This window comes from Phallusia mammillata, chromosome 1, assembly GCF_965637545.1.
Source record: "Phallusia mammillata chromosome 1, kaPhaMamm4.hap1.1, whole genome shotgun sequence".
Classification (NCBI taxonomy): domain Eukaryota; kingdom Metazoa; phylum Chordata; class Ascidiacea; order Phlebobranchia; family Ascidiidae; genus Phallusia; species Phallusia mammillata.
The window spans coordinates 11,671,245-11,815,423 of record NC_137252.1 but is presented as its reverse complement, the minus strand read 5'-3'; the positions used below and the strand labels follow the sequence as shown (position 1 = coordinate 11,815,423).

The 144,179-nt window shown below is 38.0% G+C and overlaps 8 protein-coding genes and 1 long non-coding RNA gene across 24 annotated transcripts in view; 6 read left to right on the top strand and 3 right to left on the bottom strand.

The window, feature by feature from the left end:
* Window positions 1-2,320: 2,320 nt before the first annotated feature.
* LOC145225657 (tetratricopeptide repeat protein 13-like) lies at window positions 2,321-19,316 on the bottom strand. Of its 2 annotated transcripts, none has more exons than XM_080092229.1 (24): window positions 19,063-19,315; window positions 18,345-18,466; window positions 18,206-18,281; window positions 17,887-17,957; window positions 17,201-17,371; window positions 16,870-16,986; window positions 15,613-15,806; window positions 15,213-15,354; window positions 14,693-14,797; window positions 14,311-14,380; window positions 13,920-14,038; window positions 13,309-13,346; window positions 10,773-10,866; window positions 10,275-10,404; window positions 10,037-10,088; window positions 9,598-9,684; window positions 9,137-9,211; window positions 8,994-9,069; window positions 8,533-8,645; window positions 7,954-8,092; window positions 7,595-7,677; window positions 7,344-7,422; window positions 6,697-6,776; window positions 2,321-2,869 (listed from the first exon to the last, which is right to left on the bottom strand). In XM_080092229.1, the coding sequence occupies exons 1-24, from the start codon at window positions 19,211-19,213 to the stop codon at window positions 2,758-2,760; spliced, it is 2,496 nt and encodes an 831-aa protein (XP_079948355.1). In that variant the 5' UTR covers window positions 19,214-19,315; the 3' UTR covers window positions 2,321-2,757. The 2 variants fall into 2 exon arrangements, with proteins under 2 accessions (XP_079948355.1, XP_079948356.1); XM_080092230.1 differs by lacking the exon at window positions 2,321-2,869 and adding an exon at window positions 4,578-5,019 and having other exon boundaries at window positions 19,063-19,316.
* Window positions 19,317-19,881: 565 nt separating this feature from the next.
* Window positions 19,882-25,214, top strand: LOC145237113 (dolichyl-diphosphooligosaccharide--protein glycosyltransferase 48 kDa subunit-like). The gene is made up of 8 exons (XM_080099867.1): window positions 19,882-20,164; window positions 20,248-20,358; window positions 20,419-20,701; window positions 20,773-20,914; window positions 21,081-21,181; window positions 21,247-21,394; window positions 23,507-23,743; window positions 24,291-25,214. The coding sequence occupies exons 1-8, from the start codon at window positions 20,032-20,034 to the stop codon at window positions 24,444-24,446; spliced, it is 1,311 nt and encodes a 436-aa protein (XP_079955993.1). The 5' UTR covers window positions 19,882-20,031; the 3' UTR covers window positions 24,447-25,214.
* A 9,369-nt stretch (window positions 25,215-34,583) lies between these two features.
* On the top strand, window positions 34,584-74,397 carry LOC145209492 (neurexin-1-like). Of its 13 annotated transcripts, XR_013855112.1 has the most exons (31): window positions 34,590-35,443; window positions 35,871-35,968; window positions 36,450-36,485; window positions 39,894-40,034; window positions 42,263-42,423; window positions 43,719-43,799; window positions 45,969-46,133; window positions 47,552-47,773; window positions 47,929-48,036; window positions 48,242-48,361; window positions 49,085-49,249; window positions 53,770-53,968; window positions 54,487-54,600; window positions 55,232-55,321; window positions 55,785-55,814; window positions 56,577-56,696; window positions 62,441-62,576; window positions 62,801-62,926; window positions 63,127-63,271; window positions 63,542-63,695; window positions 64,125-64,304; window positions 64,507-64,626; window positions 65,021-65,038; window positions 65,814-65,998; window positions 68,012-68,183; window positions 69,567-69,653; window positions 70,088-70,276; window positions 70,630-70,778; window positions 71,090-71,141; window positions 71,643-72,037; window positions 72,333-72,397. XR_013855112.1 is itself a non-coding variant. In XM_080079790.1 (30 exons), the coding sequence occupies exons 1-30, from the start codon at window positions 34,698-34,700 to the stop codon at window positions 73,865-73,867; spliced, it is 4,965 nt and encodes a 1,654-aa protein (XP_079935916.1). In that variant the 5' UTR covers window positions 34,584-34,697; the 3' UTR covers window positions 73,868-74,397. The 13 variants fall into 13 exon arrangements, 12 of the variants coding, with proteins under 12 accessions (XP_079935916.1, XP_079935912.1, XP_079935906.1 ...); XM_080079790.1 differs by lacking the exons at window positions 71,643-72,037; window positions 72,333-72,397 and adding an exon at window positions 73,161-74,397 and having other exon boundaries at window positions 34,584-35,443; window positions 43,719-43,748; XM_080079786.1 differs by lacking the exon at window positions 71,643-72,037 and having other exon boundaries at window positions 43,719-43,748; window positions 72,333-74,397.
* Window positions 74,398-74,606: 209 nt separating this feature from the next.
* On the bottom strand, window positions 74,607-83,642 carry LOC145209494 (choline/ethanolamine transporter flvcr2a-like). Its single transcript, XM_080079792.1, has 12 exons — window positions 83,039-83,642; window positions 82,755-82,876; window positions 81,294-81,435; window positions 80,745-80,909; window positions 79,999-80,066; window positions 79,763-79,866; window positions 78,597-78,707; window positions 78,188-78,293; window positions 77,253-77,364; window positions 76,182-76,234; window positions 75,939-76,114; window positions 74,607-75,723 (listed from the first exon to the last, which is right to left on the bottom strand). The coding sequence occupies exons 1-12, from the start codon at window positions 83,517-83,519 to the stop codon at window positions 75,708-75,710; spliced, it is 1,656 nt and encodes a 551-aa protein (XP_079935918.1). The 5' UTR covers window positions 83,520-83,642; the 3' UTR covers window positions 74,607-75,707.
* Window positions 83,643-86,327: 2,685 nt separating this feature from the next.
* LOC145224820 (uncharacterized) lies at window positions 86,328-100,208 on the bottom strand. Of its 2 annotated transcripts, none has more exons than XM_080091409.1 (13): window positions 100,066-100,208; window positions 99,033-99,152; window positions 98,587-98,702; window positions 89,702-97,826; window positions 89,449-89,524; window positions 89,332-89,390; window positions 89,192-89,271; window positions 89,063-89,133; window positions 87,977-88,803; window positions 87,737-87,820; window positions 87,599-87,670; window positions 86,959-87,051; window positions 86,328-86,876 (listed from the first exon to the last, which is right to left on the bottom strand). In XM_080091409.1, the coding sequence occupies exons 1-13, from the start codon at window positions 100,136-100,138 to the stop codon at window positions 86,740-86,742; spliced, it is 9,933 nt and encodes a 3,310-aa protein (XP_079947535.1). In that variant the 5' UTR covers window positions 100,139-100,208; the 3' UTR covers window positions 86,328-86,739. The 2 variants fall into 2 exon arrangements, with proteins under 2 accessions (XP_079947535.1, XP_079947542.1); XM_080091416.1 differs by having other exon boundaries at window positions 87,737-87,805.
* Window positions 100,209-103,812: 3,604 nt separating this feature from the next.
* LOC145230480 (choline/ethanolamine transporter FLVCR2-like) lies at window positions 103,813-105,776 on the top strand. The gene has a single exon (XM_080095913.1). The coding sequence runs from the start codon at window positions 104,067-104,069 to the stop codon at window positions 105,492-105,494; it is 1,428 nt and encodes a 475-aa protein (XP_079952039.1). The 5' UTR covers window positions 103,813-104,066; the 3' UTR covers window positions 105,495-105,776.
* Window positions 105,777-109,125: 3,349 nt separating this feature from the next.
* Window positions 109,126-111,516, top strand: LOC145208894 (uncharacterized). Of its 2 annotated transcripts, XR_013854956.1 has the most exons (4): window positions 109,126-109,633; window positions 109,778-109,877; window positions 110,180-110,310; window positions 110,670-111,516. It is a non-coding gene; the product is annotated as an uncharacterized LOC145208894 (long non-coding RNA). The 2 variants fall into 2 exon arrangements; XR_013854955.1 differs by having other exon boundaries at window positions 110,180-111,516.
* Window positions 111,517-113,811: 2,295 nt separating this feature from the next.
* LOC145230775 (beta-1,4-N-acetylgalactosaminyltransferase bre-4-like) lies at window positions 113,812-123,335 on the top strand. The gene is made up of 7 exons (XM_080096302.1): window positions 113,812-114,163; window positions 118,856-119,051; window positions 120,077-120,174; window positions 120,240-120,356; window positions 121,795-121,931; window positions 122,637-122,722; window positions 123,122-123,335. Exons 1-7 carry the CDS (start codon window positions 113,812-113,814, stop codon window positions 123,333-123,335), a joined length of 1,200 nt encoding a protein of 399 aa, XP_079952428.1.
* A 9,160-nt stretch (window positions 123,336-132,495) lies between these two features.
* The window catches only part of LOC145230693 (beta-1,4-galactosyltransferase 1-like), a 20,816-nt gene continuing 9,132 nt past the window's right edge, over window positions 132,496-144,179 (top strand). Inside the window, exons 1-2 of the mRNA XM_080096228.1 lie at window positions 132,496-132,583; window positions 134,280-134,475. Coding sequence (XP_079952354.1) covers window positions 132,496-132,583; window positions 134,280-134,475 — 284 coding nt within the window. The remainder of the gene's footprint in view (window positions 132,584-134,279; window positions 134,476-144,179) is intronic.

Below are 144,179 nucleotides of genomic sequence, written 5' to 3'. Positions count from 1 at the left end.
GCTTTCGGACTCGGCAAGGGCGTCAGTGTAAGCTATTTTCGGCCTTGCCGTGCCCATTACGTACTGTTTGCTTGGCACGTTTGCTGACGCCAGCAACATTTGAAAGCCTCCGGAACGTGACTGTCCGGGAGCAGCCGCACCTTGCTCGATAAATGGAAAAAAACGTTATGCCTCCTGTTTTGTTAAAAAATGACTTTTAAACAAAATGAAGCAAGATACCTTAAAGCCCTTTTACCTAATATTGCAGTTTGTCTGCGACATGCGGTTAAGTAAAAAGTTATTGGCATGGATTTCCGAACGACGGATTCCTTGAAGGACAGCGTCAATAGTGATGCAATAAATTGTGGTTGGTTAAAATCCAACACTACACTTATTATTTCAATGCCTAATCAAGCACCTCTCGTGGATTGCACGATTTTCGTTCAGTGCTAGGCCTAAGATAAATTACACAAGACTTTCAACGTCACTTTAAGAAGCCGAATACCATCGTGTAGCTGCACGGTTTGATAAAAAGGTACCAAGTTTCTATCAGATCGTGTTATGCGCCGAGTAAAAAGGAAAACCGAAAAAGTGCAATGGCGCTTCTTCGTGTGACCGGTTATTCGTTTCAATATATTTTAGGTAAAAATGATCGAGTAGTTGGTCAGACGTTTTGAATTCAAATGTCCTAACTCCTAAATCTTTTTTCCGAGAATTCAAACTACTTATAGGCTACTCCTATAGGCTAGTTATGTCAAAATCGATAATGAATCAAACAAAACTGAAGTGTTTCAAAGTACGATGCATTTGGTCACTTGTTTTGGAGATAACCGAAACATTTTATTTCCACATAAAATTAGGCACTGAAATCCGAGGTAATAACGTTTTTGTGTAAATTTATGCTCAAACAAACAATTTGTAGTTCTTTTGGTAAAAATGACGTTTTTGAAAACAGTGCTTATGATTTCGCCAAGGTCGTCATGAGCATAGTCCAAACAGAAAAAGAGGATACTAACCAATTTTGTTATGAGAAAAGTGCGACTCCGAAAAGAAGCTCAATGCAGGAAGTTCACATTCACACCAAGTGTTCGTACACAGTAGGCTAACAATAGTTAGTAGCTAAACAGTTTGCTAACTAGACCAGAAAATAAACCGGTTGGTGTGTTTGAAGAACGAGGGAATATAAGTTTTGTAAATAGTCTACATATTATAATATAAAGCGGAAAAATAATATATTTTTAACCTTGCGAACACGTTACCACGTTACGTAAATGATATTTCCCTAACATAAGGAAACGCAAGACTGTCTCATTTTGCTAAACGGCTGCATGCTTCTGCAGTTGCGGAAAGTGAATGTCTTGAGCCCAGCGCTAGCCAAGGGTTGTTGATCATTTGCATACAAGTCAAACGTCAGCCCCCAAAAGCAGCACATAGCCAAGATCAAACAAGGATCTGTGTCTACATCTTAGTGCATTCTACGACTGAACAGTGGATTATCTTCAAATAAAATGTTTTTGTATTAGGATCCTATTGTAATTTTCTCAAGCACTCGCGGTCCTAGTTAAACGCGTTTTAAAAAAAGAAATTTACTCGTTGTATTCCTACCATCATCGCAGGACTAATTTTACATAATTTCGCAAGATGACATTGTACAGGAACAATCTAAAAGTTTGTTACACCATGCACTTTGCAATAAGATTGTGGACAAACGATCGTCTTCTTTCTTTTCTTGCAATGGCTTTAGAAACATTTTTTGACAGAGGAGACTGATATAAAATGCAATTGTACAATTGCACGACCTGAGATCAACTAAGATTGTAGAAAGACATTACAGTATTGACTTGACAGTTGTTTGGGGATCGCTGTACTTCTTTGTGTTACAATCAGCTTTATGGTCAGTAAGGAATGACAAGTGCATTTTTAAAAGATATGTTACTTATAGGCTACATATGTTTTAAATAATGTGTAAATGTCCGCAAGACATAAAGCATTAATTGGGTCACGCCTTTGGACGAATTGAAGTAGTGTATGTGAACATTATGTATTTTCCCTACTTTATATGCGTTTGGCGTAGCCAGAGGGGACAAAACAATTTAAAAAATGCACGTATTAGGCCCCATACCATGGTGTGTTTAACCAACTTATATAGATAGTCACAATATCTTTGGCTTCCTCTCAAAAAAAAAAAACTTTTTAACGGACTACCCCACTGTGCAGATGCCAAAACCAAACAGCAACCCTTACATATGTTTTATAGTCTTAAAGCTGGTTTGCATTGAGACTTGACCTGGAAGCAAGTGGGATTTGATCTTGGAAAATATAAAAACTACTTAACACACGCTCCACTACCGAAAGTTTGATTATTAACCGTCACACGACAATCTCACCATGCAATTGCGTAGTCGCACACAACTACTGAAAAACAAAACGTATGAAATAGTTCAAAAAACTAGTGCTTAAAAAATTAATGAGCGTCTAAAATAATAAAGTGAACAACAAGAATTATTATCATTGCAATTAAATGCATTTTACGTTGACGATTCCTACAAAGGGATTTTGGTCAAATTTGTGCTTTAAGCTGAACTTCGTGCATTTAGTTCGGCGAGAATTGCTTTACTACATTACGGACGAGCACACAACAAATCGAAGGTAAAAACGACAAAAAACGTTGATCTGCATATAGTAGGATGTAAACGCACGCAAAGTGAGAGAAAAGTAAAAAAAATGGAAGCAGCGAATTTTAAACGCACAGGAAATGTCGCACCGTGCGGATCCGGATCAAGCGGAGGCGCAGAGATTCGAGAGATCAAGGTGTAACACTTCAAACATGCTGCGGTATGTTGGAAATGCCTCAGCCACCTTCTCCAAATGCGAAGCGCTGTTTGGGATCCTAAATGCATATGGGTTCAATTAATATGCAGCTTTTGTGCCCTGAACCAACTAAAGTCATTTCGTTAAAAGCCAATGCCTTAACTCAGTGGTCGGCAACCGCCGGTCGTCGGCCCAGTACCGGTCCGCGACGAGTTCGTTACCGGGCCGTATAATTTTTCAGGTTAAATGTTTTGAAACATTTTCCCCAAATATCCCGGGGATGATAAACAAATTTATGCGTTTTTATTGATAAATATTTGTAGTTTTTTGAAGGCCGGTCCGCGATAAAATTTCAATTTCAAAAACGGTCGGCAGTAGAAAAAAGGTTGCCGACGGCCTGCCTTAACTGATGTGGCCCTTCATATCACTGATGATGGCATGAGCATTTGCCGAAACGTTTGAATGATAAAGTATGTCAATTTTTACGTCTATTTGGGCCGTTATATTCATCATTAAACTTAGGAATAGATCAGTATTAGGAATAGATCATACTTAAGCTGTGGGATATAACCCGTGAAGTTCATAATACTCTTTAAATGATGATTTTTGTGTGGTTTGGCTTTTCTGCTACACTTCTACTATGTGGTATAGTGGAGAGGAACGGGAATGTCTTGATTTTTTAGGTGATGAATTCGTCCATAAAGGTTGGGAACCACCAGTTAAGAAGTTTAATCCTTCATTTTTATGCAGCGTGTTATGCACATTTTTGAATAACACAAGTGCATATCATTGCCTTAAATGCATTTAACTATTACAGATACGTGCACGACAGGTCATAGTCTAATAGTCGATTTAGTTATGCCAAACATGTGCAAAATTTCCCTTAAAAGGGTACTTTCAAGATTTTATTGTCATGTCTGTGATCATTTGGCATCTGTTTAAATTGGAAGTATTGTATTTTGGCGGCTGATATAATCACATGCAAACTGTAAGTAATAATTAAATCGTATTTCCTAATTACGCCAATATAGAAGACATCGTCCCCAAACTGCTGGTGCAATCATTGTTTCGCAACCCGCAATAACCTTAATGCCGAAGTCCGTTCGTCTCCCGCGTATCCAATGCATATTCCATATATAACGCCTTGATTAAACATCTTCACCAGTTAAAACAAACACGAAAGGCGGAAACAAACTGCCTCCAAGCAGGCCACTAATGCGCAGCCAATCCGACCCCTAATTAAATAATATCGGCTACGTTCCACTTTCGACTTGGCAAGGAAAAGGCGATTTGGCGGCGGGAAATGGCAGCTGGAAAGCCGGCGGGGTCGCGCTCTCAGTCACGAGAGTTTAAGACACGTCGTGGATATGACGCCAGACCTGGCACGTGATCGTTAATTAGCGAACCGAAGCGAGGTATGACTGTTTATCACGTTGTGCCTCATTGATTGCATTTTGCGGTTGGATTTAATTATATTCGGTTCTTCAAAAGGAGCAAAGGTCATTTAACAAAAAGTACGTTTAGTTGCCAAATTGTAGTTTGGCAGGCATGAACGTGAAAGGTAGATGCTATTTGTGTTAAGGTCATGTGACACGACTGGTCAAATCACTCTTGCTTATATGTCTGTTATACGAAAGATAAATTGCATACATGTAGTTATTGTTATGTTTATGTCTTTAACTTAAAGAATTGTGTTTGTTTCAGTCCCTTTTACATTCGTAGTCAAAATCGCTGCAGTAATGGGAACTTTTTAAAATTCGTTCAACACATTTGGCCCATAACAAAAACTAAATAAAACCTTTTATTCGGACACGAAAACAACACTGTTAAAACAGTCAAGTGCGAACCGTTTATGTGATCAGTAAATTGCAGCACTTTTTACAAAATAAGTTTGCCTAAAGATAGGGCGCAAGATGTAAAAAACTGACTAGTAAACACTATCAGCTATTTGTATGATTATGCCTTCTTTTATCCTGTGCCAAATGGTTCTTATATCGCTCCAGCTGTGAAACATTGTACCAACTGTTGGCAATCAATCTTTTCCTATCCTCCAGCCACATTGAAACCTCAAACGTGACTTAATCCGGATTAAGGAGATGTTTCAGGCGAGAAGGCGTTTGGATCAAGTCGTTAATCACGTGATCACAGGAAACGTGTTTCCGCATTTTCCGATCACTATAGCAACGGGTTGTCAAGCGCCGCTAGCAGATCCTTTAAAAGGTCATTAATCTGCGAATACATGACTAAATGGAGATTGGAAGAAGGCTTTTGTTTCGCATTTACAAGAACAATATGGGAAGGCTTACAGACTTGTTTTTCTGTTTTTGCTTTTGGTGTTAATAGGATTGTGTTTTTTTCGATTGCACTGAAAACTCTTTGGACGTAATAGTGTAATACTGCTAAACCATTTAACATCGTATCACCAACATCTGCATTTTAAAGTCGAAGCCAGGCACTGTAAACTTACACCTACAATAATAAAACGTTGAGGTGTATAATTACAGACCATTACCAAACGAAGTGACAACAATATTCGCAGCAAAAGTAGGACTAAACAAATTAACCCATTTCATCAGTGAATGTCGTACACATAACAGAGTGTCGTCTTCGGGGCATATATTCAGTAAATTGTTCAGTAACATATGTTCACGACTCGCTTAGTCCACAAACAGGAAAATGTGAAACATGCGAAGCGAATCTACTGAGAAACGAGATTCGTAAATCAGCGCTTTTCTCGACATGTCGTGTCTTGTTGGTTCAGATTGCTTTGGAAAGCTCAAATATAATCAATCAGTGCTAGGTTACCAGTCATTTGCACCAACTCCAGGCTGTTTGTGCCAAAGTATCGTTTAAACAATGTAGAAAAATAAAGAGACAGAGTCTTTTTTTCGTATTTTCTGTCCTAAATGAATTATTTTTTCTATTTCGCACCTATACTAAAAAAAAGATTACTGGTCAGTGTTAAAAAGTTTGTGTGGTACGTAGTAATACAAATAAATGCTAACATGTTTAATATTTTGGCGCGAGGTATAGGAGCAAAACCAATTTCAACAGGTCATTTAAGTAAAATTTGCAATGAAGAGCCAAGAGCAAAACGCTTAACCCGTTAAGCAAACACTTGCGTAGTTTCCATTTTACATAAACATGTCTGAAAGGATATTAACTTAAAATGATATTCTTAAAAAGACATTAACTTAAAAGGATTAAACTCGTACCTCCAATTACACACAACAACGAAATCTTAAACGCAACCACATATTCCTGCATCAAATATTTCAAAAACCACAAGTATCTGAGAGCAACAGCAGGCACAAAGCCCAACCACGATTTGGCTTTTGCAGCGGCGAATAAAAAGTCGATTATCGTTTGTGACTCGTTATGTGTTGGTCAATCAGGGGTGGACAGTGGAACGGACAGGGGCGCAGGGTTCGTGTCCAATCAACGTGACACAATTAGCTCGTTAACGCAGCTCCGCAAAATGACTTTGGAGAGTGTGAACAAACACTTAAGAAAAGTCCGGATATCCGTAAACCTATTCTTGGTTATTTTACTTGTGGTGCTGTGTATAGCTAACTGTCAAAATGCCGTTTACTTATAATCTAATACTGACAAGATACAAACAAGCAAGTACATTCGTATGTATCATGATCTTTTTTGACAATATAAGATTTCGATAAGTCATGTTTTTTTCACAAAAGTCCCCTAAAACCGTGGATTGAGTACATAATCTTATGATTCAACATCAATGCCATTGGATTTCGAGCAATAAAATTGTGGCCAAAACCGAACGTACATGGTTCAAAATGTGGTATTATTTGGTTGTGTATATTTGTGAGTGCATTTGGTCACTGTGTAACACAGCAAACCCGAATGAGTGCAGAAAAGGGAATAAAACAGTGTACTCACTTTTTAAATGACAGCCAAGATCTGGTAGTGGATTTGAACTTTTCCGGATCAAAGATTGTTACGGCGTCAAGAAATATTTCCTGAAATGCGCAGTATGACATTGAAACAAACCAATACAATTATTGGTTTTACAAGACGGGTTCTACAGTTGCTACAACACAAATAGTTTGTATTAAATCGGGGATGTGCAACTTTTAACAATGATGGGTCTTATCCACATTATTCAGGGGCCGTTTTATGTAACACAAGTTGGCTTTCCTTTGTTGCATAAGCAAACGAAACATGCAGATATAGTTAAGAACTACCAGCAAATCCGTAAGTGATTCTTGCCGCATTGTTAGGTTGCAGAAAATTAGCACTAGGTGTATTGATATACTCAAAACAAAATAAGAATTAAAATCGTTTGCTGGTATTGCACTGAAATATCAAGACGTTATCGCAGAGCGCACAACCTTTATTCCTTGGTCGCATTAAGGCCTTGCGATGGTGGTTGCGCTTAATAACAAAACGAAGAGCCAAAGCTCATTCAGATTCTACTATGCGCATAACAATATATATGCGTGCTCATATACAAATGATATTTCGGGTACTGCACATGATTACATATAGGTATACATTCAAAACGGTAAAACATTGGTCTAACTCACTCTTCCCTTTGGGATTTTCCCTGTTGCTTCGCGGCCGAGGGCAAAAAGCAAACCAACGGCGGTTGAATAAGCGACAGATCTGCAGAAATAGCAAGGTTGACAAATGTATAAACCAAAGTTTCTCAAACTCTTTTTAACCCGAAGTATACCTATGAAATAACCTTAAATTTGGGCGCATTTGACTACTATTCAGGGCACAACGTTTGGGAAACAATGGTGTAAACTGTAAACAAACAAAATAGTTTACTTACGTTGTACATTTGGATATCGGCATAAGATTAAGAAAGTAGTAAGTCAACGATAAAATGAGGTTGATTAATGATTCTGTGGCGTTCTGCGGAAAAAAACATCATTTGTTAAGCAGAATGATTTTGTTAAACTCACAACGAGCAATAACAGCAGAATGGATAGCTATCCGGCAAAATATAATTATGTTTGTGATATTTCGCTATATAATCAAAAGGTCCACGTTAGGTTAATGCGGTTTTGCCTAACATACATTTGAAATCGGTTAAAACGAAAGCCACTTTTTTGGTAATTTGTTTGGTCAATGGTGGCTGTTAACTCATTACAACCTTGTTTAGCTTATGTACCGGTCTTTTTAACTCACAACAGTTCCATTCGATTTCCCTGATAATCGCTTGTGTTCATCTGCGATCTTCTGCCACAAAAAGTCCAACTCGCTGTGATATTGCTTCGCTTTTGGCCAAGTGAGTTTGGAATCCAATACCAACGTAATCCTGTGGTTTCTGAGAGGGACAAAAAACGTTGAACTGGAAATCGTAATCAGACCAGTGCACACTGAATCGCAAATGGTTGCTCAGACAGTTAAGGCTAAACGGTAAAAACATAGTTTGATGACATTTTATTACAATCCTCAATTATTTAATCTTTAGCGCCACCCGACGAATATCATATTTTGGTGTTCAGTTTCACTAAAAACAAAGTGGAAAAACAAGCTTAGTGAATCAAGATACCTAAAGAAACGTATTTTAAAACTATTTTCTTTACATCTCTAATCTTTTCTTTAGCGACATCCGACGGAACTTATATTCCAGTTTTCAGTTTTACCAAGAAAAGGAGGAAATCAAGTTTACGTTATACATAAAAAAATTATCGTTGGTAAAGTAAATGTAAAGGGCATGGCTTTGGTGTCAGGGCCGGGAATCTTGTTTCACTGACATTGTACCTATCGAATTGCAGTACAATGTTGCACCCATCCAACGTCTTCTGTGTTCTCTCCTTCTTGCTTGCCACTTTACTAATCGCCACGATAAAAGGATCAGACGTTTTCTTGCGTTTCTACAGCAACCAATTTAAACAGTTTTGAGGAAATAGACATTAAAGTGATACACTGATATTAGGTTTCTTATTTTTCCTGTTTGTTGTCAAATACAACTGCAAAAGGTTTGTGCGACATTAAATAACCGCGAAACTTGCAAAAACCAAAGTATAAGAGAAACAGTATAACCAAAATTAGGTTAATTTTTGATGAACTGTTTTTTTAACACAAAAAATGACTTTTTGTCTTTTTTTACAGATAAATGAGTTTGTAAGCAGGTTTATTGCATGACTACAAAATAATAAGACTGACAAAACTTTCGTATTGGGAGGGGTTCTACAATTCAGGCTATATTGTTTATCGCCTACCTTTTCAAAGTCAAGCAAATGTTGAAAGCTCTCAGCGGGATCGGTGTTTCCACGCGTCGAAAACTCCTTACCAGGCCTAATTCAAAGCAAGTATTTTACAGACTTTCAAGTGACCTCAAGAATTAAACATGAATGCCACTCACGCTGTTGATTCGTGTGCTAGCAACTTGTATATTGGCAAGAGGTATTTCTCGTAACGCGGTCTCGTCGCGCTGTTTCTGTGAGAAAGAAAACAATATAGTGTACAGAATAAAATGTGGCCTGATTGTTCTGAATCAGGATCTTTTGTTGGCTTAGGTGTACCACAAATGTCAAATAACTTATTGAACATGGCAAAGGAACAAGAATTGCATGAATCAAAATGTATTCACAAAATAAGTCAAAACCAAATTCCGGTTTCTTTGCACAAGATCAATTGAAGGTCCAACAAGTTAGTATTTTTAAAAAAATTTTGAACAACTCTTAGCAGTAAAGTGAAATGTAGAATTGCTGCAGCAAACGGACATTTTAAAATTTTTGGCACTTTCTCGCAGTTTAAGAGAGGTTTACAACGTGCGTTTTTGCAGCAAAGCATCGAAAAAACCCACAAAAAAGCAAATCTTACTGCATAATAACTTCTTGCAATGTAAATGGTTTGGACAGTGGATTAGGATCGTCCATCCAGAACAATGGCCGGTTTGGATCAATAAACCTGATAAATAAAGTATGCAATAGTTGGTGCTAACAAACAGTTTAAATAATAGACAGGAAGCGTAACAACAAGTTTGGTCGTCACCCATCTAAACATAAACAAAATTTCACAAATTTGGGACCTTGCTTCATTTTTCACAAAGAAGCCTAGGATTGGTTCTGGCCTAGGAGAAAAATGTAATGGCCAAGGAGAAAAATGTAAAATGAACGCAATACGCAAGTTGTCAAACAAGCATCACTCTTTTTACCTCAATTATGGCATCGACAAACAGAGTCAAAATTTATGACACAAATGTAGGTGCTAACAATAATTTTGAGCGTGATTGAAATATTTTGCAGACCACACAACTCACCTGTACCACTTGACCGAAATGTCAAACGCATCCCTCCAAGTAAACTTCTTACCTAAAGATTTAAAAACAAATACTGACATGCCGAAATAAAACAAAAAGTGGGCTGACATTTAGTGTTAAATACTTTCCAAAACAACAAAACCTCTTTTTCGTGAGTTTTTTTTCGTGAAAATATGAAATTTATGAATTTATGAACACTTCACACAGTCCACATGACTTTTATTCGAGAATCCCATACCGTGTTTGTTTCTGTAGCTCTTTGGCGCCGCCCAAAACTCGGCGGCGGTTTGTGCAACTTCGAGTGAGGCAAGACCAGCAATGAGATTCGCCCGCGGGTTTTCAATGTAAGCGTCAGCAAAGCGCAAACTCTAGAAGACACAAACATGCATTAAAATGTGTGAATTTTCTTTTCGTTAAAGTTGCCTACATCACGTGTTCCGCGAGAAATATATTGCCATGGAATCGGTTTAAAATAACTGGTTTAACAGAATCAGCGTAATGAAAGCAATTATCCACTATCGCCAGCTTTGTTTATTGTGTTGTCACAGTAGAGCTCATTATTGCGTGGGCCTGTTGCTGTTTAATATCAATACAGAAGTAGTTCACTGTGAGCTTGTTTATTTTATTGCATCTTTATAACATTTCGTTTGGTGTCCTGCAAGACTATTTTATTGCATAAACCATAAAGTGTTCGGTGGTTTAAAAAAAACTATCCTTACATTTTACGATTACTAACCTGAGCTGACAAGATCTTTCCCATTGTGTGTGCATAACATAAAAGTCTTCGTCGCTTTCCTGACATTTGATCCCATGATGGCGCAGAAATATCCCTACATACGTATAATCAACAACATTGTTCACAACTAATATTTAAAAGTTTACAATATTATGCGTACACGCAAGTTTAACGGCACTTGAGCAATTTGATTACAGCGGTTTGTACCAAAATTGTAATTGTTTCAAAGTGGCCGGCTTCTTGCTTATAAGCTAGGATACTCAAATCCTAAAATAATTCAATCTAACGGTGTAGTTTTTTACGTATGAGGACCAATGTTTATCGCGTTAGGAAAAATAATTCGACAGTATTTTGCAGGGATGTGCCAAAACTGCAAATGTTCTGTTTGGTCGAGCACCGAGCATCTCACGTTAATGTTCGGTGCTCGGCCGTGCACGCTCGGGTGCATTATGACGTCACAAACATTCCCTATTACACGCATTACAAGGTCGCTTACGTCACCAGCGGTGTGTTAAGCTTTACAGGCCCATGAAGTACACGTTTTTTCACAATCATAACACATTTAAATAAACAGTCATTTTTGTTCTTGTATACCTTTTCAAACAAAATTTTCGTATGTTAGTATGAATATGCAAATTTAGTGCTCGGGTCAGTTTGTGCAACTGCTCGGCCGAGCATCAAAAATAGCGATGCTCGGTACCGAGTACTCGGGCTCTGGCTCGGCTCGGCCCATCCCTAGTATTTTGTTAAATTCGGAAAACGGTTCGGAAGTATTATGCTAATGTAATGTAAACTGAACAAGACAGTTTGGTTGGATTCCTTTTAACGTGGTGCTGATTTATTCAGAAAAACCAAAATCGTGTGTATACGTGACAATTAATGGGCGCTGAATTAAAACCGACAGATTGTGAAAAATATAACCGAAATTTAGTTAGCTATGAATTAATACAAACCAGGGTAATCCGGTCTTAGTTTGGGCCCAAATCCGAATATACAAGCCCGCCTTGGGCAGAAATTTGAGTTGGTCTAAGAAACCGATGCGAAAGACGGGCGACGGGCAAACATAAAATCTACTCACTACACAGATGTTCGAATCAAAACACGTCATAACCCCGCCTACTTGTCCAAAAAAGTGGAATTACGACGCAACTTAAAAAAGAGTAGTAATTCAGGCTTTATCTAGCTTTAACCAAGTATAGTATTGGACTGTTTCATAAAAACAGATAAAAGCATAAATCGTTTCTTTTAATAACAGAAATATATATTTCGCCTTAATAAATAGGCATCGTCAGTTTCTGCAAAAAAGCAAACATGTAAGGGGCTGTCGGTAAAAGTAGTAAAAAATAAATAAAATAGTTAAAACACTTATAAAAATTTTAAAAAATTTAAAACTGTACAAATTAAACAACTGCGAAGCACAGAGGCAAACCACGACTAGCGAGTGGCCACAAGCGACACGAGAAAAGGCAAGAAAAAAGAGACGTGATAAACTGATAAGCCATTACAGAACACGGTGGGAAGTAAATAAACCTCTAGGCGTGAAGAAACAAAACATTAAGGGGTAGAAACACAAAGATGGGATTACCTCACGCGCGGCAGAATCATTTTTTGTATGTTAATTTCGGCCTTGATTTTGTTCAGCCATTTATCTTCAAAAATATCTAAAAGATTGGGTGAAGGCATTTGCACAAACACAACAAAAAAACACAGGTGGATGTGCGGTTTACGCTTTAATATCGCACTATGGTTCTCCGCGTAGTGGCGCAGTAGCGCAGCTCGGTCATTGTTTGCCGAGCAATCGAACGTTTTCCAAGTGGCGCGATGGGTATTCCACCGTGTGGAGAACTTGTTCTTGGTTTGACCAACATATTGCTTGCCACACTTGCGGCAAGTGGCCACATAAATGCCGTAGTTGCGACATGTTAGATTTTGGCAAAGTTGGATACTGCCTGTGGGCGTTTTTAAAACGGTGGTATGGTACACCATAGTTTGGTGACTACCAAAATTACCACATAGTGCGCATTTTCCGCATGGACTTGAAGAGCCTGTGCCGTTGTCTTTGCCTGCCTTACCGATGGACAAAAAAAAATGGACAGTTTTTGCAGAAACTGACGATGCCTATTTATTAAGGCGAAATATATATTTCTGTTATTAAAAGAAACGATTTATGCTTTTATCTGTTTTTATGAAACAGTCCAATACTATACTGATCAGAAGCAAGAATCTTTCTTTTATACATTTTATTGTCTGCGGGAGATTCGCTTAATAACAAAACTGTTTTAGCTTTAACCAATATACGAACCGAAAAGTAGGGTCCACTTACAGTTGTGTTGCGAATCACAAATAAAATTCGACAAATAAATTATAACAACCGGTTTGCTCCCATATGTCGTTACCTAAAGCAAAACAGGAAGCATTTGAATTGCATTGTACGTCGCCCAATTGACAAAAATACATCATACATGTTTTCGACAGAATATTTTCGAGCCGCATTGCAAACTGCCAACGACTACAATTGGTTTGTTAATATGCTTACTTGATGCGGGGTTGGAGACCAGGCTGCTCCGTGTAGTTCTGCAAAACCAAGTATGTTTCACAATATAATGGGGTAAAATATTTTAAACCCCCCGCTACCAATGTAACTCTATATATTGAAATAAACATGAATCTTAGGTATAAAAACAGTAACACAGTTCATAATATTTTGATTTGAAAAACAAATGTTCACAAAAAATGTTTTCCCTCTTAAGCGTATTTTTTTAAAGATAAGTCACACAAATTTTGAAATTGCAAAAACAAAACCGTTTTAATTGATAATTGTGTCCTAATAGGGAATTAGATTTTTAGGTCAGAAAATTAATTAGGCTTGCGTTTTGCAATGGTAACTGGAAGTTTTGGCATAAAAAAGTATATTGGCATTTTGCTTAAGAAAGCATAAACACAGCCACAATTGATTTTGAGATAACACCAATTTACTGATGATGGCATAAGCATTTGCCGAAACGTTTGAATAATAAATCATGTCGCTTCTTACGTGTATTTGGGCCACTATATTCGTCATTAAACTTATGAACAGGCCCGTGTATGGGTTAACAATTTATCCTTTATGGTGAAGTAAATACGAATTAAACGAGTTTCCCACAGTACCTGCACACTGAACATGACGTCATACGACCAGTTCTCCTTAAAGCCAGCAGGAAGGTCATTGTCCGGAGTGAAATCCTGTACGTCGGTATCAAGATGGGAGTGAACGTACCGGCACCACTCTGAAACACACAACAATATGCAGGCGCGTTTAATAGCAAATAGTTGCCCATTTTAATAGGTAACCATGTTTTATACGTTGCATAAAAATTACATTAATGTCAACATGAGGTTGCAACGTGGCAGATAATAAACCGAAAATTAAGGTACACCGGTCGTAAAAGTGATTGCTGATTCTACATTTCCACAAAATTTTCCATCTTGTCTAATAGACATTGGCTTCGTTTACATTACAACAACAAACAGAAAGACAACGTACAAGAGGAGGACTTACCACGCAGAAACATGGTAGTAGGGCATGTGTACTGGCCTTTAGGCTGCTGAACTGGCCGTTCTGTCGTGGCCTGCAAAGTGACAGTTAAATATCAATACCATGAACAAAAACATGAGGATTTATTGATGTACAAGAAACAATTTGAACCAGTGGTTCCTACATTTCTGTAGACACAGCCCATTTTTATAGGTTTATGAAGTCTGTAAAGCCCACATACAATTAACCCTATTTAAGAAGCTTAACTTAATTTTTTTTTTACAAATTTTGACACCTGGTACTATTTCTCCTCTGGGGTCAGGTAAACCTCATTTGAAACCACTGAATGAGACTAACAAAACACAGTGAATGTTTGCCAGGCTTTAGCCAAGAAAATAACACATACCTTAGTCATTTCTTTTATAGCAGGATAGAACTGCCCCATTGCCGCATAACATGCTCCCTTCATAAACTTGCACATCTCGTTAAATGGGTCAAGGGTCGCACATGTCTGCAAAACAAAATACTTACGGTAATAACAGGATATTCAACTGTTTTTGATTATATTTATATTGAGTTGGTCATGAAACAACATGCTGTATATTATGTTGCAACCACAACACAACCATAAGTTCATTTTAACACAACATCCAATTAAAACAAGTACCGTTGGACAAGTTAATATTATTATTACAGGGAGTATAATTCAGGCTTTCTATAAACTTACTAATGTAACATATAATCAACTTAGAGCAGTATCAAAGAAAGTTTCAAAGTCAGTGGGGATTAGTCAAACCCATTGTAGCACATACAGCCAACAGTTTACCACTGAATATCTACTACAATTGTATTATCTGTTGTTGTGGAACTGAAAAGTCCAAATAAAAAGCCAGTGAAAAATCATTCAAACACAATTATAAACCCACTCTAAATGCATCCAAAGCCTCTTGTGGTCTCCCTGTGTTATACAGCAGCATTGCTTTCCTCTGGTACAAAACTGAGTTGGTTTGATCATGTGTTATTGCTTTGGTGTAGTAATCAATTGCAAGCTGAAAGTTTCCCACTTCCCTGTGAGCAAATACAAAGAATGAATCACACACAATGCAAGTACAGTCATCACATGTAAGGAAAATGGGGGAAATAACACCAGATGTAATTTTATGGCCATCAACTAAATGCATGGTAAAATCTGCAAGTAAACCATGACTTGCATAAGTTTACTACTGCAAAGACATAGTTTGACTCAAGCTAAATTAGATGATTGAAATATAGACCATCTTGCACTCTATATCCAGATTTAAAAATATCAAATCTGTTACCATTTACCTGTATGTCTGTGCAAGACTTTGCATTACTTCTCCATGGTCTGGTTTTAGAGCAAGAATTGATTTGAATATTGTGATAGCTTCGTCAAATTGTCGCATGTTGTACAAGCATGTTGTCAAATAATGCATAGCTGTTATCTGGTGAGGTTGTAGTCTCAGAGACTCCTGCAAATCCTTGTATGCCTCCTGGTATCTCTGTAAAATTTTAAAACAAAATCAGAAAGTTGTTAGTTGCAAAGACATTTGCTATAACAGGAACAATGCAAGATTTGTTAAGCATTATATCAAAATCAAACTACACAGTAAGAAACTACAGTACAAAAAATCTCATGTACATTCCAATGTGCATAAAACATACATAAAAGTAAAAACGAAAGAGGGAAAACAATTTGACAAAACGTTTTTGTCGGTTACATCCTATAGTACAGGGGTGTCCAACCTTTTTGGACAAAGGGCCACATGCGGTTTACGAATGATTGCGCGGGCCACTTGAGTGTTACTGCCAATTTGGAATCTCTGTCTTATAATTTCTTATTAAAATCCTCACACCGAAATTCTAATCTTAGAAATGTGTATTATCCTCGTTTACAGTTATAAGAACAATAAACACACCAAGATACAGTTAAGTCAACAAAGTTTTTCCCACATGTCGACATTTCAATGTGCAAGTTTGGCACTGTTTTTCTCTAACAAGTTTGGCAATATTCAGTGAGATGGACGATGGAGAAATGCAGAGCGATTTTTCCATATGGCTGTCAGAAATTACTGATCTTACAGGGGATTTGAAGTCACATGTCAACCTTTCTTGGAAAGTTCTGTTGGAGTTACTTGCTTTTTATTTCCTGTTTGGCATAATCTATATCACTGCAGAGTGCGGAAGATGTTTTTCTGCTAAATGCGTTTTGCGCGAGTCTCTGATACCATGCAGATGTATTTCAATGAACCAAGAAACATTAGGCTACTGACTGACTCTTCAAGCACGAGTCAGATTGTGACGTAACAATGTAGAAATTGTGATGCGTAACAATGTGCATTGTGACGCAACAAAAGTAGCTTGAACAGTTGTGTATTACTATTCTATTAACAAAGAAATAAGGCAAACAACAATTAAAATGTCAATTTTTCGGAATGAAAGTTTGCCATAAATTACGTAGGCGATTAAGTTGTCATTTCAAAAATACTACGCGGGCCACTCATAACCTTCCTGCGGGCCACGGGTTGGGCGCCCCTGCTATAGTACATGCATCATATTTTTTACCTCTAAGAAGACAAGACTTATCCCTCTCATCAAATACATTCTGTATGATGGTGCCAGTTTTATTGCCTCTGTGTAATCATCCAATGCATGTGCATATTGTCCAAGAGAAGAAAACGCCTAAACCAATAAACTTGATCATAAACAAAAGCAGAATATATTGCTGTATGAAATTAAAGCTTACTGCAAAGCCTGGTTGGTTAGGTAATGCAAAAACAAATAATACAACAACACAATGCTGTTACTTAAAAAAGTAACAAAAAGGTAATTTGCTGTACAAATAATACAACAACACAATGCTGTTACTTAAGGTTAAGCTGCAAAATGGCCTTACATCTGCTCTTGTTTCATAAATTTGCAAAGTATCTCTGCTCCCTGCAGCATGGAGAGCCTTGGTGTAATCAGAAAGAGCATGAGCTGCATAGGTAGGATCCTCCAATCCCAGTTTAGAATATGCCATTCCCCTTCCATAGTATAGGGCAGCACAAGGACTATCCCCTTGTTTCTAAATACAGCATTAAATATTAGCATACTTCCAAGTTGTGTTATATTTGGTGTCCTCCAACAGAATGGCATTGCTGTTACCTTAATCCACTATAGCTATATTATTATTTAGATTTATGGCACTTGATTGAAAAAGTAACGGTTAACTGCTAGTTGTAGCAAGCAAAGTCATTAATAGCCTTATGCCAAAAAGATTGGAAACAACCGCACTATACTTTACTATAGGGAATGTCAATTACCCAGTGAGCAGTTGTGTTTGGTGACTCATACCAAGTTTAATCTTGAGAGACCAAAGTCTAGCATAGCTTAAGTCAGTTTTTTAGCAGTGGATTACAACAAGTAGTTTGGCAATTGCGTATTAGATGCAAAATGGATTCCAAAAAAATATTATAATGGTTGGCAATAAAACTACTTTTTGCTTATATTTTATTTGAGATGTGGTGCAGTGAATACTTTAACACCATTGATTCAAATTATTTGGAAATCGTGATTTAAATAGGACTAAATTAATTTTACCTTGATCACTTCACTGTAATGGCCAACAGCGACATCTGGATAGTTGCTTTTTAAAAGAACAATTCCAATACCTAATGTAAAAAGTAAATGAGAAAATCTAGTAAAAATGTTCAAGGACATAGCAAAAAGTATTTTTTAATACTCCTTGGTTAAACTGTTAGGGATAGCTTTATAATCACACCAAATTGTTAGTTCTTTTTTAAGATTGCTGATTTGTTAATTTCTTTTAGGACTTCTTCTAAGAAAGTTTGAGATAATAGAAATACAAGTACACAATATTCAACATAAAATCCAAATATGAATAAACACAAACACATACTCATTTGCAATGTTTCCTTTTTAGTACTACAGACCATCGGAACCATATGTCTGTCCATCACCTGATTTGCATATTGCTAAAATAAAACACACACATTAGAAATAACTTACTTTTTAGTAAATTTCAATCAACTACAAACCTCAATCTTCTTGTAGTCTAAGTCTTCTGGGGCGCATGAGTTGATTATCGGGCCATTAACTTCATTTTGACATGAAACAGGAATATCCTTACACAGATTGGTATGGAGTTCCCATTCCAGGCCTGTAACATGTGTTTGATATGTTTATTCAATTTAAATACCTTTCTTGTATCATCACATTGGCAAAAAAACTTTTGTAAACTTCGCTCTTGTAACTATTAACACTTAATCTTGCTGATATAGAGACATTTTTAAAATGCAGAAAACAGATACAAATATTTTGATCCTTTGAAGGTTCCACAATTTTTTGTACCACAAGAAAGGAGAAATTGAAAATCACAATCTTTGTGGACAATCTCAAAACTTTCAAAATTTTTCTACCAGCATCAGTAGCAAAAAAAATTCGTTGTCAAATTTTACAAATATTTGTTGTGTGCAACTAAATTTATGTGTATTGCAGCCTAACACATGCATAAAACAATTAGCTTCAATTGACCTCAAATCCCCAGAATTCCTCAGAAGAAATTCTTATCCTTGCAGTGCATGTTAAACATTAATGGCTTCTTTTTAGTAACTTTCTTTGAACCTAACATTCTAAATGTTGTTAATTTGGTAAGTTGTTAATTTGTGTCATCATTTACAAACTGTTTGCAATTAGTCAAAATGAAGTATTCAAGCATCAGACATATTTATTTAACACATAACATCCACAGGTAACCTTTTTCGATGTCGCAGTCTTTTGAAGTTGATCCAAAATCGCATATTGTCACTTCTGCAAGAGTTTCAGTGTCAGATCCAAAGGTAAGCGACAGTCTTGCAGTCGTATAAAGCCACAGTAAAACGGAAATATGATACTTCTTTACACTCATGATTAAAAAGTGTATTTCATCATTTGTGGCGCTTCCAGAGAGACGAACGAAACTTCACAAAATAACAATGGACGTTTCCTTGCAGTTGTAAACATAAATTGTGTACTCAAGCGTGGCAAACTACCGGCAAAATATATTTTTAGCGATCATAGAAACTATAGTCGATTTGGAAAAAAATGTATCTTCTAAAAGTTATTATCACCTAATTAGCCAAAAACGAGCTCCAAAATTTGTCAAAATACAAAAATTAATTAATTTATTTGTCTACAAAACTGTTTAATTACGTTTTACTGTTTCACCAGACTTTTAAAAGTTTTGCCAAGTTTGTTAACCGATTTAATAACATTTATAATTAGAATGCAAAAGGATAGAAAATGATCCTTGTTTAAACATTCATTTAAGCTCTTATAACATCGTTTGTGTGTAATTGAAGTTTAAAATTGCACAATGTTTAAACTAGGCCTATTCAACCGTGACAATACTACGCGGCATGTAACAGCTTGAAATAAGCGACCGGTTCTGCACCATTGATGACGTCGATGTGACACACGTTGATGATCATCAGGTGCAACGATGCAAGAGTTTGATTCTCGAAAGTTATTGCAAAGAGTTTAATACATTTAAAAAAGAAAATAATTTATTAGACAAAAAAAACTAATTCTTTGTTGTTGTGTCGAAAACTGTATTGCAAATGTTAGTTTACGAAAAGGGCATTGTTGGAAAGAGGGCATTACACTAATCAGCACAAAATTGTGTAATAACAATTTGTTTTAGTAGAACATTTCCTTTTTGACATCGGATAAAATAACACAGTAAACATGCGATCTATTTTTATCCTGCTTTTGGTCAATTTCTGTCTGGTTTTTGCCAAAGTTGGAAGAAAGACCCTGGTTTTATACGACAACTCTGACATCAAGGCAACACACTCAATTTACTTTAAATCTTTGGCAGGTATGTTGTATTTAACACAAAAGTGTACAAATAAAAAATTTGTTTCTGATTCCTATCTAAATGTTAACTCATTTTTTCTTTAGATCGTGGCTTTGATTTGACATACAAATCTGCCGATGATGCCAGCCTTGAACTTATTAAATATGGAGTTCATGTTTATGATAACCTTATCATTTTCTCACCATCAGTTGAAGGTATTGATTAACACATATCAAAGCAAAAAACAGATGGTAACCTACTTTTTTTTTAAACAGACTTCGGCGGAAGCATAAAAGTATCCACTATTACTGAGTTCATTGATGGTGGTGGCAATGTTCTTGTTGCTGCTGATTCAAGCATTGGAGACCCAATTCGGGAACTTGGTTCTGAATGTGGTGTTGAATTTGATGAAGAAAAAACTGCTGTCATCGACCATCACAACTTTGACACTAGTGACCGTGGTTCCCACACCAAACTTGTCATCGACCCTAAAACCCTAATTAAGTCAGAAAACATTGTAGGCAAACCAAAAGCCCCTGTTTTGTACAAAGGAGTGGGGTAAGTTAAAGTATTTTTTTTTGTAAACTATTATTGATTAGGTTATGACCAATATGACTGTGTTTTCATAGTATGGTCCTTGATCAAGAGAACGCACTTATTCTTGGCATCATGAAAGGTTCACCAACATGCTACTCTTACTTTCCTGATGACAAGATTGATCAATATCCACTTGGTGTTGGTACTAGCACTGTTCTTATTGCAGGTCTTCAGGTGGGGCACATACTAGTTTTCACTAACATAAACTCTTTCCAGCTCTTCTTTAACCAAAATCATAATTTCAGAAGTATTATTGTCCATGATTGCAATGTCCTGAGCATTTGTTTAATTAACAAACTGCATTGAATACTGTTTTTAATACATTGTGTATCTACTTTAGGCTAGAAACAATGCAAGGGTTGTATTCAGTGGATCACTGCAGATGTTTAGTGACGAATTCCTGACATCAGGTGGAAAACACATAGCTGAAGGCTCCAAAGCGTAAGTTACAATATCCAAAGTTATCACAACTTTTTTCAATTTAAAAAAAATCACACTTCTTGCAGTTTTGCAAAATCTGGAAATGAGGACTTGGTAAACTCGCTCAGTAAGTGGGTGTTCCAGGAAGTTGGAGTTTTACGAACAGGCAAAGTCATTCATCACAAAGTAGGAGAAGCTGATGCACCGGAGGCTTACACTATTCTGGAAAATGTGGTAAGTAGCATGCTCTAATAGGAATGAGTCCTAATTGTTATTGGTCTGTTTCGATGAGTATCATACTTGTGTTGATAAGCTTGACCAAGCATACATGGTTTGTATATCACACAAATATGATTTAAACAATGAGTAAATTTTTTAATTCTTAACCAAGTACTAAACATTAAAAATGGCTGGCTAGTATAAATACTTTTGAGGAAAAATACAGGATAGTAGGATGTTTCAACAAAATGGTTTTTGATCAGAAAAGGCAATCTGTAGCAAAGTGTAGCATGTTTTTTACTTAACAACAAACAGCAAACTTTTCTGTCAATTTTGATGATAATTTAGCAACTAATACCATTCAAACTCAAATTCAGTGTTAATTATGGGTCCCCTTCCCTGAAGGGGACACATATTGTTTTTGTCCGTATTTTTTTTTTTCTTTTTTTCTTTTTTCTTTTTTTCTTTTTTCTGTCTAACGCTGGTTTGTGAGACGCATTTGGTCAAGAAACAGTGCTTCAAATTTATTCAAATTTGGACATATGTTAGATATTAATCCAAACTTGGTCCACCTGAAGTTTGACCCCAAATTACCCAGCGGTTCACCCACAGGCCCCCGAAACGTAAAATTTTTAACGCTGGTTCGTAACGCTTGTTTAGTAAAGAAAGCGTGCTTCAAATTTATTGAAATTTGGACATATGTTAGATATTAATCCAAACTGGGTCCACCAGAAGTTTGATCCCAAATTACCCAGCGGTTCACCCACAGGCCCCCGAAACGTAAAATTTTTAATGCTAATTTGTAACGCTCGTTTAGTAAAGAAAGAGTGCTTCAAATTTATTGAAATTTGGACATATGTTAGATATAAATCTGAACTTGGTCCACCTGAAGTTTGACCCCGAATGACCCAGCGACACACCCACAGGCCCCCGAAACGTAAATGTGTCTAACGCTCATTTGGTCAAGAAAGACACTGTAGGCAGAAGTCCCAAGAGAGTACGTTTACGAATAATAGGGCAGAGCGGGAGGGCTCAGCTTGACGTTGGACAGACGTTTTACGAGACGTCGTTTCGGTGATTAGAAATCAGCTGTTTTGCACAGCAATGCTATGTCGTTTTATTAAGTTATCACTCACATTTTCAGTTTTGACAAAGGTTTCACACCTATGACGTGATTTAAACCTAATAAGCGTGCTTCGGTTTCGTATATGTCAAGCAAAACTTTCTTAAACAAACTAAATATGAAAAAATAAACTTGACTTTTTTGCAAGATAAAAGTTTTTTTTTAAATGCTTAGTGTCAGGTTGGCCGCTGCATGACCACGGGTTACTTAAGGTCAATTACTAGGTATTACTAACACAGTTCAGAACTTTCTTACGTCATAACGTAGCGTTTTTTTTTTTATGAATCAAATACTCAAGGCATGTATATATTAGGTCAAACGGTGTTGTTGAACACCAAGGACGGCGTGTTATTAAAAACGGTGTCAAAAGGTCAAACAGTCGTTTGGTGTGTACACCCTAAAGGTTACTACAGGTCAATGGTACTCGTTTGCGAAACAAAGTTAAATGAAAAACTCGTTTTGCGAAACAAAGTTAAATGGAAAGTTATGTATACACTTGCAGCAAATCGCTTTTTAATTGTCTGTAACACAACTGTTACAGCTTTCTAGAAAAAAATTGTGTTTAAAACCCGACCTTGGACGACAATATCTGGGTCAAAGCAAGAGATTAAATTGAAAGTATTTGTTTCGTTCTTTTTTATTGTTTTTGTAATTATACGACAATAATAGTGCAAAAAAATACAAACAAAATTTTTTTATTGTTGGGTTAATGCTTTCTAAAAATTTGTCCTTAAGAATTAAAAAATCACCGCAACATTTGTTTACCATAAATCCGCAAAAACACGCATGTGGGGACCCATTAGTTTTTGTTTACAAAAACAATCATATGTGTAGATCAAATGATATGTATAGTAAATTGGTAAATATCGTATAGAATATATAAAATGGAAGTATATCAGAAAGCCACCATTCTAGTTTTTGAAGGCTTATCAATCTATCAGCAAAAAGACTAGAAGCAACATGTGTTACATATTTCACATACTAACATTCCTCTACCTTTGCAGCACTACAGTATCGTCATTGAAGAGCGCACAGAATCAGGAAAATGGGTTCCATACAAGGGTGATGATGTTCAGATGGAATTTGTGAGAATCGATCCATTTGTCCGTCTTCCTCTCAAGCTGAATCCAAAGAGTGGAGCTTTTGGATTAGACTTCATCTTACCAGATGTATATGGTGTGTTTCAATTTAAGATCGACTACACTCGACTGGGATACACTTTCCTCACAAGTGCTACTCAGGTAAGTTTTAGTCAGGTTTGAACATTCATTACAATATTGGAGGACTTTTGAAGGGACATGTTTACTTGTTGCAGTATAACTGTAAATTGATTTTATATTATAAGATAAAGAGTGCATTCAACAAGCATTCTATAAACCTGACATAGTTCTTTTAGCAAGATTTTTATGCACACCAACTTTTTATCGTGCTTTAAGATTATTATTCCTGGAGAGTATGTTGGCTTGATATGTAACATATATTTAAAACAATTCAAAACATTTTCATTCCACCCTAATATATTACAGACATAGTAGATGCTAAACCATACAAAGATCATTTAAAATGGGGTCTTTTATCAACTTCATAGGTTATATTTCCAGAGCTTAAGTGTCTATTCACAAATCACATGTAAAAATTGTAAATTCCTCCCCTTTAACTTTAAAAATTCCTCCTGGTTGGGAACCGCTGCTCTGTCAAAACAAACCAGTTTTAACACAGCACCGCAATATGATTTGTAAAGTCTCAAACACATTGACCTAACTTTTACCGACACAATATCTTTCACAGGTTTCAGTGCGTCCACTCCAGCACACACAATATGAGCGTTTCATCCCATCAGCTTACCCATACTACGCCAGTGCGTTCAGCATGATGTTCGGAGTTTTTGTATTCTCAATCTTCTTTCTCTACCACGGCAACGACAAAAAGGGAAAAACCGAGTAACTCGTTCGAGTCCGGAACTCGACTTCCGGAAATCTTCTAAATAAAAAACTCAGCAACTGAAATATTTTCGACCTTCGCAGCGTGAAATCAGTTCAACCAAAATATATTTGACCTGGTTTTGTTCGGATTTTTTTGCGGGCAATCGTTTTCGGGGATGTGTATGTCATTTCATAGTCGCAATGCCTCTGTATGCTGTTTTTTAAATCTTTAGCTATTTTTCCAGTTTTAAGGCTGACAAAAAACACTACCACGTAGAAAATAAACTCTCTAATCTGTCCGCAAAATAAGCTACTTTTTCAGTGCGATTTGCTTGGCTTCTGTCATAGTTCAAAAAAATATTTGTGTCGTGTAAAGTGAAAACCACAGCGTTTCATTGTGCCTGTAGTTGCCCTTTATGGTTATGGGTGACTCTGTTGTGTGCTGTTTGCCCCATCCCGTAATAATGTAATTTAAACGGTGTCCTTCCCTTTTCCTGGAGCAAATTTATTGTCGACAAATCAAAGTGCAATTCTGTTGCAAATTTTCGTGCCTGGAAATCTACACAACTATATGTCGTATTTTTCTGTATTGCAAACTGTTTAGCATCATGGTCAAATTGTAAGCGGTTAAACGGTACTGCAATTTGGGAAACGATTTTGGTGATGTTTGAGGTCAATGTGAAGCAAAATTTTTGGCTTTTTCGCACTTTCTAATTCACTCGCCGACTTTGAAGCGCGTTGTTTTGTCAGTTGCTGTTGAACAACAAAAATAAATCTCCCGAACTTTGGACAGAGTGACTCAAAAGGCAGTTGAACAGACATAACAAGTATATGATAATGTTGCTAAGTTATAACAATAAGTTAACCGGTAAATTGCGATTTCGGGACAACCATGCATCAGTAATAATCCTCTAAAGTAGTGTGATCCAACTTTTTTGTTGTGCTTATTACAGTGGTGTCACAAGTGGGGAGGAATTTACTTTAATTGGTACATGTGGTTTGTAAAAGGATACTTTAGCTTTGTATGCATAACCAGTGGAGTTGATAAAATACACAATTTTAAATCATCTTTGTGTGGTATAGCATCTAATATATAGTAGCCTATATTAGGGACGAATGGAAATGTTTTGAATTGTTAGGGGGTGGAATTCAGTTAGAAGGTTGGGAACAGCTGGCCTATTAGCCTAAATCAGTGGTTCTCAAACTCGGTTTTCGGAGCCGCATGCGTCTCCCTACTTATTTTGCGGCTCGCACCAGACCTCAGAAAACCACCAAACATTGCTATTATAGCTTTCAAAGTCATCTTCTTTAGTGATTTTCTCAAGGTTTCGTTTTTTTGCGGCTCCCTACACACTTAAAAAAATACCATTTGGCCCCGACAATAAAAAAGTTTGAGAACCACTGGCCTAAATACTGCTTTTATAGACTTTAGAGATTTACACACCAACATCGAAATCACATTTATTGGGCACAGTTTGCTTAATCTAAAATGAGGACAAAGGGATACTTTTCACTGCTACACTTACTGCTTTAGCATGTTTAGGTACGGTTTCGTCCCTCAATTTTGATGTTGAACATTGGCGTAGCTGGGCCCTAGAGTCACAAAATTACCCTACTCCCACCTCAATTTTTTTTTGGAAAAATGTTAGTTGAGCTTGGCGACATACTTGCACTAAAATGATCACCAACTCGAAAATAGCTGAGCAACGTTAAACGTTTAATATTCCCCGAATATAAGCTCAACTGGCATGTTTTTGCTAAAGACCCCAAAATTTGACATAGAAAATGGCGACTTGAGTTAAATTGAGTTGAGTTTATTTCGGTTGGTTAGAACACAAAGCAACACAACTGCAGGCCTACTAAAACAATCACCAACCGGTATAAGCTGCGCAACGTTGAAACGTTATCGGATTCGAATCCACGAAATGAGCCTTTCCGGTACTTCTACCAACCAAACCTCTCTCAACAGCATCCTGGAATTAAAATCATCCACCCTATACTTATTCTAACACAAGAGGGCGCAAAAAACGAAATCGTTCTGACCCATACGGTTCTGAAATGTTTGTTTGCCACTCAACTATTGCCTAACTACTTTTTGTGGCTGTTTACATAATGATTGGCTAAAAATATTGTGTCGTGTTTTTGGCAAACAAGTGGCACTTTGGAAATATTTTTGTTGCATCACAGAAAAACACCCTAACCGCGGTTTTATTTTAGAATAATTCATGCAGCAGATGTATACAAAACATGTATACTATGGCCTATATTTATCAGTAACAGCAAAACGTACTTCGGCTGTTCGCCTTGAAAAGCATGAATTGATCTAAAATTGGCACCGAGCCAACCCTATCTCTGTTTTATATCAGTTTTGCCTCATCCACTCGCAGTCCCAGCAGACATTGAGACCAGAGCTACTTCAAACGGTCGATTATGGTCACGATTGTACAAACCTCAACTTGTTTTGCGCACTTACTTTTCTGAGATCAAATAAATCGACCTAATGGGACGGATGTAGTAAAATTATATTTAAACAGCAGATTTCAGTTTACAGCGGCAGTATTAATTTTCATTTATCCGGCCATTTGCCAAAACAGCATGTTTGGAAGCAGCTGCTGTTTAAGATTTCGATGCGCCAAGGCCGATTTGGATTTTATTTATGCAATGACGTGTAAAAACGACTTTGGATTTTAACGAAAGATTTTAAATTTTGTTTTATCTCCTTGTCTTGTTGACTAGTTGTTTGGTCAGCAGTCTATAAGCAGAGTTGTAAGTCGGGCCCGGCTTTTCGGGTCGGGTTCGGACTTGGCTTTTATAAAAAAAAAACGGGCTTAATTCGGGCCTGGCTTTACACTCTGTCTTAGTATTATATGAACAAATTTAACTAGCTAATCTGACGTCTGACCTAATGACAAACAGCCCTAAACGCCTTCAAGGCCAATTGTCGATTGTTGTGTTTGTTGCATTTGTCTTTTCTGAGGCTTCAATGTATAGGCTTTTGAGCTTCTCAAAAACGATTCGGGTTCGGGCCGGGTTTCGGGCTCGAATTTCAGGCACAAACTCTGCGCCGAAATTTGGCTGCTTCAATAATAACGGTAGCTTACTTTGTTTCATAGTCACAATAACAAAATAACAGAAACGAGTTAAAATAAACCCAGAATATCCTTCCTTACCTTCCGCTATACATGCATAGTTTCCAACAGCTTCTTGCTGCGAGTAGAAAACTGAAAAGCAAGCTGTTTGAGTTTTTTCTTCACATAAACGTCACTGCTGTCACGGTGCCAAGAAGCGAAGCCAAAAATGCAAAAGCGTCAAAAACGTGCGGCGCGAGCTCGTTGATTGGCGTCTTAAAGGTAAACCAACAAACCCTGCATAGTGTAAAGTAAAACCGATAAAAAACATGTCACTTAATAAAATGAAATGACATTTAATATTGAATTGTCCAGAAAAACAAAAATAGCATCTCCTGTTTTAGCTGTTTCTGTTGCATTAGCGCTGAGGTATCTTTGTAACTTTTGTGTTGGAAATAGAAACAACAATTTTCCAGTCGATTAACCAATTGGACTCGACCTTTCGAAATGTCAGTCGAGATTTAATAAACAGATGGTAATCGGTATTCGAGGACAGATGTCATGAAAACAAATCGAAACTCATCAGAGGAAGGGGAAAAACGGAAGAGTGCCAACAGCGCCCAGAAAACTCCGCTTGCTCTTAAATAACTTCCAATCGATTTGGCATTTTTGCAAGGAAGCTGAGGGGTACGGGGCTGTCAAGATGGGTTTAAAATACGTGTTTAGGATAAAAGACGTTTTTTAAAAAGGAACTGCATTTGCGGTAAGGAACAGAAGTTTGAAAAAGCGAACTTGCTTGTATGCGAGTTCGAGTTGATAAATGTCGCAGTCAATGGTACAGTATACTGTTATTATAGTTTCATGTAGAAAAAACTGAATGTATATCCAGTGTTTTTTTAAGGTGTTTTCAAATTTCTCCAGCGGTTTCCCAAAATTTGCCAGTAGCCCAATAAATAATTCGTTTAAGCAAATATGGCTATTTTTTGGTATTTAAATGAAACACTTGCGGTCTCTTAAAACTACTTAGCGGTCACCCAAACCAAACCTTAAAAAAACCCTGTGTATGGCTATGGCTAATTTTATATTTCAATATTTTTTCTCTGTCGAAAATTGTCGAGAATTGTCGAGAAAGGTATTTAGCTAGTTTAGGATTGTCCAAAGAACATGTGCCCAATCAGGTTAAAGGTCAACTTATCTCATAAACGAGTATTGCTCATCCAGCAATTGTATTGTAAATAATCAACGTAACTTATCTTGTTGTCGAATAATTTGGCTATCTTTACACGGTTTTGTCGTAACTTATTTCATATAAAAACCAAACCATCACAAAATCGTAGCAAACGTGCTGGTTGGAGCAAAAACTCGTAAAGGTATCTTGTACTTGGTAAAGTTGGAATGTTTTATCCGGAAAACATAAACGCTTCGACCGAAAATGACTAACACAAATCGTTCCTCGCCACAACTTGTGTTCCCGTTGTGTACATTACTGAGTGAGTGTGTGACGACAGTGTTTGCGAACAAGTCGCCTTGTGACGTAACATTCACCACTCAGCAATAAGTAAGGCTTTTCAGCATGGGGTAAACGGCGATTTAGAGCAAACCACCCACCCGTTAACCAATAGATGTTCTATTGATTCATAAGTCTGATTTCACGGCCAGTTTTGTTCGTAGCTTGTCGCGTTTGGGCTCCGCGGGTCGTGGTTTCCGATATTTGAGGCTTTTGTCCACGCACAAAGTCAATTGTTGCGACACAAAAAAGTCAATATCGAGCAAAAATGGGGCTGGACAACATGCCATTTCAGTGTTAAGAGAATAGTCCGCTGTTCGTTTGAGCTCAGGAGCCGGTTGTCAAGCAAATGTTGAAGGTTATACATTTAACTTTACAGTGCCATAAAAAACATTCGGTTTGTTTATTAAGCAGGAGAGTCAGAGAATATGTTGGATTCAAACAGGCTGTTCGGCAAACATGTTCATTTGTAGCATCTAATTTCAGGTTTGTGAACGTGAGCGACTATTATAGAAATATTTGTAGTCATTTATGAGCTTTATGGTACTTTGTAGTAAAATGGTTCATAAAAATAGTATACACATGAGCGTTGCAAGGGGGAAACATTGCAAATATGTTCAAGATTTAAGGCAAGGGATTTCTACAGAACATAAAGGCTCAGGGGTGTTTTATTTATTCACTAAATGGCCTGCATATTGACACGAAATATTGCTACGTGCTGTGCTTATTGTCAAGCAAAGTCTGGCAATTGTTACCTTACACGAATCGACTTGACTGATTTTCGACCGGAGCGAAGTTTAATTTCCAGATATGCACGTCTGGAAGGATTTACCGCTGTACATACAGACACTGATTTATGGTTTGTTCATAAACGTCTGGCGGTTTGTTTGAACAACACTGCTTTTTGCTAACAGGACTCTTGTGAGGGCAAAAGGTTATTGCTAGAAAATTTTCACCGAGGTTTTTTGATGAATAATTAAATGCAGCACCCGTTGTCCAAAGGTGCACTTTCGGCTATGGGTTTCATTGCGTATTATCATATGGTAGCATTTGTTTGTTAAAACGTGTTTTTGAGCCACCAATTTTTCAAATCTCTCCGTTGCGAATTCCATAAAATCACAAAAAGATTTTGTTGATGCCACGAGTGAAAGATAATGAAATCGTTTTTTATTCCAAATTCGTTTGATCGCGTGCTTAAGTCTTTGAAGTTTAAACCGTGTACTGAGGATTTAAATAATAATCGAATAAAAAGCCTTCACACCTGGCACGAATGTAAGAAAATTTTACCACCTTACGGTATGGGAAATGTTACGGTATGTGAAGTATAAGTTTGTTTGCAGTTTGAAGGTATACAATAAATTTCCAGTCATAAAGCGACAGTTCTAAGAGAGGCATAAAGTACCCAGAATTTCTTTACTTATTTCTAGTAATATTCTGCAGACGCACAAGGGGTCGCTTAATAACCGGAGCAACATTAAATATTTATTACCTTGTCTGGATGCGTTAAACCCGCACATCAATGAGGAAGTACTTAGAGTTGATAATGTGAACATAATCCAAATCTCACCGGACCAATTTTGTTACGCTCTGGGACATAGTCACTTTGTGTTTTCACAAGTAATCGTGATTTAGTTTGGTGTTGTTTCGGCGAAAACGTAAGGTAAAAAAAACAGGAGTGATTTTTTGGCAAGGAATATATTGTTTGACATAGGAACTTCAGAACACTTTGGCCAATCAGATGGATTTTGTTGGTTTCGTGAAGCTATAGTGTACAGAATGGAAGGTTAATTGTTTCTAGCCTAATAGGTGTTGTAAACTTCGTTGCATTCTTGATTGTAACGTTATAAAGATGTTGTTTTATAGTTTCAAAAATGAAAATGCGAAATTAAAACAGATCCTATTGTCCATCCATGCCTTTCTGTTGTTCGTCGGTTTATTTCTTAAAAGTGGAATTTATTATCGATAGAAAGGGAACAGAGTAGTGAAAAATCTATATTTGACCTTTTAACGTGGCGGAAAGATCGATATACAGCACAAAACCAACCTGTTAACTGGTGTTTCGAAACTAATTGCAAGCCCCAGGTTGCGCTAAATGCAACGCGTTAAGCAATAAACAAAAGTCCATGTAAGATTTGATTCTAAACATAGAACTGGTATAATCCTCAAATGTAAGGCAATGTTCCGATTTGAGACATTGATTTATATTAATGTAGAAAGGTTACGTAACGAAACAGAACTTCAAATTAGCTCACCGTTACGGTCGCATGTCAAAGCTTGTGACTGTACGTATAACACGATCCCTTGTCCGCATAATTGATAAAGACACTGTACATTAAATATATTACGTTACGTTACGTAAAACATTTTGTAAATTTGCATGTTATGTGAATGTTACGGAATTCGCTTTTATTATGGTTCCCCTTCATGAAATGAAATAAAATTTATGTTATGTTTTCTGTTGGACAATATTGGACACTTTTTTTTACATTTACACCCACTCCGAAACAGCAAATATTACTTATAACTTGACATTAAACTAGGCCATGAACGTAAATGTTACATGCAAAACTTGGCGCGTATCATCACTGATACAGGGTGTAATTGATTTTTTGTGCAAAGCTTGTGGTGATGACATTTCGAAGAAAAGCGACTGTGGCCGCAATGCAACGGCCTTGTTTTATCTCCTGAAACTTGCTTCAGAGTGCACGTAAATTGTCGTGCATACTGTTTCGCGAGTGGACGCAACCGAAAAACAACTGTTCTCAAAGTGGTGAATTATTTATACCAGTCATTTGGGCTGGCTGCATCGTTGCTTTATGCTAGCGCAGTGTAACAAAGGAGATAGAAGGGACCTTTTCGTCTTAAGTTCGGACAAGTCCTCATCAAATGCCGATTGGCCGATCGTAGTCCCATAGTCGCCATCGATAATTTTCCCTTCGCTGTTTTTAACTGCCACAATTTTAACCATGCATTAAAAAATGCATCCCTCATTTAAAACAACCTGGTAACTTTTGCAAGGGAACTTTAGGTTAATACTCAAACTCGATTTTTCTTGATGCTACCTAACCCAACTGTGGTATGTACTTAGGCATGTAACAAAATCAATCACGGTAAAGTAAATCTGTTATAAAATTTATAAAAGTTGTGAAAATCACCCTGAATCATATAAAAAAGGTTAAATTACATCGTGGATGTTGAATGTACAAATTGACCTAAAAGTAAAATGTCCTAACATAGAAAACATATGCACAACATAAGAAGATTTTGTTTCTGTAACAAAAAGTAACAATGGGATTTTGCAGTTTGCGGATAAGCAACTTGTCTTAATCCCATAATCCTGTAAAAGTCCCAAACAATTCATTATAGATGGAGAAGACTTTGTGATACTGATCAGTCGACGACATGACTAAAGTGTTCTGCACATAAGAGTATTGTACAAAAGCTGTTTGTGTGAGAAAACAGAAGCTTAGATTAATCATTACGCAATATGTTAAAAATTACTGAGAAAGTTTATGAGGACATAGCGTAGCTAGAGCACAGGTGTTACTAATTCAAACAAATTGATTTTCATTTTGCTAAATCACAACACTTTGTGATATTACACAATCTTGGTGATTTTGTGGTCTTGGATTTGCGATTTCCATTGCTAAGATACTTAAAAAGACTAACATAGCTTTAGGCTCAAGGGACGGCATCTAATCGATTGTTTTGAAAAGAAGATTCATTCGATATTTCCAATAACACAAAAACTAAGCTTTATGACGTCACATGAAAGGGCCGCAAAGAAAAAAGACAATATCGTTTCTCTCTTTTGTGCTGTTAAGTGCAAGGGCAAGAAAAAGGCGTTTGCTTGGTAGTATTTGCTCTGCCCAAGGTTGGGAGTACGATGTAGCAGATATAGAATGTAATAGCCTATTATTGCTACATAGAGGAAACCTGAAACAATATTGATTTTTTTCAACAATTACAGAGCAAGCCGTTTCATAAAGGCAATGCCAATGCATAAATGCAAAATAAATGAACCTACAATTATACTGGTTTTTGGTTAATCACAGATAGGGAGGGTTGAGGGCGTTTTTCAAATAATGACGGGCAGCACAGAAGGCTAAAAAAGGTGTAGGCAGCTAGTCAACCGGCTTTCGGAGTTTCTTAGGCATAAGTTAAACTGTCAAGAAGGATGTTTTAATCAGTGCTTAGGCAATTTTTATGACAGATTATTGTCAGTAGTTCATAAATAAAAGTACTGAAGCTTCAGTTATTCAAACACATGCGAAATTAGAAACCCCTTTCTGAACAAAACTTATGGTTTCTGCATCTTATTGTTAACCGTTTGTAGAACAAACTATTTAATGTGTAAAAATGTATTACAGTCTTGTCCACGAAATCCTAATTAACAGGCAAGCATATGCTGATATGATGGTAGTTTGTGTTGCCCTTCGCCCATCTAAATTCTAAAGCCTTGTTCTTTTTAGAAATTTTCGGAATCGATTTTCGTTGGTGTAGGTGTGGGTGAAAACTGGATTGCTCCATTTTCTTCGGGTAATTAAAGTTAATTAAAACGCGAACGGAACCGAATGGGCGGCGACAGCATCTGGAATCGATTATGCGTCGCTTTACCGACCTCAAAGCCGGTGCAAACGCACAAAAAAGCGGTACAGGGGAGGGTAATGTCAGTGATTGATTGTTAATTCTTAAACCTTTCGGCGCCGAAATGGTTTTTAGTTGTGCTAGAGCTGCTGGTTAAAAACATTGAAGCTGAAATATTAAGTTAAATCATTTGTTCTATCTAGGAGAAACTAAAAACATATTGTTATGGTTGTGTATCGAGTCATTCAAAGGAGTCGATGGTGTGTCCTGTTTGAAGCTGGTAAATTTGGTTAGAAACTCAGAAAAGTAATACTTTTTTTGAATAATAAAGTAATTTGTTTATCCAAAATAAACAAAACTTATGAGCCCTTTAGTTACAATTTTAGAAAAGCAATAGTCGTTTTTGCCTGTTTGTTTTGTGCCACAACCATGCTATTCTGAACCTAAACCCGAGTAGGTCATACGAGTTTATTGTAAATCAGCTTATCAGCCGCTGGTTTTGAAATGCGTTTTGAATTTCTTAGCAATAACCTTTAGATGTGCAGTGGAATGGAAATGTAAAGGGAAATAGGTCATCGTGATAACAGTTTAACTGTCGATCCTAAAAGTCAAATAGGCCGAACTCGGCAGCGATAGCTTTCTGAAATCGTACTTACCTCTATTGTTTATTTAACGTGCGCCTCATCAGTTTTGGGGCATCTCTCCTCTTCTCTTTGGTAATTCTTGGAGGTGGTGCGGAAGCGGCTATGTGTAATAAATAATGCATGCTAAGGAGGTCTGCGAATTCCCGAACGTACATAAAGAAAACTATTAGCGCTTTGGCAGTAAACTTTTAACCGGCCGAACACAAACCGATGCACATTTGGTGTTTTCTCCTAATTTGCACAAGTGTAGGTAGTGGTAAAAGGCATTCGTAACGAAGTTATAACGATTTATGTTGCTCGTTTACAGTGTGTTAGGTTTTTCCTAAAATCTATTGCCTTTGATTTTTTTTCACAGCGCAGTTAGCCATGATTTTGTAGACTGAAATTTTGTAAGGCATTTCTGGACACAGCTACAACTAGTTTGCTGATATTACGAAATTATTCGGATCATAGACCAGCACAACACAATGACACCAAGAAGTTTAACTATATGGTATCGATTCGACTGCCTGATTTTGGTGCTGCTCTCGACCATAGTGACGTCATCATTCGGTGCGTGGGACCTGGACTCCGAACTCTCCTTATCCGTCACTGGACCCCAGCGTCAAACCTTTACGCCTTCGGGTAACTCTTCTTTGATAGCCGGCGACTTGGTCCGAATGACCACGTTCCATTTTTCCGGCAACACTGGACAATACGCTGAATTTCCAACTTGGAAAACGCCGATAGACGGAAACATGGCTTTGTCTTTTCAATTTCGCACTAAACTGGGCGATGCATTTCTGATGTACTTGGACGACGGTGATTCAAGCTTTATCGCAATTACTTTGTACCAGCGTTCCCTGCGACTTCGATTTAAGTTTGGCCTACCAAGAACTGTGGTTCTAACTTTAGGCAACAACATGAACGACAATAGATGGCACACAGTGCAAGTCGAGAAGTCTTTTCCCTCTGTACGGTTTACAGTTGACGGGAACGTAACATCCCAGTCTGTTCGAGGCGAGGGGCAGGACCTAATATCAACTACTCCAACATTTTTTGGTGGCTTGACTGGAGGTTACGAGATTAGTCAGCTTGCCCTGCCTTCTGTGTTTTTTGAAAACCGATTCAGTGGCTATGTCCGGCAAATTTCTATCAACGGAAAATACGTATCAGCCGTGCGCAAGTATGATGTGCTGGAACAGACATTGGACGATGCTTGTACCGAATTCAGGTAATATTTGTACCAATATAAAAGGCCTGGTGGTGGATACACTGGCTTTAGGCCCCATCCTGGTCAATAACAACACCTGTATCAACAAAATTTTTAGCTCTTCCGGCCTTTTTTTTGTTCTAATATGCCAACGTTTCGATGTCCCATACGAAACACCTTCATCAGGGTAACACCTGTATGTAGAGTTTTCTTACGTTTACGCGAAAAATGCTATGCAATTAATCGAAACGTTTTTCGGCTAATAATGCTCCTCAATTTGGGATCTGTATGCATAAAACGAAATCTGCTATCAGACAGATTTCGATTAACCGGATTCGTTGAGAGAGATATGTAGTATGTCGCTATGAGCATTTAGCAATGTTTTTTGTGATGTTTATTTGTAGTTGAAACCTAGTATATAGGTAACTTGCTTGTTTTGCCACCTTAGAAACCCGTGTCAGAACAACGGTGTGTGTTACGTCAGCGACCAGGACACCTCTTGCGATTGTTCCGGGACATCATTCGCCGGACAATATTGCGAAGAACGTGAGTAGTTTGTCACATCAACAGTGTGTTTAGATGCGATTATATCAATGCACAGCCTGTGATGCATATAAGAGAATGATTATTATGGATGCTTCGATTAGCATATAATTGCATCTTGCCTACACTGCTATGCTGGCCTGGAACGAAGTTTCTTCACTGGCATGACATGCACCTGAATGATAATAACAGAACGTTCAAAGAAACACGCCTCACAATAGTTCATGAAACTGCCTAACTTTGACTATTACGTTATAATTAGTTATGTAAAGTATGGCCGATTGCAACGATTTCGTGTCGTAATGAAAATATCACCAATAATGTTATTCTCTCACTGATTAAAGCAAACTCTAGTTTTTTAACGAAACAGGATTAGGTAAAATCGTCTAACTATAACCAACAATTTTTTTCATGTGCCTGGCATTTGTGCATTTATGTTGCTTATGATTGCTCAATAATAACATTGCTTGATATTGGCTAAAAGCTTTAGGCCAGCTAATGATGGCGGACGCACCCGCAGGTAAGGTCACTGTTATTTGTCCCACAATAATCACTTGTGTGTATCTCATCCATTTGACATCGTATATTGGTCACTAACACCCGAACGTGTATTGCTGTGCTGTACATCTCATATCATATAGCGTACATCCGTTCAAAGACATCTTCTCATTTAGTAAATGTGACTTAATACTGTTGATATTTGTACTGTATTTTAAAATCAAGATTTCTCTGTTTGGAAAACAAAATACATTCTTCTGCGCAAATCACTTTGGGCCTACTTTTAAAAGTAATTAAACGTCATGTTCTTTTGAAGCATATGCAAGGATTTCAACTTATTACATATATTAAACATCTTGTGCATCTAAATATGGTAATTAAAGCTAAAAATGTGAGGATTTAATAAGGCGTTTACCTGCATATAAAACGTTTATAATTGTACAAAGTTTTTTGTAACTGTTTTGTTTAGACTTTAGAGCTACGTTGAGCTACGTTACATTGTAATGCCTTAAAAAGCTAATGCTATGATGTAATATATTTGTTTAAAAAGGACAGCGATAACGAAGGACATGTAAAGTAGAACGCTTGAACGTATAATAGAAGCATATGTATGTGTGTTTTCGTTGGTGCAATACTGGAATAGGTTAAGTGTGTGTTCTGGTAAAATTTTCTTGTGTAACATACGTGACCTTGCTCAATGCTTTGTAGTAACGTCGTCGACTATATTTGTGAAACGCTAAACCGCTGAAGTAAAGTAACAAGAACTATATTTGCTAAAGGCGAACATTACTCTTTGAGGTGGTTACGGGGTCATTTTAATTGATGCAAACCACGGTGGTGTATTTGCTATGTTAAATCATACGATTGGGTAGGGTGACGTTTCTATTATACTTGATACAACACAATGAAGTGTAATCAACTGCCAAAATACTGCGAGGCGATTAATAAAAAACATTAAACGTGATTAAAATGTTTTATTATAACCAAACAAAACAAATTTCGGTTGGATCTATATGCTTTTGAAACTGCTTACAATATGCCATAATATATATTACTGTTCGTTTATTATAGGGTTAAGCGGCAAAACAATCGCGCTGTTTGGATTGCTACGTCACTGCTGTATCGAATGTCGATCATCTGGGATTTCGACAACCCGGGTCGTAAGGTCGCTTTCAGAGATATTAAGAATGCGATTTTGTGCTCGACTGTCTGTCCCTTTACATTCTCGAAACTGATAGCTTTAATGTATTTCTCCAAGGATAAAAGCGAGCCGACTTGTAAGAACATCTTTTATATATGGACTGGTCTGTAATTGCTCTTCCGGTGTTCTGGTCACCAGCGGTCTGGAAAAGTAGTATTTTACTGACATAGACATTTTCATCATTTAACGAGCTATTCTTAGGTTTTTAATGTGTTTGTTGTCTCTTTGAAACATATACATCAAATACGAAAAACAAATCAAGTTAAAAAAGTTAAAGAACGGCAAATTACTTTTTTTACGTGTATCTAGAGTTCTAGACTCATTTGGTGCAGTACGATTAAAATTTACTCTTTTGACTGGCAGGTAACTTTATGTTTGTGTGCTTTGCGCATGCGCACATTGCATTTTTCTCAATCAATAGTGAAGAAATCGTGTATGTAGAGTTTATGGGCCAATGATCTGTCGAGTGTAAATCTCTAGCTTGTGTACTACGACAAAGGTTGCAGTCATTGATTGGCAATTTCAGCTTTTCCATTATTTTGCCATCATCCCGCGGGGGCTATGACGTAAGCGATTGTCACGGGACGTCATTGATCGATTCTTTCGCTTTTTTAAAAGCTCCAATTCAAAATGCAAAGTTTAAGTTTTCCCAAGGCTAATAGAGAGTTGAGCATTGTAAGCGAACTTGGCAGGATCACATGGCTTTGACTCACATCGGAATTTGCTTACTGCGTTCCTGTGGCGAGCCCATGACGTTTAAAGTCAAATTTAAACCTCCTTTTTCCGAATCCTCCATTACTGAATTACAACGAAAACATTAGATCGTGTTCCATGACAGAGGCAAATCAAATGGTTATGGTTACATGTTTTTTTGCTTGAGTGGAATCAAATAGTTAGACATGTGTAAAACTGTTCCGTTGGTAAGTCAATCACATTTAAAGTTGATTTTTAAACCTCACAAAATCACAATTCACAATGAATACATTTAAATCCTGTTAAATCGGCGACAGCGAAAGATTTATATGCCTTGTTAAATGTGTTTTACTGTTGACTGGATTCAAGTAGCGCATAGGAGTGTTTAAAACTGTCAAGGCAAAGGATCAAACAAATCCACAAAGACCGCAATCGTTAACCTATGTAGGTTGCTGACTCACAAGTCAAGGGCATAAACCTTTCGGACCTTTCTGAAAAGCGACTGTATGTTAATTCAGCTGGCAACAACTTCGTAACTTCAATCAACGAGGCAGCGGTATGAAGACATCGCGCTTACATTTAGAAAACACGGCTCTCTGGGGGAGATACGGATAATTTTAGGAACGCAAGTTGGCACGGGCGTGGGATCGATTCCCGTGGCGTATAAGTGTAACTGCTTACCATGCATTGTCTCCTGAGACTTGGTTTATAGTTAATGACTACGGGTATAGTTTTGCTAATCGTTAATAGTACAATTAGCAAAACTGAAGGTATAGCTATTCATGTCACGGTAAACTCGTTTTCCGAAAAGTTGACTCATCGGAAGAAACCGGGTAATAACTTATACATTACATAATGTGTAAATCTTTGTTGCAAGTTATTTTGAAGTCATGAGAATATCACTATTTGGAGTGCGTTTGAAGATTGTTTATTATAGATTTTCCCAAAAGCTTCATGGAAAATGAAACCAATATGCTAGGCCTATTGCAAGCTTTAATGCTTAACAAACAGATTTATAAGCATATTATTTTTTATTCAGTCTCGTTTGGTGTCTACCGTTCTTAGATTCGTGTGATGCCAAGTAGTTAGTTGTTGTTCATCTTTCACTTGTGTCGAAATGTTGTAGAGAGTTCAAAAGTGATTCATTTCATAAATTACACTCCGCAACAGGTGTTCAACAGGAGTCGTCATTTAACAATGTATATTTTCTACAACAACAAGTGTCTAAATTTAATGTTTCATTGTCCTCATCTACACGCCGTGGCTCTTTACTCTCTAACCTTTCACCCAAACCCATATGTTTATATCGCAACCCCACATTCCGTGAATTTTTGTAAAATTGAAATGGAACTTTGTACAGGTTTGTCCAACCAATTTTGAAATTTTAGTTACACTCAGATTGAGATCCACGCACTGCTTTAACCAAACGCATAAACTTATGAATAACGAATATGTTTCCAATTTTTGAACCAACGCTGTACTTGTTGTGTCTTACTATTGAAATTATTGAAATTAATCACTGTATTTGTCTCGCAGCGTATAATCAAGCCGTTGCTACTTTTACTGGCGAGGAATGGTTTAAGTACGAACTTTCGAATCGGGCTGTTTCGACCTTCCAAGACAAAATCTCCCTCTTTTTTCGAACCACACAACCCAATGGACTTCTTTTTCACACTGGTAAGAACCTGGTGATGTTAAACCAAAAAAGTGTCAAAATAATTCGAATCATGACGAATATGACGGCCCAAATAGACGCAAAAAGCGGCGATGCTTTATTACTTAACTGTTTTGGTAAATGCTCATGCCATCAATAGTAATATTCGTTTCACATTGAAATAGTACACAGACATTCACAAACTGTATTTGTTTTGCATTTATTCAATTTTGTATTGATACATTGCATAATGCCTTGTTGCCAAATTCCATATAGGAACACGCAACAACGTTAGGCTTGTCGCATAAGTGCCAAATGCCCCATAAACAGCACTAGCAAATTCCGGGCATCGAAAGAAACTGAATCCACGTTTAAATTTGCGAACTTAATTTTCGTTGTAGCCGATCCCATTGCGTCTTAGGTTACTCAAGTAATCGGCGAAACACGACATGCGAACTGCGACATCGGAGCGACATGTTTTATTAATGCTTCTGACGTGCTAACATTAGTCTATGAACTAGTCACTCCTATCGCGTGATGTTTTTATCGCTCCCCATTACATAATTCCCTAAGCGAGAAAATGATAAAAGTAGAAGGATGCGTAGTGTGCTTTGGTTTGAAATATCGCATTATGCATCAACGGAAAAAAGGATACAGGCACCTGCTCAAAGATTAGAGGCCCAATCATTCGTTATCGAGCAGTATAGGACGTCGAAACGTCGGGATATAAAAATACAATTACCAGATGATCTCTATAAACTGGAAAAAAGAGCGTTGTTCCTTCATTTGCGTCCTGGTCTGACCTAAATGTAAACAAATGTAGTTGGCAATTTAATATTTAACTTTTTAACTTTTTGTTTAAAAAGTATGTGTTTTGTGGAGGTTTTACCAGCGAAAGCCGTTTAATTTCCAGTGTTTAAAAATTAATCACACGTTTTTGTTCATTGCAAAACGGCAAATATGTATTTGGCAAAATCCCTTTTTAACGCAAAAATTGTGTTTAAAAAGCCTGTTAAAAAAGTTTGCTATTTCAAGTACACTGTATTCATAGAAAAATGGTATCACAAAAAGCAATTAAGGAAAAACAACATTTAACTCCGAAAGGTTATCGTTTACGTTTATGGGTAAGACTTGCGGCATGTGACGGTCTTGTGGTTGACCGAAGGTGGAAGTGGTCATTGAAACAAAATTCCAAAACTTATCGTGCGCCGATGCCCCATGCGGAGGCATTCAGTGTCGCCATCGAAGACTTGCTGATGAATTATTTACAGCTCAGAGGCGGACAGGCGCGGGCACTTTGAGTAAAAACGAGACGTGCACCTTCAAACACTCTAGTGTGTGTGCCGCCCACCTGGGCTTTCCTCGATAACTCACTGGAAACCCTGTGGACGTTAAAATATTCATGAGCATCCACTTTCACAGCGGCTGAAATTTTCAATAAACAGTTTCGCACTGCGCCCCACCCATTAGTCATCTTTGGCGTCTCATTATCAGCAATGGTGATGGCTGCCCTCTGTTCCGGCCACAAACCGCTCTTATATGCCCCAATCTTAAAACTGTTACACTTCGGGTTTTTAATTAAACAATCGGTGACTTTTGAGAAACGGAAATACGAACAGATGGTGGAATTCAATTATTGCGTGAAATTCATTTACGTTATTTTTAGGCCTTGCTGAAACGATAGGTGGTTTGTGGGCTTTGTAATGAAGTCAACTGTCAATTGGGACGATTTTCTTGCATTTTTGTTTACGTACGATGCATTTTCGGGTCACAACATACATAAATCAATAAAGTGAGAGTACAGACGAATGTACTTCGTACAGTTCTGATGGTGACCTGAATATACCTAAATACCTAATACCTAAAACTAAATTCACTTGTTATGTATATCACATTATTATATTTAAGTAATATCGTATACTTCTTTCTCCCTTCAGTACAAACGATACCAAGCAAAGTAATTTGTAAAATCTTCAAAACACAAACCCAGTGACCTTTGATTCCATGCACCCTTGTGTTTGATGTACAAATAAGGGGATTTTTCGGTCAGTTTTCAGACAAAAGCTACAAAAAAACTGTTCATTCGCATACTGCAAATTTTGGTGAACTCTTATGCACCCAGCGCCTTGATACACATGTTCCCCTGTGACTGTTGTGGTGCACTCCTGGATTCGCCGTGCACCGCGTTAAACCTGCAACGCGCTTCAGCAATCCAGCAGGGTAGCGATTTTACGTATTTCGATCTTTTCAGGCAAGTCAGCTGACTTCGTAAGCTTGTCCCTTGCGAACGGGATCGTTCAGGTTGCGTTGAACCTTGGTGCTGGGGCATACACAATCGACGTAGAAAAACCGAATAGCGTTTTCAACGATGACAAATGGCACAGAGTGCAAGTCAATCGTTCACTCAGCGAGGTAAGAGGGTTTGTAATTTTGCATGAACATGCAGTAATTATGCTTTTAATAACAGATTTATTTGGCTACTATAGTTTCTAACTCTCGCAACTGCCAAGTCATCAGCTTATGCACTTAAAAACTGTAAACGTTTCGAACTGTCCAAACTCGTCACAGAAAAAATATGTACTTTACATCGTACAAAACCGCATTGCAAATGTGATGTTACTGCATTCAGAAAATAAGTTGACCTGAACGTACTGGTAGCAATGCAATGCAATGCCTTTTGTAGAAATTTGCTGCTATGTATATTTTGGATATGATTCAAGTTTTACATAAATTCTTGTACCTTCACCATTAATTTCGAAAACCTTTTACTAAAGTTTCCAACATTAATCATGTGTTCATATTTGTATGTCAGCAATGAAGTTTCGCTTTTCAACGTTTTCATATGACCTATAAATCGCGCAATAGTGTATGTACTCAGTCGTTGAGGTTATTTTGGTCTTTGATAGCGTCGTTCGTTATGTTTGATATTTTCTGAAAACAGGGCAATCAGTGTTGGTTGTATGTCGCAACAAGCCGATCTTCCTGCTATAAACCGTTCTATCATCCGATTGATTGTCAGTTTGGCGCCTATGAGCAGGTTTTATTGGCTTGGCAAAAACACAATTCACACGAATCGTTAAAACGGATCGTTTAAGTGCTTCTAAAGGCGATTTAAGATTCCAATAGATGGCACACGTGTTAAAAAATCAATACATTTGGCCTGTTTGTGCAAAACATCCATATGTTTAAGTTAAACCGAATGTTGTGTCGTAAAATTGAAATACGCTCGTGCTACAAGATTGAAAAAACAGTCATTTACAGTGTAAATTTACACACTTCCCCGCAGTCCAAACGATTTACTAATGGCCCGCTAGTATATTGATGGTACCAATCCAAGTAAAACCAAGTTCCCAACCTATTCCTTTCTTTGAAACTTTTTAAAACTAAATTTAACCCATTTTAAATAAAAAAGAAGTCTATTTGACCTAAATTCTTCAGTTGTACTGTTGTATAGTGTTTGTATGCTACAAATTGGCAGAAAATTTGAGGTAATGGTTTTGATACTTGTTAAAACTGTTTATTGGACTTTTGCTTTGGGTAAATTACCAACAATTGAAACTTATTTACCGGGGTAAAACACCTGTTTTCGCAAAAGTCAAACCTATAAAGATTTTTTCCATCTCAATTACTGGCGTCAGTGTGTTTGTATTGTCGATCTTGCGCCTATCAAGGCTTATTTAATCAACTATATTCCATCACAAATACAGAAGGGAGACGCCGTTGGTCCCTCATCCACGGTAAAGCAAATTTCGTCGCCTGCCATTCGTCCATTCACGTTGTCCCTATCGGTATCTCATCAACCCATTTAGTCGTCTCTTGTACTCGCAGTCTTGTCTCAGCATTGCCTAACAACAATGTCTCGCATTGTCGTGCTGCAATGTTGTTCATCTCTTGTGTAGTAAAATCATTCTTTGCTGTTAATCCTGAAGCATCATTTGGGGCGACTGAAACCCATTGGTGGCTTTATATTGTTGCCTGTGCCTTCTGAAACATGAACCGGGCATTTGTATACACTTGTTGTTGCGGACCACACAACAACTGAAATACTGTTAAGTAATGGTTCGATCATAACCAAGCGTTTAGAGCCTAAGATGAAAGTTGTCATTGCACACATTAGTCTTGAGGCGCAATTAGAAAACTTAAGGGAATGTCTTAGTTAAACTATGAAAACAAATGCATATGTATACGAATGTGATGTTTCTTGACAACTTGACTCAAATACAGCTGCAAAGCACATTTAAAAACACCGGTTTTAACGTTTGTTTTAACATGATGTTCATATTTTTGGTGTTTGAAGTCCTTGAAGGTAAACCTCGGGATTTTTATAATGTTAGTTACCGATTTACACAATCTATCAACATAACCGATAGTGATAATTTTCATGAGCCCGACGGCATTAAATTGTGCTGTGTAATATGCCGTGTTTGCGCAAAGCTTTGTATAACGCCTCGTTGTCAAATTGCCCCGCCACAGAACGACACTTTTATGGCATATGAGTTATTGTCAATACCTAAAACGAGGTAAGGTGTTAATTCCAAGGTCCAGGGCAGAGATTTCGCAACGCATTGCCACGAAGTTTTCTTCCTAGTATTCCAGGCTTTAATCAGAATCTCCTTATCACTTATTCCAGACACTCCTGGCCGCAAGCTGAGATAATGTATTTGTCTCTCACGGGCTGTTGGTACTCCCATGCCAGTGACGTCAGCAATACTATGATGTCACACGACTTGGCTTGCGAGGCATGTATAATTAAAATGCGACCACCGTAATCGGAAAATATCTTGGCAAAAAGTAATGACGATATGACAACGTAACGTCACTTGGGTAAATTAATCTGACGTCACGTCCTACTTTGTGTATGACGTATTTTTGCAGTTTGATAAAACAATTTTCTGTGGTAGCGTTTTTTTATTTTTTATTTTTTTTGTAATTATTAAACACTGCACATAGATAACACGCAAAAGATCGTTTACAACAAAGACACATTGATATTTATAGACAGTGAACATAAAGGATGACTAAAAATCCTATGTGCACAACAGACAAGGTAGCGCTCCTACTTACCTAATGAATTTCACAATACGATTACAATGTCGTAAAAGCGAACACAAATATTGAACATATGTTACATAGGGATTAACGTTCACTTGAAAGGCGCCACAATTACTTTTCGAAAATGCTTGTCTATTGTCGGGCAACGGTTCGATCGTCTCTTTATGTAATGTAGCGATACAGATTAAATATCAAATGACTGACCCAAGCGGATTTGCGTGAACCCTTCGAGTAATCGCAGTACCTGACATGCGTAAGCGAATTAAAACATGTTGCAGCTGTTTCGTCTACAAAACCAAAATCTTATCTTTTATACAACGTCATCCTGCCGCAACAGGAAACCTATTTGAATTGCATTGGCTGCATCTTACCGCAAAGCGTTTGGTGGTGGCCGAAATGCCACCGCCGGATGGCGCACTTTGACTCCTGTAAGTCGAGATGACGCGTTTAAACTTTGCCCCTGCAACCGGGGTTAGACGTTGCATCCAGTACAGTAATCTATACGTGCGGATGTGCACACATGTGTCTTACATATGTTAACTTTGATATGCAGAGCAAAGTGGTGTGCGTGGCTTCTAAATACACAGTTACTGCCATATAGTATTTATTTTGTTGAGGTTTATTTATATTATCACATGGTAAAGAATTTTACTAGTGGGTTTATTCCACTTTTTAGTTGAGGTAATCACTTTCAATGACCATTTAACCTGTTTAACGCAATCCTTTATTTAACTATAAAACTTCGAGATAAGATTTTTAAATTTCAATTTCAATACACTTACAACACATAATTGTGGCCTTAAACCCACTTTAAGTCAAACTTGAAATATCCTGTTAAACATTAATTCGCGTCACCACTATCAAAAATAAGTATATTCCAAATAATGTTGCTTGATTTACGCAAGGTTCGTGTGATCGTGGACGACATCGATCTGCTGAACAATATGGAACAGGAAGATTTCCGCGAACTTACTCTCGACAACGCTATCTACGTGGGAGGAAGCCCCGATACCGCGAACCTGCCTGGCACTCAGTTCTCCAACACCAACTTTGTGGGCTGCCTCAAGGAGGTAAGCGAACAACTTTTACATACGAAATTCTGGTCGTAGATTTTAGGCATTTAGTTTTTGCCCCAGTGGTTCCTTGTAGGTTAAAACAGAAAAAATAGAAATAATTTAATTTGCAACATTAATATAAAAGGAGGGGTTGATTGTGAGGACACATAAGTTTGAAATGAAATTCCAGTTCACTATCCTATATTTTTTCCATCTGTACTCCTTGAACACTAAGATAAAAGTTGCACACCCCAAAAACGGAAATTTAAGGCACACTTAGAAATCACTCACAACAGTGGTTGAAACACACGTTCAGTGAGTTTGGACTTATCGTTCGCATGATAAAAAAATGCAAAGAGAAGTTATATAACACTGAAAACTTCTTTAAACAATATTTTTTATCGTCATTGCGCTTGTGTCTTAAAACAAACTTATTCTAATTTTGTGCAAACGACTTTAACCACCACGCGACAATCAAGATCAAATTTCACTGCGTTTCCCAACTACTCCGTCATCTTTTTTACGGGCTCTCCCGGGCCCTTTTTAATTATTTACACTTTTATGCACGGCGTTTTGAAATTGCGCAACCGCTGCATATACACCTTGGCAATTTGCGACGTCTGTGGTGTACGGGAGGTACTTAATTATGCACGTTGAATACGCTAAGCAATTGAAAACGAAATAAAGGCGACGCAAGATACGTTGACCACTTTGCGTTACCCTCACCATACATTCTCAGATAACTCCAAAATCGTATCGAGTCAGTTTTTTGTGCTGTAAACGGTGTCTGTTTGTAATTAATGTTGTCGTTTAAACTGTCAGGGCGACTGCAACTTAACTAGGTGGATCATAAATTGACTGTTCTTTAGCATAATAATTGTTAGTTTTTAAATTTACGCAAACTTTCATAAAAACTATGGCACGAAAATCGATGAAAACTGAGCCTAACCCGAATTACATAACACTTGGAATGTTATAGCTATTACTTTTTTTACGCTACATCTTAAAAAGTCCACACGGTACATCTTAAAAAGTCCACACGGTAAGAGCTTTCCCATTAAATACATAGTATCTGTTTAATATTTTATTCCACTTATCGCGTGCGGGGCAAGTTAACATGAAACAACTGTTCTTAAATGAAATGTCACAGTTTAACACCTTGACATTGTGACCTTTTTGCGACCTAGGTCACCTTTGTAGTTCAAAGTCATTATTGAGAGTCACATATTAAGTTTGGCTCCTCAATGACGCTTGAACTCGTTGCAAAGTAACGGCATAAATTAAACCTCGAAAGCACAATGCCAAGTTTAATTTTAACTTAATCATCACGTAACCTTTTCTTAGAATAATTAAAACGCGTCATTGAGTGCAATAGCTCAACCACGCCACCTTATGGCCATTTTTTTCTTCATGAAGTTCCTTTCGTTTCTCAGGTTACCTACGTCAGCGACCGGGGCATTCCCCTGGCAATTTCGCGTATGGCCGAGTCACGTCATCCCGACGTAACAATCCACGGTGACGTAGACTTCACGTGCACTCCAACCAATCTTAGCCTCCCAGTGTCTTTCGCCCGCCCCGAATCCTACATCACTATTCCTTCTTGGAGCAGCAAAACCAAGGGGTCAATTGAGTTCAACTTCAGGACAAAGGAACAGGTTTGTTTGTTGTTCTTTGTTATTACAAACGCTTGATATAGCAAATTGCCGTTTAGATGAAACGTTTTTGTGATTATACTTTAGGTAGCCAATAGCCATGGCTTTAAGAGCCACAAATGCACGCTATCTCTTACAAACTCTTTACAATTTGACAGAACGGTCTATTGATCTTCGGACAAGGCAACGCAAGCGATTTGTTTGCTGTGGAAATGTACAGAGGACAACTTGCACTCGTCATTGACCTCGGCTCACAAACTGCGCGGGTTAGTACCGGATTTTCTTACAATTAAAATATTTCTTCAGTACGATATTTACAAAACATAGTAGCATTGGCAACAGCAGCACTTTGGGGCCATGAATGCTTAAACAATTCAACTGATTTGATCCTATCGATATTTGCAATAGTAAACGAGTTTGATTGGCGTGTGACATTACCATGCCGAATTTAATAGAACTGTTTTTTTCCAGTTTCTTAGTTACAGCACAAATCGTATGTATGACGGCAAGTGGCATCATGTGCGCATCATACGCATGGGAAGAAAGATTGTTTTCAACGTGGACGGAGTGAAGAAGCAACACATGATACTGGTTTGTGTTTAGTTAAATCTGAAGCAAACAAGAAATTCTCTCTTAAGTGATATCTGTACTCTGTAGATAAACCAATTAAAAAACTCCCATAGAAAATGCATATTCATGTTTTGAAACGTACTTATTTTTTTATTTAGACGATTTGACAAAAACGGTTTATGCAACTTCTCCGGGGATTTTGTTCTTGGTTAAGTTACTTTTCAAATCCATGTCATGTGCACATACGCATATATAGATCTCATGCGTTTTTACCTAGTTTGCCTATCAACTTTGAAATGAAAGCAACATTGCCACTTTCTGTGGAAAGCATTGACGAAAAAACCACCCCTCATTAGTGAACACTTATTGTTTTCTATATTTTTGTCTTCTGATTTATGGTTGTAAATATCTAAAAAATGTCAAGAACTTGGAAACCCGTTGCAGAATAACATGTTAAAATGGTAGAAGATGATATATGTGGAAATAGAGTTAAAACGCATGTAATGAATGCAGAAAGTCGCCTTGTATGCTTGTACAGATGTTTGGCGAGTTGCTTTTATCCGCTAGGTGCGCCAGAGGACCACAGTGTCAGCTACCCACGCCTTTCCAACTAAGGCTTATTGTGTAGCACACAAATATGACCCTTTAGTACTAATCTCATTTCACAGAAAACGTATTTCGGAAGTCGACTGTTATCCAACATCAACATTTACATGTGATCATGAATGTTTTATATTATTGCAGGGAACAAGCACCGATCTGGATCTGAGCAGCAGCATGACTGTGGGTGGTTCAGACTTTGGATCAGGCTTCCAACAACTTCGTGGTCTCTTTACTTCACCGAAACGACAGGGTTTTGTCGGGTGTATTCAGAATATGATCATAGATAAGGACATTGTGGATCTAAGGGTAAGTCTAATGATTTTAAAGAAAACATTTCGAATAAGAACTAATTTAAATAAGAGCATAATTTAAACATAAGAGCGAAATGAAGGCACGGATTCTGGAATAAGCTACGAGACAAACAGTATCAAAACAAGAGACCATCGTTTGTCAGCGTTCAATTGATCAGTCTGATGCATGACATTAATTACGATAATTATCTGAACTTAAGAACAGTTTGCGGAAAACAAAAATAGGACGTAAAACACTTTTAATAAAGTCTCTGTTCCAGCGTTTATGGCTTTGAACCACGAATTCAGCTGTTGCATAATTTTGCAAATGGCTAAATGATAAAATCACAGGATTCCTTCAATAGTCAAACCTGAAAGATTCAAAACATGCAAAATAGAACATTATCACAACTAAAATCAAGTAGTCACGCTCCAAGTTCATCAATCAGTGCCATAACATGACAGCAACATTGGCCACCAAAACGTGTTTGTTGTTAATATTTCATCGTATGATTTGCTGAGTGCAGATAAGGTGCCACGATAAGCAAAGGACGATTATCTCACTATTGTTTTTGAGCCTCTGCCTGTTTGTTCTGTTACGTGAGCACAAACACGTGATTATAAGGACCAATCACAACAATTTTATGCATAACTTAATTTCCAAGTAATTGTCATTGTCACAGAATTAGACAATGAATTTACATCCTGACAGTTCCTTATTCAAATAGAATCAAACCTGTTACACTGAGAATTAACAGTTTTTATCCCTAAAACTGACTACATAGCCTACTCATCGACGAATAACTTTGTGTCTTAACATGTACTGAACTGATTACTGACTGTGCCATGCCACTATTAGGCATAATTTATGTTTCAAATTTTATATCGACGGATTTTTTTGTTTCTATAATTATTAGTAAATCTGTTATAATGGGGAATCAAAATGTTTAACTTAGTAACAACTAACAGTTTGAAAGGCCGAATGACAGCAGAAGCTTGTTTTCGCGGGACTTTACGAATCACAAAAAGTGTAAATTTAAAAAACATGTTTTTCCTGGAATTCTTCGAACTAGAAGAGAGCACGGTTGTTTTTTAAGTGTACGCATAGGTTTTCTGTAATCAGGCATTAATTTTATAGTTTGCCGAATTCCCTGCAGATGACTTATGACTCAGTGATAGCAAAACATCAACTGCATGGAAGTTACTCTTGCAGTCTGGTGTAAACAAATGCATCACAAAAGATTATTATCCCATGCATCATTACGAATGTTTCATCGAACGAAAAACACACGCAAATAAAATGGATAAAAATGTTTTATATTACAAATTCGTCGAATCAACATAATGTTTTAGGACTTGCGCTCTTGCAAAACAAGCGATAAGCCGGAATCGGAGTCAAAGCAAAAAAAAATCTTATGTCCAATCAATTCTTTACATCTGTGAGATTCTACTTTCGGAATTCCCGTATTTTCCCGAACGATGACTAGGCCGCAAATGCATGAAATAGTGCATCTGATTACGCCACTGGATGTTCTAATTGAGATATGTGGTGTCGTTGTCGTGTCAAGCCCCCTGGAGCTTGTAAAACCTCGCCTAGGCACAAAAGACTTCAGTCAAAAAGTCCCGGAACAAAACGATGAACATCGTTACAACTCCCAGATCTCTCACTGATGATCAATTTTTAATACATGGGATCGTTACGGGCTGTCGGGCAATCCGAATCAGAACGTGGTCGCGAAATTAATTCTGTCACAATTAGGTCCCAGCGGGCGACGCTGCCTCCATTACGCTTGCTCTGTTGGGAGGAAATCAGACGTGCTTGCAAAAACGAGAGAGCCTTTTTCTTCCCGCATTCGAGAGAGGCTGATTAGAAGTCCACATGCGCTTTGCAAAAGCAAGTTTAGCGGACAGGGAAGGGATTAGATTCCGGGTGGAGTGAATTCAATTAGAAAAGAGGGATCGAAAGGCTCTTGTGTGTTAGATTGAAACAGCGGTGTTCGGTAATTGGTCTCATTGGGAGTTGCTTAAGCGTTTGGAGTAAGGTTTGGGAATATCCAATTTTACAATGGACTTTTGAGAGGGAAGTTAATCTGATGTTAAGTGACGTTAATGCGTTAATTTCAGCTTATAAGTTCGGCAGTGCACCAGTCGAAAATCATTTCTGGAAAGTCCTTGGTTTGTTTGAAGTTTGTACTTATATTTGATTTCGAATATAACAAGTCGGTTACAAGACAGCACTAGGTTGGCGACGTTTTTTTAAACAATAAAGAACCAACGTAACGGAAGTCTTTAAGGGTTGATTGATATGACAAAATATGCTGCATTTTTTAAATGAAAATGATTTCGTTTTTGTGAAGTCCTAAGTTGACATATAGATTCTATTTGATTGACCATTGTCAGCTTAGCGCAGAATTTAGAGTCTGCAACTTTGCAGCACCGAATCAAATCTATTTTATTTGGTTTTAAACACAAACGATCAGCGTGAATGTCGGTTCTTGCGGTTATTCTAAATGCTCGCTAATTGGTATCGATCAGGTAGAACCAAAACCAGATCTTCGCAAATTGCAAGTGTTGTATTAAGTGAATGCGAATTTTCAGCAGCTACTTGAGTCTTGGAGGTTCGCTTAAGTAAGATTTGGTATCATTGAACAGGGAAAACTTTCGGTTTGCTGTAAAAATTAGCGTTAAAACTTCAATGATGTTTGCTTGCATAAGGAGTAGAAAGCGATAATATTGCAAGTCGTAAGTTAAGTTGTAAAAAATCCCTGTTGGATTTTTCTGTCAACTTAGCGCTCGAAAATGCTTCAGTTTACAGAGTAGAGATTCCGTAGTATTTCAGTGCGTATCAGGTGAGGTTAAGCCGATCACATCACTATTAATGACATAATCCTTTGCCAAAGCGACGGTGACGCTTATCGCTATTAGATAAGAAATAATTTGGCCAATAATAACATGACACAGGCAACACATTTAAAGTGCATGTATAGATAACTAAGCCTTATTTTGGGTGATTAATTCCTTTCTTCGACTTAAAGTTTTCTGTATTATTTGTCAAAAACGAGTTTCAATATGCAGTTAAAGTTACATTTTAAGTGTACGCCCAATTGTAGCAGAAAATAGAATATGCAAAAAATGTTTTACTTTACTCAGAAGCATTTGAAGATTTGCCTTTTTGGGGGTAATTTGTCTGTTAAAAACTTAACTCTTGCAACAATAAATACGATTTGCAAACCAGCAATTATCTTATCATACGGGTAGGGCTACGCCTTTTTGTCATGCTAAAAATAAGAAAATCCCGACAAGCATTCTGAATTATGTCAAACCGGATTCTTAGTATCGATTTATTTTCAACACTGTTTCGGCCTTTTCGAGTGGAGAAATGAAAAAACAACAACGACATTTCAGTCAAAAACTTCATTAGCTGTCCACCTCTGAAACCTCTTGACATTATCTGCAGGTTGTGGTTGGTTCAGTTTAATATACAGCTGTAGGCAGTACTTTTGTAAGGGCAATTTGATTACAATGGATTTATCCCCACCGCTGGCCACCGGCCTCGTCACAGCGTCTACAGTTAAGATGGCCACACTGCTATGTTTGCAGTGCATGCATCTTCATGGCCCTCCACTCAACATGTGTACATCATATTTCAAGGTATACTCTTAAGTCCCAATTTCCATGCCGACAAAGATGATAGATTAGTAACATGGTTTCGTTAAATTCCATTGATGCCTCTTATTTTCGACAAGGAAATTTGAGTGATATCACTTCTTTGTGTTTTTAGTCCATAGTGTCCCAAATTACTTGGACTGACTAAAGTGAATAATTGCAACGTAAAAAGATTGCTAAAATTCAGCAGGTGACTCTAAGGGAAGGTTATAATGAATGCGATTCAGATGTTAAGATACCAACCAAGATTAAAATAAAAACATCGCATACCTTGTACGGATACAACCTCAATATTTTTTGGTGAAACACGACACATACTGACAGGTTTAACGTGGTAACGAATGCGAATTCAGAAACCGGTGATAAACTTGGGGGTTTGTGTTGGTACACCAACCGTGTAGATTGGTTCTTTTCTCAAGCGTTATCCGTTTGGGCAAATTTGCTTTGAGACACGCACTTGATAAAGCTTAAATACTTTCATTGTTCGTTGATTGCTGAGAAGATATCACTATTAGCACAGACAAGACTTGGTTGGCTCAAGACAAACTTGTTTCGAAGGTTTTCCTCACAACGAAGATTAGAAATAGTTTGGATAACTTGATAACTCCGATTAATTCCATTAAATCCAAATCCAATGTGTTTATGATAAAAACCTGGACGTTCACCCCTGGCTCTAATGCTTTTTTGTCAAGCATCCCAAACGACCCTATATATTTTTAACAAATGGTTCCCAAACCGCATCCTTTATATTGAAAAACAAAACAAACAACAACTCCAATTTCCATAATTGTGCAATGTGGATGTTGCTTGTTGCCAGGGAGATTACAAATCAAAACATCGTCCCTTTTACTAAAGAACTTTTTTGTTTAGTCTTTGGCCCAATCGTCTGGACAAAACATGGGACCATCGTCGCTCGGCTCTGGTGACATCACAGCTTTTTGTGGAGGACTTGACGGCAGTAAATGTGCCTCGAATCCATGTATGAACGGAGCCAGATGCACAGAAGGAATGAACCGGTTCATATGCGACTGCAGCAATACTTCTTACAGAGGAAAAACGTGTGAAAATGGTTGGTGAAGTGCTTGGCTTTTATTTTTTGGGGGATACATTTTTTTTTCTTTCATTGTAATAATACAATGTACCACCTGAACAGACAGTCTCCGTAGTTTTACTGTGCGTAACAAATAAACAAATGGTAAACTTAGTGATTACGGCAAGCTTATCGAAAAGAGAAGAGCAAATTCCTGAAAGAAAAGAGCAAATTTACGAACAATCAGGAGGCAAACTTTCTACAATCGCTCTTTTCTAAGTAATCGATTTTCTAGGAACGTTTATGAATCATATTCATTTACATATTATTTGTGGTACCTACGTAAAACGATATATGTACCAGATTAAGGCTCAATAAGAATTTTTAGTTCGTGAAAAAATTGCTTTGGAATTAAAAAGCAAAAGTCGGGCACAATGCTTTATGTGGTCCTATACACCTTGGCTCAAACAGCTGTCAGGTGCCAGGTGTTACTATTTGCACCTTCGCAATCGATAAATTATTTCGCTGAAAAATCAAATTTCTCGTTTGATTGACAGCTGTGATGTCAGCAACCTTTGACGGAACGCAGTACATGGGTTTTGAGATGGAGAAAAGCATACAAACTGACGGAGAAGATATTTCGATGAGATTTAAAACTCCTCTTAAGTCAGGTAAGCCGCAGGTCAATCATTATTATTTGTAGTGTACAGTTAATAGGTCCCGATGCCTCTTGATCCGTTTGTTAGATGCCCAAAAGTAAAAAGATATGGCTGTTTTGGACCCAATACGATTTCGATGATTGTTTTGTTAGGCCAACAATTACCATTTGGTGAAAATAAAAAGTTTTTAAAATGAGTTTCGCATCAGCAAGATGCCTGTGAATGCCTTTTCGGGAAGGTTCAACAATGTTTGCATGCTTTTGTAACCAATTTGTGATTGATTTCGCAAAGCTTGTGCCGTAACCATTTTGCAAAGGTTATGTAACTCAGTTTTGCTATCTTTAGAATATCGCAAGTGTTGAATGAAGCATAGGCGTGAGTCATAAGTTTTGCACAAGATGCCCGACCGGTTCTTCCTACCGGTCGCAGTGATTCATAACAAGCATTCATCTGCATTTCCGCCCACCAAGCACATTATTTTTTTGACAAACCCTTTCAACGTTTACTTAAGTTGTTTTTCTACTTCCATCAAACAAATTTCTTTGTTTTAAAATTTTACTGGACTTTTGAAAAGCATCTAATGAGAAAGGCATTGGAAGTAGGGCTGGGATTACATCAGGTCATCACCGTTTCTTTCTTGCAGGTGTTTTGTTTGCCACTGTATCCAGGAGCACTAGAGATATGATGAGAATAGAAATGGAAGGAGGAAGGCTAAAACTCACCATCGATCTCGGTAGGCCACATGTCAATCAAAACCACTCTATTCGGCTTTGTACTATTTTACAGCACCGAGTTAGCCATCCCGTATCACTAATTGTTATTTTTTACGTGAAGAAAATGTCAATTGATTATATTTGTTTTTGTATATGAGTGTTGAATTTACCGTTAGTGGAAAGTATGCCAAGTTATGTGTACGTCAGAAAGATTTTTTTTTTCAAAACCTTCATTTCAGTAACATTTATGCTTAAATTCCATACGCTTTTACCTGAACAATAGAAGCTCAAGGCAGACCAGCAACTATAAATTAACACCTGCAATGTGTTTTTAGCAGTCAATTTTCTAACTCTCTAGATCTTTCCTAAACTTCTCTGTCAAAATTCGTCGTTTAAATGACGGTCGTATGAAAATTTTTAAGGGTTGATCAGCGACACTTGCTGGTTCGGCAATTTTGACTTGGTTATCTTTTTGTTGCGCAGACTGTTCTCAACCCAACTGCACCGCACCTCGTAAGTCGCCTTTGCACATCATCGTCACCACTTACTGTGTTTTGTGTTTCACGTCATTACCATTGTTGTGTTGTCCCTTTGGTCACGTGACAAACTTGGCCGCGACGCAGGCACCGGCCCCATTGAATGGCCATGATTAGAAATGTACTGTTTTAACCTGGTTGCACGTTAGCAAGACGGTAAGTAGAGTATGGATGGCTACCACGCTCCGAAGATCAAAAAGGATTCCTTATGTTTTAACCATTCTTTGAAAACATAACCTTTTCCATCAAGTTTATGAAATGGGTTCACCCTTAACCCAAATTCGAGTTTTTTGGTCATCACCTTTTGCATATTTTAAGTGTTAACCATGTACTTACATAAGTTAAGAATTAGTTACATATACAGAGGAACCTCCGCGCTCGGCATGTTGTAATCGTGTTAACAACTGCAGTAGTATCATAGAATGCGCAGTTGCATAATTACATGCTTATCCATGGTTTAAAAAAGAACATAAAGTCACAAGCACACGAACACGCATAAGTAAAATCATTTATATAGTGACCGACTAACTGTAAAGGAACGCATAGACTACAACACAACATTTTATGAACAACTTAAAAAAAAATTTTTTTTGACTTGCTCTATGTTTCATTGAAAATTAATAACCCGTAACAAGCTTGTATCATGGTTCTAATTGATGATTACGCACATATCGATAGCACGTAAATGGCTTTGGGCTGGAAGTGAACCAGTGTGACGTTTTTTGTGCGTGCAAAACAGGTAGTGGACCGGATACCATGTACAGTGAAACTATGTTGAATGACCGGAAGTGGCACAGTGTGAAACTGACCAGGAGAGGACACAGGATCACTTTTGGAGTTGACGGAAGGCACAAAGGAAGTAAGTGTGATTTTCCATTGCTTTTTAGATGTGGTTGATTCCAACTTTTTACGTTAATTCTTAAATTTAAAGTTTAGTGTATTGTCAAAAAGGTATAAGGGTGGCCTTTTTGTTTTATTGATAGAAAACTTTCGAAAACAATAAGGTTTAAAATCCCAAATTGTTTGTTTCCTTGGGAATGTAAGAATCCATTTTTCAACGAATTTATTCAGCGAATCTTTGCTTTTCATTGTAATTAATTCACAGCGCCTAATTCTTCCCCCAAAGCTTACACATTTTTGACATGACGACAGCACTATCATCTTCCATTAGTGAGAAACTGATATTTATACTGACAGCCAAATCAATACGTTTAAATTGCGCAAATCAGTGAACATAAAAGCCTTACTAATACCAACATATCTTCCAATGGGATTAAATCATCTGTTCAATACGCTGCTTATTCCTTATAGTTGCAGACGCATTTGTGCGTACACAATTTGCAGTGAAGCGTAACGAATCGAATGTCACGTGGTCTGTTGGTGAATCGAACCGCCGCTGCCAAAATTTTCGACAAATTGAGGGCCGTAGCTGAATGGGTGAACGACCCCTATTGATTTCAAGGGGTAATCGGGGGCGATTCTGTCTCTCGCATGAATAAATGCAAATCGCTACTGAGCGTTTGTTGTATCTTCAAAGCGGGTTGATGAGCACGGTTTGTGCGGTTGAATTGGGTACCTTGTGGCGTTTATGAAAAACATGCTATACGCATATGCAATTCTGTGGTTTAAAAAGTGTATGCATTTTGCGATTCTAGTAAATCTTTCCATATTAATGGAATCTCCTTGCAAGTAAAGTAAAGGACTGCATCGATTCGGGGTGTTAATTCATGACTGCTGGACATTTTCAGATGAAAACACCAACCCAGTCGCTGCGTATGCAATTCTGTAGTTTGAACGTGAAACATGTTTTTGGCACAGCGAAATAGCCATACCTTCATTTTCGCTTCGACTAGAGCAGGGGTGGACAACCTGCGGCCGAATAGACGATTTTGTGCGGCCGTGAACATGTTTATTAAAATATATGCACTGGCGGCCGTGACGTAAATAAAACTCTTTTGCCAAATATTTTGACTTTCAAACTGCTTTAAATAGATTTTGTAAGACTGTAAAGAATGTTACCAGCCTAGTGACCCTGTGCATCACACTTTATATACGCCTATTGTGTGCAAATAATGTAAATAAACAGTCACCTCTTGTGTCACAATATAGATTATGACGCCATAAATAGCTCACACTGGTCGCCACGACTGTTTAGCTCAATCTGTGAATCAAGTTTCAAATTATCTGGGCTTTTTGGACGCCATTAGATGGTTTATGCATGTGGGACAAGCTCTATTTTCACATAACCAATTTTAAAACAAAACAAACAGGTATTGGCGGCCGTTGGTGAAATAAGATTCTGCGATGTGGCCGTCTTAGCGAAAAGGTTGTGCACCCCTGGACTAGAGTAAAGAAAAACTAGTTTTTAATTTAAACAATAATAGTTTTCTGGCGTGTCAGTATAATTTCTCTGGTGAAAAAATTTAGAGGCCTTAATAAAGTCAAGAGAATTCCACCACTCGTTTTCAAAAAATTCCTTCAGCGACACCTTAGCAGTAAGCTTTTGTAAATTTACCGAATCCTCATTATCCAAGTAACGCAACCACGAAACATAGGTACGACGTAAATGTGATCGTCAGGATCATGGAGTTGGCGCACACCTTGCCATTAATTATGCATGTAAGCGTGTTATAAGGAGAGAAGTAGAGTCGTGTGGAGCTAAACCAATGCAAATGCGAAGTAAAAATCTAAACATGTTGCAAATATGCAAATGCATTATCCCTCCGGTACAAATTCTACCCAATAATTAGCCATGACATATTGGGCTTATAAACTGTTTTCAGTTTTAATACTGTTCCCAAACAAATTCGAGGCAAAATTGTTTAATTATGTTTTTATGGTAAAGAGCGCATTTTTATTTTTATTTATTTGTTAATAGTGATATGTTGTGTTTTGTGGAACTTTTCATCATCTTTTCATGATGGCTTTGCCAAGTTGACTCAATAACTCCTGCAGGGTGAAATCCAGTTTATTCAATATTTGCCCTAATTTGGTTCCGAGATTAAATTAGGAGCGATTTTTCTTCGTCACTCGCTAGCTGTGGAGCCGGTCGCAGCAAAAGGATCCATGAAATAGCCACACGTACCACAAGGCAAAATAATGATGGAATATTATGTTTCAAACACTGAATAGATATAAAAACGGAATTTCATTTGTTTTTGCATCTTGCAGTTTATGTGCGAAGGCCGTACAACTTACTCCCTATTTAGTACATTTTGCCCTTTTTGAAGACCTATTCTAACGAACATTAAAGGCGAAAGCTAACAGACGTTTGTAATATGTTACATGGTTTTGCTGCAGCTGCTACTTTTTAGGACACGGTTTCGTTGACGTCGGCAATCTTGTTTTGATCTTGACCTTTTGCGTAGCATTTTTAACGTATATACATAAACATGTAATACACCATGCAATAGTGACGCACAGAGTACGTTGTGACGACAGTAATTTCCATCAGACATAGAACAAACTTAATATTGCTATCATAGCGCGGATTATGCGACAAGCGTTTTTTGGGGGAGCAACGCTGGGCTGATGAAGCGGGCTAATGCATTATACATGACCATCGAGCGGTTAGCGAATGTCGTTGTCCCGTCAGCTCCTCGCCGAAGCGTTCCGATAGACACGAAAGGACTTGATCCATTAGGCTAATTATAAATCCACTGTTACGCCGCTGGTGTATCTCGGTATTTCTTGCAAACAATTCCGCTGCTTGCCTTTTGCATTTAATTTGACCTAGGTTCATGTACAATGCGCTGCAAACTTGGGCGCTGATTTGTTTTAGGGACAGACTATAATGCTTGCTTTCGGTTGATGCTTGTCGCCGGGTGAGCCCGCAGGATCGATTCCAGCTGGTTGAAACAAGTTTACTGACAGTGGCTTTGACGTCAATAGACATTTCTGAATATACATTAAATTTTTTACATATTAATTTAACGAACGCATAGCGCAGCGCAAAAAAACATAACATTCATATTTGTTGTGATTATTTTTATTTAATTTGTAAACTGGGTGGAAACAAGTTTTTGTACATTCCAGTAGCATTTAACAAAAACTGACAAAAATCTGCCTTCCAGCTTTAAGCTTCCCACATAGATTACACTGTAAGTTAGTACCCCAATTCGGCCAATCAGAGGCCTTACAGTTGTCATATGACCTGATCACGTGATATGCTGTCGTCTATAGCGGAAAGGTGCGCACACGCGGCGCTTGAGGCAAAGTGCTACGGACGAAGACCGGTGAGCGAGTCATCAAGCAAGGACTCGCGACAGGGTGGGCTTTAGTTGTCGCGTGTAGCGTGATGCTCTGCCTGACGGAATGTCGCTTAGCTGCACACATATATATATGATGGAAACATATTATACATATGTGGATGTACCTTTCAGAGCTTTCAAATCCTTTTCTATTACGCTTTGGATGCAGCTAATCGTTATCTTTGCATGACCGCACATATTGCTCTGTTTATATCACGTGCACTTCGGGTGGTAGCAATTTGGATTCTTTTAGCAGAATTATGTGGATTTGTGTTTTTTTAAATGTTGCAATTCTTGCAGCACAATTCGCAGAGAATTTGAAAACAAGTTTTTAAGCTATTTTGGTAAATATTTTTAGACCTCCAAATAAGTTTTGCAGTCAAACAAAATGTCAAAATTAGCCTTTCGCAAAAAAATAGTCAGTTAAAAGTTATTATTTTTTTGATAAATATTACTTCGTTTTAATTTTTATAATTTTCCAAAATTGATGTCGGCATAACTGACTAATGTATTCGTTCGAATAACTTCATTTTCGTGGTAAAATTGCGAGTGCTCGATATTCCAAAACATTTACTGCATGCTAACTTGTCCGGATTTCTAGGAAGTCAAATGCCCGTGGATAATTTGCCGAAACCTAATCGATTTTTGACCTTATCCGGTTTCAAGTTACAATGACCAAACTTTCTTTGCCTATACTCTCAAACGTGGCTCATTTTTTTCCTTTTTGATCTGGAGACTAATCAACTTTCTGTAAGGAGGGCAAGAGATATGCGCAATTTGCATGTAAAAAGAGAAGGGGTTCAACGCAAAGATTGCATCAAATACCGGCTATCGAAATGTCACATGGTTAGAACTCCGTTCCCAGCGTAAAATTGAATCCAAAAATGGTTTACGTTTCACGTTTTTGATCTATTTGTTTTGTACCACATTCAAGACAAGAATTGATTCAAAAATGTTTTTAGTTAGCATCCTTAGTTTATTAACACATTTAAACTAAATGCACGAAATCTTAAGCTTTTCGGCATGCGTTATTTTCCGAAAATATTTCCTGCAACTAAAAACAACATGTATATTATTGGGAACCATCAGGGGAACCAAAAACACAACAACAAACAGTCTATGACATAGACTTTTAGTATTGTCGCCTTTGTGTCGCGGTTTAATAGCTTGGATGTAAATTTCGGGTTGTTAAATAATTTAAGCTTCGGCGCGAAGTTGTGTGAATGATTCCCGACTACAAAATCGATGTGTTTCTCCCTAAGGGAAACGCGCGGTACCGCTAATTCATACACGCCGGAGTTCAAGACTCCCATCTCCGTATGAATATTTCACCTTCTCGCAATCTTTCGTGCTGATTTATTTCCGCGGCCCTCATATGTATTATTTACGGGCTCGGGCGCCGAGAGCTGCAAAGTAAATAAACAGGTTCGGCTTTTTCCGGGCTCGTCCAAACGAACTTCGGCAATGAGGACTCTTACTTGTAACTTGACTCTATCAAGGCCTGCTCGAAACACCTCAAAAACTTGCCCTATCAATATTTAATCTGCAGAACACTTACGATTAAAGAGCTTGGTGACCCCAAACTGGGGTTTGACGCGGAAAAGGGTTCACGAACAGCGAGATAAGGGGTTCGGACAGGATTAGGGGCCGTGAATTATTTAAAAATGCAGTGAGCGACGTGACATGTTATTGGGCACTTTTATAGCTTTATAATGCCACTGCGTCGGTAAGGTGATGTTTATATGCCTCCTAATGGATCTCTTTGTATAGAAATAATACTAGCTGCTCTTTGCTAAAAACCTTATATAACGTGGTAACCTGTTTTACGTAACCGCTCAACAATGACATTGTGATAAAGTCGTCAGAAACAATTTGTTTTACGAAAGGTTATTTATGTAACAATCAAGAATTTAAGGATTAACTGTAAAATGAAAATTAGACTCGTTGAACAAAAAAAATTCGTAAAATGATGTTTGTTAAACTTAAACAACTAGTACGGATTTGAAAGATAACGCTCTGCGCTGCACTATCGCGGAAGCATGCGTTTTTGGAATGCCACGTGTTCGTAGGATTTAACCATTGAAACCCACAGTTAGAATCATTTTATAACACAAGCCTTGTACACCTTTTGTCCGTCCAATAACTATATTTCGGTAAACTGGACCACGTAAATACTTTTTTTAACTAAATGGTCAATCTGCTTGAAACAAAGAGCCAAACATTATCCACTTTTATCTATAATACTCGTGGAGCCAGTTAAAATCTCTATATATTCGTCCGAAAATGTTTAGTTTTTATTGGCAACACTTATTTTTTGGCGTGAACATGAACATAGGGAAATTATTTTTTGCAGAAACTCTCGGAGGACGTTACACGAAACTCGAGTTCGACGCAATATACCTCGGACGCATCGTCGACTCCAACACAACTCAAGCATTTGCTGGAACTCTGCAGAACGTTGTGTTCAACTCGAATTTTCTTATCGACAGGTGACATATGACATTTGCAATAGTCACGTGACCGCGCATTCCTTCGCAGGGACACAAAATCAATGATTTTGACAGGAGTCGGAAACAAAAGGTGTAATCTTAGCGAGATAAAATAATATAACTCCAATTCGAATTGTGTGCCAAAATCTCATTAATGCAAAATCCCACTCGATTGGTTTCAAGTTCCAGTTTGAGGCAGTTTCGTAAAAAATCGTTTTTTTCAGTTGTTTCAACCAAGGGATTCCATGCAATCACAACGTTACGTGGGGTGAACGTTATGCTGTTGCGAAACCTGTAACATTCAGAGGTTCCGACAGTTACATCGCCATGAACACGCTATCAGCATACAGGTTAGCCGATTCGTAAAGCATTATCTAACTTCTTTACTTAAACTATGGATATGTTGCAATCACAAGGTATAAAAATATCGAAATTTGGTTTCAAAAACCCTCTTGTAAAAATCTGCAAATCGACTGAAATCTAACGTTGTATACTGAAATAGTCAAGGAACAACTTCCTACACGTAACTGATTTTACTTGTCTTTTATAGGACCATGTCAATATTTCTGAGCATAAAAACAACTGTCACGGACGGCTTGATTCTCTACAACGGCGGAAATTCGGGAGATTTTATGGCTGTGGAAATCTACGGAGGAAAGCTGATGTATATTTTTAACCTTGGAAACGGTCCACAGGTATAGCCTTGAAAGTTTATGCTTGTTCTTATTTCAGTCGGAAATTTTAATCCCTTGTATTTTATGGCAGTGGCTTTCCAATATTTTTTGGGGGGTTACCCTTTGGAAATTACCCTAAAAGTTTCTTTAACATACTAACCCATGTACCTAAATCTTTGTTACTTATACTCACCACAAAGCATGCCAGATTAATTACTTGGGAGTAGTTTTACCATAAGTTGACAACCTCTGTTTTAAACCATATAACTTATATTCGTTTTTCTTGTAAAGGTTCTGACAGTAAACGGTGATTTGTTGGTGAACGACAATTCGTGGCACGACATTCGCATTGAACGTTCGGAAGATAACATCCACACCCTCACAGTCGACAAACAGCAAGTCATTCAAGGTGGACGGGTTGGCAATAAGAACCTCGATTTAGGCGGTAAGAAAGGTTAATATCTTTATAACAGTAATATGTAGGCAAATGTGGATTTTATTAAGAGGTTTTATTTAAACCTTCAAACAAAACTGCCACGATGAAATCGATTATAATGTTCTCATGCTAGAACAGAACAGCACAAATAAAACACAGTTTGCCTTCATTTTGAGACTAAAACAGTGATGTTATCGAAGAAATTCTTTTGTAAGGTTGTAAAACACTTATGAGTAATGCTGAAAAAACTAAGTGGTTCGGTAAATCAATAGGAATATCGTAGCAACTTTGTGGCTTCCAAAACGTTCCGAAAAACTTGCTCATAAATGTCCACAGAATGTTTAACACAGTCTTATTAACAAACAAGACTTTTTTTTTACCTCAAACAGTTTTATTACTCGTTTATATTCCAAACAAAAACTCGTATCCTTGTTGCAGGAAAATTTTACATTGGTGGCGTCCCCGGTAATATGTACCAATACGAATTGCCAGACAGAGTGGCATCCAGGACCGGATATGAAGGCTGCATGGGGTCACTCGAGGTCAACGGGGTCAGTCAGGATATGAGAGATCCAAGAGGAAAACAAACAGTTGGAAAGGTTAACCCTGGGTGCTTAAGTAAGTAATAAAACTGCTGTTTATTTTGCTCAGTAAGACCGACTAACCAGGATTGCTCATACAAGCAATAAACCTACATTTTGGGTGTTGTGAAAACGATTTTTTGGGGTGGAGGGGTAGTTTTCATTATTTATAATCTTTTTTCCTAGGACCAAAAAGGTTAGATGGTGTCAATTTGAACGTGTACTTTATTTTTGCACAGAACCATCACCTGCTTGTACTCCCACCACTTGTAGTAATGGTGGAGTATGCATACAACACTGGGACGGGTTTAAATGTGATTGTAGCCTCACGTCGTACGTAGGCCGACTCTGCCAGCAACGTAAGTTTTTGGTTCGCTTTTATTTATGCGTGATTACAAAATTATTCTGAAAACAGTTAAACGCGTACACAATAGTGCAAAGAGTGCTAAACAAAAACTTTGAACTAGGGACGTCCTTCGTAAAAATACTTTAAACGTAAATGGATACTTAAACTCCCAATTTTGCCTGTACTTCCCATAAAACTCTTTTGTAAAACAAGATGAGATATGACGTCAGACTTTTTTGATGACGTAGCTTGATTGTGACGTCATGTTTCCGACTTCAAACGAAGCCCACGCTATACTTACTATACAGTGTATGCATATTTTGGTCCAGCATTAAATATAAATAAACGGCACATAGTGATAACTCTCAGCGACAAAAGAAACTCTTTTTATTTGCTGGCCGATTTAGACGTCAGTACTCTACCCGGTAAGCAAAACAAACGAAGGAGAGCGAGTGTGTTGCCTTCCCCTTTCGTCACCAAACACATTTCATTTTGCTTTTTACGAGTGCCGTGATTTTTCAGCTTCGGGGCGCAGCGCTCGTGTGCACCCCTCAAAGCATGACCCCTCTTTTTTCACCCACCCCGCTTGCGGTGTGCGATACGAACGTTGATCACGTGATAACGAACGCACGCTACAGCGAACATTTGTTTTCGCACATATTTTTTGCTCTGATTTGTGTGACCAGTGCGTCCGAAAAGGCGCTTTTTTGCTTTGTTTGATCAAGGACCCTTTTCCGAATGCTACAAGACCAGGAAATAAAAACATAATATACTATATATTTTAATAACAATAATACAAAGCTCAACTCCCGAGAGTGTTACTGCCTATCACCATGAACAGTTTCCATATTTGAAGCATGGTGTGGTGGACTTATGCATGGCGTGCATGATTTCTTTATTCAGCATCACCAGGAACTTATAAAACATTTTACATTTGCCCTGTTTATTTACGTTTTCAGATTGTGCATAGCCTTGACAATGCCAATAATGATTTTTAAAGTTGGTACGCCTAAAACTATTTAATTGGCTAACCATTTGAAACTTTCTAAAAAGATGGCATAAAATATCCAAAACGAGTACTAACTCGATCAATTCAGTTTTTGGCATGTTGTAAAAGGGCTATACAGCTTTGACTATGTGGCGCAAAATCGGCAACACCTTAAATGGCGTTGTAAGTAACATAACATGTGAATTTTACAGAGGGCCATAGCTATCGTATCGGCTCCGGTACAGGCTTAATACTGTACAAATGGCGTGACGACTACCCGAGCACCAGAACTGATAAACTGGGGCTCGGATTTTCGACTTCGTTGCGCAATTGTGTGCTTTTGCGCGTGAGCGGTTACACAAACCCGCCGACTCAAGACTATCTACAACTCTCTATCGTGAGTTTATATGTCGGCGAAAATTGTTCTCAGTCCCTCGGCCATTTGTTCTCAGAATTTCAAGTTTTAAAAGATCAAGATTGCCCAAAGTTTACCAAAGGTTTGTGCATGTTTTTACCGGTACAACTTCTCTTAAATTTGCGCTAAAAAATTTGACGTTTAAAGTTTTTTTGGCAATATTGTAAAAGTAAAAGATCCGAACAATTTGCTGAGCTCCAAATTTTTACTCTTGATCAACACAATAGGCCATCCTTACTTGAAACCTTGGTGAACTGAAAATTTGCCTTTCTGTCGCGAACAGATTACAATCACTTGCCGGGGACTGAGAATAGCCGTTTTAGTGTTATATTACCTAATCTAAAGTGCTATTGTTTCTATTTTTACGCCAAACACCGTGCCCACCATCAGAACACATAAGCTCTTCTGCCTACCTCTTCAACAAGGGTCTCATTACGTGCGAGCTCTCTGGGCATAGCGTACGTTATGACGTTCTGAACATTGCCTTTGCGAGCCGCTCTCCCGACGCCGTCCTGCTTACAGTGTACTCGGCAATGCGCAATCCCCGAGACTACCTTCGGCTTAGCATTGTAAGGAGGTTTCCATGCTGCACGGCGTTGCTGGCCGTCGTATTAATGCCTGTCGGTTTTTAATGCATGGTTTGCATAAGTTGCGGCGGTAGGCGCTTTTGACGTGATCTTATGTCATATTCCCTGTTTTAGGAGAAAACAGGCTTTACGCCGTACAGAGTAAATTAGAAATTTTGTCGCTTGGTGGCGCAGTGTGAAAACAGTTGTCAATTTTTTAGCCCGCGTTTTTTTAACTCAGTGGTTCTTAACCTTTTAATATTGTTACCCTTGAAAGCAACCACAGGTACATTTGTCCCTTTTCAAAAATCTCTTAACTATAACATCACAAAAGTATGACGATGACGTATGATGACGTAATTACCTCCTGCAAAATTTCAAATTACCCACAGGTTAAGAACTACAGCGTACTTAACGTTTTCTTTTTGGATCACGTCAAGTGCCTATTTTTGCTGGCGCCGCTAACAGAAGATTTTGCATTGAGAATGCCACGTTTCTGTGTGTGAGTGTGCGTGTGTCTGTGTGTGTGTGTGTGGGCGTGTATGGGTGTGCGTGTGAAAGCTAACAAGTTTGTCAAAGGCTCGCAAAGTCGTACATACATTTCATCGTGTGCAAAAGAGTCGCCTAACCTTCATTTCGTTTGGTAAGCGTTTTTTTCAAGTGCTGTTCTCGCTGTCCTCGGCCCAGAAGTCGATGCGCACATTATCAACAAACCTAGTTACGAACAGTTATAGAATATTACTTTTTTCTGTGCAGCGCTGATTTGTTCCAAACGTTTGGTCAAGAGAGAGTGGTTTAAATTATTTAAAATTTCACACATGTTAGTTAGTTATCCGAAGTTAATCCGCCCAAAGTTTAACCCCGAATGACCCAGCGGTTCACCCACATGCCCCCGAAACATGAAAATTTTGATACGGCTCATACGTTGGTTGGTGCATCGTAAAGTATTCTATGGGTTCGAACTTAATCTCGAGTCACATATTCTTGCATGCACATCCTAGAAGATTGCCACTCTCTGCTTCAGTTTAAGCCAGTATTTCGATGGACCGCTGTGTTAACCTTTTTGCATATGTTTAAAAAAAAGATCAATAACATTTCCCACTGTTGAATGCCAGATCTGGTTCGATAAACTATTCCAAGTACGCGAGCGAATTTGCATTTCGGCGTTAATGCCTCAAGATTGTCAATTCTGACACATTCAACCCCCTGCGGTTGCCATTTCACCCTGGCTAATGGGTTAGTTGGATGCATTTTTGACACTGGTTTTGCGCAGAAACTTAGGACAGCTGGTCTGAGGTACCGAGGAGCGCATGTGTTTTGAGTGAAATCGGTGCATGGTTTTCACAATTTGTCCATAACTGTATAATAAATAACACGCTATCCAACCATACCAATAAACACAGTAACACTGTTTCTGGTGCAACTGCAGGAGAATGGCAAACTGACGCTTCGTTTTAACGTGGGTGGCGGACGAACTGTGGAACTCCGTGAAGAAAGGTCGGTGTCGGACGGTAGTTACCACACTGTACAAGTTCGCAGGCGTTGGCTCAATGCCACGATGAGGGTGAACAACTGGCCAGTGAGAAGTATTACGCCTAGTGGTGAGTACACGCGCTGTTGTGTGATGTGTTTTCTTTACACTCGTAACCTTACAGGGGTATACGATATAGCATAGAACAAGGTATTTTAGCTGAATAAGTAGTTCGCTATGTCAGTCCGCGACAAATCGCACTTATAGGTTTGGGCAATATCGTTTGCTAATATATGTGACTTTCATGCATGCTGTTGATCAACTTGCCAATCGATTGAGCGCATTATGGGAAATCTGCCTGCTAAGTTAAGATGGACATAAATTCACAACTGGGATCAGCCCTGAAACATTAACGCAGACCAGCTATCACGGCACAATCATATATAAATCAAAGTACGCCAGGCCTATTGAGGGTGTTATTCGGAATCAGCCGGTCTCCAAGCATTCCCATATGACAAGGCGTAAGCTAGAAAAATTCGAACTTACTACAGGAGCCTTTCCGGGATTTTCGGTATAGCCTTTAATAGGCCTGGCGTGCTATGATTCAGCCTACTGAGAATACATCTTTTTTAAAACTAAAACATCTTTTTTAAAACAATTTTTGGTCAGTAAGCGCATTAACATTGGCAGGTCGATGCAACAGCAGTCTTGCATGTCTTTAAACTCGCAAAATGTACAGAGATATAGGTTGGCATTCAAAGTCACATTAAACTGCATGTGCATTTACTATCCGAATCCAACTTGGTAAATAACCCGTGATTACATTTCTAACTGGTGTCTTTGCACGAATTCATTTTACTAACATGACCGCCGGGGTTCATCAGGAATACCCCGTACCACACATGATGCTGGTTTTATACAATGATGACGAGTTTTAGCAACTAGTAACAGAAAATGAACGTAATTTATCGTTCACCATTCGAATGAAATTGCATAGATGAATAGGTTAAACTAGTAGTTCCCAAACTTTTTCGACGAATTCCTTCCTTAACAATTCAAAATATTGTCATCTCTCCCTGATAGACTACATAGTGGATGAACCATACAAATATCATTTAAAATTGGGTCTTTAATCAACCTCACAGATTATATTACCTGAGCTAAAGTGTCTATTTACAAACCACATGTCAAAATAAAGTAAATTCCTTCCATACAGTTTTAAAAATTCCTCCGCGGTTGGGAACCATCGGGTTAAATTTATAACATTTACGTCATGATCTCCCATGAACCTTTTAAAAAACCCACACCAATTAACTATGAGTTGTACTATTTCCCAAAAGCATTAATCGGTTAGAACGTATTTTACTACAAAGTATGGACAACCTGCTTCTAGTTTGGTACACATCAGTATGAAGAGCCGCAGCAATGCACCGGTGTACTAACAACAACTTGTGTACATCTGCTCGTGTCTTGCCATTGGTGTGAAACTCACTCTGCCTATTATTTGTCGTAGGGGATGCACGTTCCCGCTTTGCCCTTGCAAGCCCGTCCATTGCACCCTCTGCCCGACCCGCGGTTGATTCGTGGTTGCAAGGCAAAGGTACTAACATTTTTTCTTTTGGTTTTGGCTAACTCGCGATTATGTGTGTATGATTGTGTGTACTGTTTGTTTGTGTGAGAGCGTGTGTGTGTTTTCAGCTACTAACCAGTACTTTCACAACTGACAATTCATCCATGTTACTTGTTTCTAATATCCAACAACTAACATAATGCATGGAAGTAATAACACAAGGTATAACCACAATAAGAACTTTTTCTACGATTTTGTTAGTTAACCTAAATCTTCCATAGCACTAGTCTATTTTTTGATTAGTATAACTTTTTATTTGACTTTCAATTAAATCACTTTGTAAAAACCTTGTCCTGTTGCAAAATTCTAAACAATTAACTACCATTCAAACTTAATGTTGTTAATTTATCCAAAACCAAGCAAAACAATTCTTTGCACGGCAAAACCTTTGTATGTTCTAACAGAGCGAGTGGCTTCGGTATTTAACTCGCAATCTACTATTCAAATCGGTGGATTGCTCAGTGAGAGCGCCATGTCCACGTTGCAACAACCAACACGCAACAGACGATCCCCAGATATCACGCAACCTTTCGTCGGTCAAATGATGGGACTTTTCTTCAACGATGTTCGTGTGTTCGATCTCGCAGCAAGAAGTAAGTTTATTGTTATCTCCGATATGGGCAATTCACTTAAATAGCTAATAAGTCGAAGTGAAGATTCCCACACATCGTTATTTATAAAAAAATATGTGAAACAGAGAAGTTTGGTTTCATACAGGTTTTCAAATTACTAATATAAACTAGAAATACCATGGTTGTACAAAACTTGTACGATGAAGAAGGAAGGGTTAACATTCTCTACGTTTCTAAACGGTTGGCTTAATAATGGAAACGATCTTATCCAAACACACTATTTTGGACCACTTGAACAAGATTTAAATGTGATTCTACAGAAGTTATACCATTTGTCATGTGTTATTCTGATTCTGTCACCTTGCTTTATTCAGATGACGACCGTGTTCAGTTCTATGGTGACGTCACGAAAATAGGTGGTCCTGACATTTCACCAACCAATCCAACCATCTCGCAACCAACCACCACCATGGCCACATTAACCATTTTTTCAACAACCAAGTCAACGCCGTTCGTTCCAAATGTAAGTTTGCTGCTATGTCAAACACATACATGTACTCCAGCAGCACTTTTTTGTGTTTTTTAATGAAATTGCCAATGGTCATCTAAATTTAGCTTATATTGATCTTTTCTGGCCAAATCCAATAGTGCTACATACAGGAAAAAAGCCCAATGCAACTCTGAATTCGTGTTATCTTTTTGCTTAAAATGTTAAATGTACTTTATAAGTTTGATCAAGTAGCACATGTTTGTAAGATATCCGCCTATTACATTGCAGATTACACAGTTTAAGGGTCGACTGTTTTGAATAAAAAATCTTTGTTTTGTCCACAGGGATCAGATCCAGACGACTGTGATGACGAGGATATGTGTCCAAACTCATCAGGTGAGATCAAATAGCAACTTTAATATAAATTTAAAGTAGATCTGCTCCAGGGAGAATGTGATTTGGCGTTATAATTACCAATAACGCTTAGTTCTAGTTTCCAGAACACAAACTGCTACCATTTACCGGATGATCATTAGGTCAAGTGGAAACTGTCAATTTTCGTTTATAAATTCAGATGAAGCAGAAAAAGATAACGCATACATAATGTCTAGATACCACAAAAAACTACCTAATTGACAAAATTTTAAAGGTTCCTACAGTTTTTTTAAAAATTTTGAAACAAACATCAACACGCTTTCGGAGAAAGGTATCAGTTTGTGTTCTGTCTGTAGTGAACTCTAGGATACACAGTGTGTGGTTACATTTAGAATACAATACCCTTAAATCTTTCTACCTATAAAACTACGACTTGGCTAACTGTGCGCTCAACTCTCTTTCTGTTCCCATTCCACCACCATCACCACCACAACCAACCACATTCCACCACAACAACTTCAGTCTACTCATTCTCACAACAAGGCTGCAATGGCGCCACACTCGCCATGCGGCAGTGGCATCTTCTCGCGATACACGGAGTACTTATTTCAGCGTTAACATTTATCGTGTCTTAAAAGATCGCAAGACCCGCTTTTATTTTTCGTTTCTTCCAGTCTAAAAATATGCAATAAACTACATCTGCCGCCAAAAATTGTATGCCATGTTCACAAAACTAAGAGTTTTTGCTACACTTCACAAGACAGGTCATACGCAAATATTATACACATTAAACATATTATGCACATATCATCGCAGTTAAACAGAACTTGATTTCGTGTATACCATGAATTAGATTTAACCTCACTCTTTTTTGCTTGCTTACACGCTAACACATAACATCTGGAGCATTGCACAATGTAAGTATTCTTTGTTGTGTGTCGTTGTGTTTTGTTAAAAAAACCCTTGAAACATTTTCTTTCTTTTAAATAAACATCCTCTTGGCAAAACTATTGGCAGTTTTCGTACTCTACGTTGACCTTTAAGCAAATATGTTTTGGACACAAAATGCTAGTACTGCATAATACTGTACTTAAGTTGTCAAGATACAAATGTGTTGAAAGTTCCACTGTCATAAAATTATACCGAAACCAAGACCGTTTAAAACCCAATCATATTATACCAGCCGAACTTACCGTTATTTTATATTTTCAGGTTCTGGCTCCGGGATTTTTATTGACACAAACCTCGCAAAGCAACATGACGTCATCACATCAACTACCACTAAAACTACAACAACCACTGCTACGTCACCGGCAACCACGCATGCGCAGTACGGCATAACTGGTGGCAACGGGCTGGCACCTGATCTTCAACGATTCTTTATTGAATCCGGCTTCTTTACAAATGAAACTCCGTCCACCAATTCACTGGACGGTGACGAGGACCAAGTCGATGACGTCACCCATGATGACGTAAAATATTATGAGGAGGAAGAGGGCGTGTATGAGGACGCAGATGAAGATGTAGAGGTCGAGGAAGTTCAAATGGAAGGTTTTGATGAAATAGTCGACATTTTTACCAGCCCTGAATCCTACGAGGAATCGAATCTTGACGAAACTGATGTCGAATCCGAATCTGAATCACCTCCCTCTCAAGCAAGCCTCAGCGATATCCTTAATCTTTTTACGCGAAAGGAAGTTTCACAAGACCCTGTTCCGTCGCAAGAAGTCCATATTGGTTCAACAAGTAAACTTCCAACGACATTACAACCACCAAGCACGACGCCTTCGGTTTCTAACACAGTATCTGTATCCTCTACGCCTGAACAGCCAACATCAAGTCCTCAGTCAACCCAAGAAGCTTTATTGCATCCTCCGGTCGTCCAGCCCAATGCCAAACCAGTTATCACAACTCAAACAACACAAAACTACAACACACACACCACTAGCACGGTTAGCAAACCGAACAGTTCCACGCATAAAAGTAATCCACGTATTTTGCTCTTTTCCCCACCCACTACCAACACCATTGCAACGTCAGGTGAACACACAGACCAACAACCCTCCTACCCCATTCCCACGACCGCTGCGGCAGATTGGACAGGCTCAGCGGGAAGCGACAGGACGCTCACTTCGGTGCCTGTTTCAACCGGTTCAATCCGGTTTGATCAGGCGAAAGTCACCTCCTCGCCACCGCCGCCTAATCCTCCAATGACGCCCCGGCGGTCGTCGACCCAACCCCCTGCCGCCTTTTCTGTCACCTACGAAAGCAACAGCAGTGCCACGTCAGCCCCTTTACCGAGTGTTTTTGTTACCAATGACGTCACAGAGACGAGGAGCGGCGGCGGTGCGCAGACTCCAGACAAGACCAAGAGGATCAAGATTCCGATCTCGCCGATGGGAGACAACATCATCAACACCAGTAACACGTCATCTTCGCCGCTTGACGTCACCGTTGATGTGGGGTCAAACGTCACGAATTCGGTGTACATCGGCCAAGCTACGACCGTTACTACAGCCATGATAGCGGGAATTGCAGCTGCGGCGGCTTGCTGCGTGCTCTTGCTGTTTTACGTCATGTACCGGTTTAAAAAACGGGACTCCGTGACGTATAACGTTGACGAGCGAGAAAGACAATATGGCGCGATGCCGAAGAAAGGCAAACCGGTTACACCAATTAAAAACGGTTCAATGAAGAGGGACGCCAAATCACAAAAGCACGACAAGGACAAAGAGTATTACGTATGACCAATACATTCGCCTCCAGCCCCCCTTGGTGGCAACTCCCATGCACTTGCGCGATCCGCTAGGTGGAAATCCGGAGTCGCTTGGATGCGAATATCCACGTGTTTGCCTTGTAACGGTTTTTCCGATTTGCGATTTTCTATACCCTTGTGCATATATTTATGATCAAAACGGTTACCTTGGTGACTGAATACACTGAACATCGCACTTCGCTTCAAATTAAAATCAAGTTTCGCTCATCGCAATCTTCACACTGTCAGCTGCTGTTTGTGATAATATCGCTTTCCAATGGTGCTGTGTTTGCTACTTTAAATGAGATTTCGTCCACGTTTCTTACTTCGTGTAGTTGATTGGTCGTCGATTCGCAACACGCTTTTCAGCAAATGTTTGTTCGTTTCTAATCGTTCTACCGATAACTAACTGGTGGAAGTTGTGGCAGAGCTAAAGGTTACAGTAGTATTAACTTTTTCACCAATTAGCCTATGTTTATTTTTTGCCTTGCATCAAGTCCAGAGTAAAGTAACCGGCCTGTTTTGCGTGTCTATTGGCACTTCTTTTTTGACGAAGTTAATGACTTAAATTTGCCTCAACCAATCAGAGTCCTTGAGGTTAGAGCAATGTCACATAAACTTCTTGCTGGAGATGTTGTGTAAAGGATTAGTCAACTTCGTACTTTTTGCACTTTGCAAGCTACAACTGCAATAACATTTCAGATTCAACATCTTGTGTTTCAATGCTAAGGTAAACGCTGCCGTGACTTTAATTTGATTTAACGAGATAATGAAAGAAAAATACCCAGATACATGTTGCATAACACTCAATTAGTACAAGATAATCACAAAAATACGGCTCTAAATTTAGTACAGCAGTATAAACGATGATCAAAACTCATAAAAATATTTCCACAAACAACTATGCTTAGAAGTTAGACAAGTGCTTTTGAAATGTGCTGATCCAAAAAGCAAAGTAACAAATTGAGAACATACTGTTAGGTTTCACAGATCCTTAAAATTATCGTTCAATGGCTCTTGTTGGGGGATATATGAACATTAAAGACAAAAGCAAAAATAAATCTTTGCTCAGTTTGCCGAAGGACAATGCATTGGACATTATAACTCCATCTGATTACTGTTTGCAAAACTATTAACTACATATGGCCGAGAAAAAGCAAAAAGAAGTTCGCCTTTATAGCTTAGATAGTTAAAAACCTGCATCATAAGCAAGCTAGTTGCACCACAAGGGACGATAGCATTGCATATAAATCATACTAAATTTCTTTGACGATAATGCGCCTAGTATCCGGTTGTACAACGGTCGTTATCTTCGAATATCTATCTCTTAGAACGGTATTCATCAACGGAGAGGTGTTTAGCATGTAACCAAAGTATTGTTACCACGAAAAAGTATTCAACATTATTTAAAAAATCAAAAACAACAAATGTCAAACAAATGTAAAAGCCTCAATTGATAGGGAGACTGAAAGAAACCAATTTACCTGGATTTAGAGGAACACTGTTGGTTATGCGAACAGCCGTAATGATGAGTATAAGCGTTAAGTACAGTTAAAAGCACGCAAATGTAATATAAACAGTCAACGCTCAAATAATAGCACGAAATAGAAAAAAAAAATCGGCCACAACGCGACGCTATGGAGCTTCTTTCCACTATTTTTCAAACGCACCCATGTGATTGCACACATTTCAATATGACCGATATCAAACTTTGCACCAATCGGCCATCACAGCTGAAATTTTTGCGGAAAAGGTGATGACAGTTTCAGGTGTGATATGTTGATCATTGGCGGCAAACTGTTGACTATGTTGAAGCACAAAACGATAATATTTCAAAAAAGTGGGAACCTGAAAAAGACGTTGATCATGGCGGATCATGCAAGCAACAGAAACTGAAACATTTTGGATCATTCATGTAGAAGTAACAAAAATCCAATCGGTTTTTGACAGTAATCTGACTATTGAACCACCAACGCCACATTCACAACCATTGGATAAGAAAAAAAAAGAAAAAGAAAAAAGAAATTTTCTGAAAAAGAAAACCACAATCGTATCGTCATTACCGCGTATCGGCACTGTAACATGACGACGCTGATGTGAGACGTATCAACTTTGCGTCATCATTGTCTACGTCATGATTTGGTGATGACGTATAATTGCGGTTGCTATTGTTATTAGCGTTGTGGTTCAAGCTGGAACATTGCATAAGTTCAGTTGCTTTTGTTTCGTCACAATCACTCTGTGAACGAACGAAAAGGTTTAAAGCTGAATTTGTGAAATTAATCGGTGTTTATGTTTATACTTACAAGTGCCGACGATTTGTTGGCAGCCTGTCTTCGTAGGTCCGCTTTGATTGCAACTAAAATGTAAACAAAGGCGTTTTGATCACGCATTAAAAGCTTAACCACATAGCTTTGTGTGCAGTGATTTGTCACAAATGCGTTTGTAGATTTAACGAAAACGGAACAAAACAGCACGTCCTTCTAAAGCAGTAGTTCTCAACTCGTTTCAGGCCATGGACAACCAGTTCAATTTCATGAATATCGTGGACTAGTCAATTGTTAAGGATAAAGAGAGAACCCTATACAAGCATATTAGCTTAAAATATATTCCTTTAATACATAATCTCGATGGGTGATATCAAGAACTGTTTACAGCTAACAATAAACAAACAATAACTTGGATAAACTTGCTTCTTTTGAAAAATCAATAATCAAATATGCAACTATTTCTAGTTTATCATTGAATATAATTAACTTCCTGTCGAGCACCCAAAAAGTCAACATGGACCACCAGTTGAGAACCACCGTTCTAAAGCGTTTGTGGTAAAACGGAAACATTTTTTTAACAATGTTTTTTTTTTAATTTTCTCGCCATGCACAGATTTACGTTAATTCAGTATCGACAAGCAGGAAGGAACTTTCTCCACACATCGAGCAATCACGGCAAGAAACGTCTTTCATTGATCGCTGACACCAAACAATGGAAATCAATTACGCCAAACCTCGAGTGGGCTCCCTAATTTAATTGTCTACGTCTTTTTTGGAACGGGAAACCCGGTTAGCATCGATTTCATGTAAGATTCATATCTCTTAATCGGTAGCATTGGGCGACGCCCCCAAGCATCTGCGGTAGCAGCTAAATACAAACGGTTGTAAGGGAAGGGTTGCGGATACAATATTGATTTTCTCAAGAGCGGGATGATTTGACCATTGTGACGTATTACCCACATGGCGTCACACGGAATGATTTCGTAACACAAAAACAGCTCGAAAATCCTTGGATTCGACATGTTTTGTAGCCAGTAAGGTGGATTTCGCGATGCTATATTGGCCTTGTTGGCGGCTATAACAGCTGCGGAGTGAGAATCGGCTTACCTGTCATCACAGTTCCAACTAAGAGCGCCACTGACATAAAGATGTCACCAGCCAGAATACCGTAAGATTTTTGAAGCTCCCCGGCAACCAGAATGAACAGAATACCGAAGAACTGTGAGAGAGAAATCATTACTTCTTGGGATGCACATGATTTTGTTTACGTGTTTGGATGCACAAAATTGAACAAATACCGATAACACAATGCAAGCTAAGATGTGTAGCATCCAGTAACGATTGAAGCATACATATGACAACATGTTTAAAGGCAACCTAGTTCTATGGATGTACTGTACAGTGTACAAACGATTGTAGCGACGGACGCTATGCGTAACTTTGCCGCTTGCACGTTTGCCAACCGGGATTCAATTTACACCATTTTGTTTTTATTTGTAGTATATCTTTAATATCACACCTTGCTTTGGTTTCTTGGTAACAAAATGTTTTCTTTCAAAAGCAAAAGTCGGGCAAAGTCTGAGTTCAGAAGGCCTTTTTACACTGTCTCCAAATAGTATAAAGGTCGAAAGCACTTTGTTGAAACGAAAACACACTGTGTGTACACATGATATCGAGGTGTTGGCTTTCAGGTTTCACCGACTCCACAACAGCGGTGCTATTAATAGAGCACCAACAAGACTGCTGATAGTGTTGGAAGTTTTTGATATGGCACAAACAATGAACCAGCACAAAGGCGCTTCACCGCAATGCCCTAATTAAGAATTTATCTTTTAAATTGAGTAAAACGCCAAAATCAACTACAGCAATTGAAATGAGCCCACGATGCGGCATCTTAGGTTGGCCCTTATGAGAATTTGAGTATGGCAACTGCTGGGTTAAAATATAAAGCCCACCACAAAAAATTAGCAAACCATAAAACTATTTTTTTATTATCGGGCAATTACAGTCGGCATAGAACTTAAACAAATAAATCAATTTACCTGCGCAGAAACGTTAAGTAGTCCTGCTGACGTTGCCTCCGATTCTGGGTAAGTGAGTTCGGCTCCAAACTCGAATCCTATGGGCAGGTAGCCGGTCATAAAAAATCTGCAGACAACAAACAATCTTATGGCGCCACTCTTGCTATCGCACTTCCGAATTTGGCTTCTGCTAACACTAGATAAGTACTTTGTTTGCAGGTCAATTCGTAGTACAGTATATGAAAATGCGACCAAAAATAGCAAATCGCACAAAAAGCTGTATATAAAGCGTTGTGTCAAAAAAGGTCACAAAATCAATAAGACTAAAACTATTTAAAGGATGGCTACACAAAACAGGTTTATTAATCGGATTTAAACGTCAACATATAAAGTAGCTAGGCTGTAAACGTCACCAAGCAGTGTTACTCACCCGAGCATGAAAATCGTTATGAAGTCCAACCAAAGAAGTTTTAATTGTAATGTAAAAGTGAAAACAAACATGAACACCATGGAAAGCACATATATTCCAACCGTCGTGCCCCTGTAATATTAAAAGTCGAAGTCTTAAAAAATCATTACAATAAGGAAAAAAAAAATTGAACATAATGACAACAAAATGGAGCGATAACACGCCAAAACGTTGTATTGTTGTTACTTTTTACTAAACTACATAAACGTGAAGGATATCCAGAAACTACGCCCAACTAAATGAGGAAGAAAGATTTGAATTGTCATCCAACTTTTGTTGCTGCAAAACGGCAAGAGAATGATGAGTGATTCATACCCGCTTTTTTTGAAAAAAGATAAACGGGTTCGACGGGGTTTAGTACAGTTTAAACATGTAGGCTACAAATAACTCATATTTCAATGTCAGCATTATTTCCTTTAATTTGAGCAAGCATGCAAAATATTGCGTATGTTTCGACCAATTACAAAGAAAAAATGCCTATTCAATATTGCTATGTGTTGATTCGTCATTAATTAAAATTACGGGAGTCAGTTCGGAAAATTCAGCCGTCAGTTATAATTGAAATCAATCGACCCACGTCACAACTGATGGCCTAACAACAGCCCGCGTCTAACGAACACATTTCGGTGCCCAACGACTTCAAGGACTAAAATAGCCAACACAAAATAGGACAGTGAAGCAGATTTAAGATTTTGACCAGACAACACGGCGCTGTTACATTTTGCCACCCAAACTCGTTGGTAAACAAATAGGTCAAAGATTCTACTTAACGAGAGGTGTTTGGAACTAACCGACAGTCGATAGCCATTCATTTGCAACAGGGATTCCCACACTAGGTTTCGAGGTCCCTGAAGGGGTCTAGTGAAAACGAATACATAAATGCAAAACATGCAGTGGATTTAGAAGTTTTATAAAACGAGGGTAATTGGACGTCGGGTACACAGACTTGCTTCCTTTATATATAGGCCCTATTACTACAAAAAGTGTCAAAGAGCCACTGGTTGAAAACAAGAAAAAAATCCTGAAATGGGTTAAAAACCATCGAGAGAAACGTTCAAACTGACAAGCAATGATTTTTTTTCAAGCTTAAAACAAACGAAGGTGAACGTTTTTCAAGACAACCTTACTTATAGTATTTTGTTTTGTCGAGAAAGAAACCGCAGATGACCGAACCACCGAGGCCAGCAACCACCATTGTTAAACCGATTTGACCAATTTCCCTGACAGCGTCCTAAAAGTTGAGGATAAAACAGTTAAAAGCCTGTTAAGATTAAGAAACAGTGCAACAATATATATCACAATGTATAACATACAAGAAAACAACGACAAGTTTCGGCGTTTCACCAAAAATTATTTCATTTACCGGGTGAAATGGCAGCATGATCGGATTTAGGAGGGTTCCGATCGCGTAATAAGTTCCAGTGTTGATTCCTACAAATACAAAAAAACTTAATAATTGTCCATGTAAAAATAGTTATGAACTGCTATAGGCTTTTTTAGCTTTGCTCAGAAACCATTTAAGTAAGGCTAAAACCACCATAAAAAATACCTTTGACACAAAGTCGAAACCACTTAACGAACCATATATGGAAAAACTGTATTGGCCAAACAATAAAGCTTAGTGCAAACTTCCGTATGAAGGTAAATATAATTACACCATTGTTCAAAGGCTGTACTTTGTACTCAAACCAAAATATAACATAAAACCAAACGTGTAACAACAAGTTCTGACAGATCGACTTTGATTCCCTCCGAAAATCTAATGACGTAGTTAGGTTATCGATCAGCAGCAACTCAGGTGACGCGGAAAGTTCCACGACAACACAACACCTCGCCTGCTGACTGATGTCCGAAGGTCAAATAGTGTTTACCAGATTTAGTATTTGAATTGGAACCAAAGTCGAAATAAGTCGATCATTGAACAAAGTTTGGCAAATAGTGTCAAGTAGTCAAATTACACAATTCCTTTCGATCTAAAGGCTGGATACGTTAGCAAGCAACAACGCCGCGAAGTTAGTTGTTTTGCAGGTGCCGATTTGCTGAATTGTCGAGAAAAACACATTTTACAGCTGTTAGTTTGGTCTCCGTCGTTGGGCAAGATTTACTCACCATAGCTAACAAGCAGTAAAAGAAAGGGGACATTTTTCATAAGGGCTCCGATCGAACGCTTGTAGTTACTAAACGATGACGTATGTTCCTCCTTGTTGTCGGATTCAGCTTGCAAAGCAACTGCGCTCGCCTTGCTTGGAGGTAGAGGTGGTTTGTCTCGAATGACTGGGGAAAAAACAAGGATGATTCATCGCCGACCAAACACAATTTTGTGTAAATTTTTTGCTTTTGTTTAAATGGCCAGTTTGTAACACAATATTTGGCCGATCAACGGATGAAAAGCTTAGTTAGGTGTACCTAAAACTTAAAACATTTTCAATAAATACCTAAGACAATTTATGTTTCTTTTGTAGAATTATACACAATAACAAAGACAGCAAGGCCAAAAACTGGCTGCAAACTACAATAGATCCAGTTGTGCGTTTAACCGAAATTGGTCATAAATTGTCTCGTCAAGACGATAAACGATCATAAACATTAACTACTGCTTAGCCACACGACAATGAGTAGTAACCATTAATGGCGTTTATGGGTGCTCTCAAAACTCACAGAAAAATATAAGGAAAACCACTATCGTGCAAACGGCGGCTGATGAGATGAAAAGAACCCGAAATCCCGCTGCTATCGCCTCCATGTTATCGGAATCCGGCACAATTAAGGGAGGAATAAGAAATCCGAGCGCCACACCAAGCTGCAAATATAAGTCACGTAAATTTAAGGTTTAAAAAATGAAGGATGTAAAAACGGAAGTTTTGACATTTGCTAACATCCTGTTCTAAAAAAATTCTTTGCAACGTTGTAGCACAAAGAATTCGGTTTATTTATCTACGTGGTCCGTTCACTTAACCATATCTCAGAAAATTACCGATTCCTATTACTATATACGACCAAATCGTTTGCTTCAGTTAATCTTGAGTTTGGAAGTTTTTGTGCTGCGGTGAAAAACGCAAATGCTAGCCGCTGTTACTACACAGACTAAGGAATGTCAAAATACACATAAGGCTCAAATCATAACGTATACCGACTACGTTGAAACACCGAGAAACCACAACACCATGTAAAATTCAATAAAGCTTAATTAAATATGACTGCAATGCATTTTTGTGGTCGCACTCTACGTGTTTTTGCATCATATCGTAGGCCCACTGTTGACCACAACGATGCTTATCGATGTTTAATACAAAACGCCTTGGTTTATTTGCCGGAAGTGAACCGGCGGTGCAGTAACAGTTAACTGCTAAAAACAGATGCTAACAGGAACCGATGGTCACGAATGCCGGTCACGTAATATTTTCCATATTGTGATATTAGTGATTTGATCTAGAAACATATACTGTTTCAATACCTCGCATTTTTGCAACAGGGCATTTTTTTACTGGTAAGGTCATAGTTTTTACAAACAATGTATTTTTGACAAACTTTGATTACATAAAAATGTTTTGTTTGTGCTAAAAATTATAAAACTATGTTGGAAAACCTGATGTGAATGTGACAGCTTTGAACCATCTGGGATTTGCAAAAACGATTTAAGTATGTCATAAATCAAGAAAGTTTGGTAATACAATTGACAGTTATGAGATGGGCACGAATTAATTTGATTTAATAGTATGTTTTACTACAGTCAAATAATGACATATTAACACTTGTCATTTATCAATTAGACACATGTTTGCATTTCTAACGCCGGAAATTAGTCAACATGAACTGGTCAAGCAAATACATACTGCAGGGATCAGGTATTTAACACACAAATGTACATTTAAGCACAGAGCCTAGTGAATGACACTGCAGGTGTAGAGTACACACTAACAGTGCAAACTTTAATTAATTAATGTCTAAGTATTAATTTAGCCCTGCAGGTTGCCAGTACCTATTAATACCGATTGGCAACTACCAAATTAACTCCACAGCAGGTCAAACAGAACACACTAACCCAGCAGAAATTAATGGCTTAGTTGACAAAGACTGAAATAACAGTGTATGTTAGACAATACACCAAGCCAAAAATACCTGGTTGCCAAATACTCCAACAGATGTTGCCGTTGACACTTCTGATGGACCAAACCATAATGAAGCTATCTTGGGAGGGATTTCCAAAATGAAAGATTGGGCGCATGCAGCAACAGTTTGACCTTGAAGATTTGAAATGAAGTTATAATTTTTGTTTTTATTCACCCAAACAGAAATACAGAATGCACCAATTCATTCATTAACTGGGTAAAGATATAAAAATCCCCTACTAAAACAGAAAACAATATTATTTTAAATTGAAAAACAACAAAAATGGAACTTACCAACAAAAGATATGATAAAATAGTACTGGTTTACACTGGCTATTTTTATAAGGGAGCCCACTGCATTTAAAGTGGCTCCGAATAGCAAAATTCTCCGAAGACCCCAGTTATCAAGCATCCAAGTTGCAACAAACATTAGTGGAATGTATGACAGCATGTAAATCATAGAAGTCCATGCAACAAACAGTTCATTGCTGTGTGTATAGTATTTGATGACAATGTGTGTGATAATGGCATATTCAATCCACTGAAATGCACTTGACATTGAATAGAGGCAAAAAATTCCCATTATCAGAAACCGACGCGTGTACAACTTGGTCTTTAGTTGCTGAGTGTCCACAAAATCAGCATCGCTCTCTTTTCGGTATTCTGATTTATGGATAACAACAACCTCAACATCTTTTCCATTGGGTTTTATCTCAACACTTGATTCTTCTGAAGGAATAAGCCTGTCATCTGTATTCAGATTTGTTTCTTCCATTTTAAAATTAAACCTTTTATCTTGGTGATCAAAAAGTGAAGTATCACATGTGCATAATTCAACAAAGACTATCACAGCTTAGAATATAGATCCTCTTTGTTCTACACCAATAGACAAATAACACATTAACTTGTACGTTCGCATGTATAACAACACCACGGCATAAAATATGTGTTATATAAACAAGTTATGTTGACTTTAACATAAACCCCTTCTCTGCAGTGTTTTATACTGTAAACAGTATGCTGTCAAAGACCAATAAATTAGCGGAAACTGTCGCCCAAATGCTCTACAATATGTCGTGCGATGAAAGCACGTGCAAAGATTACTACGAACGACAGCAGCACAGCCGGTAGGCCCACAGCCATCAACCAAGTTTACTACACTACAGTGCCTTCCTTGCCGGCTGTCGAGTGACAACAGAGACTATCAGCAAGCGCCTTTTTCGTTTCGGCGTTTTTTCGACGATTGGACTTTGCCCATTCAAGGCACGTAGGTGAGTGCTCAACCCTGCTGTCTTTACGCATATGTTGGTCTCACTAGCACAAGCCTCAATGCAACTAACTCACGTTTTTAACTGACATGCAGAGGTGTTACAAGAAGTTTAACTTGTCATCGCTTTATCTACTTAGATCTCTTTTGCTCAACGATTTACACCTAGTTTCATATGGATCACGCCCTATCAGGACGACACGAAGTCAATTTAGTGTGCTTTTGCAAAAGCGATTTTTGCAAAACCATCGCTCTCGTGTCTAAAGAAATAATAAAAACATAATAAAAAAACAACCCGATTGGTGTCTCTGTAGGCTTTACTGCGCCATCACCAAGTTAAAAAAATAATAATAGTTCTCAATCCATTGAAGTATGCTGCTGTACGAAACGAAAGTCGTAGGCTGTAGCAAACAATAGAACTGGTCCATCACTAGGCTTTTGTGCCCGCTGACTGAAACAAACAATGAAAGTGAGTCACAACAAAAACATTTTAAAATATGTCACAAAATAATGGTGTCTCAACTACAAATACTGTTGCAAAAAGCTTCACAAATTGACCACACATGTTTTATGCATGTTCGAACCTTATTTGTATTTAGGTCATTTAAAGCTCTTTGTTGACATCAAGTGGCAGAACAAATTAAATACAGCCAACACATGCAACAATATGTGCGCAGAGCAGTGGTTCTCAAACTTTTTTTGTTGCGACGCCCCTGGAAAAGTTTTCTGGACTTGCGACGCACCAGCAAATAAAAGCTAATGGGGAAAATTATTATTAAAGTTAGGTTTATTGATACAACAACAAAAGCCACAAAACGGAAATATTCTGCGACGCCCTTGGAAAATTGAAAGCGACGCATAAATTCCATTTCTTTTCCATGCTTTTTTTAAACAAAATACACCTGGTGGCCCTTAAAAATAAAGAACCCGTGTAGTCTTTGTGTGGCCGTCAGTTACAAAAAGCTTAGCCTATGTAGGCTACCCGTGCCTATACCAATGGCCTCCGTCTGAACCCGAGTAGCCAAACTGTCTATGTTGTAATTATCACAAGTTTGAAGTGTACAAAATCGATTTATGCAAAGTAGGCTGGTTGCTCTGAAACGCAGAAATTAAGAGGATGCTTGTCGGACATCTAACATACCGACCTTTGCGCTATTCAACACTGCGCAGCTAAAGGCTACCGACTTGGTGATTATTTTAGTTCAATTGTGTTGCTTTGTTTTCTTTTTTCAAGCAAAATAAACTCAACTCAATTGAATTTGTTGCAAAATATTGGTAAACAAACGACTGGAATTGAAAATAATGCTATGTTTCACACATATAAGCCTAGGCGTGTTTTCAGGTGTAGCATAGAAAAGGCCATCTATTCAAGACACTTAGGATCAAGATTTGGGCTCTGTACGTCATAAACTTTATGACATAAAGGAACACCAGTTGCACTCGGCTGGGCGTTCAAGCTCGCGCAATCGATCGTTACAAAAGATTTTTCCTTCAAATGCAAAATGTTGTATATCCACTGAAATACATGCCTCTTCGATAACAAATGGTAGCAATCACATTGTACATAATAATGGCCATACATTGACTGCCAACAATTTGTTTGACGTCATAAACAAAGCTCTAACCAAAACACGTTGCAGTTTCCACGCGTTTTGTTGCTTTTATGCCAGCATGCTTGTTTAAGAGCAAAATTGTTCCCAATTTTTTTCAGATTTTACGATGTTTCGTACTATACCGCTACAAACAAATTAAAATATCCACGGTGGCCGCCACCGTGCTTTACAAACCCACCCCGCCACCGCCCACTCGGCGCCTATGCCGTTACACGCGTAACCCTCCTTTTGCATGGTAAGCAGTAAGCACGCATTATTAAGCAGTGACGTCATAAACTTTTTTGAGCACTATTTTGGTACAGGGACACTGTGATGAAATCATGTTTTAAACAACTTATATTCAAGTTTCAGACAATTTTGATATTATCTGCAAATGGTAACAATTCAAAAATGACCGTTTAATCAACATTTAATATGCGTACCAGTACGGTGGTACGGTACGCTTTTGGTACGGTGGTACGCTCTAGTGAAAGACCGTGCCACATACCGTACCTCAGCTTTCTTTGCGTACCATACCTACGTACCGTACGTTTTCATGAAATTTGCTGCGTACCGTACCGTACTGCCATCTTTGGGTACCACCAGTGGATACGACGTTTTAAATTGAGCTGATCATGTAATTTTTTTTTTAAAGATTTTGACCTCCGCGAATCGGTTGTTGAAAAGTTTTTGTAAAAATATGTATCTATGCATGGAGCTTGAATATATGTAGAAATGAATTTATTTCGTGCATTTACAGTGGTACACACGATCTGACACAAATTATATCATGAAGTAAACGAACTTGCTAACCGAAGACACCAGAACCCGACCAACCAACCAGGACAGAAAACAAAGGAACTGAAAATAAGGCAACAAAAGGGTTGGGGAATCGTTTGGGCAATGTAAAATTTTGGACAATTTGGAACTCACATTGAAAAGCTCAAACAACAAAGAAAATTTCAGGACCGGATGTGTCAAAGAAAAAACAATTGTTGACTTTTTAGTTACTAGTGACAAAAACAACTGGATAAAAACCCTGCATCAAAAGACTAAGTAACATAGGGCAGTAGCATTGAAAAACATATTTATGCAAAGTATAGTCTGTTACTGTTAAGGCACTTGAATTTAGGGCTTCACACAAAAATCTGGGACTTATCAGAATCTTCTCTGGCACTGACAAACAACAAGTCATCTTGCGGACTCCTTGTGTCAGAATTATCATCACAGCCATGAGTCAATGTGACATCATGAGTATCACGATCTCTATCACCTTGAAAAGTATGAAAGTCAAGTTACAAACGTTTGCAGTTGAAAAAAATATCTAAGTCCCTGATAAAATTTTTGTCATTCACCGTCATTGTACTCTGAGAGGGGTGTGCTGTAAATTGATGTTTCCTCGGGTTCTTGGCTTGCTCCAGAGTGTTTAGGAGTAGACAGAAACTGATCTGAAGTTATAAGATTGTATAGCAGTGGTTTCCAACCTTTTTGTAGTCACAGACCCCTTTTATAAATTTTTTACCCCCAACGTAATTTAGTACTGTTATGTTTTTCTTTTCCTGCATTATACGTTGTTATACTTTCGGCTTTTGGGGGGCAGAATTTTAATCAACCTTCAGAGTCCTTGAATCTTAATAAAGTTCTGTACTGTAGCAGTCAATGCAACGAAGAGATAAATTTTCTGGTGTACAATACTTGAAACAAAGCACTATAAGTTATATTGTTCATGTGTGTTGTGATGTCACAATGGAAGTAACAGTCACAGAAAAAGTTTTCTAAACCAAAGGTTAAATAACAGTTTGCATTTGTATGCAGGATTGTAAAAACGGTTTGGGAACTTAACAATATTGTACTGCTGGTTAATGGTACTAAGAAAGTTTGCCTCCACAGACCTCCTAAAACCATCTCACGGACCCATTGGGGGTCCGCGAACCCCAGGTTGGGAACCACTGCTGTATAGGGATAAGACACATGTATTAAAATCCAGTTACAAACCTTTTATTGCATCAGGACTAAAACTTTCTTGTATGGCATCCTTAATAACGTCCTCGGTTATTTTACCTGCAACTAAAATAAACACCAAAAGAATGACATTTAGTTACCAAAAGAATGCAAAGGATGGTGTAACAAAACCTGAAATAGCTTCTTGAACAGCATTTTCTTCATTAGCTTCAATGTCAGTTGTTTTGGTACTGATGTCATCTAAACATTGATATGCTTTCAAACCAAAAAAAACACATTTGTTTCATCAAAAGTTTTAACAAAACTGTTTTTTATGTATATTTAAATTTTTGCATGATAACACAAATAATATTTTAAGCTAACAAAGGGATGATAAATCAAAACATAAATTTGCAGCAAAAGTCATTTTACCTTTGCATTCACTCACAACAATCTCAGGAAATTCAACATCTCCCTCATTAACCTCCACCTCCACCTTTGGTGCTTCAGTATTTACATCTTCACCTTGAAAAGCTGTTACAAACGATGGCAATCTAGTTTCCAAATCCAAGTCAAGAGAAATTTGTGAAACAGGATTGGGAGTCAGGTCAGGGCCCTCCTCAACCAAAACTGTTATGCAGGAACTTTTGTTTTCTTCATACAGATGGCTGTCATTGGATTCACATTTTGAATCAGTAAGCTCTGACAAATTCAATGCAATCTCCACAACTAGTCCTGTCTCATCATTTGTTTCTTCAGTATCCTCTTTTTTTGCAACTTCTTGGGCAATATTAGAATCCACAACACTGTTTTCTGGTTTTAGTTCTGCTTTCAAGTTTTCACTACTTGTAATTTGTTCTTGATTGAGAAAAACTTCTTCACTATCTTCTTTTAATTTTTCACTTGTCATCTTTTCTGATGTATTAAATTCAACATCAATATCACATTTTTCTTCAGAACTATCTGCTTCCTTGTTTGCTGATTCAGCTGTTTGGTTTGAAACATCATTTTCGTTGCTGTCATTCTCTAGTGTTTTCCAATTAGGATTTGTTGTATTCTCTGACTGAGTAGTAGATTTTAAAATGTCAATAGAAGCACAGCTGCACGTCTCTCCCACAATTGCCACAGCTTTGTTGCAAACTTGTTGAACAATATTCTCAGCAATCTTCATAAAGTCAACATCTTCAATCATTTGTGAATTATCTGCTTGCACATTTTTATCCTCGTCTTCATCATCCTCAGAATTGGAGGCCACCAAGCTTTATATAAGTGGTTGTTAAATTTAATTCGATATTTATTTGTGCCATTTTCAAAACCACAGAAAAATGCATTTAAAAGACTGATCTGGTATTCTACATACAATTTGATTCTACTTCTACACACAAAAACTTTTTTGCCATAATCAAGAGTTCATTAAGTGATTAACAGATTTGCCATTGTTTGAATTTATTTGTATTTAACCTAAAAAACGTTATGATAGCATAGCAAACTTTTTCTTAAAGAAAAAATCACAAATACCTATTCCCAAGAGGTACAGGCGCTGTTAATATAGGACTCTGCTTTTCTGGTTCCTCAAAAACAGAAAACTTCTATAAAATAAAATCGCATAGAAAACAGGTTCATAGTCATCAAACAAATAGCCAATACCTCATTTGGTGTCAGAGAGGAATTAACAAGTTCTCTGACTAGTTGGTCAATCTCAGTTTCCAAACACAGAACAGGTTGTTCTAAAAATGATTGCTTAAACTTTAACAAATCTATTTGAAACAGCTTCATGATAAACATACCTTCATCTTTACCTGCTTCTTTATCTTCAGTAGAAGGAAACTTGGCATCTTGGCTGTGACTAAAGGTATTTTGTAGCATTAAGTTGAAATGAATAAAATAGTACTTATAGGATATACCTCAGAGGATCAATTTCATTTGGAGTTTTCTCAGAAGAACTGTGGTATATGTTCCATGATATTTGTTTCGGTATTTCTACAAAAACAAACAATAAAATATTTATTTTGTGTTCAAGATTTAATTGTAATCTCCTTACAAAAAAAAATTAAAAGATTATTCTAAGCTTGGTTTCTGGATCACAAAACAAAAAATTAGGCACAAAGTAATGAAAATGATTGCAAACAAATCAAGATTTTAAAATGTTACTCTTACCTGGTGAAGGATCCATTTCACTTGCTTCATTTTCTGACACAAAGACACTGTCTGATATAACAGAAAGTGAAGACTCAGATGACATTGGGACTGGAAGGGGATTAATAATGTAAGTGTTGCCCTTTACTGATTCAACATCCTCCTCTGAGATGGATGGCAGTGATACTGAAGCCAAACTACGGAAGGTGGGGCCAATATCCAATAAAGGTCCACCAGAAATTCTTGCTGGCTTCACAACCTTTGCTGGGCAAACATTTTCATCTGTGGGTTGGTTAGGTTTGGTAGATAGGGTGTTTACCAAAAGTTCAGAGACATCTGAAGAATCAATGGTCAGTTTGACTGTCCACTTTGTTGAATTATCAGAGGGGGGGTTTATGAACTCAACTCGTAGGTTTTTTTCACCTTCAGTCAAACTTTTAAACAGCTTCAAAGAATCATCTGAGCTTTCATCTAAATGATTTTCCAGAGAAAGAGAGCAATGTATAGCCAACGGTGGGTAAGATTTGTACTCATCTGGCATTGTGAAAAGCTGCTGATTTTCAACTTCAATTATTTCCCCTGAATCAATCATGCCCACTGTAAACCAATCACATCCAATATGGAGAACTACACATCGGTCATATTCATCTTGATTATCTTTTTTAAACAAGCACAGCATAGATACCTCGGCAGATTCTGCAGGTTTGATGATAGAGCAGGGCTCTCTGTCAGCAATGAGAAAGTATGGTTGGACGTAGAAGCTCTGAATCGTATTCACATGAGACACAAAGCCTTCATGGACATCACCTTCACAAATAGGGGCTTTTGGCAAGAGTTGAGAAACAGTCAACCATTCATTGGAAAACAGCTGATCTCTGGTGTTTGGGGAAACCAATACATTCTGATCCAATCTTGGCTTTTTACATGGACTTTCAATTGCATCCTTGAGGGGCGAGCTAGGGCGCTTATGATCTTCTTGAGCTTCAGTGGTTGCAAAACTCTTATCGCCATCTGCACCAATTGTTGATGGGTGAATGGGTTGTTCAGAAGAATTGGCAGTTTTGGTAAGGATATGCTCTGTTTGTTCAAGCAGTTTTGAATTTGGTGCTTCTTGAACTATCATGTTCTTCAGCTGCAGCAATAATGCATGTACAGAACTGTGATTTCCTTCAACAGCTTGAAAGTCATTTGTCTGGTTTTGAGGCTTTTTCACTCCGTCAACACCTGTAATCAGTATATCTGGAAGCAGGGGAGTAGAAACTGCACAGGGGTCAAACCCACCAGGTTCAGTGTCAGATTTTTCTGTTTTGAGGTTAGGATTATGTCTTGGCACCTGTGTAAGAAGCAAAAGCTCCACACGCCATTTGGGAATTGTAAAGTTTGAAACATAATATGTTTCAACTGCTCGGAATGTTATCAACACATTTTGGCCAACAACATCACCTGCAAAATGTTCATCACCATTCAAAATGTCAGTGTCCAGTAAACTACAGCAAATTGCAGAAGCAGGAATATTCACAAGATTATCAGGTATTGTTGCAACCAAGAACCTTTTGCTGTTCATTACTTTGCCTGTATCAACAAAAAATAAAGTTTTGGTGCCATCACTTTTGTTCTCGACCTCCGCACGCTGCCAGTTTTCCTCTGGTTTTAACTTAGCAATGCACAAACCCTTAATGTTGTCACCTTCTGCAGGATACTGTATATCCTCCATCAGTGTTTTGATGCTGGGATCACTATCAAGACGTATATAGAAATGAGCGGTGCTGCTGGCTAAGATTATGATTCCTTTGTGAATTTCACCATCACAGAATTCCCTCTTTGGTAGTTGTTTATCATGTTCATTGCATACATCAAATCTGCTTTTTCGACTAACAGTTGTTGAAGATGAAATTGGGGAAAGATGTGGAGAAGATGGTTTGTCAGCTTCACTGTCAAGGCCACTCTCCAATACCGAGCTGGCATTATCTTCGAGATTGCTTGAAGTGTCAGAGGATTGGCAACCAGGCGCATCAACTTCATTTGATTCCGTTGCAACTTGAATCACACCAGGTTTTGTGGTAACCTCATTAATGTTGGCTTCTTCAACGAACTGTAACTGCTGAGATAAACCATGGTCATCAATTTGTATGTTAACTCTCCAACGACCATTCGGTTTCAGCTCCAGAAATGTGACTGTGATTTTATTGTCAAGTGTTGTGCTGAGAAAAAGATCAATAGCCCTCTTGATGGCTGCCTCACTTGAATAAACAGGGAGATTAGCCAAGTAGCAGGGAATAGCTTGGGCAGAAAATTCCAGAGTCTTTGCGGAAATTGGTTTCACATTACTCCATTTGACAGAAGCCCTATTGCCATAATCAATGAAAAACACAGTTGCTTCAGGTTGGTAAACATCAATAATCTTTCCGCGGTAGAACTGCCCATCTTCTGGACTTTGTGCCACACAATAGGAGTCAAGAACTACATCACTGACTACATCTTCTGAAGCATCCGCATTTACACATCGCTGAATGCTCTCCAATGTTTCCTCACAGTTTGCAAGTTGTGTATAGAAATTTCCTGGGTCCTCAGCGAAGCATATGTATGCAGACTCTACACAGCCAGGTTCAATTTCAAGTCTGTTGATTAAATCGTTTTCACTATTGAGGCAGTTTGTCATAACCTTTTCCTCTGAAGCTATTCCATTAGCCTCGGGTTCGGTTTGTAGCTTAGTATTCTTGTTCAAATGACTTTCGTTTGGAGATGTTTTGTTGTCCTGTTCTGACTGATCTGCATACTCATTATTGAGCAATGTGCCGTCAGGCAGTCGCAACATTACTTGATATATCTTTTCCTCTTCATTAAAGCTGTGAAAAGTAGCAGTAAGCTCCAATGCAGCAACCCTCCTATCAAATGCATTGATCTGTTCCTTGCTCCATTTACCCTCACTGCTGGGCACAGATATCAGGTTGCAGTGAATTGCTTGAATGGGATACAAGCAGAAACTGACTTTGGAGTGCCGAATATCAGACAATGCAACAGTTTCTTCATTGCCAAAGTCAACAAAACGAACTAACACCATGTCATCTAGAATCCTGATTACAACTGCTCTGTACCAGCTTTCGTCAGAGCTGAATTTTGCAACACATGAGCTGCCGGCTGAAATAGCTTCAAGTAAGGATATTTTGTCATTTGCATCATCAGCATGTTCTGCGAAGTATGCTGAAATGTTGTTAGAAAGAACTTCTAGTTGGTCACAGTGCTCTGACAACTGGCAGTACACATCTCCAGGATTTACTACATGGGAAATGTAAACTTGCTTGCTTGACAGCCCTTCCAGGTTTTCCATTTCCTTATAGCAAGGCAGATCATTGTTTACTGACGGCTTTGCATCAGATTTTGCATTACCCATCCAAAAACCAGGCAATGACAGTGGTGTTTCATCCATCCTTTTAACTTTCAAGTTAACCTTATGACAGTTTTCTGTAGAATCAAGGCAGTTGGTTGAACAGAGTATGGTGATATCTTCAGATGTAGACAGGTCTCCAAGTTTGCATATAACCTCATTTTGTTCCAACCCAGACGGTACATTTAAAACTTTACATCGAACAGCAAACTCTGGTTCCTTTAAATATTTGGCTGGGCATTGGTACACTTTGTCAACTGATAGGCTGGCTGCATTTCCATAATCAACAAACTGAACAAACAAAATAGCTTCTTCTATGTAATTGGATAAAATCCTTTCAGCAACTCTGGCTCGATACAGTAGCCCATCCACTTCATACTTGGCAAGACATATACTCCCAGCATTTGGGATTTTGTATAATTTTTCGAACTTTTCATTACCTTTGTTGATGTCAGCCATCATTTTTTCAAGATTTTTGTAAGTCTCGGCCTTCTGAACGAAGATAATCTCATGAGAATCAACATGACTGATGTAGACCTCATCAGTCTTCCCTGGCATAAGATATGTTGACTTCAGTGCAAGGGATACTGGATGAATGTCAAATGCTCTGCACTCTTCCTCATTCCAGGAGGCAAAGCCATTTTCAACCAATTTATGAGCAATGTCGACATCATCTGAATAAAGTTTGATCATCCAAGTCCCAGAGTCATCTTTGTGTAAAAACTTTGCACATAAAGAACCATTTTCAGTGGCACTATTGAAAAGGGCTATTGCATCTGGTGACCACTTGGTCAAAGGTTTTGGTTGAATTCCAGCAAGAGAAGATGAAACAGACATTTTAGGCCATTTCAACATTTCTTCAACCAGTTGCTTTACATGCATGTTTTTGTCAACTTTGCTATAGTCTCCTGTATCAACATACAATACATCCACAAACTCATCTGTCGGGTGAGCAACACTTAACACAGTAGCCCTGCACCATGTTGTAGTTTTTTCGTGCCAGGCACAAACTGTGTTACCAGGATTTAATTCAAAAACAGGGTAGTCAGAATTTCGTACAGCTGTGTAGAATCCATCAACTGCTTCTTTACATTGATGCAAGTCCATCTTTAAACGACAGAGTTGAAGATAGAAATGACGAGGATTCAGGCAATTTGTAACTAAAACAGGTTCTTTGCTGCCAACGCGAAGAAAAAAAGCATCAGATAGCTCAGCATGGAGTCGAGAACCAATAATGTCTTCATCAGTATCCAAACTTGAGCTTGAAGAGGTCTTTACTGGATGTGCTTGCAGTTGTAAAAGATTGCCCACAATCTCATCATTGATGCGTTTTCCCTTTTCAAACAAATCGAGGTGCAGTTTTCCGTTGGTGCAGCCTGTGACAATGCCAGTGAACAGTTTCTCTAGAATTTTTTCCTTCATACTACTGCAAATTTGCTGGGAATGCTCACTATTTGTTTGAACATGTACTGTATCTGATAAGCAGCAGGGGAGAGCCATAATCGGAACTTGGTAAAACAAGTTACCAGAGTGCCGTTTAATCTCTCCCCAGCAGACACTTCCTACATTTCCGTAATCCACAAACAGAACTTGCACATTTCCATCAGGCAATGTTGAGACAAAATGTGCTCGGCACCACTGTTCACTCTGGAACTTTGCAAAACACATGCTTTCCTGTGTAATTTCCTCCACAGACATCAGAGGGGAATTGTCGTGTAAGCAGTGATCCTGAAGTTTGTCCATCATCTGGTCGAACACAGCAAAGTTTCTTTCTAGTTGACAATAGAACAACTTGCTGTTTTCAACATGTGTGATGTGAAAGACATCTTCTTTTCCTCGGGTGACATCTAAATTGGTGTAAATGTAAGACTTGAGCCAGAGGGGAGGAGCAAGCGTACCAATCACTGGAATCTGTTGACAAAATCCCCTTTTAATCAATTCTACAGCTATATTTGTGCTGGGTGTCTTGAGACTGCACATAAATGCTACACCAATAGTGTCTCCTAAGCAGCCGTGGATGGTGCACACCAGTTCCTGCGTATTTTGTCGGAAAAATCCCTGAAACAATTCAACAGCATCATCACTCCATTCACCCCCAGTTGGATACACAGTGCCTTGCAAGGTGCATCTAAGTGCAGCTGGTGGTTCAGCACTGACCAGTTCGACACTAATTTCATAAAGATCAGCAACCGCCGCAAAAGTTATTCTTCCAATGTCAACAAGGCACAGTGTAACATTGTCTAGTTCATTGAAGGTCAGAATTGCAGCCCTACACCAATCACCAGTTTTCTTATCAAATACAGCACAGGGTTTGCCAACGTAAATCTCACCACTTAGTCCAGCAACTGACTCTTTGTTAGAATAAAAGTTGTACAGTTTACGAAAAAGCCTAATGTATCTTTGCCGGTATGCTTGATCAACAATCTGAAGAAAAAACTCATCTGGAGATTTACTTGTGCATGCATTAACTTGAAGTTCTGCACCCACCATTGCCATACCTGGACTTTGATAAAACAATTTTGGCACCTGTTTCGTGCCATTTTCATCCAGCTGCTTTTGAACAGGTGATGCTGGGCTGTTTTGCAGTTGAACATCAGTCACAGGTTGCAGTCTTGAAGCATGGCCACCATCACATAACATCTGTGCAACATCCAATTTTTGATCATCTTTTTCAACCACTAGGTCAATGTGATATGTCAAATTTTGCCTCTTGATAAAGCGACCCATGGTTGTGACTCCATGTCTGAGTACAAGATCTTTCAATTTGCGCAAAGTTGCTTTTGCCCACCTTTGTTTCAGCGGCTGAATGTTGTTAATTTGACATCTCAGTGCTTGTGCTTTGGGTTCGAAAAACTGTGGAGCCAATACCTTGACCTCATCGCGATTGACAGATATATCATTCCCGAAATCGATCAACTTGATTTCAACAGTGTTGCCATAACTACAAAGGATCCTGCCTCGATACCAGTCTTCCACATTGTCAACATGACACAGCTTTATACAACACAGCTTGTCTGTTCGAGTCTCATCCAAGCAACCTTGATCTTTAGCAAACAGCGAATAGTAGGTATTCATGCTGTACATTAGGGTAAAAAGTTTCTTTTTATTGCAATCTTGCTGCACCCACAAGCAATCAGGGTCCTCAATGAAACAAACATTGACCTTCACAAATGTTCCTAAAGAAACGCATGGTGAGTATAGATTTTCTAGACTGGAACTTTGGTCGGTGCCTGCAACTGATGGCAGAGCATGTGAAACCGTGATCACTTCCGGACTTCCTACTTGTAAATCATATTTCTTAAATTTCATCATTTCATCTTTGTAGACATCTTGTTGTGTATTACTATCTGTCAGAGCATCACAGAACAAGTGTTTTTCATGATGAACAATATTTACTGCATACTTATTGCCTGGTTGCTCTTTTGTAAATTCGACCTCAACTTCTTCATCAGTAAGCTCCTTCAGTGTCTCAATTCGATCTTTAGTCATACAAGTCGACAAACTGCCTTGAACTGCTTGACATGGCAACTTTGCATGTTCCCTCTGCAACTTCTTCAATGATGAAGCTGTTGTTACTGCAGTGTTTCCATAATCCACATATTTGACAGTGATATTGTCCCCATCCACTTTTGAAACTTTAGCCCGATACCACATCATGTCTACATCATATAGAGCGCAGCAAGGCATCCCTGCAGTAATATACACCACATCTTCTGCATCTGAACTGCTACAATAAGCTGCAATTTCATTCATCAGTAAGTCAAGTGATGCAGTGCTATCCACATCCATCAGATAAACTTTTCCATCATCATCAACATGGGTAATGACCATTTTGTAAGGTTTACCCAAACATATTTCTGGATCACAAAGTTTCACACTATCTTCAACCGCATTTTTAATGGTTTCAGGCTTTGCAACAGCCAAGTCCTCATTACAAAGGAAAATACAGATGTTGGTGTCATCGCAAAGTGCTTTGACTTCAAACTGAACAGTGGAGTCAAACTTGTGATCTATTACAGTGATATCCAGGATACCATTAGCAGTGCATTTGGTAAGCACTTTTTTCAGCTTGGGTGAACACAGATCTGGAGAAATAGCTACTTCTTGGAGTGAGCAAGCTATAGCTTGATACTCTAACACGCAAAACTGCTTTGGTAGCACAAACATGTTCACTCGTTCTTGTTGTTCACTGTCTCCATAATCAATATATCTTACTGTGGAGGACTCTCCATCAACATCAAGAATCTGTGCTCGATAAATTCCTTGATCCTGAGAATATACCGCAGCCATTATTGTTCCAGGAATCAGGTTATTTTCAGTTAAGGGTATTTTGTTTTCTTGAGTGGCAAAATAGTGACTCATTTCATCCATGAGTTCATCTAGTTGTGTTGCAGACTGAAGCTCTTGGAGGTATAATGTACCATCATCTAAAATGTGGGATGTGTATGCTTTAAACTGTGAGCCTACAGAAAACTTGCTGAAAGGATAGCAAAGTCCTGTCTTTGCATAACCACTTTCACATAGAACTGTTTCAATTTCAGAGCATTTTACTTTCACTTTTCCAGGAGATAACACTTCTATTACTTTAACTGTGACATCAGTGTAAACTAAGCTATTGAGAATCAGGCTTGAGACAACAGGGGTCCAAACTCCAGCTGTTCCCACTGGATTAATCAAGTCAGCCAGAAACATAGTGAGAGCTTGTTGGGGCAAAGCTGCAAGTTTTTCAGGCAGTACATGTAACTCATCAGTGTTCATTTTCTGCAATACAAGCGAAACCGGTTAATCACAAGTCGGTTGGGAAGGTTTTGCTAATTGTCAAGAAAAAAAGTTGTTTAAATTCAATCTGCATAATCGGAACACCTTTTAAACCATCACCTATCTTTTGTTACAAAAAATATTTCTGTAACAGGACAAATTCAAGAAAATGTTCTTAACAACTTGTATGTTGATTCGTGTAGAAAAGTCACACAATCCAATGTTTAACTTAAAATATTGTGTGAGAAAAGACGTGGTTTAATTTCTCTTACTCTTTCCTCCTTTAACAACAGACTTTTTGGTAGTTGTGCTTCTCTTAAACTCGCCTCAATGTTACGTCGTTACATCTGCTTTAAGACAGCCCTTACTATTAGTAAGAGAACAGAGATGCCAAAAAATATGCGTTGCTATTACCCTCAAAGACAAAGTGACAAATGCATGTGCAGTGCTTGTGTCTTGTTGTGGAGTGCATGTGTGTTGCTGATATTTTTAAAAAAATATTTGAACTACCACAATTTATCTCATTTTGACATTATTAATATTTTGATCCAATTTAGGTGGCCAGTGGTGTCTGTAACATTTGCTTAGGTCACTTTGTAGAGGCTGTGCTGTACATTTAAAATAATTCTATTTGTAAGTGTAAGTCATCATCAAAATATGCTCAAGAGGAATAATTACCAACCATTTGAATAAATATCGATAATGTATCGTACAGACTATTCAATGCTCAATGCAGCTTCGGATGAGAAATTTGTGTACCTACCTCACTATTTCCATAGTCAATAAATTTTACAACCCATTCACCAGAAGCAAGTTTGCGAACAGTCTTGGCTCTGTACCATTGTTCATCATCCTTAAACATGCAGACACATGGCTGATCTAAATGGATAGGTAAATGAAACAACTTCGGTGATCAATGCAAATTACAACGGAAAAATTGTATATATATATAATTTACAATTAAAAAGGATTGCTGAGTACCACAGTAATAATAACATTACAGGCCAAAGATGCAAAAAAGGGACCTGTGAACCCAGCATAAACGATTATAGGTTAAAAAGTCATGTAGTTATTGTATTTTGTTCTGACATAGAGACAATTGTTTGCTTTTTACACCATTTTTTGCAGTTTGGTTTTACATTTTGCCCCAGATGTATATCCACTCAGAGCACATAAAACCTTTGGAAACAAAATGACATTTTAGTACACCTGGTTGTGGATTGTTAAGCTTGATCAATCTTGGTCCGTGAGCCTGAAGTTTCTCTGTAAGAGTGGCAAACTGGTCAACTGCTTCTCCATAAACTTGACCATAAACTACAAGTTTTGCATCTGTAAAAAAGTGGCAACATAAAATGAATACTGGGCTGATTTTGTAAAGCCAAGTAGTTTTTTTTCAGAATTTGCAATGCTTTAAGCACAGAGTAGCACTAAGGAAAATAGAAAAGAAGTTGTATGTTGCTAATTTGTATGTAGCACATACTATTTAACAATGGACGAATGAACGGTTGTTAACTAATTTTGATTTGGTTCATATCTTTATCCAGCGTATAATAACAAAGTTATTTCTGCACAAGGAAATCGTTGGGTCCCCAAACAAAAGACAATGTGAATCAGTGACAGTTTTTCTTATTTTCAGATTAAGAAAAAACGCTCTGATATAAAGCACAAAAAATAGTGCAACCAATTTTGATATATCTAATATATAAGTTATTAGTAATAACTTTCAAAGATTTTAAAATGTGTAGCAGATTTTCTTTAATTAGACAATACGCAAATGTCAAACTGGAGTAGCCTCTTGTATTGTGTACCAACAACAACATTACAACAATCAATGATCTAGCAGTTTACCATCTCACAAATATACTCTTTTCTAAAATAAAAAAACTTGCAATCATACATGAAAATTGTAAACTCATGGTGTCGCTAATGTTAAAAAACAACCACTTATAATTACTGTATTCACAACAGAGAAACAAGGCCATCTGAAAAAGGCTGCAGTGCAATGCGAATATATAATTGATTCCTGAGTCTTGAACTTAAAAAACTTCAGGGAAGAGACCCATAATTTTCTTAAGTTCTTGTCTTAGCAATTCATAAATTTAAAAGGGCATGAAAATCCTTTTCGGCAATTTTCAGCATATATGGCCAAATACAAAAACAAATTAAAGCACTAATAATACCTTTTGCACATGAACTTCAAACACAAGCATGATTTTAAATATTTATCCAAAACACTGCTTACCTTCAATTTGTGCTTCAGTTAGGAATACTTTACATATTATGCCTTCATTTGGTGTTTCGCAAACCTTCAACATCCTCAGTGGTTTTTATTTTCATAAGTTTTACACTAATCATTGTTAGCTTATTTGACACAACAAAAAAACGTTTTATTTAAACAATTAGCTTGATAAAAAGCATTGCACAAAATGCAAACAATACGTACAAAAAAATTTCTACCGAAACAACTTTTTAGCGCGAACACACCTCAAAAGAAAATGAAATCAGATGACAGTCGCTGAAATATGAGGTGTATTGGATGAGGGATCCGACATGGAAATAAATTTTGAGGAAATACGTTTTGTTGCCACAAATAGGAATGCACCGAAGTTTTGGTTGGTCGGAAATTTTTTGAAAACCTGGCCGAAACCGACCAATTTTGGTCTACATGAATGCGTAAACTTTGAATGTCGCCAATGTAAAACATCATTAATTAACTTGCTGTATCGAGAAAAACGGGCAACTTTGTCTGTAAAAATATTATATATTTGGTGCAGCTTAAAGTTGCTCTGGAATGCGCAAAATTCAGTCAAAAACATCCATCGCAAAGCGGATTTTGGGTTCGGCTTTGTGGCCGACAGTTCGGCTCGAACCTTAAACGAGAGTAGCCACCCCTGCCTCGATCACGACTTGTCAAAGGAGGCTACGGTGTTAATTATAATGTTCATTACAAAGTGTTTGGTGAGTCTGATCTTTGCATTTCAATAGCAGCTGACTGATTAACAGCCCCACAGAGTGTCTCTTATTTCTTTGTATTCTTGAGTAAACGTTTCAAAGGCGAACGATTAAATCAGCTTCCACATCTCCAAAGGAAGAAAAATAGAAGAAAACAGACTAATAGAAGACTCAAAAATAAACTGGCGACAAAGTCAAAAACAAGCTATATATAATAACGCAAAGACTTAGTTTTACAGTGAACACATTTTCCTTTAAGTTATAGAATTTATTTCATGGCAAAGGTGCAATTCATAGAGTCATAGCGCCCTCTAACGAAGCTATGCTTTTTCACAGACGTATGCGGCTGTGTTCTATAACCTACATAGTGCTCAATCCGGAAGCGACAGAAATAGCAAACGGAAACGTGCGTAATAATAAACAACACCTTGTTTACCTGCAGAACATTCTAGAACAGGGGTGGGCAACCTGCGGCCCTTCATTAAAGGTTGTGCGGCCCGCAGAGACGCTTGGATTTCAAAAGTACTGGCAAACGAGTCCAATTATTACATATTTTTGAGCTGAATAATGCGCCTGATGCTAGTTTTCTGCGATCTGGCAAAATGTGGCTAGAATCAAATACGAATTATACTTGTAGTTGAGCATATTTGGTAAAAAACAAAGCAAAATCCTTTGTGTTATGCACATGTGCGGCCCGCGATCCAATTTTGACATTTATAATTGGCCCTACAGTAACAAAGGTTGCCCACCCCTGTTCTAGAAGAACAAAATGACTCAAAGTTTCTTAGGCTTTGAACGAAACGGCAATGTTATATCTTAGAAAACTTATTGTGACGAGTTAAACACATTTCCTGTCGTTGTATGAAACGCTCTTGTAGACGAAAATGGAAACGTTAATGTAAACATTGTACACAATAATAACACGACTGCCACACGGTTTGATACATCGCTATGCCACAAACGTTTTCACGAAACCAAAGGACAACATCGTGATAGAAGGTTACATTCTCATGATCTAATCGTTGAGTAACAAAAATGCCCTCAATCGATGTGGAAGGTATCGATACCAAGTGATCACTTCGTCCATTGTTCTGGAACAAATGATATTGCTTTCCACCACGAATATCGATGTGTAAAATGGGAACTAAAGGATTTGCGCAATAATCATTCGCAGATCGTGCAAGGCAAAATGTTGCCCATTTTAGTTCCTTTAATATTAATATGACCTATGCCAAAAATCAACAACCAGCTCTGTTTTTTCACAGCCAATGATCGATGGTAAGTATTTTAGGCAGAGTTATAAAGTCAGACCGATTTCTACAGCATAAAGTTTGAAAAAAAAACGGTTTGACTTCGTCCATGAATTTTCACTCAAACATTCGTTTAGTAATTTCACTTTCAGGGTTTCAGGCAAAGCAGATATATTGGCTCTGGGTAAAGCGCTGAGGTGTACCAATACCAACTAAGTTAAGTTTGGTGTTCACGAGTTTGTTAAAAGTCGGCTAGCCGAGTTTTAAGAAGAGAATCGATCGAGGTTAAATTCCTGTTGATAAAAAATGCTGCATGAGTTATACCACTAGGCCTATGCTAACATAAGGAAAAAACAACTTTTTCATAATCAGATAAGGTTTGACAATATTGCACTGCAAAAGACAAGGCGACTTTATACTGAAGACAATGCGCTAGTTTGCTGACCGGAAAAGAAAGAGATCACTTATCAATTTTTAAATAAATGGGTTGTCGATTTGTGACACCATGCTAGTTAAAACACAAACTGTGTTAAAAAATGAATGCAAACAAACAAAACTAAGCAAAACTTTTGCAGTCAGTGTCCCGACCATCGTTTCATGCTCGAAGAAGACAAACAAAATATAAGTTTGCAAGTTTAATTGAAAGTTTGGGTATCTGTCGCTATAAGTCAGCGGTTCTCAAACTTGGGTCATTTAGGGGTCCGTGAGGCAATTTTTGGGTGACCACAAAAAGGTTGAAGTAATTCTATAAAATCTATAATCTTATTTGGCGTCAGTTTGTGCCACTGAAACTGTTTAAAAATCAAATCAAACTAATTGAGAATCGACTGTCTCCATTGCTAAACGATAGCCTTTATTGCATGATAACTGACAAAAATGCAATTGTTCGCGCACAATCGTAATGTTGTTTTTTTGTTTTGTCTGTGATGTCACAAGCTGTTTTTGGATCATTGTTATGCGCAATTTTGCATAACTAGCAAAAATTTCGCCTTAACTTTCGTTTTTCTAAAACATTTCTTTTTCGGATTTCGAAATAACGGCAGAAGGACCGTGTTTAAAAAATATGAAAAAGTTTGAGAACCACTGCTATAAGTAATACAGAATAGTGGATTTTAAGTTTAATCAAATTCAGTATTCCAGTAAAAAACTATATCGGCTAGGTCAAACAACAGGAAACTAAAAATGCCTGCCATAAATCAATCATTAGCTAAAAATGATGACTTAACTGGCGCAGGTAAAGAGAGCGAACATTCAATAAAAACATATAAAATCCGTTGGTTCATTTTTATCAATTAGGCTATGTCATGTTGGCATTTATTTATTGTCTGTGTAAATTCGACCGACGGCCATGAGCACTACCAGCACGCTAGTGTGGTGAATACTCATTAGGTCTAATTTTAATTTGCTTTTTTTCTGACCCTGCAGCAGATTTTTCGTACCACAGTATATTTTCGGAGAGTGTGGGGTGAAGGGTAAATTCCCTATTCCCCTTCTGCTTCCGTCACTAGACTGACACAAGCCAAATTAAGCATCTTGTTTAATTTAAACAAAAAAAAAAACATTTATAGAGTTGCTTTCAGTTCAGTTCAACTCAATATTTTTTCGTAAAACATTTTCTTCCGGAAGAAAAAGTATTTTAATTAATAATTATACGGTTTGACCTCAGAGATAAACATGACGTAAGTCGTTTTTAACGCCCGAGGTTACATAGAAAAAAATGCAAAACTTTGATTGCGTTTTGGGTCAGACATGTGAGCGGAAAAGAAACATTTGACAACCGCGTTGGCGGGATGTAGCACAGCTGATTGAAAACACGAACTGTATATAAAGGTTGAACAAAAACAATAAGTTTTGCAGCCAGTGTTTTGACTATCGTTCCATGCTCGAAGGAGAAAACGAAATGAATCAGCTTGAAAGTTTGTTTTTTGTGCCTAATAAGTATAATTAATACAGGATAGTAAAGTTTTTTGTTGTGCGTTGTAACTTTAATCAAATTTGGTATTCCAACAGAAATAAGCCATATAGCAACAGAAAATTAGCAATGCCTACGAAAATTGAATCATTGGCTGAAAATGAAAAAAATGGCTTAAGTGACGTTGTTGAAGAAACCGGAAAACATTCTATCAAATCGTATAAAATCCGTTGGTTCATACTTAGCAATTATGCCATGTTGGCGTTTGTTGTCTGTGTCAATTCGACCAGTCACGGACCAATAAACAACGTGCTAGTTGGTTACTTTCAAGTGGGAGCTTGGCATATCGACCTCCTAACCACCATTAGATCCTTGCTGGTGGCTTTCTCTACTCTACCATTTGCAATTATATCTTCAAGACTGGGTTACAAAAGAACCTTTATATTCCAATACGGTCTCTTTACATCTGGCGTTCTCCTCACAGCTATCGGAGCGTTATTCAGACAAGGCTACGCTCTCACGCTGTGTGGACAAATTAACACAGGTCTTACTTCAACTCTTTTGTCGGCCCAAGCACTAGAAACGGCAGCAATCTGGTTTCCGGCAAATGAGGTTGCTATCGCCATAGCGATTGTTACCATGATGAGAGCTTTGGGGCGTGCTGTCGGATCAATAACAACAACTGTTCTTGTTAATGCTGACATGCCGAACGAGGATATCAAACTACGTCTCGCGTCTTATTACGGCGGCATGACGGGACTGATGGTGTTAATGTTAATCAGTGTAATAGTTTTTGTGGATGACGCCCCAGCCCATCCACCGAGTTATGCACAAGCCGCTGTAATCAAGACCAAGTCAAAAACTGGAAAAGAGAAGCTAAAAGAAACGTTTAAACTGTCTATTGGTCTTTTGTGGGACCTACTAAGAGATTTGCAGTTTCAAACAATTTCTCTATGCATCGCCACAGCCCTTTCCGTTATCAGATTTAACACCACGCTGCTTTCTTCAATCCTTCATGAAACTTTTGAAAAAGATATCAGCCTTAACGTGAAAGCAGGTTATGCCCTGATGGGAATGAGCTTTGCAACCACAATTGGGAGTCTAATCGTTGGACCAATCCTCAGTAAATACAAAAACTACAAAGCAATGGCTTTGTTAGGATTAACACTCGGTTGTTTTTCATGTCTACCAACGATCATGGGTTGTTTGTACAAGTCGTTAATAGCTGTGGAAGTTGGAGTTGTCTTACAAGGGATGTTCTGTGGTTTTGCAACTCCAGCTTTGTACGAACTTTTGCGCGAAGTCACATACCCAAAGTCAGCTATGCAAGTAACTGCATTTGCGGTGGGTGGAACAGCCTTGAGCATATTTTTATGGAGTAGTTTGGGACGTATATTGTTAACAAATACAAATGCAGTTTACGCAGCAACAGTTCCAGCTGCGATTTTGTTTTTCTCTGGGTTGTTTTTGGCTTGCAAAAGTATGACGCTTCATCGACAAGAAGCTGAGGAAACCGGCGAACGTCAAGAACTTTTGGGATCAGACACCCAAGAGTAAAGAACAATACTATAAAGTACATCAGCCTTCTGTTAAGTAACCCCAGTAATAGACCAAAATCCAGCGGTTCTCGAACAGAGCCCTTGGCCCCCAGGGCGGCACGGGTGTAGGTTGGAAACATGCACCAAGATTTAGTAAGCCATTTTTTCGTAATGCGCAGAATTGAGCGTGTGTTGCAAATATTTCTATTTCCTAATTTAATCGACTATTTTCCACACTCTTTGTCCTTTTCGGGGTGTATCACGAATATAGTTTTACAGTTTTACAGTGTATATTCATTTAAGATTTATAGCATTTGCTTATAAAAATACTTGTCCTGATAGATCCTGGGCTTTACAATTTAGGTGAGTTTGCTATTTCTTTTTAGGCAGGTGGCCACAGGGTTAGGCTTTACTGAAAGGGGCCACGAGGTCCGAAAGTTACATTTAGGGGGCTTGAAAGGTTAAGAACCACGGCACTTAATAATCAAATTCACGCCGAAAAATGCCTGACAATTGGATGCCTTTACATTTTATTGCTTTAAAATGCTGACACTTCGTTGTAATTCACTTTTTTTCATAGAGCTAGCGCAAGTTTATTTCATCAGTATTAAGAACTATACAGTTACAGTACAGATTTTCCGCGCCTGGAATCGCACTGGCGTCACTTTAGAAACGATCCAACTTCTGAAAACGCGTAGATGTATTTGACATACGTATGTAACAACAAACACCTTCAAGGTCACTGACACCGACACGTTGGTTCAAATAGGACACGAACAAGTTTACGCGTTTAACGCTTACCAGTGAAAGTAGGGCGGGGTTAATATCGCCAACCAAAATGTGGCAGGACATTGGCAAAAATGGATTCGACACACATAATATGCATTTTTCGACTATACCAAAAATGGTAGTTCAATTATACGAAAAACTTTACTGTAGAATGTAAAACAAAGCTTACCTTGTGAACTAATTTTAACACCAACACTACCGCAAACTGAAGCAAACTAAGTCTCATTATCTACTAATGACCAACAGCATAAAATATACATTACACAACGCACTACACGTCGCCCCAACAAATATCAACGCTAAATTTCCAAAAGCACAGCAGCACAACAGAGAGCAGAAAGATTGTTGCGTCATAGGGAATTTTGTCGTTGTGGGGCAATCACACAGCACGTGATGTGACGTATGTATACGGCTGAGTGATTTACTATGTTACTATCACAGTAATATAGTAAGTATGGCGTTGCAATAGTAAAACCAGTTAATTGACTAATTACAGAAATGCTGTCCACCAAAAAACATAGCAGATCAGTTGTAATCTAGTCGAGGTTTGTTTAAAGGTCATGAACCGACATTGTACATTTGAATGGCTCCAGGCTCCCAGCAACCCTGATAGAACTTGTTGTTTGCAGGTTGTGTTTGTTTTGTAAATAAATAATGGACACTACATGGCCACTGCAAGGGATTGCATGTTTGACTCAGCAAGTGCAACTTTAAAATCATGCCTTTTTACATCGTTGAGGGGTCAAACTGACTAAATATACTCTCAGAATCTTTATTTATTGTCCATCTTGTTTGATTAAACTAGGCTAAGAAGTTGTCCTTCTTTTCAACTAAAATTGTCTTTAAGACAGTTACAAAATGTATGAAATGCCGTTTTAACATTGCCAATAACTATTCAACTGAAATGGTAAGAGGTATTTTTCGGATTAATGTCTAGGTCAGTGGTTCCCAACCTTTTTGATTTTGCGGCACCCTATCAAAGAGATAAATAGTTTGCGGCACCCTGGCAAAATTGGATCAATTTTATGAGGTTTCTGTATTTCAAATAACTGTATGAAATAACACAGAATGAGTTGTACAGCATAGCGCGCGTAAATAAATGCATCTATTTTAAAGTCAGTGTGAAATTTGGGCTTGGCTTCTTGCACAAAGTCCCTTAATAGCCCATCTGGGATCGCATTCGATAAAGACACCCGCATTTCTTCTTCTACTATAAGTTGCCGTTCTTAATACGAAAAATGCCGTCACACACAGAAGTCATTTGTGCATATGCTTTTAAACGCACCTCAGTTTGAAAACAAAATTCGTACCAGTTTGTATTCTATCGCGATGTACAATTGAAAATGTCTTCGAGTCCATTTATGGGCCCGCCGCAGTTAAAGGGTTTATAACTTGGCCTTATCTCGATTACCTATGTATCGTGCTATTAGCTATGTATCGATGGATTAGCTATGTATCGTATTACCATGCAAAAGTTTCCAACAATGTTACTATGATGAACCAGGCGAAACGCCGTCTAGTGTTAAATGAAATAAATGAGTGCTTAACATTTATAACTGACACTCGGCTAAAAATAAATAAATTCCGCACGGGTTAAAGTTAAAATAAAGAATGGGCCGCAGTAATGCAATGTTAATATCTCCCGGCACCCTTGAGCATTGCAATTGGCACCCCAGGGTACCGCGGCACCCCGGTTGGGAACCACTGGTCTAGGTAGTAGTTCAGTTGATAGTAGACAAACCTTGCAAAACTCATAAGCAGCTTTCGCTCCGTGGGTAAACGCAAGGTTATGCTCAACTTTGCTTCTCGACATACAATCCGCTCAGTTTAAAACGTGCTCAGCAGATAGAGAAAATATACAACATACGGCGCTTTTCGTTTTTGCTCAAAAAATGATATATTTCAGTTTGAATGTTTGAATACGTGACTTCAATTATAGCCTTTATTGCATGATAACTAACAAAAATGCAATTGTTCGCGCACAATCGTAATGTTGTTTTTTGTTTTGTCTGTGATGTCACAAGCTGTTTTTGTAAGTAAGTAAGTAAGTAATTTATTTTTGCGCTGTTTAAGCGGCAGGGTGGCGAAAGACCCTAAGGTCACCTTGTCAGCCACCCTTGATTTCAAAACAGGCAATCAAATGAATAAACAAAACAGAAAACATACAAAGGTAAGAAAATAATCACCCATCGGAAAAATTTGCCTATTTACATTTAAGCAAAGAACAAAAACGAAAAAGAGATGGATCGACAAGCAAGTGTACTACAAAATGTACTGAAGAAACGAAAAAGGGCACGGGACGAAAAAGACGATTGTGGTAGGAAAACCAGAGTAAAAAAGATCAGCTAACAACGAACTACGATAGCAAAAACCGCTGACAAATGGGGAAAAATACGCATAGAACAAAAAACAATGTGTGTGATTATGAGAGGGCGTGATTATGAAAAGAAGTAGCCTACAGGTGAAAGAATGATAAACAAACCGAAAGCACATAAGGAAATGAAAAAGGAAAGCAGATAAACAGATGACGAAGGAACAGAAAAAAGAGGAAAAATTGATAAAAAACTGCTAACCGTAACTTTATATGATGGACTGAAAAACAACATTGCAGTAGAGAACTTAAGTAAGCAAAGTGTAAACAAATATAGAATGCGTTTAGATAAATAATAAACAAACCGAAAATATGTGAGGAAATGAAATACGATGACGAAAGAAAAAAAGAAATACGATGACAAGAGCACGCAGATGAAAAGAAAAAAATTGCATTGCAGTAGCGAACTAAGTAAAGCGAAATGTATACAAAAAGTAGAAAGCGGGTGGATAAATAGTTAACGAACCGAAAATAGGCTGCGTGAGGAAAACAAAAACGATGACGAGAGAACAGATGAAAATAAATAAATAAATAAGATACCGAAAAACGCGAGCTGAAAAGATGACATCGTTGCAGCCAATTTAAAATAAGCAAACTGTAAACAAAAAATAAACAAACTGTAAACAAAAAATAAACAAACTGTAAACAAAAAATAAACAAACTGTAAACGAAAAATAAGCAATGTTTGCAACAGGATTCTTCTGCCGCATGGGATTTTTTTCAAAACAACATGTGCGTTTTTGTCAAGGGCGTATTTGTCAACAAGTTTATTGTATGATACTGCGCTTTGCATGGGAGACAAATTTTGAGTACCCAAGTGTTTTTGCGGAATTTGGAGCTTGGGCCCAAAGATTAATTGCAAAGTATTGTAGGCATTTGAGACCTGAGTTTGTTTGTACCTGCGGATGATGATAGTTTTGGAATTTGGTTTGCCTGGTGTTGTGATCGTGGACTTGGGATGTTGGTATAAAATATTGGTTGAACACCGAAGGCAGAAGGTGTTTATCAAATTTGTACATAAATTTATATATTTCCAAATGAAGCATGTCATTAATGTCAAGTATCCGTAGGTCTTTATATATTGGCTGCATGTGTGTTCTGATGTCAGTGTTACTTATGAGTCTTATTGCCTTATTTTGCAGTACTTGAATATGGGCCAAATTGGTGGGATAAGCACGTCCCCAGTTTAACACACAATATTGAAGGTGTGGATGAATCAACGCATAGTACAGAGTTAAAAGTGTAGGTTTGTTGACAAAAGTTTTTATTTTAGCAATTATCCCAATTGACCTAGCTATTTTTGATGATATGCATGATATATGATTTTTCCATGTAAGTTTATCATCTATATAAAGTCCAAGGTATTTGGTGACATTAGTCCTTAAAATTGGTTGGTTATTCATTGTAACCAAAAATCGTAGTGGATCAGGTGGACGAGTATTATGAAATAACATAAAATTGGTTTTCTGGTAATTAATTGAAAGCTTATTACACCGCATCCAAATGTCTGCTCCTGTAATTCCGCACTGAATTTTGTTGTTTAGGCTTGTTAGTGAGCTGTCAGACTGAAAGAGGATTGTGTCATCTGCGAATAATCTGCATAGGAGGGGGCTGGATAGTGGTAGATCATTGACATATATTTGAAACAATAGTGGTGATAAAATGCTGCCCTGAGGTAATCCGTGTGATGGTGTGCATGCATTTGATAAAGTGTTGTTGACTTTTGTGTGTTGTTTTCTATTGGTCACATAACTCATGAGCAAATCTAACGGCCCACCACGTATACCATAATGTTGTAATTTGTGCTTTAAAATACCATGATCGATTGTGTCAAATGCCTTGGAGAGGTCCATGAATATAGTGCAATGGTATTGTTTATGGTCTAAGCTATGCAAAATATTTTCATAAAGGTCAGCTGTTAGTAGGTCTGTTGAGTGTTGTCGACGGAACCCAAAATGGTGCTCAGAGATGGCATTATGTTTTTCAATAAATTTTGTCAATGGAGCTAGTAAAAGTTTTTCAAATATTTTACAGAAAATGGGAGTTATGGAGATTGGCCGAAAGTCTGAACATGTGGTCGGATTTTTATTTTTGGGTATTGGTGTGATGTGACTAATTTTTAAACATTTGGGAATATATGACAACATTATGCATTCATTATATAAATCTGTTAAATATGGTGTGATGACTTCATTTGCCATTTTTATAAACCGAATTGGAATGTGATGTGGACCTTGTGATTTTTTGTCAGCTAAAAGTTGAATTTGTCTCTGTACATCAATGTTGATTATGGGTGGCAGAAAAAAGGAATTTGGACATGGCTGTTTTAAAAATTTTGTAAAATGTTATTGTGTGGGTGTGATTTTTTGTGCCAGTGTCTGACCTACTGCTGCAAAATGTTTGTTCATGTGTTGTGCTATTTTCAGGCTGTCTGTGATTTTGCTACCATTGTTAGTTATCTGATTAATGACTGTTTTATTTGTTGTGCTATTAATTATTTCTTTTATAGTTTTCCATGTTTGTGTGGAAGTTGCACTGTATTTTAGCTGTGTGTGGTAATATTCCTGCTTTGCCACCCTTTTAACACGGTTCAATATGTTGCTGTAGGTTTTGTATTTTTGAATTTTTGTAATGCTTTTAGTTTTGTAGCATTCTCTAAACATTTTGTTTTTGATTTTAGTAGTTCAGTTGATAGTAGACAAACCTTGCAAAACTCATAAGCAGCTTTCGCTCCGTGGGTAAACGCAAGGTTATGCTCAACTTTGCTTCTCGACATACAATCCGCTCAGTTTAAAACGTGCTCAGCAGATGGACATAGAGAAAATATACAACATACGGCGCTTTTCGTTTTTGCTCAAAAAATGATATATTTCAGTTTGAATGTTTGAATACGTGACTTCAATTTTTGGCCCACAGGTTCCTCTTGACTGTAATATTGGTGCTGAAAATCCCTGCTAAGGGACGTCCCAGTGGTCGAAACTGAATTAAGCCAATATCTTTAATGGCCATACAAGGTGCTGGGCTAACCACTTGGCTACGTTGACGATAAAATTGACCCATAATCCTCATTACACAGTACTTGTATGATAATCCATCTTCACACGACTAAAATCAAACTTTTCATGGCTCAGTTCTGGAGGATAGCATAACGTCTTTTATTTTTATGAGATTTGTTTATCGTGTTTTGGGATAAGAAATCAGCCTCAAGAGCGTAACGTTATTTCCGACTTGCATGTTTTAGTGTAATAGATAAGTTTCAACCGAAAGAAATGCATTAACTTTCACTGGTTATCTGACTTCAAACAGCAAGCTGCCCAATGTTTAAAAAGTGTCACATAAAGACAAATAACTTCGAGAATCGAGATCATCGTAAGGTTCCTGAAGATATATAGGCCCGAAAGGTAATAAAGCCCACTGGTAACATTGTACGTGACTTCAGTTTTTTGGTCCATCTGGTTTCTCTTGACAGTAATATTGGTGCTGAAACTTCCTGCTATAAAGGAAGAACCAGTGGTCGAAACTGAATTAAACCAACATCTTTAGTGTGCTATACAAGGTGATTTATTTATAAACTTTCCATAGCTCAGTTTTAGAAGATGGCATTACGTCCTAAATTTTTGAAAGATTTGTTTACCTTGTTTTGGGATGCTTCAATTGTAAATTAAAATACAGTTTTCACGCGGAATAAAGCGTTAATTTACACCAAGATTCAGAGAATTAAGTAATCAACTTTCTTGCCGGCCCGCCAAATATATTACAATTTCATATCTCAATTGCAAAATGCAAGATGTTGAAGGCGGAGAAATCGTGTGGAAATCAACGCTCTACTTCCTTGCAGAAACTTCATTAGAACCGCGTTTAACACATATGATATTAAAAAGACAGCAGGAAATTTCACATGAAATTGAATTTTTCATACTTCATTTGAATTGCATAGTTTTGTCGTGATTACATTTTGGCTTGATTTAAAAGCCCACCGGTCCGCAAAATTTGTTTTAGAAGTTTACCGGTCCGGAAACTTAAAAGGTTGAGAACCACTGTTTTAGCGTAAACGTGCTAAGATACGTTTCAACCGAGAGAAATACAATCAGTTTCACATGTGATCTGACTTTAGACAGCAAGCCGTCCGATGTCCAAAAAGTATTGCATAAAGACAAATCATTTAGGGACAATGATCAAGATTATGTAAATAAGCGAAATAAGTGCGGTATTTTTACTTAAGCTTTTGTGTTGTGTGTGAGATATTGCCCAAAAACGTTGAATGGGATATGTGGGAAAAACCAGGCATTGTGGTTCCACAAACGATGGATTACTCTCCTGCCACCGGACAATACAGCCACATTACTAAAAAATTGTGTCAGATTTTCTCAAGCTATAATCTGCGTAAGATTTGGCAAGAAAATAATAACGCTAAAAACGATTTTATTAAATCAAGCAGAGTTATCGATTTATAAAGTTAATATTTGTTTCGAGCACGGATAATCAAACAGCTGAATGTCATATTTTACATAAACTATCATAAATTTGATGGAAACTTGATTTTCTTTACACACAATTTCCACATTGTTTGTGTCTGGTCGTGACGTAATAAAGTTGTTACTATTAGATTAGGCTTACCAATCGTCCGAATTTCGGCGTCAAACCAAGGTAATATTTTTTAAATATACAATTGATGTCTGGAATTGCAGCATCTTACACTACAAGTTTTCAAAGTGGCCAATTGCCTTGCTGGGGTTACTTAAACAGAGGCTAATACCACATCACGTTAGTATTCAAGGCAAACAAGGACGTTCAAGACGTTTCCTATCGTCTATGCTTTTTTCTCACACTATCCCATATTAAACTTACGCTACGTGAAGCCAGTTAGGATTCGAAAAAGCTATTTTTAAAAGGACTATTCAGAAATGACTGCCCTAATATCGACGGAATTTTAGATTTTAAATAACGTTAAAATTACTTGTTTGGTAAACCTTGATAAAGCGGAAAACTGCGAAAAATTGATTGAAACTTATTCTAAAGTAGGAGTTGCGCAAGTATAACAGAAATCCTTCTGTAATTTTAGATTAATAAGAAAAACTCTTCAGTTAGGCAGTGCTGGTTTTTACATTAAATCTGTGTATCCTAGATGAAAAACCTTCGTCCAAAGCGAATATGGCTGCTGTACACGATCTATATAATGGGTCTTATGATGATATTTGTGCCATATCTTTTCCAATACTGTCTAGTAAAACGATCAACAATACAAAATGACTATAAAAGAGAGTGCTTGAGCCGTAAAATCAAAGAATGGGTGCAAGTCATTCGCAAGCAAGGGTTTGTCGATGGTGCACAGGTGTTTAAAATTGTATTGGACTGCCTTGATGTGGCTATTAAGCGCGACACAGCTATAGGAACGCTTTGTGGAAACGTACAAAACATTACAGAAAAAAAAGAAACAAAAATGGAAAAAGTAAACGAAAAGAAGAAGCAAGAAATGTGTCCAACCATTTCGCCACTCCTGAAAGGTCCCATTTCAATCCTCATTAATCGTAAGTTTAAAGTAATTTTACAAAATGTAAATCAGACAGTAGGATATTTGCAATGTAGTATATAGCAGGAGGATTGTTAATTTCAATCAACAATGACCATAACTCAATCTAAACATCTGTTGGCGGTACACCAACTAATTCAGTACACCAATAAGAACAAATGCTAGTAATCTTTCAGTATGTCTGAAAACCAATTTCAACACTATGTCTAATTTGTCCTATTATACAGAACACATTTGCAGTGGTGGGACCTTTGTGGTATTATGTGCTGCAATACAAACGTATCAAAAAATAAACCAACCAACGCCTCGAGCATTTACTTTCTCACATCTACTACAGCAGGGATGGCGAACCTTTTTAGTTAAATGGGTCAAACATGATATCAAAATTCGGAAAGAAAACAAAGTGGGTCACATATTTTATTATATGTCAATGTCAATGCTAAGATGCTTGTTGCTGCATCTTTTCTGCAAGTCTTGTAATCATAGGTAGTTTTCAGTTTAATACACGCAGCAGTCATATCTGAGCTGAGACGATTCCTGGCACTCGATTTTATGAAATTCATGTGAAAACAAAGATTCGCATAAATATGTGGAACCGAACAGCGTCAACAAAGTTATAACAAATCCAGGGGCGGCTCGTGCGAGGGGGCTGCGGAGCTGCAGCACCCCCAGTATTTTTACTTGACATTCCTATTCCAAGTTGTTATACAAAACAATCTTTACATATAGTTTTTATGTTTGATCAGTGTATACTAAGAATAACTTTTATGGCATTAATCGGCATTTTATTAAAATAAAATTAATAAAAATTTTGTATTATTTAAAAAAAAAATTTTGAAAAAATAATAATATGTTATCTATGGCGGAGCTGCAGCTCCAGTTTCGTGACGTTTCATGACGTTTTCAGTTGTGCGCATGCGCACTTGGAAAAGCTACATGCCGGGCGAAATAGGCGAGAGGGGGCTGTGGCTCGCGCAGCCCCTCGCGTGACGTAGCGCTAGTTGTGTTGTCTGCTTCGCATCAGTGAGCTCCAAAGCCAAACCCGTGTACTGTGTTTTTAAGTTCGACAGTAAGTGCAGTTAAAGAATTACTTTGCTATCATTAAATTTGTTGTTTGACTGTTAGTCGTGACTTTTTAAGATGACTGTAAGTGGGTTTCAGGTTTTACAGTTATCATTGAATTAAATAAGTGTATCTAATCTAACACCTTGAAAAAGAAAAAAAAGGTCATCTAACACCTTCAAAAGTCACAATTAACCTTTATAATAAATAACTGAATTTAAAAGAGTTATGAAAGTATGGGACAAAACATCTGCTACTCCAATGTCATGCAGGAATAAGCAACAACAAGAAATACTTAGTTTTAGTTCCTAATGCTACCAAACAATAATTAAATTTGTGACTGTGAAGTTAAATGCCTTACTGAAATTCAGGCAATATCAAATGCAGAACTAACAACTGCAAGCAACAGGAATTTTGAAATGAAGACAAAAAAGAGTGAAGACAATTTAAAGTGTGGATTTCTTAACACACCATATGGACAGTATTTGGCAAATACAAATACTATTTGCAACCAAGTGCAATCATGTGTATTGATATAATGGACATGTACTGTTTGTCTAAACAGTAGCTGCTAAATTGCTTCACAGGAAGTGTTGCTTAAGAATGATTATTCTACAGACAAGATAGTAGTGACACCAAGCACATCCTATTGTTGACAAAGAACAGCTAGCTACTCAAAATGTTTCTGTAGATCTGATGTTCATGATTACTTTGAAAATAATTAATCTAGAGATGATGTTTTGACAAGTTAAACTACTAGGATGAAAAATCCTTTTTTGCTGTTTCCATGATTCCTTCAAAGGCAAAACAGTTCTTTTTAACACTGACAAAGATGCCAGTTTTGCTGAGGAACACCAATATATCCAAAAGACTTGCAGTGCTAGTACTAAATAGAAAAACATTTTCTTAGTTATCATTTGGGATTAAGGAAGAAGCTATCAATTATCATGCCCTAACTATAACCTCATGATTCATTTTGGTTGGAAAAAGGAAGCACAAGATTTAATAGTATGGTTTAAATTTAAGTGGGAGTGTTGTAAATTTTAAAGCTTGAAGGCGGTTTGAACTTGAAGGAGGAATTACAAGCTATTTGTCAGCAAGCAGCAATTATTGCAGTTAAGAAACTAAAATACAATTAATAGTCTGTACGCAAAAATTCAAGAAAGATGTTTAAATGAACAAGTTCTGAAACCAATGTAATGTGGTTGTTAAATTTGTTAGTTATGATACCAATAAAAAGCTGTATGGCTAGTTTTTTTTGTGTGACAATAATCTGTGAAGTGTCATAGAATATGTTGAAAACGCTGACTGTGACTAAATTTACTCAAATGAAACATGAAAATTTTTGTTGTCGAACTGAAATTACTGTTGTGTTTTACCGTATTTACAACCGCTTCGTTTCGAAGCTGTGCCACGTATGTTTTTGTTTTTCACATTATGACTGAACGTTATTGTGTTTAGCCCGTCGCTGTGCAAGTAAACAAAATACACAAATGATGCCGTCTGCTGTTTACACTCGTGTACATTATTGCGTCACAATAAAATTGCGTCACAATGGGTTATTGTGTTTAGCCCGTCGCTGTGCAAGTTATTGTGTTTAGCCCGTCGCTGTGCAAGTAAACAAAATACACAAATGATGCCGTCTGCTGTTTACACTCGTGTACATTATTGCGTCACAATAAAATTGCGTCACAATGGGCAGCACCCCCACAAATTTTAGGCACGAGCCGCCACTGAACAAATCGTTTCAAGTTGTACGTTTAAATAAACATATCTGTTGCATCACAATTGACTCAACAATCTGTATTTTAAGACAATAGGCAATCTGGCAAAGGACCTTAAGTTAACTGTTGTGTTGCTTTTTATTCCGACGTTTCGACGTCCTATACAGGTCGTCTTCATCAGGGTAAATAACACTTGGCAGCAATAGCCTATTTAAGAAATTATGTGTGTGTATTTTTATAGGTTTTTTGTATTGTTGATTGTTTTGCTGGACTATATTTAAGAAAATACTATAGAAATGTTATCAAAGACCCATCATAAGCCACGTGTAGGCTACAGCAGCCGTATTCCATCTAGGATACACAGATTTAATGTAAAAAACCAACACTGCTTAACTAAAGATTTTTTTTTCTTATTAATGTAAAATCACAGAAAGATTTCTGTTACTTGCGCAGTTCCATCAACAAGTTTCACCTAATCAGTAATCCAACCTTATATGAAATCTACACCTCCGTCAATATTAGGATTGCCATTTCTGAATGGTCCAAATTCAAGACGCTTTTAATAAATTGCTTGCTTGAATCCAAACTGGCGACTCCTTGCGTAAGTTTAATAGAAAAAGTCTTTGTTTGCCGAAGTAAAAAACAAATACGTAGTCGGGCTCAAATATTAACAAAATAAGGACAACCGAGATTTTTTAGGCGAAATGCACTTTTGCAGATAGGCCACAAAAGGAATTCTCACGTACGCTTTATTTGAACACCCTGTGACGTGCATCTCCCTGCCCTTTTTCGATGTCAAAAAATCTCAACGCAAAAAATATTTTAGTGTGTTACGCAACACTGCATACCACAGGAATAATATATCAGATTTGTGATTTTTAAGAATCAGACAAAATAATGACTCAAGTCAAAAACAAAACATTTCTTAGAAATAAGGACAGTACATTTTTCTAAGACATTGCCCATCAAAATAAGGACTAATCTTAGAACAGTGGTTCCCAAACTTTTTCATATTTTTTTCAAAACGGTCCCTTTGCCATTATTTCGAGGGCTCGCGGTCCTTAAGCCTAAATGTGTATTTCATAAAAACGAAAGTTGAATGCAGGATTTTAGCTAGTTACGCAAAATTGCGCATAACAATCATCCAAAGACAGCATATGACATCACAAACAGGACAAAAAACATTACGATTGTGCGCGAACAATTGCATTTTTGATAGTTGTCATTCAATAAAAGCCATTGTTTAGCAATGGAGACAGTCGATTCTCAATTCTACTTTGATTTAAACTTATTTAGTGGCACAAACTGACGCCAAATAAGATTATAGAATTACTTCAACCGCTTCGCGGTCCCCTTAAAATTGCCTCACGGACCCCTAAAGGACCGGGGACCCCAGTTTGGGAACCGCTGTCTTAGAAAGAAGGACGGTATGGCAACCCTGCGTATAATAGAACAAATGATGTGACAACGAGGCTGACTACTAAAGTCGTATTCACTAAGTTGTGTTTTATACTGATACTTCGTTTTCTTGGCGTTGTGATTTCTTTGCTGCGAAAATCATGGATTTTGCTTTTATGGGGGGCAATGTCACAACTAGCAATCTAAAAGCTGGGCTATGGATTGTGACGTCATAAATGGTTTAAAAGTGGAATGTGGTAACAATAAAATTGTCTGGGGATAGTACCACCTTTGTGTGATAAGGGGCATTCTACATATACAGCTAAAATGAACAGATGTGTTTTGTTTGTTGGTAACTCAAACCGCTGACCTAGGGGACACCAAGTCACACTGATTTGTCAGACTGCATACTAGTATGAGACGGTATAAATGGAAACACTTTTTCTGACACTTACTCCAAAAAATGTTACGACCATTAAAAACTTCTGTTATCTTTTTTGTGCCAGCCGAATTAGACTACAATGCGAAGGAGACCAATACAAGCAAGCCACCACTACAAAACTGGCCACCAACGCTGGAAGAGGTCGCGGTCCATTACAAGGATTTAGAACTCGGTGGTTCCTATGCTGGACCACGTGACTGCGTGTGTAGGTCTTCTGTTGCTGTTATCGTTCCATTCCGAGACCGGGAAATGCATTTAAGGTGAGTCGAAAGCGCTTCTGTGCATCTCGCCCCCTTACAACATTTTGTATCTACACCATATTGGTTTGTTGAGGACATGAAACAGTGATTCTCAACCTTTGCTTTTGCGAACCCGTTTAGATGCTGTAAGCTAATGGAGCAACCTTTGAGGGTAATTTTTGACATTTTGTTATTAACAGGTAACCAGGTTACTATGAAAAAATCTCCGATTGGAAAGTATCTAAGTGATTCATAAAGTCTTGCAATTATTTAGGATTTTTAAAGCAGAAGCTGCAGACAGTGCACACTGTTTTGACCTAGAAGGTATCATCAGTGCCAAGGCCATATTGGCTAGTGCAGTCATCTAATGGCCCTTTAGTTTGTAGGGAGTTACAGAAAAAACATACCTCCGTAATGGGTAAGCAAAATGCGCAGGATAGGAAAAGAAACGATGGAAAAGAGGAGCTGGACTGGTGTAAGCGACTATAACGGACAGTTACGCTTCCCAACAACAAAAAACTTTTCCCGCCGTTGCAGCCATATCCATTATTACGACACAACTGTCAACCTTTTATGTGTACCACTTTTTTTGTTTTTCTTTGTTTCCACATGTGCAATCTGGTTAAGGTTACAGCAGTATCTAAGTCAGCGGTGAATCTATTAAGTTTTGCTGTATTGGATAATTTTATGTTACATAAGTAAGATTATGTCGACTGTTTGGTAATTGCGCCGTTCTTGATTCTATTTTGTTTAGGTGGTCAAAAATCCGTTTTAAATCACTGTTTATTTAATAAACTCTGCCAGTCAAGAAAAATGTAAGGTAGAGTTAGCAGAAAAGGCTTGAATGCTACATATAAGGGTCAACCGTAGCGGGGTTTATCGATAGATTGCTCAACGTAAGTTATAGCTCGTCGTAAAGTTATAGCCGACAATCGATTCAAATAAAACCTAATATGTATTAACTGATAACATACCCCCAAAATATCACAATCATCATAAGGTTCATATTGTAAAGACCAAAGTAACTTCATGATTTTGCGACACAGGTTTTTTCTCTACTACATTCATCAGCTGCTGCAAAGGCAACAACTCTGTTACGTCATAATCGTCGCAGAACAAGTTGACAGCAAGTCCTTCAATAAAGGTTAGTGACTTGTATTGATATAGCAAACCTAAAAAGTTAGGACTTTTTTGCTGATTTGTTTTCAGGACAACTCATGAACTCTGCTTTTGTTTACGCAAACCGGTCGACGAATTTTGATTGCTTTATCTTTCACGGTGTCGATGTTGTTGCCCAAGATGACCGAATTCCTTATGCCTGTAGCAGTAATTTTAATTACTTACATTATTCTAAGATATAGATAAACATAGATAATAGTATATGCATTCAAGCATTGTAACTATAACTGCACAACTGACTGATTTAGGCGGTGAGATCAATACCATATGAGCCATGGAGTTAAACCGGAGCTGAAAACGAACCCGCGAACCGGTTTGAGCGTTTTAATTGATTAATTCTGAACCGAACCGGATCCGTAAATCATCATTTCCTTAAAAGCTGAACTTGAGTTGAACCCTATATTTTGTTTGTCGTTGAACCGGAACCGAACCGGTAAAAACGCAGCCTGTATATTGATTTCAAACAACATGCTGAAGGACACGTGAGAGTTTAGTTTTCAAAAATGACGAATTATAATATGCCGCGCAGTGCACAGTCAAAGTTCTTTTAATGTTTGGCAAAATCGTATAAATGAAAGAAATTAAAATCAAACAAAATGGAATTATAACAGCTTTCAAAAGCGTATTCCGGTTAGGACCGAATAATTTGCCCACACCGAAACGAAAACCGGAAATAGTTCGGCTAGACAGGGTATGAGCAAGTGGTCACTAAGAACTTATCGTGGAAAGTGTTCAAAGCGGCCGAACCGGTTGTTATCATCCAATAGTATGAGTGCACGGGTAAAAAAATCTTTTGGCTTTTAGGTTCGAACTTTGGTTTAAGTTTGGCTTATTTAGTGTCTGATTCCATCAGTTTGTAACCCATTGAGTTTAAAAGAAAACCTAGGATGAGCTGCACGTGCCTTCCTTTTCGTTTGGCAATAGTCCGAAATATATCCACACTTAAAAACCTTCCAACTAACTCCATTTTTATTTCTATTTATGAAACTCATATGCAGGTACAGCCTAAATACCGTATACAAACTGAAAACGAAACTTTTTCAAACACGATCTGCATAGTCCATCTATGTTCTATAATACGCTAAAAACGAATCAGAGTGGGCCTAAAATCACATAAAACTAGCGACATCACGCTTGCAACCACACATTTCTCTCATCGCGAAAGCTTGTTATGAGACTTCAAAAACTGTCGTTCAAAAGCAAATATTTCGTCGCGCGAACCGTCTAGTGCAGGGGTCGGCAACCTTTTTTGCACTGCGGACCGCTTTTGACAGTGAAATTTTATCGCGGACCGGTCTTAAAAAAACTACAAATATTTAGCAATAAATACGCTTTAATCAGTCTATGATCCCCGGGATACATGGTCAAAATGTATTATGGCATTTAACCTGAAAAATTATACGGCCCGGTAACGAACTCCTGTGCGGACCGGTACCGGGCCGCGGACCGGCGGTTGCCGACCACTGGTCTAGTGTGAACGACATTTTTGCTTGATGTGAGAGTATGTGCACCTGGTACAAAACTACATGGCGGTGCTATTGTGTGAACGCAGCATTAGTATATTTTATAGTTATACTATTCGCAGGTGACCACGTATATCATATCGCCCCATACATTGACAAATATAATTACAAGTGGGACGGGAATTTGACAGTTGGCGGGGCTGTGGCTTTTACCAAGGAACAGTTTACAGTGGTCAATGGCTTCTCCAACGAATACGTGGTGAGTACTTTCAATCAAAGTTCTAAAATTTTACCGGAATACAGTAATTATACAGCTCCCGGGCACAGGCGCCGACTTTGAATTTTTTCCGGATATGCCATATTATATGACGTCATAAAATAGTAAAAATCTTTCTTGTCGCTACATATGGTGAGAATACGTCAAAGCTATCAGGAAATGAGCTTCACACAACGCAATTCCACTGCTAGGCTCTTCTGCCACTGTTGCAACTCAAGGCATGTTTGTGCACGGTAACACCGCATTGCACATTACTAAACGGGTCCCACTTGCCGAAATCGTTAGAGTCCGTCCATACGCCATACCTAACGCAATTACCTACTTTGGCGTGTGTTGTATGCAACTAATGCAGACAAAACTGTTCTTATAAATTTGTTCACAAAGTATAAACTTGTTTATCACGTGGTTGGAGACGTAATACTATGGGTGGCGACTCCTCTCCTTTTCCTATAAGCGGGCGCCAATTCCTGTACCCCTTTTAACAACAATATTGTTGTGCTTTTTTGCGCAAGCAAATTGTTATTTGACGCTGCTTTTTTCTGGCGCTTAAGAACAGATCCGTGTATAGATCTAGTGTTCAAAACTATCTCTCATGATTGCTATGTGTTTATTTTTTATCCGTTCGCAATAAACTTTCCCTCTTGTTTTGTAATGCTTTAACTTTCAACTTTAAAAATTCTTTACCAGGGGTGGGGTGGTGAGGACGATGACATGAAAGTCAGAATTAACAGCACGAAAAATGCTATTTCGCGTTTGAAAGAAAATTACATCAGGTAGAAGTTTTTTGATATGAATCTTTTTATCGGTGATCCGATGTACGATTGGATTCGAGTATGTTTTGTGGCAATTTTTGCCATACGCCCTGATGACCATATCTTTTTACACAAGTTTGTTAAACGCACTAAGAGTATTTTTAAGCAATGATAGATGTGCGCGCTGTTGTCACACTGTTGAATGCACGTGTGTTCGAAATGTGCAAGTAAAGCACCCCACACTATGCAAAAAGTGAAAATTTTTCTTAAATTCCTAAAGCGGCCTGGTAATTCCTAATAGTACTCCAAAATTAGAGTACAAAAAAGTAGTCCACGAAATGGCATACTATCGGTAAATAAAACAAAGTAGTGTTGTCGTTTAGAATATTTACGTTTTATTAAACAGTTCCAAATTTACAGGTTTAAAATGTTCAAACACAACAGTGACAAGGGAAACCCTAAAAACCCCCATCGAAAAGATCGTTTACGTGTGGCACATGACCGCATGAAAGAAGATGGCTTGAACTCTTTAAACACTTCGTCTGTTGACGTCATCAAGTACATGACGCACACACGGTTGAAATTAAAGACCTTTATGCCGAAATATGTCTTAGAAGTTCTCAATCGCCCATAAGCGATTTTCTTTTTTTTTAAACAAGTTTTACATAGCTGTATATAACGTTTACGCTGCATTTAACCTGTGAAGTAATGAGGAATCATTTTAAATATAAATTCGTTATTTTAATGCCTTTATAAAACTTTCGATTTAACGAGTGTATGAATTGGACTATACAGCACCACGGCGTTACAAACTACTATTTTTTTGTATTTTTGCAATGGAAATGCCCTCGCCCAAAAAAAAAAAAAAATGGCTTAGCGTGTAAATGATTATTGCTTATTTAGACTTTTGAATATTTGTGGGCATGTACATTTTATTTTAATTACCTTTGCGTCGTTGTACGTTTTTCCTGTTTAAAATAAGCGTGTAATTTTTTTAAAATAGTTTTTAACCGTCTTAATTAACCATAGGGGGCATGATATATTTAGTAACTAGTAAACTTTATTTCTGATCCATATTGATTTAAACGTGTAGTTTTAGACGCCAGCAAAAGTGGTCTTTAACCATCCAAGCCAAGTACAATAGCGTATAGCTATTGTAAAAAGCAATCCGTTATCAGAAAATAATATGCGAAACAGATTAAACAGCAAACCGAAGAAAAACACGGAGATCTTGTTTTTCTAGTGTGAGTACTGCCAATAGTGCAAACGTTATGTCATCAAAATAAAATGCAACGGGACCATATTTGACGTATTGCGTTTGCTGGAAACAGGGTTTGCTGGAGAGTTAACAAAACACATTAAATTATAGCTGATCATAGGTAAATTGAGGCAAATTGTCGGTTAACCAAAAAGGCCGTAGACAAACCATACAAAACTATGATTATTATCTGAGGTCTGCCGGGAGATTTTTTAATTCAGTTATTTATTATAAAGGTTAATCGTGACTTTTCAAGGCGTTAGCCGTTAGAGGACCTTTTTTTTCTTTTTCAAGGTGTTAGATACACTTTTTAATTCAATGATAACTGCAAAAACTGAAGCCCACTTACAGTCATCTTAAAAAGTCACGACTAACCTTCAAACAAATAAATTGAAAGATGGGAAAATAATTATTTAACTGTACTCACTGCCGAACTTAAGAATATAGTACACCGGTTTGGCTTTGGAGCACAGTAGACCCGGAACAGACAACACAACTACAGGCCGGTTTACACGCTACGTGATTGGTGGAGCTGCGCGAGCCGCAGCGCCCTGTCGCCTATTTCGCCCGGCATGTAGCTTTTCCAAGTGCGCATGTGCACAACTGCAAAACGTCATGAAACTGGAGCTGCAGCTCCAACATAGATAACATAATAATGCCATAATTTTTTTTAAAAGGGAAAAAAATGCCGATCAAGGCGGAAATTATACTTATGATATATTGCTAAAGAATAAAAAAATAAGTATAATGAAAGTTATCTGTAATATTGTGGTAGGAATATTAAGTAAAAATATCTAGGGGGTGCTGCAGCACCCTAGCACGAGCCGCCCCTGGTTGGTAGAATTTCCCACTTTCGGACGTGCTGTTGGATCAATAACAACAATTGTCCTTGTTAATCCTGAAATGTCGAACGAGGATATTAAACTACGTCTTGCATCTTATTCCGAAGGCTTGACTGGACTGATGGTGTTAAAGTTAACCAGTGTAATAGTTTTTGTGGATGACACCCTAGCCCAACGACCGATCTATGCACAAGCTTTAAGTGCGAAAACAGAAAAAACATTGGAAACATTGTCGCTTCGTCTTTTTAGCGACCTATTGAAAAACTTGCAGTTCTTGGCATCGGTACTGCGTTGGCAGATATCACATTTTACATTACGATTTGTCTTCAAACCTTCATGCAACGTTTGATAAAGATGGAAGCCCTAATGTACAAGCAGGATTCGCTTTGACGGGAATGAGCTTTGCAACAACAAGTCTTTAATAGCTAAGGAAGTAGGATTTGTCTTACAAGGGATGTTCTGTGGTTTTGCAACTCCAGCTTTGTACGAACTTTTGCATGAAGTCACGTATCCAAAATCAGCTATGCAAGTAACTGCATTTGCGGTGGGTGTAACAGCCTTGAGTACATTTTTATGCAACCAAAATTTAACACTTAACAATCGACACTGACTTGACATTCCTTGTCACTGGTTTTGACTTGACATTGCTTGACACTGCATGTCACGCTTGACAGTGCTGACAGTGCTTAACATTTGACTTGACACTACCAAATGATTCGCTCCAAAACAGACGTTCATTCGAAGTGTTCGGCTTGATGCTTTTTCTAAATGGTTGACCCTTAATCAATTCAAAACAAGTTGCAAGACCTTTCAAACCTACTAAGTATTCTCCACGGTGGTAGCCTCGTTGGCCAGGGAACCGATTAGAAACGACATAAGTTTGCCGAGCACTATACACATCACAACTGTCGAAATTCGAGTGGTTTAGCACATTTTGCCATTGCACATACACCATAACCTATTTTAAAACAGAAGCTCATGGGATCCCCAAACATGCAAAGTTTAAAACAATGCCTATAAAGAAATAACCATCAGTAAGTTTGGTAAATACTGAACAGGCGTTTCGTCCACCAGGTAGCATATTTAACAAATTTGTCGTTCAACTAGTGTAATGTTAAACAAAATACTAGTAGTTTTCAATAACTTGTATTTTCGCTAACGTTTCGCCCACCAGAACGGTAGGGCTTCATATCAGAGCAATGAACGAAATAATGCGAGCACCACAAGCGAAAATGCACAAGCGCAGCGGGATATAGCGGAAAGTAATTATAAGAGAACAAAGGCTTTCCGTGATGGGTTGAGTGTGCTATATTGTGACAGTGCGTAACTAATGTCCGAAATTTGAAGAGGAAGTCGGACGCAAAATGTCGCGGAAAACTGCGCTGAGGTTTTTGCCGTCGTTACGATTTAAAACATTTGGATTTGAATTTATGAGGCAACTTTCAAAGACCAATCTTTTTGACAAATTAGGTTCCTGAACAGTACTGGGTGTGCTATCAAAAGTACAAACTATGCTAATCTGATTTAATTCAGACAATGTTTGAAGTTTGTCCTATTTAACGTTCTATTTTATACGAAAGAAATGGTAAGTAGTGGAAAAATAAAGTAAAATACATCAATGGACACCCATAAATGGCACATTCTACAAACTATACAAATTTCAGCCAGTTGCAAAATTGTTCAAAAAACTCACTCATTTAAGAAAGCTATAGGGCTACAGAGTTAAACACAACAAACAGCTCCGAAATTGACAATTTTACAAGCTGTCCAAATTTCATTTATTTTTAACACCAAAACCACAATGACACATTGTTGAAAGAAGCATATGTTTAGTATATATATACTTCAAGGGGCCCCCAAAAAATAAAATGGCATACAATGATGCAACAATCGCAATTGCTGATTCCAAAGATGGGCTATTTCGATCATCCTATTGAAACGTTGCACATACCACTGATAGATAATATTTGTATCATGTGAAGTCAATGGTCTGACAGGGTATTTCGCCTGAGTAAAACACACAAAAGTTACTTCGTGGGCCGCACAAAACCTCTTGAAGGGCAGCATGCGGCCTTCGGGCCTAATGTTTGATACCCATGATGTATATACAAAGACAGTTACGAAAATTCCTGTTTGTCACAAATTCTGTTTTATCACTAAATATCAAACTGTAAACTTTTACTATACCAGGACTATACCAGGAAATTGCCTAACTGCACTTAGAAAATCGCAACTATTGTTGAGAACCATTATTAACAAGTAACTTTAGTTAAAAACAACAAAAAAGTATCAGTTGGACAACAAAAGCGAATCTTGTAATTCATGCATGCATTACCAATCTGATCCTCTTTGATGCACTTAAAACCTCCAACCAAATTTAGTTGCACAATTTGCCCTGCTTTGCTGTAATGATCACCATTAAATAAACAAACATCATTGTTGCTAGGTCGTTTGCAAATTTTTCTGGGTGTTCTACATCCAGCAATGCTCTTGTTTCAAATTCAACACCACCATTCTGGGGATGGTCTCTGTTAAAGAAATTTATCCATTTTTCACTGTTACAAAGGTTATCTTCCGGACAAGGAAACTAAAGAGCTGGATCTTCACCTATCAACAGATAATGCTATATTAAAAAGAACGAAGTATTTTTATTTTGAACACAACCGTTATACGTGCTTCATGTCTAAAACCAGCCATTGCAGAGGGATACGGCAGGCCATCACGGAGCATCATAGGACATTGTGAGAATTGCGTTTATAGCGTAGCGTAGTAGAGCAAGTGAGCTGTTTACATCCGGAGTGGACTCGAGTTTAACTCGTGGAGTTTACGTTACAAACGACTACCTCCTCTCATGGCGGTTTAGGTATATTTCTCGAACAACTTCAGGTGAAAGTTTGTCGATCGGTGTCCAGCCACGGTATAGCAAAGAGCATGGCGTTATGTTGATAGTGATAACAAATAGCCTTGTTATGTTGATAGTGATAAAAAAGTTTGATGAAAAAGAGCAGGGCGGAGAAATGAAAGATGCGTCAAAGAGGAGATGCTAATGAAGAGGTGGGCGATAGAGGAGACAGAGAAGCAAGTAACATATACAATTGACTGGAGAACAAAAATAGTTGAAGATAACAAGTTTCAGCGCACATCGAATATTTTTCGATCAGGTTTTGACAGGAAGTTATTTGTAATTTTTCTATGGAAATGTTTTTCCAACACCAGCCAGTTGCAAAATCTTTTGCACCAACTTATTGTAAAGATATGAACGCAGTTGATATGCTTATAAGCTGATATGAACTATAGTTCCATAGCACATCTAATTTTTTAATTGAACATTTCATGTCAAAGATGTATATCGACAGTAATGAAATTCAGCCGCTAAAGTAAAAAGAATTCTTGCTGACAAGGCATATAACCAAGATCCTGAAGCCAAGGTATCGCAATTTTTTTACTATCTGTAATCCATATAATGAGCCGAACACATTTTTTCATAATGTTCATCTACATATCCAGATGATCTATGGCAGGGGTGTCAAACTTATGGGGATTCAAGAGCCACATTTCGGTACTGAAATTATGCCAGGGGCCGCATGTGATTATTAATTATTTTCCATACACTCAAACTTTACGCTTATTTTTAGTTAGACAAACGGTTTTACTATCATTTCCATTCATAACATAACAGTTTTCATTTTAATTTACAAACAAAGTAAATGTTTGTTTAAACTTTTAATAATAGCTTTCACTTTGAATTTATTATAACTTATTTAGATAAAAATCACTAACTTACAATTGTTGTTGGGTGTTTGAGGGCCGCATTAAAGAGCTCTGTGGGACGCATGCGGCCGCGGGGCGCGAGTTTCACACCCCTGATTTAATGGACACAAAAGTTGCAAAATATCAGGTTTTAATGCGATGCGTGTTGTTATTGTCAAAAGAACACGAAAATAGAACAGAATTTACTAAAAAGTGAAACATGTCCCATGTTGTAAGTTATTATGTGTACGCATCTTGTTTTTACTCATTTTTTTTTCTTTTTTCTTTGGTCAAGTTTGTTTATAAACTTTTGGCATGAAATCTTTGATGAATTACGTTTTCGCGCATGGAAATTAAGAGGGTGTTAACAGCCTTAAGACACCAGCAGCGTGAACGAATCACAGGATTGTTGATTGGGTCATTGTGGTTTCATATTTTATAGTTTTGGGTGTAGAACCCCATCAGTTGCTCCACTAACCCCCTAAAATAGATGAGTTTTTCAACAGTGTTGGAATAAAATGAAATTTGGACAGCTTGTAAAATGTGCCATTTATGGGTGTCGATTGTTGTGTTTACTTTCGTTTGCCACTATTTACCCCTCCTTTGCTATAAAATAGAACATTAAATAGGACAAACTTCAAACATTGTCTGAATTTGAATCACAATAGTATAGTTTGTACTTTTAATATCATTATTATTTAAGCCCAGTACTGTCCACTGTGTTTTACCTTACAAAACCAAACTTACTGATGGTTATCTCTTGAATGGCATTGTTTTAAACTTTGCATGTATGGGGATCCCATGAGTCTCTGCCTGCAAAAACAACTAAGGTTTTAAAAAGCGGTGGATAATATGGGACCCATTTTAAGAATAGTAAATATATCATAATGTTTTAAAATAGGTTATGGTGTATGTGTAATGACAAAATGTCACAGTTAGGAGGATTTTTAGTCAGTTGTAATTTGTAGTGCTCGGCAAAATTATGTCGTTTCTGATTGGTTCACTGGCCAACGAGGGTACCACCGTGGAGAATAATTAGTAGGTTTGAAAAGTCTTGCTACTTGTTTGTTGATTAAGGGCCAACCATTTAGGCAAAACGCGAAGCCGAACACTTCGAATAAACCCCCGTTTCGAAGCAAATCATTCAATAACAAACTGTTATGTTTATGGGGCTGAAAATCGCTGGCTCTTTCCTATTGGTATCTTGTACCCGAAAGTCAAAAATTACTCGTGTAGTATTAGTACTTTTGAATCTAATCACGATCAACCTTGTTTGAATCGCTTCAAGCCGTTCATTTGCTACTTGATTTTACCTTCAATTTTAAAAAAGACTGTGAAAACCGTTTTCTATTCACTGCATGCCTTTAAATTGGCAGACAAATAGGCGTTCTAATGCTCTGCTGTGTTCAATGACGTTCTGACTGATGCAAACAAGCAGGTTAACACGCTGTCATTTGCTTGTTTTCACTAGAATTTTACCAAAATTTTCTTACGTGATACTACCGTCTATTTGAATTAGGATATGCAAACAGTTTTTTTTTAACTGCATTGCTGTGAAATTGGCCAACGAATAGGCGTACAAGTGCGCTTCGTTGCATGGCCACGTCTAGAAGGTAACTAAAGCATATCGAGGAAAATTGGTGTGTCGATTTAAAATAATAAGAGATTGTGCTCAAATTTATCTACATCCATGTGAGCGCAATTGAATATATTCCTTAAGTTCGCTGGCTAAAACCGTTTGCATATATATATCAAATATGTTTTATACCCGATAGACCAGTGGTTCTCAACTGGGGGACGCAAAGCTTTTCCAGGGGGTCCGCAGAATTTTTTTAACAGGATTGATAAATCTCGACATAAAAAACGCTTCGGCGCTTTAAAATAGCCTGAAACTGGTATAAAATCGTTCTTCATAGGGGTCAAACACGGGTATGCCGGGCACGCCAGGCATGCCGGGACGAAAACTTCGGCTTCTGACCAATACTACTCCGTAACAAACACAATTGATTTCAATGGTGTTTAATGCTCACAGCAAATCCTTTGGTCAAAAACAATTGGTTTTTGTCTAATTGTAAAATATTTGTTATCTTATATGACGTCATATAATATGGTATCTCCGGAAAAAATGCAAAGTCTGCGCCTGTGATTGTAATATTTAACAGAAGTAAATTGTCAGTGGAAAACAACGTAACATCACAACGCAATGTGTCTTTCTTGTTGATTCCCAACTTCGCAACCCAAACAAAGGAATTGAAATTTTGGTCCTGGTCCAAACGTGGTTGTTATTTTATGCACCAAGTTTTGGTTGCTCGTTAATGAATAATAAACCAAAATACCTAAAAAAACTCATGTTTTCATGTCAAACGCGTAATGTACGACTTCGCGTGACGTCATAAATGATTCAGTTAATTCGGCCGAACCCAAATTTAGCCGATTGGGTACATTTCTTTTAAAAACCCATGCCTCGCTTGGTTTGTGTGATGCCACATCTGGGCATACGCCACAGAAAACTGGCTCACAATGGCCAAGCAACTGCTTGGGAACCACTGTGAAGTCAGCTCAGTGTCATAATATCAATGTAGCCAATAAAGTTTTAACCTGTTACTCCAAACAAACTGGAGTGCTGTTGGAAGGCTGCTCTAGCCAATGCGGTCGATCTCTCGTCACCAGTTGCACTGATGAGACCTCATAGATCAAAACAGTGTGCACTGTCTGCAGCTTCTGTTTTAAAAATCCTATTTTTCCATAGTAGCCTATACTGTTAGTTATAACATTATTAGCTAACCTGAAAAGTATGTTTAAGTGGTTTTTTATTTTCTTAAAAAGGGTATTCAAAAATGTGAAGAATGCAGCTTATCATTTATTGGTTTTATGATTGTACACATGAAAATTACTTTGGGAACGGCACGCAGTAATGCGTAACGGTTGTTCCCTTTTCTGTAAATTTTATTTTGGCGAAATGATAATGGTGTTTTATTACTAGATTGAGGTTACCGGACCCCCGGAAATTCGGCGCCATATCTCTGCCAGGAAATAATTTTTAAATATACAGCCAGTGGTGGGATTCAGCCGGTTTGCACCGGTTCTATAGAACCGTCTCAGGAATTTTAATCAGATCAGCGAACCGGTTAGCATTACTGGTTACTGTCATGGACTTTTTCTAACAGAACCGGCTAAAAATACGACTTTTGTGATAGAACCGGATAAAAATACGACTTTTGTGATAGAACCGGCTGACAAAAAATGTGTTGCCCATCACTGTATACAACATACAACTAATGTCCGGAAATGCAGCATCTAACACTACAAGCTTTTAAAGTAGACCACATTGCCTTCCTGGGGTTATTTTAATAAGGAATGTATTTTACATCACGTTAATATTTAACCCCGACGTGTTTAAAGCTATTCGTTAAAAGGACCATTTAGAAATGGCAGCCATTATATAGACGGAATTTTAGATTTTAAATAACGTTGATTTCTACTTTATTAGGTAAAACTTGAAAAAGCGGAAAACAGCGAAAAGTTGATTGAAACTTGATGGAACTGCGCAAGAAAACTTCAGTGATTTTGAATTAATAAGAAAGTCTTTAGTTAGACAGTGGTTTCTACATTAAATCTGTGTATCCTAGATGGAAAAACGTCGTCCAAAGCGAATATGGGTGCTGTACACGATCCTTATAATGGGTGTTTTGATGATATTTTTACCATATCTTATCAAATACTATCAAGTAAAACGATCAACATTACAAAATAACTATAAAAATGAGTGCTTGAACCGGAAGATTAATGAATGGGTGCAAGTCAGTCGCAAGCAAGGGTTTGTCGATGGTGCCAAGGTGGACGAAATTGTGACGGACTGCCTTGATGTGGCTGTAAAGCATGACAAAGCTGTGGGAACGCTTTTTGGAAACATACAAAACATAACAGAAAAAAATGGAACAAAAATGGAAAAAGAAAACGTAAAGAAGAAGCAAGAAATGTGTCCCACCGTTTCGCCACTCCTGAAAGGTCCAATTTCAATCCTCATTAATGGTAAGTTTAAAGTAATTTTACAAAATGTAATTCAGACAGTAGGATATTTGCAATGTAATGCATAAGGATTGTTAATTTCAATTAACAATGACCATAATTCACTTTAAACATCTGTTGGCAGTAAACCTTAAGCGTGTGTTTTTTATTTTTAAATGAAGATTAATGGTGAAAATAACGGCCCAAGTGATCACTGATGATGGCATGAGCATTTGCCGAAACGTTTGAACAATAAAGCATGTCGCTTTTAACGTCTATTTGGGCCGTTATTTTCACCATTAAACTTATGAACAGATCCGTATATAGTGTTCTAAATGAAGATTATTTGGATATTGAGACATGTCCTCCAAAAAGAGGTCTAGACAACATAAGGCAATAGCTCTGAAAAAGTAAATGCTCGAGGCGTTGGTTGGTTTACATTTTATAACGTTTGTATTACAGTACATAATTCCACAACGGTAACATCATGACAAGTGTTTTTTGTATAATGACACAAGTTAGCCAAACACTTGAAATTGGTCTTCAGGCGTACTGAAATTGTACCAGCACTTGTTCTTATTGGTGTACTGGAATGTCAACATGAAACTTATTATAGGCAAACATATTGTAATAACTATTTAGTGTAGGTAAAGAGTAAAATTGTGTAATCGGGCCAAACAAGAAATTATGTGTGTGTATTTTTTATAGTCTTTTTGGATTGTTGATTGTTCTACTGGACGGTATTTAAGAAAATATGGTAGAAATGTCATCAAAAGACCCATCATAATGAACTTGCACAGTAGCCATATTCCATCTAGGATACACAGACTTTGTTTGCTGAGTAATAAATAGATACACAGTCGGGCTTAATTATTAACGCGATGTGGTAATCACCTTGTTGATATAACACTTTTAAAACTTGTGGTGTTAGATGCTACAATTCCGGACATTGTTTAAAAATTATTTCCTGACACAGACTTGACGCTGAATTTCCTGACTCTTGATAACCACAATCTAGTAGTAACAACTTGAAAGTTAACAGATAGGAGATCATCACGCGTGGGAATGATTCAAGGGCAATTTATTACGTCACAAAACCGACTCAATCTGAAAAGTGTGAGTGCTGTCGGTGCAACTTTCTAGGTCACTAAGTGCAAGGACCATTTGAACAACGAAGTATGATAAAATTGTCTGCTTAAAGCTTAACCCAGTGGTTCTTAACCGGTGGGAAATTTCAACGTTTTCAGGGGGAAATTATGTAAGTCGGGTAACCAAACTCAGGCCCGAGGGTCGAATCCGGCTTTGAATTAACCGTTGAAAGTTACTTTACTAAAGTTTTTCCGCAACAACATGTAAGATTAATTTCATCAAGGTATACAAGACACATACAAGGCCGTTTGTTACATCACAGACAAGACTAAAAGTATCAAAGACCTTGCTATGAAATTTTGTTCCTGGACCGAACGTGGTTGCTATATTACGCACCATGTTTTCGTTGATTGTTAATGAAAAAGTGACAAAAATGCTTAAATGGGTCCGAATTTAGATAACAGTATCGAAAAGGTCCGCAAAGGCAAAAAGGTTGAGAACCACTGCTTTAAACGCTGACCTGGAGGATACCACGTCGCACTTATTTGCCAGACTGCAAACTAGCATGCGAAGACTTTTGCTGACACCTCCATGAAATGTTGAGAGTTGAGACCATTTTTTTTTGTGGCAGCCGAATTAGACTACAATGCGAAGGAGACCAATACAAGCAAGCCACCACTACAAAACTGGCCACCAACCTTGGAACAGGTGGCGGTCCATTACAAGGATTTGGAGCTCGGTGGTTCCTATGCTGGACCACGTGACTGCAAGTGTAAGACTTCTGTCGCTGTTATCGTTCCATTCCGAGACCGGGAAATGCATTTAAGGTGAGTCGAAAGCGCTTCTGTGAACCTCGCCCTATTAAACATTTTGTATCTATACCAATTTGGTTTTGTTGAGTACATAGAACAGTGGTTTTCAACCTTCTTGCTTTTGCGGACCCTTTTTGATGCTGAAAGCCAGTGTTTCTCAACCTGAGGGCCGCCAAGCACTTTTGAGGGGGTCGCGAAGACGCAACCCAACTCAATATGATTTTATCCGTATTATAAAAACTTTCCCTGTGACTTCTGTTTAGCATAGTAACTCACACGACCGTTTGATTTAGAACCGGCGCAACAACGTTAGATTGCACATGTGTGATGAACACAATCAGCATATTGTGGTAGGTAAACTTCTTGTGTGCGTCTGTAAAGAGATCGCGTGGTGTTAGAAAATCTCTAAAGGGGTTCGTATAGTAAAAAAGGTTGAGAAACACTTCTGTAACCGGACCCCTTTGGAGATTTAAGTACGCTTTATCTTTTTTATTTCAAGCACATCAATAAATGATGCATAAAATACCTACCACGAACATGACCGTTGTTTCGGTTAAAACATCGTGAATCAACAAGAAAGGCCCATTGCATTGTGATGTGACGTTGTTTGCCACTGCCAATTTACGTGTGTTGCATCACAATGGGATTAAAATGTCATCTTGCATTTTAGTTAGTTGCCTAAGCAGCACGTTTTCAAACAAGCTTCATGCTATTCAGCGTTTTTTAATCGCAATTTATTAATCTCGTTTTGCGCGAATTAAGAAATTGTCGCGGACCCCCGGTTTAGAACCACTGATATAGAAATTGATGCTGGTTCGTGTGCAATATTTTATTTGCCTCGTCTATGATATATCTAGAGCAGGGGCGCACAACCTTTTTGCTAAGACGGCCGCACCGCAGATCCTTATTTCACCAACGGCCGCCAATTACCTGCTTGTTTTTGTTTTCAAATTGATTATGTGAAAATAGGGCTTGTCCCACATACATAAACCAACCATCTAATGGCGTCCAAAAAGCACGGATAATTTAAAACTTGATCCACAGATTGAGCTAAACAGTCTGAGCTATTTATGACGTCATAATCTATATTGTGACGCAAGAGGTGACTGTTTATTTGCATTGTTTGCACACAATAGGCGTATATAAGGTGTGATGCACAGGGTTACTAGGCAGGTAATATTCTTTACAGTCTTACAAAATCTATTTAAAGCAGTTTGAAAGTCAAAATATTTAGCAAAAGAGTTTTTTATTCGTCACGGCCGCCAGTGCATATATTTTAATAAACATTTGGGCAACTTAATGACTCTCATATAAGGGACAGAATTGTGTGTGGTATCGCCAATAACCAGGTACGTGAAGCTCTTTTGCGGGAGGAGGAACTTACGCTGCTGAAAGCAATCAACGCTTGTCGTTCCAAAGAAGTTACGCAACAGCAAGCGGTATGTATCAACAATGAGCCTCCGGAAATGTCGGTTAATCGAGTTCAAGCGGATGTTAATCAAGTTTTGCCAAAGCGCCCGAACTGCAAGTTGTGTGGCTGGCGTCATCAAAGGTACCGATGTTCTGCTTTTGGCAAAGTTTGTTTTAAGTGTGGTGCTAAGAATCACTTCTCGAGGTGTTGTGACGTTTCCATTGGACCTAACCAAAGCTATCGTGCTGTTGCGGAAGTTTCTAGGGAGAGCGATCAAGAATTTCAACTTAGTTCTGTGAGTACAAATTCAAATACTGATTGGCATGTTTCACTTGAGGTAAATGAGTCCATAATGCAGTTTAAAGTCGACACTGGGTCGCAAGTAAATATAATTACTCGTCATGCCTTTAATCAATTTAATGTAAGGTGCCACTGGTTGAATGCAAATCTGTGCTTCTAGATTATTCGCGAAATCCCATTCCAGTAGCTGGAAAGTGCACTTTATTTGTGAAAACAAACGAAAAAACTTATGAGCTAGTATTTTATGTGGTAAACAATAGACATGCTTCTTTGATCATTGGTCTGCAAGGATCGGAAGTTCTCAATCTTTTACATCGTGTTCAATCCGTTGAGTCAAGTTGTGTGTTTGTTGATCATGTTTATAAAGATGTTTTTATTGGTCTTGGTTGCATTCCAGGTGAACATACAATAAGACTGGACCCTGAGGTGCCACCTGTAGTACACGCGTGTCGCAGAGTGCCGCTGGCGTTAAGAGACAAGTTGAAAACTGAACTGCAACGAATGGAACTACTCGGTGTCATTCAAAAAGTTAACGAACCAACTGCATGGGTGAATTCGCTTGTGATCGTTAATAAACCGAACGGAAAATTACGCGTGTGCCTGGATCCTAGGGACCTCAATAAAGCAATTATTCGAGAACATTTTGCGCTTCCAACCAGACGGGAATTGATGGCTCAGTTTGCTAAAGCGCAGTATTTTTCGAAGTTGGACGCGTTGTCAGGATTTTGGCAAATGAAACTTGCGGAAGAAAGCTCCAAGTTATGCACGTTTAATACGCCTTTTGGAAGGTATCGTTTTGTTCGCTTGCCTTTTGGCATATCTTCGGCGCCCGAAGTGTTCCACAAAGCAATTCATTTGTTATGTGACCATATAGACTATAGAGGGAGTAGATACATTTATGGACGACATTATTGTTTGGGGTAGAAGTAAGAAAGAGCATGACGAACGGTTGGAGAAAGTACTTAGAGCCACACGGCAGGCCAATTTAAAACTAAACAGAGAAAAGTGTTTGTTTGGTGTTCAAAGTTTAACGTTCATGGGAGACTTGTTGTGCAGAGATGGATTGAAGCCAGATCCGCGAAAAATAGCTGCAATTGTGGAAATGAGAAGACCGACATCAGTCAAAGAGTTGCAACGCTTTCTTGGAATGGTAAATTTCTTGGGGCAGTTTATACCCAATCTTGCTGCAAAATCAGCGTGCTTCCCACGGCGCCTATTAAGGTGACGGCAGATACGTCTTTGGAAGGGTTGGGAGCAGTTCTGCTGCAACCGTTTTTAGGTCAATGGGCTCCTGTTGCTTTTGCAGCTCGTTCACTGAACAAGTCTGAACAGAAATATGCTCAAATCGAAAAAGAGCTACTAGCAATTTCATTTGCTTGCACTGCGTTTCATCAGTACATTTACGGTCGATGCGTTATTGTGGAAACGGATCACAAGCCCTTGATATGTTTATTTTCTAAACTCTTGAATGACTGTCCATTACGTGTACCAAGGCTTATGATGAAGTTACAAGCATATGAGTTAAAATTAACATTTACCGCAGGAAAAAACATGTTTATTGCGAATACTCTGTCTCGAAGCTGTCCACAAGTCGTATCTGGTGAAGATTCTAATGCTGTTGACGCATATGTGGAGTTGGTACTTGATTCACTTCCAATACATACATCGGTGTGGGAAACTATAAAAGTCGAAACAAGTAGAGATTCGCAGCTACAGATACTGCTGGAGGTTATAACTCGAGGATGGCCTAAAAAACGGAACTTGTGCCCGCGACAGGTTCAACCATCTTGGAACTATCGCGATGAATTGTCCAGCAGTAAAGGACTTATTTTCAAGAGGTCAAAGTTTGTTGTTCCAATGCGTTTGCGTGCGAACATGCTTGCACAGATTCATGTCGGTCATTTAGGAACAGAAAAGTGCAAAAATCGTGCACGTACACTTATGTTCTGGCCTGGCATTAATGAAGACGTTAATAACCTTGTTATGAAATGTCCTATTTGTATGACATATCGACCCAAGTTTCCCAGTGAGCCCCTTCAACCTCATGAAAAGCCCGAATTTTCCATCAAAATGTGGCTGCTGATTTATTCTTCTGGAATGGACATAATTATTTGGTTATTGTGGATTACTTTTCAAATTTCCCAGAAGTGTTTAAACTTGCAAGTACATCATCTGCATCTGTTATAAGTTGTATGAAACAGGCATTTTCGCGTCATGGGATTCCATTTAGTGTGGTTACGGACAATGGCCCACAGTTCAGCAATGCGGAATTCAAAGAGTTTTCGAACTCTTGGAAGTTTTCACACAAAACGTCCAGTCCATATTCCGCGCAATCAAACGGCCTTGCTGAAAAGACCGTACAAATAGTAAAAAACTTGTTAAAAAAGTCAAGAGAAAGTGGAGAGGATTTTCACCTAGCTCTACTTGTTTACCGAAGTGCTCCGTTAGATTGCGGTTATTCACCAGCAGATTTGCTTATGGGAAGATATATCCGCAACAACCTTCCCATAATCTTCCCAGTCTAAAAATCTGGGGACTGTGTTAGAATTTTTTTAATTATGCTAATAAGACGTGGTCCATTTGCGGCCAAGTGCTTTGACTTGTTGCACCCAGATCTTATTTGGTAAAATCCAAAGATGGTGCATTGTATAGAAGAAACCGAGCGCATTTAAGACTTGATACAACTGTTAAACCGTGTGATGATTTTTGTGTACCTTCTTGTAGTTTACCTTTAACCAATTGCGATGAACCTGTTCAAAATATTGTTACATTAGCGCCTCATGCTGCAGTATCACCAGAAGGTGAATCTTCAACCAATGCCGTTCTTCCCCGTAGGTCGAACAGAAATATTGTTCCGCCTAAAAGGCTTATTGAGTCAATATACACCCTTTTGTTTGTATCGTTGAACTGTCTTTTATTTTCGTTTGGGAAGATGTTGTATTATTATTTCTATGCTGTGTATTATTTCTATGGTTGCTTCACATATATAAGAACTCGCATGACCTCTAAAGAGCATTACACTATATCAGGGGTCTCAAACACGCGGCCCGCAGGCCGCATGCGGCCCTCCAAGGGTTTTTGTGCGGCCCGCGAAGGTACTTTTAGAAGTTATGTGTTTTACTCGGTTGGAATACCCTGCACTATAGACTGCAACATTATGAGTGCTTACGTATGTCAGAATACTACAGTTGTGCATCCCTGATCTAGAGGCTCTCTGTAACAGTTGATTGCATTTAGTGTTTATTGCAGGATCTTTTCCGCAAATAGTAGGCATGTTATGTCGACGAACACTGATTATATATGAAACTTTTTGTAAGAATACGACATATTTCATCCATAAGGGCACCAGTCGTTATATTAGAATATGAATTCGATTTAATGCTTGGTTTGTTTTACTTTTACACCCGTTGTTTCGCAGAACGGCTGATAATGCCCTTATGGCTGAAATATATATCCTGTTAGCGATTAAAGTTTAACAGTGCTTCCTAATCAGAATCAGTCAACAAATATTGTTTATCAGGCTTAAACAATTTTTGTTGACTGATTCGGAAGCACCGTTGCTTCGTTAATTATTCTAACAGTTAATTAAGGATAGTTTAATTAATTTAGGTAAAAAACATCCATACTTGCAAACCTATAGATAACTTTTAAAACTGGTTTTCGCTTTCTCGAATCCCAACTGGCGCCTCCTTGCGTAAGTTTAATAGGAAACGCTTTTGTTTGCCGGAGTAAGAAACAAATACGCAGTCGCGCTTAAATATTAACGCGTTGTGATATTGGCCCTTTGTTGAACTGATAAAGAAATTGATCCTGGTTCGTGTAAATGGCTTGTGTACAATAACTTGTTTGCTATGTCTATGGTATGTCTCGAGGCCCTCAGTAACAGTTAATTAAGGATAGTTTAATGAATTTAAGTCAAAATCACCTATATTGGCAAACCTATAGATAACTTTTAAAAATGGTTTCAAATATCGCAATTAAACCAATAGCAAAATTTGGCAAAAGCAAAAGTTTTCAGTTAAATGTTTATTTTCTGTGTGTTTTGTTTGGGGCAAAATATAAGTTTACAAATGGTAGCAAAATTTTTAGTTGTCCACCATGCAACTACAGGTCCAGTTCACTTCATTGAATATGCAAAAGCCTGGGGGTCTTACTTAACTATCCTTCAGAGTTTCTGCAACTTTTACAAAGTGTGTATATAAGTTACATCAAATGGTCTAACTTTTTGGTCAACCAACAAGCTATAGATTTTTTAGTGTATTGCAAAAGTTTTACAATGATCCTCATTATAGCTAGATTTTTTAGTGTATTGCAAAAGTTTTACAATGATCCTCATAAGTTTCCAAATTAAGTCATTCAATATTCTGAAAGAGTAGGGCATGTGATACTTCTAAACCAGCGGTTCTCAACCAGTGGGCCATGGCCCGAATAATGGCTTGGGGAGGAATTGAGAAGGAATGCAAATTATTTTGAATTGATCTATTAACGGTATAAAGTTACTTTAACGTTCTGCAACCCCGTATGTTTATGATGTAATAAACTACTTTGTGATTACAATAAAGCCAGATAATAGCAGCATATCCATTGTCCAATTACTCAGTCATAACTGAAAGTGCTTGATTAAAGAAGGGGAAGTGCTGTTTTATGATTTTTTTGCATTAAGTTATTTTGAACTTAAAATCTGTTTCAAATATGTTCTGCAGTTTTTTTTGGTTTGAACCTATTTTATAGTTGTTTTCTTCATTTCACAAAAAATTACTGGGCCACAGAATTCTTGTGCAATAAAAGTGAGCCACGAAAGAAAAAAGGTTGAGAACCACTGTTCTAAACAGATAGTAACTAATTAGTTTCAATATGTTGGATTTATTTATTCATGTTTTGTCGTTTACAAGAGCTGTTATCTACAAATGCGTCTACCAAGCAATCCAAAGGTTTAAGAGGGGATCTAAAAAATATTTGGAAAAAATCTGTCAAACGTGTCTGTACACATTTTCGAATACTTTTCAAAACAAATTAAAAAATATGGAAACCACTTAAAGATTCTTTTCAGGTTAGCTTGTCAATAATAATAGTATAGCTAACAGTAGTGTAACGACCGCTAGGCGCGCAGCCTGGCCCTGCGCCGTTCGTCACACTAGACACCTTTTTTGTAAAACGCGCCCGCCTTACAGCCTGTCCTCCAAGACGACCCACTCTTGCATGTGTAACGAATGTTTTTGTTGAGCGATAAAATGCAACGCTGACGAATACCGTATTTGCTCGATTGTAAGCCGCCCTCGTTTATAAGCCTCCCCCGATTGTAAGCCGCATGTTGAGTTGTTAAAAAAATAATGTAAGCCGCCCTCGATTGCAAGCCGCACGCTGGAATTTTAGATACGATTGTTTCCTAATACATCTTTCTGTAGTTATATGGTATGACTATTTGCCCATATCTGTTAGTTACGTTGATAACTGTACCCGACAGAACGTATATCGACGTATAATCTGTACACGCATACATGTTTTGAACCCCAAATAATTTAAAATGTTGGAGTGTAGAAATGATTTCGGTACAAAATTAAAATATAAGCCGCCCTCGATTGTAAGCCGCCCTCGATTATAAGCCGCACAAACGGCAGCTAAAAACCAATATAAGCCGCGGCTTACAATCGAGCAAATACGGTAACATCAAGACGACAACGCCAATAGCGACGGCAACGGTTTTTCTGTAAACCACAAAACAACATTTACCAGTCATGACCGTCATGCCTAATCATTATGACGTCATCGCGACAATTGACATTAAGCAGTTTGAACAGCACACGAAAATCGCCAATTAAATTTTCATTAATCGGTCACATTTTACATCAAATGACTTCCAACTACTTTAATAAGTTCAGTTACGGTTAAGCATACATTAATACAAGGTAAACAGAAATGAAATAAGAACATAAACGTACTAACTGTTGGGTACCCAGGGCTGCACTAGCCTGCGGCTATAGGTTCCACAACTGACAATTTAGCCTTTTAACCATTGCTGTTAGCAATGGTTAAATTTCACTACAAACAAAAAGACACAGAAAATTGGGCTAAATTTACTTATCTAGACTGCAAACCTAACTGTGACATCGTAAATCACTCAGCCGTAAACCTACGTCACATCTTATATGGTGTGATTGCACCACAATGCCAGAATCCCCTATGACGTAACAATATCATTGTAGTTTATTTCTCTATGCTGTGCTTTTGGCCATTTAGTATTGAGTTTAGTTTGGACCACGTGTAGTTCGTTAGTTGCTGACTTGAATTTGCAGCCGTTAGATAAAGTAATGAAAGTGACTAAACATAATTTGTTTGTCATTAATAGATAGTAGTGCTTCATAAACTTAAAAACTCTGACGAAAAGGAATAATGTTGCCTTTGCGAGGTAAGCTTGATTTGCATTTCAGTTGCCCGACTTGCCGTACATTTCAATTATCGTTTTTTTTGTGTGTAGAATACTTTCTGACGATTTCAAGATATTTGTATCTTTGATAGGCTACCCTGGTCCAACTCTGGTAAGCTTTGTTTCTGCCGGCATAAAATTAATTTCTGTTTCCCATTTTTGAGTGAATGTTCTCTTTGCAGAAAACCGTGTCGTGTCGAGTCGTGTCTTGTCGTGACTAACGTGACGCGATTACCGTGACGTATTGAACGTGATCTTGTTGAACGTGTTGAGGTGTCAAATAAAAATTCACGCGTTTCCAGAAATTGGACTTCTCTAGTGTGACGCCAGCGCGCGCAAATTCCTGACGTTACATTAAAGTTTTCAGAGTTTGCTGAAAATAAAGTTTTCAGAGTTTCCTGAAAATAAAGTTTTCAGTGTTTCTGAAAATAAAGATTCCAGAGTTATCTATAAAGCGAATTTCGCCACGATGGCTGAAGATTTGGAAAAGACACCATCTCCGATGGAATCGCCGGTGCCTACACGTTTGAGACCATTTGCTGCACAACCGGTCCCAACCTACGACGATCTACGCCGATGTGCTGATAAATTGAATAGCTGGTATGTTGTGGCTGAAACTGGCATTCTAAATAAAGAGCATTCCACATTGCGAGTGGCTCAAAAACAAATTGACGAAAACTACACGATACTTTACAGTATGTACGATGCATTTATTAATTCATGTAACGACCCAGAGAAACTTGCTGCTTCCAAAGAAGATTTAAAATCTCTTGAATTCGAAAGTAGAGTATCAGAGTTACCGCCCTCCAAATTGCCGGACTCACTGCCAGAACTTGTGCTAAGTCCACAGTTCAGGGCCCCGACTGTTGTTTCTAGTGGGACGTCATACGGTCTGGCCGCTCACGTTCATCTAGCGCAGTGGTTCTTAACCTTTTTTCCTTGCTGCACCCCTTTCAAATCACTAACCAATTTTCGCACCCCCTTTCAAATCATTTTGCTTAAATATGATTGCCTTCCCCTTCTGTAATTGCTTAAATAGAATAGACCTAACCAACCTTAATGATTCAGCATCCCCGCACCCCCTAGGAACAGTTCTCGCACCCCTTGGGGGTGCGTGCACCCCAGGTTGAGAACCCCTGATCTAGCGCGAGCACATCTGCTACGGAGAGATGTCGCCGAGAGGCAAAGGTAGAGCGGCAGCTTGCGCTAATCCGCCTCAAACAAATTGATGAGGAAAACGATCTTGCTAAGCGCGAAGCGCTTGAAATTGAAGAGCAGAGAAAACATGCCCTCGAAAAAGAAGAAAAACAAAGAAAGGCGGAAATTGCTCTACAAGCGGAAAAGCGAAAACTACAAGCAAAATACGAAGTTCAGGCTGCCGACGCAGGAGCCAGAATCCTAAACGAAGACGACGATGGTTTATCACAAATGGACAAAAGGTCCAACGACGATCAGGCTCCAGACGTAGTGATGTTTTTTTCCGGATGATGACTCCAATGATGGTCTCATGACGTCCTCTGCTGCTAGGAACTGTACGTTTCCTATCCGATATAGAAAAGAACTACAGGAAAGAAGGCGTCCTAA

Excerpts from the sequence above, each read along its gene's own strand:
- LOC145209494 (XM_080079792.1), bottom strand. The coding sequence starts at position 83,519 with ATGGAAGAAACAAATCTGAATACAGATGACAGGCTTATTCCTTCAGAA. Across the intron at positions 78,294-78,596 it reads ATAACGATTTTCATGCTCGG|ATTTTTTATGACCGGCTACC; the intron begins GTGAGTAACACT and ends TGTTGTCTGCAG. Across the intron at positions 77,365-78,187 it reads TACTTAACGTTTCTGCGCAG|TTCTTCGGTATTCTGTTCAT; the intron begins GTAAATTGATTT and ends TCTCTCTCACAG.
- LOC145224820 (XM_080091409.1), bottom strand. The coding sequence starts at position 100,138 with ATGTTGAAGGTTTGCGAAACACCAAATGAAGGCATAATATGTAAAGTA. Across the intron at positions 87,821-87,976 it reads TGTTGTGAGTGAATGCAAAG|CATATCAATGTTTAGATGAC; the intron begins GTAAAATGACTT and ends TTGGTTTGAAAG. Across the intron at positions 87,052-87,598 it reads TAGTCCTGATGCAATAAAAG|ATCAGTTTCTGTCTACTCCT; the intron begins GTTTGTAACTGG and ends TTATAACTTCAG.
- LOC145209492 (XM_080079779.1), top strand. The coding sequence starts at position 34,698 with ATGACACCAAGAAGTTTAACTATATGGTATCGATTCGACTGCCTGATT. Across the intron at positions 46,134-47,551 it reads TTGTGGGCTGCCTCAAGGAG|GTTACCTACGTCAGCGACCG; the intron begins GTAAGCGAACAA and ends TTCGTTTCTCAG. Across the intron at positions 55,815-56,576 it reads ACCCAACTGCACCGCACCTC|GTAGTGGACCGGATACCATG; the intron begins GTAAGTCGCCTT and ends CGTGCAAAACAG.
- LOC145237113 (XM_080099867.1), top strand. The coding sequence starts at position 20,032 with ATGCGATCTATTTTTATCCTGCTTTTGGTCAATTTCTGTCTGGTTTTT. Across the intron at positions 20,359-20,418 it reads TTTCTCACCATCAGTTGAAG|ACTTCGGCGGAAGCATAAAA; the intron begins GTATTGATTAAC and ends TTTTTTAAACAG. Across the intron at positions 20,702-20,772 it reads GTTTTGTACAAAGGAGTGGG|TATGGTCCTTGATCAAGAGA; the intron begins GTAAGTTAAAGT and ends GTGTTTTCATAG.
- LOC145225657 (XM_080092229.1), bottom strand. The coding sequence starts at position 19,213 with ATGAGTGTAAAGAAGTATCATATTTCCGTTTTACTGTGGCTTTATACG. Across the intron at positions 13,347-13,919 it reads ACGTCATGTTCAGTGTGCAG|AACTACACGGAGCAGCCTGG; the intron begins GTACTGTGGGAA and ends TTGGTTTTGCAG. Across the intron at positions 6,777-7,343 it reads GGAAAATCCCAAAGGGAAGA|GAAATATTTCTTGACGCCGT; the intron begins GTGAGTTAGACC and ends TGCGCATTTCAG.
- LOC145230775 (XM_080096302.1), top strand. The coding sequence starts at position 113,812 with ATGGGTCTTATGATGATATTTGTGCCATATCTTTTCCAATACTGTCTA. Across the intron at positions 121,932-122,636 it reads GCTTCTCCAACGAATACGTG|GGGTGGGGTGGTGAGGACGA; the intron begins GTGAGTACTTTC and ends ATTCTTTACCAG. Across the intron at positions 122,723-123,121 it reads TTGAAAGAAAATTACATCAG|GTTTAAAATGTTCAAACACA; the intron begins GTAGAAGTTTTT and ends CCAAATTTACAG.
- LOC145230480 (XM_080095913.1), top strand. The coding sequence starts at position 104,067 with ATGCCTACGAAAATTGAATCATTGGCTGAAAATGAAAAAAATGGCTTA.